At 50.0% G+C, this 142,439-nt stretch overlaps 1 protein-coding gene across 1 annotated transcript; it reads left to right on the forward strand.

The window, feature by feature from the left end:
• Window positions 1–18,577: 18,577 nt before the first annotated feature.
• PLPP4 (phospholipid phosphatase 4) lies at window positions 18,578–113,438 on the forward strand. The gene is made up of 3 exons (XM_054581778.1): window positions 18,578–18,633; window positions 53,871–53,979; window positions 113,192–113,438. The coding sequence occupies exons 1-3, from the start codon at window positions 18,578–18,580 to the stop codon at window positions 113,315–113,317; spliced, it is 291 nt and encodes a 96-aa protein (XP_054437753.1). The 3' UTR covers window positions 113,318–113,438.
• Window positions 113,439–142,439: the final 29,001 nt, after the last annotated feature.

Here is a 142,439-nt window from a genome sequence, read left to right on the forward strand (position 1 = left end):
GGGGCTGCTATTTATAGTGACAGTGCAGTGCTCTTTAACCTTTTTATTTCCGTGTGAGATTTTTGATTTATTTTTAAAAACAATCAGCACTCTTTTGACTACATTTTCATTGTAAAAATTCAAATTTTTCAGATTTTAAAAAAGTCAGAATCTTCTCTCTCCTCTTCTTTCTCCCAGAAGATCATGAATAAGAACTTGCTGAATGTGCTTTCAAAACATATCCAACATTGAAGAACATGCATTTATACCTGCGTGTGTGCGTATGCGCATACACATGAATGTGTAAGCATGGCTTCAGTGTCTTTTCTTTTTAAAATACATAAACAGGATCACTCTGTATATAGCGAAGAGTTAACTTGACTTTCTTCACCTGGCCCTGTGCCTTGTAGATCTTCACATGTCCCTGTATCTTGATTAAAATCATTTTTAAAATGTTCCAGGATATTTCACACAATATGGTGGTACCAAAATGCATTTAATCTATTCCCTTATTGATAAATATTTGTATTGTTCAATTTTGGACAATTCCAATAGCTACCTTTCATATTCTTCTGTATGAAGATGTGGAAGTGTTTTGGCAGGAAAGATAGTTAAAAGTGGGATTGCTGGATTGAAAAGAAGGTATATTTCAAATTCTGTGAGTTGTTTAGAGGTAGAATGATACTGCAAATTGTCTTCCAAAAAACCAATTTTTGCTTCTATATTGGTATATATCCTGTTTATTCCTCCATATTATCCCAAAGATATATTACTCTGCACCTGAGGCCTGATACTTGTATTCAGACTGCCTTTTCTGTTCCCAATATCACCAACAGATTACCTGATGAATGACCCTCTTCTGCTACTAACTCCCATCCACACTCTACACTAGCACTTAAGCAAGTGTCACTTCCTCAGGCAGGTGTCTCCTGACGCTCTAAACTAGGGTTGATCTCTATCAGTTGCTCTCTTGTAGCCTACAGTTTTTTGTACTTTTGCAATGTTAAATAATTATTTGTTTAATCTTTGCTTTCCACCCTACTCATTCTTTCATTCTTGGGTGTCATTCACTCATTCTTATATTCATTCAGTCGCTTATTTGTTACACTGGCTGACAAATCTAGTGTAGGCAACAGGAGTCTGGACTCTGGAATCAAATTTCCTGGGTTTAAAAATCAACCTGGCTTCTTACTAACTGTGTAAAGAAGTTATATAGCTTCTCTGTGCCTCTATTGGTACTCACTTCATAGACCTATCAGGATGACTAATTGGGAGAATGGACATAAAACACTCCAAAGGGCAACTGGCTAATCAATTCTATAATATGCCAGGCATTGCACCAGGTGCTGGAGACCCAATAGAGAAGAAGACAAAAAACTGCCCCCCAAAATCAGAATAATTTCACAGCAGGGTGGGGAGAGGAGATTCCTCTTAGATCATATGGTCAGGAGACACCTCTCTGCATAAATGACTTGTGAACTTAGGGCAGAGGGATAGGGGATGCATAAGGGCTACAAGAGTGGGGGAAAGAGTGTTTTAGGCAGAAGAAACAGCAATTGCAAATGTCCTGGGGCAGGAACACCACGTGTAGGGAAAGAACCCACGTGATGGGAGAATGAAGAGCAGAGGTGAGAGGTCAGATATGGGTCCTGTTCACCGCAGGATTGCAGTACCTAGTATGGGACATGTCACTGTGTAGGTATCCGACACAGTCACAGAATGAGTGACTGAGTGATGAAGGGACGAACGAGTGGAGGAAGGGAGGCGTGCTATGGAGGGTGGAGGCTTCCTTCTGCTCTCACGCACCATCTGCCCATTTTCCTCCATTCCGTTCATTTCATTCATTCTGGAGCAGGAGCAGGTGAGCATGGTCTTGGCATCCTAAACAGCTGGAGAGTGGAACAGGCGAGTAGACCTTTGAGCTTGGAGGGATTTTTTTTTCTCGCAGATAACCCATGGCTCCTAGCTTCCATCATTCCTTTAAAGAAACCAATGTCTAACTGGAAGAAGGGTCTTTTGTGGTTCAGGAGCGCACAAAAGGTGACAATGCACATTTCAATGAGACACGCAACGCCCCCACCCCCACTTCTAATAGTGAAGTAATTTGTCCTAAAGCAAACCCAAGTGCTTGGAGTTCACTGACTAGGGATTTGCTTGTTGGGCCAGGGTGGCCTGGGGTTCCACTCAGTGACAGGTGTCCTGATGCTGAGCATCCGCCCTCTACAAACTTCTACTCCAGGAACTTCACACTGGCCTAATCCTCTGTTAGTTGGTGTGGTTGCTGGAGGCAGCAGAATAGAAATAGTTAATATGCATGCAAAAGAGAAATAGGGTCCAAATGAACAGGAGCATAAGACCCGGATGACATGGGACCAGACAGAACTCTTAGTAGTGGTTCAGCAGGTTAGCTCTTCCAGAGTGTTTTAAACATGTACTGTCTCATTTATTAGCCTGGCTCCCTCAAATGAGAAAAGTCAGATACCAGTAGCACAATATCCTAGGCTGAAATCCCAAGCTCTCCCCACTGGTCTGTGCGATGTTTGCATCATAAGTCACAATGCACCGGAGAAATCCAACCTCAGAGCCACCTGGCCTTTCTAGGCACTTTTATGGGACAAGCCTATCTAGACCTACATCGTGGCTACATTGGTTTATAGGAGACATCCATTTTATTAAAACATGCTCCTTTCTGCACTTACATATTCAAAATACGTTTTTTTGAACCAACCGTATCCAAGGGCAAAGGTTTTCGATCTTCACAAATCCTGAATTAGTGGGATGAAAATGAAGGTGGTTTCCCCCGGGAATTTCCCTGTAACACCAGGGTCATCTTGTTCACAGAACTTTCCAAATTGGAAGGGCAAGGTTGCCATGGCAACAAGTGTACACTGAGAACTCCTGTAACTGGCTGAGCCGCTGCCGGCAACCTCCCTCCCGCCGGGGGCCACCTCAGCCCCCTGCAGCCACCGTCTTGCTGGGGCTTTGCGGGAGCTCCAGTCTGTGTTGCAACCCCAGTGCCGGTCACATCGGAAGCTCCTGTCGTGCTGCCACCTCGAGACAAACCCTGCGAGTGGCTCACATCTTCACCACAGCTTTTGTTTGCATCATCATAGAACCTGCCAATAGGGTGAGAGACTTGTGTGAGGGTAGAGGTCCTGTTTTACCTGGAAAGGTAAAAATATGTATCTATTTTCCAGACTTCTAGGAGCCGAAAGAACCAAGGAAGAACATAATTAAAACTCATATTGTCTTATGCTTTACTTTTTATAAGAGGATGGTGCTAGAAACACTACAAACTTTACTTCTGAAAGGTAGCATGAAGTGAGGACAAGAACATGGACAATCATTCACTGAACAAATACTCATTGAGCATCTACTATGTGCTGGACCCGGTTCTAGATTCCAGGTCTGAGGGGCTGGAGTCAGCTGGTCTCCAGCGAGCACCTTGCTAACAGTCAGGGAACAAGTGTGCTTTATGACTCGCTGGGTGGAGAGAGTACCCTGGAGTCTGTCTTGCGTGGTGTTCTGAGCACAGTGGGTGCTTCACAAATACTGTCCGTGGCAGTTATAAGGGTGGGGAGCAGCACGCTGAGACAGAAGGAGCAGTGGGTTTCAAACCAGGAGCCCCGGGGGAGCCTGGGCAAGTCTCTCTTCTCCTCTCTGAGCTGGCTTCCTTTTTTTTTTAAAAAAAAAATGGGACTAGTAATATCTCCCTTGCAAAGGTGTTGTGGAAATTAATGAGATAATGCCCCCAAAAGGGTCTAGTGCAGTGGCTGGCCTCGGGAGCTTTCTCAAGAACGTGAGGCCGGTGGGTGGGGGAACAGCAGGCCTCTAAGGGGGTCTGATTACCCGTTTTGGACTTTCTCCTAAAAGCAGCAGGGGTTCCCCTGGAGGGTTCTGAGTGACAGGGACTGGCTGGGCTCTGAGTTTTGGGAAGTGTCCTCTGGCTGAAGCCCGGACAGCAGCCTGGAGCTGGGAAGGACAGCTGGCAGGCTTCTGCCCTGACGCGAATGTATCGCGATGGCCACCTGGGCAAGGACGTGTGGCCGTGGCCGCCATGGAGAGCAGCAGGTGCATCCCAGTGGGTGCACTCGGACGTCAGATAGCAGCCCTTGGTGCTTGTTAGCTACCGTGGGAGGTGGGGAAGCTATTCAAATGCAGAGGAATCAAGAGGACCTCCCATGCTTTGCTTGTACAACTGGGTGGACAAGGGTGACTCCAATCCGAGAGACAAGAGTTGTTTGAATAGGGGAGGAGGAAGGAGTCTGGGGGACAAAATGCTGGGTTTCGCCTTTCACACAGGAAGTGAGAGGGATCTACAGACTGACCCAAGCAGATGTCCAGGACTTGGCACCAAGTCAACACGCCCAAAGGATTCTGCCATGTCCTCCTTAACGTATCACTTGTGGTTCCACACCAAGTGAGGGCCGAGGCCCAGCACACAGGGGTGAGTAAGGCAGCTCTGGGCCCACTGGAGCCCCCATTCCAAGAGCACGCATGTGACAGGGCGATTTGCCCCCAGCGTGAGAAGTGGAGGGAGAGAGGGTGGAGAGGGTGACATTAGCTGGTGTGGGCGGGTGGTGGTGTGGCTTGGTACAGAGCGGTCAGAAAAGACATTGAAAACCAGCTGACATTTAAAACCAGGAGGAGGTGACATTTAACATCAAGTTGGAAGAGGGAAAGATCTTGGGCCAGTCACGCAGCCTCTTGGAGCCTCAGTTTCCACGTCTGCACACATGCGTGCTGGTGCTTTCCTTGCAGGCCAGTGACGCTGTCCATCAAGGCAACTGAAGCTCCATAAGTGCTACCTGCTGTTCCTGGGTAACCATGGAGATGTGGGAAAGTTTGCGCTCTGTCCGCATGCCCTTCATAGCTCCAGGAAGAGAGGAGGGCATTTGCTGACTGCCCAGCAGTTTCCTTAGAATCAGAGGGTGAGACCTGGTAAAGGAGTCAGGGCCTCACTGTTAGTCTCTGACCCCCAATTCTGCCTCCCCTAGGACGGAGGGATGGGGCGGGTGGGGTGGAGGTCTTGGCTGCACTGCTCTTTATGTCCACAAGAGGGCTCATAGCTTACACACTTTTCCTCCGATAAATTTTCCTTGTCCTCTTTCACTGAGTTTCATTGAATGGGACCCGATCCAGTAACGTTTGAAATTGCCATTCAATTATGCATGATTGTCGGATGGTTATAAGCACTTCTATAATAACTAAACATTAATTTTAGCCTCTTAATTTTATAAATGTTTAAAGGTGTTTCTCATGCAGAGCTATTCAAATGCTGATGATTAAATCAAATGATTGTGTTTATAATTTTCTGGAGGTTTTTCCTCTGAAATCAAATTTCTCCAGTAATGGTTTCCTTTCGTCATACTCTCGGTCGGCTACTGGGGTCACGTTCGCAGTGGTCATTGTTCCCTTGGCTTCAGCTGCCAGGTTTGTCAGGCACCCTGCGTGAGCACGGAGTCCTGCCGCATGATTCGCTGTGTGACCCTCCAGCGCCGAGCTGGAACTAAGCAAAAAGAGGAATCTACACCAGCAGGAGATCTGGGAGCATCGCTGTGCAATAGAGTTCACGCTGGGATTTTCAGGTCGGCACAAGCACAGGCAGGGAAAACTGGACCCAGGCCCAGCCTTTGCTCGGGTGGAAAAAACATCTCGTGGTCATAGTGGCTCCTGTTCATGCAAGGTCAGCAGGTGGCCTTGAACGTCCCCCATCAAGCTCATTGTCCTGCTGCAGTTGTTCTGAGCATCGGTCGTGCTAAAAGCACCAGGCAGGCAGGTTTCCAGCCCACTTATTCCAGGGGCATTCAGTCCTGTCATTGGCCTCCGTACATCCATCCCTTATAAGGACCTTTCATCTGGATGGGACTGAGCCTTCGAGGTCTTAGTGCCCTCTTGAGTAGAGGGGGCCTCTTTACAAGGCTGGAGATGCCAGCCTCAGGGAAAGACTTTGAGAGTAGATGCCTTTAGTGCTAAAGTATCCCAAGAAAGAGGCATGTTGGTTTCCCTCTGTCTTGAACACCTTGGGGGCTGTTTAACTCCCCCACACCCAGGCTTGCTAGTCTTCAGGGTCTCTGTGGACTGGGCACAGGAACATGCGCCCACGGCCTCAGCCGCTGTCCTGGGTGTTGTGGGTTTGGGAGCCCTGGGGAGGGGATCCTGTATTATGTGAATCTCCAGGTGGCAGAGAGGATTCTGTCAGAGATTCTAGAAGCTGAATGAGGGCGTGTCCTCAGCCCAGCCAATCAGAGGCCTTCACCTGAGGCTGTGGCCCCCCCCCCCGCAATGATTGGACACTGAGGTTGTGGCCCCCCAGTGATTGGACATTGAGAGGTAACTCATAGCCAATGGTTTCTGAGTTGGGGACAGGGCATAGATGAGGGTCCAGGGACAGTGTCCTAGGCTGACTGTTCTTTCAGTGTGACCACAGTGTGTTTCCTGCTGCTTGGATCTTCCTTGTTCTTGCTTATTTTTGTTTTTTGAGTTTGGTTCTTTGTCTTTTCTATGGATGTTATAAAACCCATCTAAAGAATTGCTTGTTAAGTTAGTCAACTTTGGTTTATGTTCTATACAAATAAGACCCTTGATGTAGCTACTTTCCTTGCTTCTGAATTCTTTTTTTTCTCATCTGAGACTGACTTTTCTTTTTTTGTGCTTGCTTCTGGCTCAGGACTGGCTCCACCCTCTTTTGGTCTCATGCAAATCATTTCCTGAAGCTAAAAACCACACCATTTCCCAGCATTTAAGGAACCTCCCAGCCAACACCCACCCCCTGGCTCTCTCTGGATGGCTTGTTCATCTCTAGGCCTACCTGCCCCCTCTTCCTGGAAACCCAGTGCTTAGGACAATGGGTTTTCAAATCAGAGTCACTGAGTTCAATTCCCACCTCTTCTATTTACTTCTGTGACTCTGTACCCAATTCTTAATTTCTTTGTTTCTCGAATTCCTCATTTGAGCAACGAGCATTATAACATACAGCTTATACTGTTGTGATAAGAATTAAGTTCCTGAAGACATGTAAGGTGCCTAGGACAAGGCTTGGCATATGGCAAGTGCTCAATAGCAATGGCTATTATTACTGCCTTGTCGATTTCTCATGAGATTAACTGTGGTGATGGATGCAATATATTCAGCATAGTTGCCGGCACATAGTAGTTATTCAGCTGTGGTTAATTATAATCATCCTTCGTCTGATGGACTCTCTCATCCTTCAGATGTGGTCAAGTCAACTTGGTGCAAAGTGTCATGACTTTACTTGCTGTTGTTGACTCAGCCCAAAGGAGCAAGGGGGAAGAAACAAAGAGAGGTAGGTTTGGGTTATGAATCCAGATGACGTGGAAAAAGAGCCTGCCTATCAATGTGGACTCCCTTGGCTCTTGGTATTTCTCTTCGGGTAGCCCTGTGGTTACAGTTTAATGGAAAAAATCACTTAGCAGTACTCACTGGGCTGTTACTGTAGGAACAAGCCTCCGTCCTTAGTGGGCTACATTAGCTTCCTGGGATTTGTATTTCTTTCTCCGATTCCTTCATGCTTTTTTCCCCTTCTCTCTCTTTTGGTTTTAAGGCAGTTTGGGTTGGAAAATTCCAGCTCGTGTGGGAGGAGATGAGGGAAAGGCTCATGTCCAGGGACAGGAGAGTGGCACATATTAAAGGTAGACTGTGGTGGCGCAGGAGGACCAAGGTGGGGGCCCTGGGGAGGGATGGGAGTGAGCAAAGGGCTGGGATCTGCCTAGGGACGACCTCATCCTCCTTCCTCACGCCTGTCCCGGTCTCACCCATTCCCCGCCCCGGCTACCCGGTGGCCCTCCCCATTCATTCTCATCAGGCATTTCCTTGGTTGGAGGAGAATCTGGCTGGACATGTCTATTGAAAGGGTCGTCTCTACATTCTAGGGATCTTCAAAGCCAGGAGTGTTGATGCTCTGGGCTAGTAGTCAGCCAGTGGAGGAGGGGTCTGGGCAGGCAGGCTCAGGCTTGGACAGGGTGGGGTCTGTCCACAGCATTTGCCTGGAAACCCTCTGAGCTGCAGGACCGGAGAGTCTCTTCCTCTCTTAGAATTCCCACTCATGACTTACACACAACCCTTTCCCTTTTGAAAAATATCCCTTCCCAAATGCTATTGCACCCCAAAAGATGGTATGGTAAGAACGATGAATGGCACAAGTATATCTTCCTCATTCATCCTATTCTGTGCACTGTCAGCATTTTTCTCATTTAATCCAAGGAAATCTTATATCTTAGGTCTTATGATTCCAATTCTGCAGATAAAGAAACCGAGACTTAGAGATATTACATGACTTGCCTAAGGCCACGTTGGTAGTACATTTTAAAGCCAGGATTTGATGCTAGGTAAGCTCTTAGAAATCTAACGCATGGCTAGGAATTGACATGGGATTTTTACTACGGTACGGTACATACTATTTTTTGTTATTTTTTTTCTAGACCAATTTTCTCCAATTTTCAGGGTTCGGTAAAGCGCAGAACCCTGGACCCTGTGCCCCAGTTTTTGACTCAGTAGGTCCGGGGACGGGGCGGGGCGGGCGGCGGCCAGAGAACACGACTTTCTAACCCGGTCTCAGGGGCCGCTGTGCTGCTGCCCCAGGGACCACGTGCTGCGAACCACCCGCCCAGACGTCGTGTGCTGACTGGAAATGCTCAGCTGGGGGGCTCTGTCGACTCAGACCCAACTTGTAGAAATGTTCTGACTGTGTGACTAGGACTGGGCTGTCACAAAGGAAGGCAAGGTGTTTTCAGCGGGCCGACAGCCCACACGTTCTCAAGAAGAGGTTTAAACGGCAAGAAACCAAGCCTCCGTCTGGCAGTCACAGAGCTGCTAAGTCCAAAGCCATGACACAGCGACAGCTTTCCCTGAGAAGGACCACCGATTATGCCCTTTGTGGCAATTATTAACATGGACCCACAAAATAAAAAAGCTACTCGGTTTATTCAAAGTACAGAAGTTCTCTTCCAGTGCCAGTGATGTCGATGAGAGAGCCCCAGGTTCGTGCTATATCCCTTAATGCCTGTCAGATATGTTCTTGGAAGGAAGAGAGAGCAAGCCTCTGGACAGGCAACAGTAGCCAGAAGTTAGCCGAGTCTATTTTTGTGGAAGGGTTTTATTTTGCCATTAACGCATACATACCCCACCTAAACATCTTGGTGCAAAGGATGAGGACAGGCTACCCGGGCTTCACTTGGCTCCGCCGTTGACCTGCTGCGACTGTGGGCCAGGTCAGACCCTCCCTGTGAGCCAGCGGCCTCAGCTTTAAAGAGGATAAACACAGTTTCAATGATGTTAAAAGGACGGAATGAATTCCTGTTTATAAAGCACTTAGAAGATTGTCTTGGACATAGAAAGTGCTATACAAGTACTTACCAATAAATAAATGAGTGGAAATTGCACAGAAATACGAGAAATGTGGTCTTAAAGCGCTTGCAAGGCCGAAGGGGGCCCTGGGAGCCTGAAGCTGCCCTGTCCCTCTCGGCTCACGCTGGATGCTGCAGATGCAGGGCGTCTGCAGGGATGGCGGGTTGAGGCTTAGCTCTTTGGTCCCCTCCGAGGTGGTGTGACCTATCAGGGAAGCTGAGGGTGGTCAGCTGAATCTCTTGCATGAGGTTGGCCCCTGCTTTTTGTCATCCTTATCTAAAGGCCCGTGGGAGCAGGGTCCACAGTCCCCGCAAAGCCAATGAATGGGAGTGTCTAGGATATTGGAAGTGGGGACGTTGGGCCACGAGGCACAACGGAAGGTGCTCTGGGGAGGGGGAGAGGCTGTGGAGTCAGGCCGGCCTGGGCCCATCTGACCACTCACTGGTCCCTGCTGACGGAAGTCACACTTGCTTTTATCTCCTTTCTTGCCTCAGTGGGGCCTTCCCTTATTTGATAAATAAGGGGTTTTATTCAATGACAAGCAGGTCCTGGGCCAGCATCCCCGGGGATTCTAGTTTGGCAGGGTGTCTCCATCTTTAATGACGGAAATAGGATTTCTGAAAGTGTGTTCCATGAACTCGGTGGTTTGGATACACAGAGTTCATGGAACACACTTTCAGAGAGCCTGTTTCCATCTTGTTTTAAAAGAAGGGGGTGTCCCTTTGTTTTTATTGCTTTAGAATCTTCTGTGCAATTCTTTGCTGGCAAAAAAAAAAGTCCCTTCTGAAAGGAAAAAGAAAATGCTGCCAGATAGATATTAGCGATGACATTAAAGTGAAGAATGAATGTGCAGTGTGTAGAGAGCTTCAGAAATATTAAGGCAGTTTTTCTATTTGACCTTTTCATTCCTTGCCTATAGGAAAAATTGCGTAAATTGCTTTTAGGCTACAAGCAGAAAGTTATGTGTGCCCAAAACTGTAGCTAAAAAAAGATTGACCTCTTATTATTCTATATGAGAAAGTTCAAACCAATGGGAGGAGCTGTGCCAAATGTTTGAACTAGGAAGCCTAGAGTTTAGGATATTACAACCCAGTTTTTGTTTCATTTCCCCCACGCCCCCCAACTTCTGACATCCAGTGGTGCTTCCGACTTAGAAAAATTCAGTTGCCAGGGAAGAACACCCTGTGAGTCACAGAAAAGAGGAGGTTAAAATGCAAATGAGGATGCAAATGAGAATTAAAGAGGCTAACAATGTGAATGTTGAGGGATGCTGTGAATCACTGCTGCATTTGGTTATTTGATTGATGTAAAGGCATCAAGAAGGGAAATTCTTCCAGCAGGGGATGTCTTTTTTTTATGGTGGTAAAATATAAATATAAATAAAAGTGACTCGATAAGCCATTCTGAAGTGTGCAGTTCCGTGACATGAAGTACGTTCACGTTGTTGAACAACTATTACCACCATCCGCCTTCAGAACATTTCCATCTCGCGGAGCTGCAGCTCTGTCCATGAAACACTAACTTCCCATTCTGCCCTCCTCCCCCCAGGCCCTGGCACCTACTTTTCTATTCTGTCTCTACAAATTTGACTACTCTAGGTACTTCATATGAGTGGAATCCCATAGTACTTGTCCTTTTGTGTCGGCGTGCTTCACTGAGCATAATGTCTCCAAGATTCATTCGCATTGTAGCAGGAATCGGCATTTCTTTCTTTCTAAGGGTGAATCATATTCCACTGAAAGTACATTGTTTATCCGTTCATCTGTTAGTAGTCAGATGGCAGAAGCAACACACGAGCTGTTTCCAGCATTTGGCTATTGTAAACAATGCTGCTGTAAGCATTGGTGTGCAAGTCCGCCAGCAGGGGATTTTAATAATAAAAAGCAATGACCCTCTGCCAAGTCTAGTCTGATACTCTGGAACTGGCAAGGGACTTGTTTGAGTGACACTTAACAGGAGAAGGGCTGAGCGAATGGCTGTGATCCCAGAATCCCTGGCCAAGCTCTTCACGACTCCCCTGAAGGCTGAGTTTTCTCAGATAGTCCATCAATTTAGAAGTTCTCACATTTCTCCGCCCAAGGAGACACTTGACCAATCCTGTAGGCAGAGTTGTTATTTTTAATGGAATGAGACCTAAAAATTCCATCAGATGGTTTGACACCACAGAAAATAATGACGATGGGGATGGAGATGATACCGTTAAGTGTCAGCTTTTGCTTTCCCAGTCGCTCCCTGTGCCTGCGGCATCTGCTTTGTTTACAGGTTGCCCTGGCAGAATCAGCGAAATCACGGTGGGGCGGAAGAGAATTCCCGGTGAGTTCCATTTGATGTGCAAGTGAGAGGCAGGCACTGCTTGCTAATTGTCTGACCGATTTATAAGGCAGGGCTTGTCTCTGAGCAGCCTGTGGGAACCCCCCGCTCCCCACCCAAATGCCAATTAATCTACGGGAACAAGACATCATATAGCACACCCCCTATTTCCAGGCTGTGACTGAGGGAATGGTCACCAGCCTACTTCCCCTGAGGGGTGGTTTCTCGGACTTGGGGTCCTCTTTGGAGCAGGGGTGGGCTGGCAGGCCAGGCCACAGTGCCTCCCTTCTGAAGTGATCCCCTGGGCCTTTCAACCGTTTTGCTTCCTCGGTTCTGCACTCCCCTGGCTGGCTTGGTGCTTCTGAAACAAGGAACCTAACGCCTCATTCACCGGCTCTGCCAGGTGTGGATAATCCGCGTCATGGAAATAGACTTCTCTGAAGCGCAAACCTGGCATTGCTCACGATCCTTGTTGGAAGTCTATGAGAATCCACATGGCATCCTTATGTTCCGTTTAAAAGAGGTGAGCATCATTTCACCTTTACGTGATCACCTGTGCTGGGTATCCGTCATCAGGCTGAACGGCACCTCGGTGGGCCAGTTCCCGTTATCCCTGAATGCCGACGTGGAGCTGACACGTGTCTGTCTGTCTGGCATTTTCTGTTTCTAATCTGCTGTGGGATAAAAAATAAAGTAACCAATTAGTTAACATTACTATGTAAGAACGAATGAGCCTGAAATTTGGTGGAGTGATAAAGGGCAAAGCTTTTGAAGCCAGACAGCTCCAGGTCCGAGTGCGGAATGTGCAGCTTGTTAGATGCCATCGCAGGTTGGTCACTTCAGCCCTCCAAGACTCAGTTTCCTCATCTGTAAAGTGGGGATAGGAATAGTACCGCTCTCCTGGGGCTGCTGTGAGGATGGCTGGAGTTAATGCTGGCGCGGTGCCTGGCACACCAATCTGCGAGCCGGTACTAAAATCCGGGGAGAGCTGGGGAGCCACCAACACTGTTGTCGCCCTGCTCATACCCTCGACGCCTTCCGGCTCTTGCACACAGTACGCCCGCCTCCAACTGCGTACTTCTGTTTGTTGTTTGGATTATGTGGAAACGAAAGTCTCTCTGCAGGCAGGTACGTAGCTACAAATGAGAACGAATTTGGAAGACTTCCCTTTGCTGTCGCAGTGCATAGTCTTCAGCTGAACTTCAGAAGCGTGGGAGGTGGGTGGTCCTTGTTTTCAAGAACTGAAACATTAACTTGCTCTTATAACTTAGGCTTGCTGGGAGAGGTCATCGCGGGGACACGACAGCCAGTGGACCGGCAGCCGGGCCTGGGCCGTCGGAGCCTCCTCACGCTCCCCTGTCCTTGGAATGTGCGCTCTGCCCGTCAAGCCCTGGTGTGCACGGCCTTGAGAGAGCAGGGGGCCGCTCGGACCATCTGGGCGGTGTGTGTGACTGAGCCCCCCTGAGGCCTCTAAGATGCTGGCGGGGCGGCGCGGGTGGAGATCAACCTGTCTTCCAGCGGCCACCCCCCTCCGCCCCCCATGGGCCTCTTATGTAACTTCCTTTGCTGACAGGCCTGTCACTCACCAATCTGGAGTGGCCCCGCCTCTTCCTCGCATCGCTCTTTCTCTCCACAGGTGGGGGTCCAGTTTCTAAATCCCATTCAGGACGCTCCCGAGGAGGACTTTCTGAGAAAAGCGAAGCCTGCCTCCAGCAGGTCGGGCGTCTCCGTGGGACACCGCTCGGTCTGCGTGGCGCGACTGCCCAGAGGTCCCCGTCTGTGCACAGTGGGCTGTTTCAAAGTGACAAGGGCACTAATGGGGCAGACAGCCATGTCCTCGTTTGTGCATTTGGTGCAAACAGACGGGGAGAGGCTAGAATTTTTAAAAACAACCAGCACAGAGCGCAGCGCCCCTAATCCCTGCCCCCTTCACGCGAAGGTCAGGCCTCCCTGCAAAAACGAGCTTCGGCGGCCACACCAGGTCGCTCACCGGCCGAACTTCGATGGGCCGAGAGTTAGTAGGCCGCCTCGGCAGGTGCACGTTCCTGTTTCCTACACGTGTCGAAGCGGTTGAAATATTGTTAAAACTCCAGCCGCTGGAGCAGAGGCAGGTTTGGAGCCACCGTGTTCTGGCCCGCAGCCAGCAGAAACGCCAGGCCCCGCCTCCTTTGGTTACAACCCGCGGCTCGTTTCCCACGCCCTGGGAGTGCTCTGCTCGGTCTCACGTGGCGCCCCCACTGCTCTGCCGGGCAGGTGTAATCACCATAACCTTTTCGTAGAGACCGAACCAGGAGAGGCTAGATCACTTGCCCGAGGTCAGACAGAGAACAAGAGGGGCGTTCAAACCTAGGTCTGTCCGACTCCGGAGGCCTTATCGAGCTCGTCCTCCATCACTCCACAAATGCATTAACTGTCCCTAATGGCACAGAGAAGGAAAGGCTGAGAACGAGGGCCGTTCTCTTCTAAACACTGGGCGTCTTTTTGTCTACATAATGCTGATAAAAATTGGTGAGGAATCACGTCCAATCACATTCCCCATTTTTACAAGGAGCTGGTTGATGTGCAGAATATACAGTGTCTGTCTCCCGCACGTCCCACTTCCCTCAATTTTTCTCTTTACCGAGAATCCTTTGGGAGTTTAAGTGTCTGCAGGAAAAACAGTGCACTCGTTGTCAGTGCAGGTCTATTCCTCTTGGGGTGTTTCTGTTGGTGACCGGTGGCTGACCCACTCAGTGGCGCACCCCTCTGCTGGAGCCCCTGCTTTGGAGGTGGCACTTCGTGATCACAGGGATACCTGGCTGCCCTACCTGGGGGCCACTGGACCTTGGCCTAGTTTTAATCCTCTGCTTCATCTCCAGGACAAAAGTGAAGAAAACCTTCTGGGCTGTTGGTATTTCCATTTTGCCTGTTCCCTGTGTAGACGAAGGATGTTGTCGGTGTTTAGATCTAATGATCATGAACTTGAAAGGGAGGGTGGGCTGGTACTTTATTATTTGGACAAAGGTTGGGACAAGGGGAGCTCTGGTGCCCGTTCTCAGCACCCTTCGCGTGGACAAGGGGGAACCATCACGTGAATATCACTTATTACTCAAGGGTCAGAGCATCTTGTGTCCCGGAAAGTTACGGAACAGACCTGTGAATTAACTAAGGAGATGAGCTCCAGGTAAAATGGGAAGGGGCGGGCTTTGTCCTGGTGGCACCCCCTCTCCTGTTGTCCCTGCTGACCATTCCTGGTCACATGTTTGACCACTGGAAGCTGAGGAAGGAGTGAGGCAGTCCGGAACGGAACACTGCTCTACAGCCAATGGATCGACAGAATAGCCTCGCTCCACTATTTTGCCACTGTCTGTGCCATTTAGGGTAGCCCTGAGTCCTGAGCGTCTTGCTTTAGGGGTGTCGATCTGGCTTTCCTAATGAAGCTCTCGCAGCGGCGATGCCCCCTGGGTTTTCCCATGTAGCCCTCACAGTGCTGGGCACCTGGGAGGTATCTGACGAACATTGATCTCATAGATTTTAATGATCCAATCAGGTCTCAAAGCCTGAAAAAAAAAAAAACAACCCAAAAACCAATCAAACTGTCTTAACCACAACCAGGACTGCGGCAAAGGCTTACAGGACTGGGCGGTCCCAGTGTTGCTGCCGCAGGGCCTTATCAACGTCAGAGGGGTCTGATTTCTCCAAATCTTATCTCGGCTTTCATCCCTATTAGCTTGATTTTGTGTGATGCCAGCTTCCTTAGAGTCAGATAAATATTATGTACTCTCTTATCAGAAAAATACCCCAAATTTTACAAACAATTTATGGGAGTTCACACACTCCCTAAAATCCCAGCATTATACGGACACCGTGGTTGGAAAACCCCATCACTCTGGGTCTCATACCCGGAGAAGAAGGCTACTAGAAGTCAGACAAGGCAGCCTTCCTTCCCAGGAGGGGTGGTCTTATGTCTGACAAGACTGTATTCTGACCGGTTAACAGCTCTGGAAACCCAGAGGCCTGCCTATTGGTCACTGGTGGTGGTGGCTGGCCATTGTGTCAAGGTGCGCATGTATCCATCTGTCATGCCTCTAAACACATTGTTCTTGGCAATAGACTCTTCCTAATCTCTTCGAGGGGGAATAAAGAATGGAAAGATGTTTTTTAGAAGTCATACTCCAAGATACAATCTCTTTTTCTCTCTCTCTCTCCACACACACGCACACACACATACACGTATATATGTGTATACGCACACGGGAACTCATCGATGTCATCTGTGCCATGATAGAAAATAACATGTGTTGTCTGTTTTAAACTCAAGTGGCAAATGGACTTTAAGACACGTGGTTTAACATGAAGAGACACAGCCACAGGATGTTGTTGAGGACCCAACTCCTCCGTGAAATCCTTGTTTGGACAAAAGCAGAGATGAGCAAAACAAAATCATGTGATACCCTACTTGCCATATTCTCCCAATGCTTGAGGCTCATCCGGGTGTCTGTCGGTATGCCAAATGTTAATATTTACTGAGTACCTGCTCTGTGCCAGGTATTTCTCTATGGGACACAGCAGCGTATGTAAAAACAGGCCCTGTTCTAATGGCCATTGCTTTCTAGTGAGAGCCCTGTGCTGGGCGGCTTGTGTGGTGGGCATTTGAGATTTGCCTCCCCAATACTCACTCATCCTTCGTCTGGTAATAAGTAGTGTAGGACTTCACACGATTTTCACTCTCAATCCACGTGGTTTCAAGGATGGGGCATAGTCAAGATTTACTCATTGGGCACAACTGCACCTCCCAACTCCAGCGGCAATGGTCACATCCCCCATCTCGGTCTCCATCTCCCTTTCCCTCCCCTGCGCCTCTGTCTCCCTCTCCATCCTCATCGCTGCCCTCCTATCTTTCCAGCTGGAGAATAAGTAAAGGGCTATAACGTAGACGAACAGGTATTATTTTTATTCTGCGTGGTCCACAAAGTACCCTTTGGACCCATGGATATAGGCTACAGGTAAGTCTGTTTCTGCTCAACCAACAGCAGCCAATCCGTTCAGAAATGGACCGGGTAGTGAGCGCCACATGCCTGGAGGTGTCCCAAGAGGACAGATAATAAATTTATTGAGACCTTCCTGGAAGATACTTATGGACCGGGTTGAACTTGAAGACCTCTTCTAAAATTCCTCTTGGATCGTTGGTGGTTTAGGCATGTCAGCAAGTTGATACCAGGTAACCCCAGAAAGCTTGCATGTGTGGGTCTTGGTAGGTAAGGGCCACTCTTGGAGCAGCGAGGCAGGTGCCAGTGAGATACAAATTGTAACCTTTGGAAATGAGGTTATAAGAAATTGTTGCAAAGTTGTGTTCTCCGAAGGTGGCTTTGACTTTGGAAAATAGCAAAAGTCTGGTCAGCAAGGGATCCACATACTGGACAACACGGTTTGGGGATTATCTAAAAAAAAAAAAAAAATCCAACAGCAGAGGCAGGACTGTGCAGGGGTGAAGGTGATTTCGGTGACTTGCCCATAAACTCCACATGAAATACAAGCGATGTTCACAAAGTGGCACTTTGAAGAGGTGTGCAGCCGCCAATGCGCGGGGGAAGGCGACATTTAAATTCGAATGTCTACATTCTGAAGTGATTTTGCAAAACTCAGCCTCACACTTGACAGTTACGGTGCTCCTTAGGTTCGAGCAAGGGGCAAACATGTTTATTTGGTCTCTCATGACAAGATTGCTAGAACCTCCTCCCCATGCTTCCTTCACCAGAGAACACATCACATTCCACGGGAGCCATGAAGACCCAGCCGGGGTTGCCCAGCTGGGCACCTGGTGCTGAGGCTGCATTGCTTTATCAAACCTGTCTTTGCTCTTCACTCCTTTGTCGATTCATTTATCAGCGGGGGCGGCAACGTGGCGCTTCTGGAAGTTTCTATCATTTGGTACATGTCCACAGCTGTGCAGCTGCTGGAACCAGACACCTCCAAACCCCTGGAATGGCGGGCTGCTTCGTGGGATTTGTGACACCAATCGTGCCATCTTCAGGCCCTTTCATGGGGAGCAACGCTTATCAATTCTTAAGAGGGATCTGCCTTAATTATAAATTCTGTGTGTGTGTGTGTGTGTGTGTGAGAGAGAGAGAGAGAGAGAGAGAAAGAGAGAGAGCGCGAGCGAGCGCGCGAGAGCGCGCCCGAGACCCCACAGACTCTCCTGTCCCATCCCTAGGGGTCACCTGGCGTCATGGCGAGCAGCCAGGCTCCCCTTTGCCTTCAGTCTGGGCCGGGACTCGCCTGGCTGGCTCTTCACGAGGGCAAAACGAAGCCTGCGAGTGGCGTAGGGGAGACTTCCTAAGGGGAAAAAAATTCAGGTTGCAAAGGTGTAGGGAGGACAGAAAACGGAAAAGGAGGGGCTCTGTTCGGCACGAACAGCGGGTGCCAGGGCTGCCTGGAGCGCCAGAGAACCCCTAAAGCGTCCTGTACTACCTGCCCACGTGCGTGCGTGTGCCAGGGAGCGGGAGTCCGGAGAGCGCGGGGACACCGAGGGAACGCAGCGAAGACCCAGCGAGCGCGCTGCCCAGGGGCCGCCCACTGGCGGGGAGCAGGGGAGCGCGCAGGGGCGGCGGCGGGGCTTCCCCAACCCGGCAGCGGAGGCGGCGCTGGGCGCGCAGGAGCGGGGAGTCCCGGGGGCGCCGCACGCTCGGCGCGGGGACGCGGGACTGGGAGCGTCCGGCGAGCTACCGCGGCGTCCCCGAGTCCCGGGGCCTGAGGCGGGAGGTTTGGGTAGAGCCCTCCCCGCCGCCGCCTGCTCCCGCCCGGTGCCCGCCTCCCACCCCCGCCCGCGGCCTGGAGCGCGCCTCCCTCGCAGCCCCGGGTCTAGCGAGCCGGCGCTGGCCGAGCTGCGGGAGCCGCGGAGAGCACCAGCCGCCGCCTACGCGGGATCCGCTCCTGCTGCACCATGCGTGAGCTGGCCATTGAGATAGGGGTCCGAGCCCTGCTCTTCGGGGTCTTCGTGTAAGTAGTGGCGCGCCCGCGGGCAGGGGCGCACGGACGCGGGGACCCACGCACCGAGTGTCTCTGCGCCCCAACTTTGTTTGAGCTAACGCGTCCCGCCGAGGCCTGGATCCCCGGTTCCCGCTCAGCTCGGTGCCCGGGATTTGTCTTAATGGGACCAAAAAAGACCCCCCTGGTCCCCTGCCTGCGAACCTCCGCGCGAAGGGAGCTGCGTGCGCGTGTCTGAGACCTACTCCCGCCACCACCGGCGGGCGGGGGAGCGGCTCCAGCCGCCGCTCGGGTCCCCTCGCCTGCGCCTTTCGCCGGCTGTGTACTTGCCCTGAGGTTCAGGGCTCTCCCCTGGAGGCGGATGCGCACCTCGCTCACGCCCTCGGGAAGTTTCTTCTCTGTGAGTTCTTGAGCCCGACGTTTCAGCCTTAGCTCCTGGCTCACCTCCCATGGCCCCCCGCCGTCCCCAGGGCCAGGCTTGGTGTCCTTTTGTGTTCCTGCCTTTAAGAGCCCTGGGTCCTGGCGAACGTTTTTCCAGGAGGCGTTCGCGGTTCTTGCCTGGAGGGAAAACTGTTGCTGCGGAGGCTCGCGAAGTCGGGGGCCCGCAGCCCGGGGTGCGGGCTCCATACGCCCGGAGTCCTGTCCGGTTAGGGTGCGGGCGGGAGCCCTTCGGAGGCGACAGCGAAATGACCCCGGGGGCTCCGAACGTCCGGTCCCCGAAAATAGAGATCTTGGAACGGGGAGAGTCAGCGCTGGCACAGGCTCTTTCAGACCCTGTGGGCGACCTGGACCCGCTACCCACTGCCCCCTCCACCCCTCGCCATCCCGGGCGCCAGCACCACGGAGCTGTCGCGTCCCTGCCGTGTCAGACCCAAGCCCGAAACATCAGCCCAGCCGCACTCCGCAGCGCCCCTGACCTCCTGGCCCCGAGGCGCTCCCAGCTGCACCTGGCCCTCCATTAGCGGTCAGGTTCTCTCTCCTCTCGGGTTGTTTTCTGATACATTTTAAATGTTAAAGTTGCATGAACTTTCTGGATTTGCCAGGTTGCCTTTGTTTGCTTTATTGAAAAGCGCACGGAGCCTCCCAAACTGGAGGCCCCTGTCGGCATCCCCGCCGAGAGCCCAGAGTCAGCGACCACAGGCGGGAGGCAGTGAGAGGACTCCTGTCCTGGGCAGCCCGGGGTACACCCATGGGACGAGATGCCCTTTCCTGCATGTTTTTCTTTACCAGGGATGAAATTCACCCAGAGTCTTTATTCCCACCGTCAGAAAGGGCCCAGGGGCAGGCAAGCCCTCTGTCCCCCGTTTCCCAAACACTAGTGTTGCTGTCAGTGGGAACAAGGACCCAGGAGAACTTCAGTGGGGCTGGGAGCATTTGGGAAAATGGAATGCCCTTTCCCCTCTTCTGGCTCTATTTTTCTCCCTTTGAAATAAACATTAAAACTAGTGATTGCTGTGTGATCCGACGGGTGGCTTCCAGGGGGCAGATCGGCTAAGCCTGGTTAGATTGTCATGGGATGGAAATGAAGTGTTCAGGGCCCGCAGAGCTGAACGTTTGCTGGGAGACGCTGAGTGATGCGGAAGGAAGGTGCGTGCGGCGAGCCGTGCGGCTGCCGGGCGGGATGCTGCTGGGAGTTCTCAGGTTCAGAAGGGGTCCAGTGCTGTTCGTAATGTTTTCCGATTTTCCTTCAAAATTCCTCAAAACAGTTATGAGGTGTTTACAAATATGGAACGGTCTGTGCAGTGGATTTGAACATTAGGCAATTATTGTTTGTGTGCTTCTTGCGTCCTCTTAGGATGTTATGTAAAAACCAGACAGCCAGTTTATATTCTTTTCTCTGAACTTCCCCTGGGTGTTAATTACTTAATGGGGAATCTGCTCTTACCCCCAGGAAAACACTTGGGCGTTGATGGCACTTTTGGCTGATTCTCTGGTTTCATATCGAAGTGGAAATAAGTAGCAGTGTGTCAACTTGTAGCTCCTTTACCTGAAAAGAACAGCTTTGGTATATTGGGCGGGGGGAGGGGGGGCGGGGGGCGGGGAGCGGCTCCCTGGGCTGGAATCTGGAATGTGCAGACCTGTTATCACCAGGCAGATGGCGACTTCCGGAAGGACAGGCTTAGAGGGCACAGATACAGGTGACCCTCTGTTTTCTCTGATGAGCCCCCAGTGAGGTGACAGAAGCTGACTTGTGGGGGAAGTTTTATTCTTTTTTTGCCAGCGCTGGTCTGTGGCCAGGTTCCGCAGCTCGTACTCCTCTCTGCTCATGAAGGTGGCGGTCCCTGCTGCAGGGCCTTACCTGGGTAGGTTTGGAAAGTGGAACCCAGTTTCTCCGCTGCTGGGTCCAATCTAGCCGATATAATTCATCTTGTTCTGCTTGGCATTTCTACTCTATTTGTATCCCAGGATAAGAGAATAATCCGATGGGGGGGGGGGCGGATATCTTACTTTGCAAACTTGTGCCGCTGGGGAAACGTCACCCATGGATGCACCTGTTCTCTGACCACATTTGTTCTGTACGAGGGCAGGAACCCCACCACATGCTCCTGTAGCTTCTAAGTTAGCGCAGATGAAGTGCATTTGGGACCCACAGGCAGTAGGGACGGAAGCCTTCCCTGGCTCACTTAAGGAGCCAGTTCCTGGCTTGTAGACCAGATTTTGGTGATTGAGGATCCTAAGAAGGTGCTGTCCAGGCGTGTTCCATAGATGGCTTGAGAGGTGCTCAGTGCCAGTTGGACGGTCCTGCCTGGGAACTTCAAATCACTGGGAAGAACATCAGGAAGGAGGAATGCACATCAGAGCTGGCACGGAGAGTTTAACTGAACAGGAAGTAAATTAGAGGAACGCAGTGTTTGGGAAAAATCACAGCACGGTGTGCAGTGTTGAGGCTGCGTGTAGCACTGTGAAGCTTGTGGGTCTGGAGGCGCCTTTGCTGTCACGTATGGACCACGGGCAGAGCAGGGGGCAGGAGCACAGTGGGCTTCCTCTACCCTGTGACCGTCCAGCATTCCAGGGGGATTCTGCGAGCATTTCTGCAGACTCTAAAGCCAGCACTGGACCTTGTTGAGCAAGCACAGGGTGGGGAGAGGCATCACTCTGGTTCTAAAATCAGACTCTCGGGATGGCATCCCAACAGCGTGTGTGTGCGGGGATGGCTGTTGTGGCTCACATCCTCTACGAGAGAGGATGAGGGCATATTACCGATTTCGAGGAGTCTTAGCTCTTTGGATCCCATGGGGACAAGATGTGGTGAGTCAGTTGCTGGGAAGAACATAAGCGGTTGTGTTAAATAGTTACTGGCAGCCCCCCTTCTCTCACAGCTGCCGGCCAGTGCCCTCCAGGATCAGTTAATTCGGAAAACCCTTTATTCACAGCGCTGCAGAAAGGATCCTGGGAAGGTGATGGTGATGATCTGAAATGCCTACCCGGGGGAAGGTGATATGTCTGTTTCACTTGGGAGCACGGGGTCCGCAGTTCCTCCCTGTGTCCCTCAGCCCCTCCCTTCTCCTCTCTCTGTCTCCTTGGGGCTGCTGGTGGCTCCCTCCTTGGGATGTCCCTCCAGGAGCCGCGGGGGAGCTCAGGATGCCACGTTGTCAGGTGATGGCGTTCGCCTCACCTCCGATCTAGCCGACATCCTTCTCTGAGTGCTTCCTAGGTAGGGGCCTGGGCAGGTGCTGGGGATGACGGAGCCGAGAGGCTGGGGCCTCTGAGATGCTCACAGTCCGGTAGAGCTCGCACACAGGGGACCACGGTTTGTTATATCCCCCTGTGCATCCCTAGCTTTGACAGTTTTGCCTGCAAACATTTCTCTTATCATTTATTCAGTTGACAGCTGCTTATTTGGCACCATCTAGATGCCTGCACTTGCAGTGGTTATTTTCTTTCCTCTTTATTAGTAAACTTCGGTTGGTATAATTCCAAATAGACACGGGGAAACTTGGTGCCTTAGCTGGTCCAGGTGACTTGCTTGGGGGCACTGGCTGTCAGGTAGAGTTTTGAATACTGACAGGAAGGAGCTCACACATCTTTCATTATTACCCCTGGGGGTCCCATCCAGGACTCCAGGAGGGGCGGTTGTGGTAGTTGGAGCGAAGTGCTCAGCGGACGGAGAAGGAGGGATTAATGAGGGATGAGAAGGAGGAGACAGGTGCCGGGGAAGGCGGCCCGGAGCTGACGTCTCACCTGAGTCTTCAGCATCGAGTGACGGGTATAGAGGGCCTGGCTCAAGGACAGGTCTTCAGACGGAGTGTCCTGGAGCAAAGACCTGGAGGCCTGGTCGCACATTTTGGGTGGGGGTTAGGTCGCAAGGTGTGGCCTCAGCACAGAGTGTGCATTTGGGGGGGGGGCAGGGAGGTGGATGGTAAGAGAGGCCGGAAAGGAGCCTGACTCTGAGGGTGGACTTGTTCTTCTGGGAAGCGTGGACAGTCCCTCTGAGGCACTGGCTGGGGGGCCCGGGGACATTTGAAACCAAAAAGCAACCTGATCAGACCCCTACCCCATGGAGGAAAGCGATGGCTCCTTTGAGGCGAAGGCCCTGTTAACGTTTGTCAGTGACACGTGCAGCCCCGCGCGCCCTCTGGGAGCAGCGCTTTATTCTGCTCCAGGCGCAGTTGGTCGCCTGCCTCCCTGTCTGGCTCGGGACCATCCACTGTTGGGCAGCGGGGGCTACATCTGCACCTTGTTGCTCCCGCCTCCCTCGCATTCCCAGCCAGGCACGCGCAGCCGGGCCCTGCGAGCGTCAGCACTTTGCACTGCCTTCCCGGCGTTGGTTTCGTAGACCGCGGAGTGTTCTGCCTCCGTCCAGAGCGAGGCTTCCTGCAGGGCGGCCTGCTGAGCACCCGCGTCAGAATCGCCTGGGCCCAGCTCGCACTCACCTGATCCAACGTATCGGGCAGGAGCCCGGGGAATCGGCATTTTCAACAGGGGGCTGTCTGCCTGCCACATTTGGGAGCCACTGACGTGCGGTCTGTACCTTCTTGTGGTCAAGGGTCTCCTCTGGGTCTTCTCTCTTTTCTGGCCACACAGCAGACCCCCCGGCCCAAACCCCTGCCTTGAGGTGGGGCCACATGGAAGATGGGTGGAATGACAGGTGTCACCTCCAGGTTGAGGCCGCATAAATCCCCGTAGTGGCCTGTCATGGTCCTCCATTGGTGGCAGGCATGGGGCTGTGTGTTGAGACGACAAGTAGCAGGACAGCTGTCCCGGAGCATCGTGCCGTTGGAAGTGGACTCGGTGGGAGAAGAGGAAACCTGTGTCACTGCCGCTTGGCCCTGAGAAACGGCTGTAGCGTAAGTCTGATCTATCTAATACACCTGCAATGATTCTGCTCGCTCTCTGGGAGTGGCAGGCTGTTGGGAGCAAAGTGGGGTCGTGAGCGGCCACGGGCTTGGGAGCTAGGCAGGTGTAGGTCTGGGTTTTGGCTCTGCCACTAACTAGCAAGTTTCTGGACATCTCTGAACATCAGTTTTTTCCATGTGGGAAGTAGGAACAATTCTCTTAGCTCATTGGGTTTTCTAAGATCAGGCGTGCCTGTGGCACACGTGACAAAAAGATGCTGCTCCCCACTCTTGTGAATCCCTCTTACGTACACGTGTCATTGCAGGTGGCAGCGTGCAGAGTGGTCACAACCAAGACCTTTGCCGTTGGGGCTTGAGGTCTGGTTTTGCGTCTCATTAGCTGTGGGAGCTTTCCAGAAAGTACTTGCCCAGCCCAAGTCTCCCCCCGCCCCCAGCTGTTCAGTGGGAATACTAACAGTGCCCATGTAAGCAGGGGTTATGAGTATTAAATGAGAGAATATTCAGCTCATTGTATGTGCTCAACAAATTGTATGTAATGATAGTATCGTTATCCTTTTATTAGGATGACTTCATAATGCATAGTAAAGAGAAACGCCATAGATAGCTCACACTATCCTTATTATAAAATGATTTACTGCAGGATTTCTGTAAAATAATAAACTCCTTTAAATATATTTTAACTGGTTTCTCTTAGCCCTCACAATAAGGCATGTGACTTGCCAGGAGGCCATTCAGTGAGCTGAGCCCCCACATGGCACGTGGGTGGCTTGCCATCTGATTTAACGGCAGTCTCAGCCCTGCACTGTCGTGGTGATGACTTTAGTTGCTGGCCGTTCACCACGGCGATTCCAGGACTTCGAACCGGGAGAGTTGTTAGCAGGAGTGCATTAGACGTGCATTAGGACAGCGCTGTGCTTCCCGTCTGGGGTGCTGGTAGGAGCCTGGGGCTCGAGCCCTTCTCGTTGGCACCCTCTCTGCCCCTGCCGACAGGTGCCGGACTGGGCGGGCTGCATGCCCCCGACTCCCGGGAAGCCTTCTGCCCCATCTTCTCGGACCTGGAGCACACCCCTCTGTTTAAAATATTATTTGCCACTGTAAAATGAGTCGGCTGTACCCCGGATCCCGAGACACGATTGGGTTTTTCTACAGGGAGATAAATGCTTCTGACGCCATGAAAGGGGACCATTAGTTTCATAACTTGTGGATAACGTTATCTCAATTACTTACAAAGATTATGCCTTTTATGACTCACACAAGGCGCATAAAATCCCTGTGCCTCTATTTTTTATGAGAGTCGTTTTGTAAAATATGAAAGTCATCTTAGTAATAGTGCTTCTTTAAGAAACGCAGTCTTGGTGTCCTGTGGATGAATTGGTTCACAGCGAGGAGGTGAATTCAGTCAGGACCATGACTGGCATTGTGTCCTCATCATTCACCTGAAGGCCCAGAGGTGTTGGGGGGCGGGGGCGCTGGGCCTGTGGAAACCAGGACTGGCTTCGTCACAGCCTTTCAGTACATGACAGTGAACAGTTGTCCCTCAGAGAGGAGGGACCGGTGGTGGTTCTGGCCCCCCCGCCGAGGAGACGGGAGCAAGGGGGAGGGCCGGAAGCTGCAGGAGCATCTGGGTTGGTTTTCAGAAAAGTGCAGCCTGCCAATCAATGCTAGGGGTTTCTTTCTCCTTTATCAGAAGGTTTTAAAAACTTGTTTTTATTGAAATATTAATTTTGACCTAAAAAAATGGGAATTTCATTTAATTCAACCTAAAAACAACAGACACACAGACAAGTATATGATTCATAATTGTATGGTTGCCCAGAAGGCCCCTCACCCACCCAGCCCTGCCCTCCACCCTGGGGGTCCCCACCACCCTGATTTCTAACACTGGTTTTGAATTCCGTATAAATGGGCTCATACAGTGTCAGCTCCTTGGCGTGACTTTTTTTTTTTGGCCTGGCATGTTTGCGTGCGATTCATCCACGTGTGTGTGTGTGCGCGCGCGTGTGCGCGTGTGTAGTTGTAGTTTGTTAATTTTCATTGCTGTAAGCATTTCATTGCCTGCCTGTACCTCTTTTTATTTACGCATTTTACTCTTCATGGGGATCTGGGTTATTTATTGTTTTGGCTATTAAGTGTAATGTTCCGATTTATTTTTGGTACAATATCTGGAATTTCTGTTGGGTGTACACTTAGGAGTGGAGATGCTGGGTTATTTATCTGAGGTTTTTAAAGAAGGATTTGGCATCTCGCTGTCCAGGCCAATTCTAAACGAGAGATCTAGCCTGTCTGCTGCTCTGACCTCGATCAGCCACCCTGCGTAAAGCACGTGGTGGTCCTGGCGCAGGGCGCAGGGAAGCCCAGAGCTGGGTCCCCGCTTTGCAGGAGGGCAGTCCACTCCTGGGCTTTGGAGTGAAATCCTGGCCGCTGACGGTAAAGACATGCCTCATAATCTTACAGTTTATATGAGCTTCCTGGTCTATATCATGTGTCACATCCAGGGAGGCTGTAAAGAGGAAGTGACGTCATGGGTGATGGGTGCCTGGTATGCAGCTGGCACATGGTGCGCATTAGAGCCAATCTCTTTTCCTTCCCCCACGTGCCTTCCCTCCTGTGAGGGGGTGGAGATACAGGTCTCTTAAAAGATTCCTAATATCATGATGGAATAAGAAGAGGGCAGCTCTCTGTGCTGCAGGAGAGCTGATCCCTAAACTAGGGCTTAGGACGTTTTGGGGGAGGCCCTCTGAGTAATTGTCGAAGACGCCATCAGGACGAGAAAGGGCCCATGTGTATGTATGTGTAGGTATCTTTTAATTGACCTATGATCTCCACCGTGGGGGTGGGGAGGGAGGGAGGCGGAGGAAGGAAAGGACACGGCTTTGTAGTAGGTACTTGGGACACCTTTTAGGGGTGTCCCGCCTGTGGCCCACGGGCCACATGCAGCCCAGGATGGCTGTGAATGTGGCCCAACGCAAGATCGTAAATTTACTTAAAATATTATGAGATTTTCTTGTTATTATGTGTCACAGTGTGTGGCCCAAGACAACTCTTCTTCTTCCAGTGTGGCCCAGAGACGCCGAGAGGCTGGACACCCCGGTGGTGATTGAATCTTTGCAACCCCCAGGAGGAGGTGCTGTTGTCCTAGTTTACAGAGCGAAGAGTTAATACTCCTCATATACAGAGAGCACCTACCAATCAATAAGAGGAGAGAAGAGCTTTTCAATGGAAAAATGGGCAGCAGAGAAGAACAGGGCGCTAACAAAACTATGAATAACTGACACACCTTTAAATCTGTGATTTCCATAGAAATGCAGATATGCGTCTGAACACAAAGTAACACTGAATATGGACTAGCACAAGCTTTTTCTGTGTGACAATGAAAAGAATATGCAGTCATTACAATTAATTATGCGGATGAGTTGTGAAGATGTCCATCCCTTTATTAAGTGACCAAAGAGCAAGTCACAGAAGCGTGTGTAATGCTTCTTCAAGGTGGTCCTGTCAATGGTAAAATGGATTAGGGCCTGTTTCCATAACAAAAATGTCAATGAAGATACACAAAAATATCTTAATGGTGGATTTTCAAGCCAATGGAATTTTGTAGTATTTTCTTTTTCTTTTTACTATTTATAGTCTAAACTCTTTTATGGTAAAATTTATTACTTAACCAGAAAAATCAATATAGCTGTTGCCTGTTGGGGGGAAAAAAGAAATAATAAAGTATCCTCAGATAGGGCACTGGGTGATTGTCTGTGATTGCCTTAGAAGTATCTGTAGTGAGCATGTCTATATTTTATATCAACTAAAATATTCAAAGCAAAATCAAAAAGTGAGGAGGAACCCCAGGATGTGCAAGACTGGTGAAGCAGGTGCGCTCAGATGCTGCGGTTGGAATGGTACCCGAATGTAACTCCCTTGCAGAGCCATGGTGCACAAGATTATTCCTGCCCTTTGACTTAAAATTTTTAGAAGTAGTAGGTCGAGGTACTAAGGTAACAGGTGCAAAAATCGTCCTGTATAAACATGTTCATTGCTGTGTTCTGTACAAAGCAAGCAAATACACTTGTCAAATACAAATAAAGTAAATGAAATTTCCAATGGTCAGCCTTTGAAGAATGGTTTGGTAAACTATATGGCCACAAAGAGAATGTTATATGGCTATTAAAATAATCATTTTGAAAATCAAGAAGGAACAGTGAAATTTTATGATGTAATAAAGAAAAGATCACTAAACAAAAATGTATCTCAGGCAGCTATCTGAAATACGTCCTGATCTGAACAAATACTAGAAAGGTTTACACAAAAGTGAATGTAATGGGGATGAATGTGTAATCCTTCACTTACATTTTTAAAAAAATTTATGAAATAGCTGTAAAAATTAAAACAGTACAAAAAGTATAAGGCTCTCTAAACTCATACCTCTCTCTGCCAGTTCTGTTTACTTTTTAAAGTTAAACTAGTAAACACACATTTCTGTATAATAAAAAAGAAACTGGGGACATATTTTATCTATAGTTTAATATTTTTTAAACTTAACTGGTCTTGGAGATATTTTCTATCTACAGAGATCTGTTTGATTCTTTTTACCATCTACAGGGTGTTCCGTTGTGTTAACTTATTAATGAAATGTTAGGGTGTTTTCCTTTTTCATTATAACAAACAATATTGCAGTTTCACATGCATTGTAGTGCACCTGTTAAAGCGTTGCTGTGATGAGTTTTGCAAATGAAATTTCTTGGTCAAAGGCCACATGTATTTTAAATTCCGATGAGCACTGCTGAATTGTCCACCCAAAGGGCTGTACTTACATTCTGCCAACAGTGCCAAGGTGTATATTTTTCGACACCCCTGCCAATGCTGGATGTCTTAATGTTCCTATGTATACCATGGGTGGGGGGAGGGCTATAACATTCGCATCTTTTCAATCGTGTATTGGCAGTTTGTATTTTTAAATGAAATATCTATTTTTTATTCATGCTTTTATTAGATTTTTAAATTTATCTCACCATTGTGTGAAAATGGTTTCTGCTTTAAAGACATTAATCTTCTATATGTTGCCAGAATTTTCTCCATATCTGTGGTTGACATTTACATTTCTTTGCAATTTCTATTATTGTGCACATTTTAATATCTATGTAGTTAAATCTATCAGTCTTTCCCTTTATAGTTTCAGAGTTTCCATTTAGAAAGTATTTTCTCATCTAAAATAAAAATATTTTTTCTGTATTGTCTAGTATTTTATACTGTTCTTTAATTTTACTTCTCTAATTATAAGAATATTCTTTTATTTATGGAGTGAGGTAGAGGATTTACTTTTCTTCTTGCATATGGTTTGTCAGTTACGGAAAGAGACATTGCTTTCTCAGTGATATCTTTATCAGATACAAACTTCGATATGTCCATGGCATTGAGAGTGAATTCTATTCTGATTATCTGTTTGCCCAGTGGTAGCTCAGTATAACATTTTTAAAAAATACTCTCGAACCATTTATTTGTTTTTTGTTGTTGATGCTCTTACAGATTTCCCCTATTCCCCCCACCCTGTGCTCCCTCCACCCAGCCCGCCCTTCACCTCATGGCTGCCTGTGCCTGTGGGCTGTGCGTGCAGGCAGGTATGTTCTTCGGCTAATCCCTTCCGGTGCCTCCGCTCCCTCCCCTCTGAGCTCTGTCAGCCCTGTCCCATCTGGGGTACAAAGGGTTGAGTTTTACCAGGGGCATCGATACATGGAACAAACTGACAGCCAGTATAACATTTCAATTATTGTCATCTTGAGTATAGGTAGATATCTGAGGGGAAGTAACCCCTTCTCCCTGGGGAGGAGCGTAGCACAGTGGTTACGGCTTCCGACCTCAGAGCCAGGACGCCTGGGTTCAGGATGCTGCTCTGCGGTTTACTGCTATGTGAACTTGGGGAGGTTCCTTTATCTCTCTGTACAGTAGTTCTCTCATCAAACAGGGGGATAATGATAGTACTAAAATAGTTTCATTGTGCTGAGATCAGAGGCTACGGCTTGTGGGACTTCTAGTTTTGTTATTTATGATTTTCCGTATGGCCACATAGTCATTTTTTGGTAAATTTACATAGTTTGAACATAATGAATAGTTTGGTGGCTACAGAGCTGTAATATATTAAAGCAAGTCAGCTGCTGTGCTATTCAAGTCATATTCTCATGCTTTTTTATTTTTAATTTGTAATCTTTAATGTGAAGATATATGCTATACCTCTGTTGAGCTCTGGTAATTACAGCATTCACTTGTTTTTGAAATAATTAATATTTTGTCTAATTTCTGCCAACTTATTCTGTTTTCTTTTTGTGATGCTTCACTTTAGTACGTTTTCTTTTAGGTTTAACTGAATAGTTCAAAAAATTTTTTTGCTACCCTCCTTTATTTCCATTAGTGATGATTGGGAAGTAAAAAATTCATATGTCTGTATTTCCAGTTAGTGTTCTTAAATTTTGTCTCCTTCTGATGAAACTTCCATCATTAGTAAGATGTCATTCTTTGTGTTAATATTCCTTATCTTGATGTCTTCTTTATCTAATATTAGTACATAGCCACCATATCTTTCTGGAAATTAATGTTTGCACAGAATATATTTTTCCATCTTTTTACATTCAACTTATCTGTATTTTTATGTTTAATTTATGTCTCTTCTAAACAGCATTTAGTTTTACCTTTTAATCTTATCCAGTCTGGCCAGTCTCTGCCATTTAATTGGCGTGGTTAAGTCATTTATTGTTAATCAATTATTGATATGGTTGAGTTTAAGACTGTGAAGACGATAAAGGAAAAACCTCATTCAAAGTGGAGTTGGGAAGCTTGGAAGGGGGCGTTCTCATGCAAGTACCACCATGGAAGCTTTAAAATTAGCGCAGGAAGAAGCTTACTTTACAACCCCAGCAGGAGAAAGGAAGGTTTTCTCCTTGCCCAGCAATAGCCCTGCCAATGAGCGACCACCACACTCAGCCGAGGAGAAGCCCCAGCAACCCTGAGCTCTCACTCTCCTCCAACGGAGTTCTGTTCCTAACTGCCCCTCCCAGCGCCCTCCCTTTTCTCTAAAAAAGAACTCTCTCCTCCTCTGTTCTTCACCCTTGCCTGTGGTTTGCCATAGTGTGCGTGTCGCACATTGTAACGCCTCTACTATTCCTGAGTAAATCCATTCTTGCTAGTAAAATAACTGGCTGTTTTATTTTTAAAGAGTGACAAGTCTGCCACCTTGTTATTTGTTTTCTATTTGTCCCATCTGGGTTTGGTTTTTTGTTGGTTTTTTTTTTGTTCCTCTTTTTCCACCTTAAGTTAATCAAGTAGGTGTTAGCATTCCAATTTCTTTACTGTATTTATAATAGAGAGTCCTTTTCTGCTAGTTCCAACACTAGGTGATCAATGATTCTGTTTGTTTCTTTTTGTTGATTGTGGCTCCCATTCATTGCGTGGGTAGTAATATTTTATTATGTATGGGACATTGCGCATCGTGCATTGTATAGATTCTGGATTGTTATTGTCCTCTTATGAGTGTTTTGTTTTTGCATGTAGTTAATTTACTGCTGGGTCACCTTAATCCTTGGAACCTTGGCTCCAGGCTATGTGTGGATATGTCTATTTTGGTTTTTCCTTTGATCCTAGGGTGTATCTGTTAGTCCTGGGATGTGTTTTTTACTCCTACGGTTTGGCCCTTGCTGGGGTTTCAGTAGAAAGTCTAACTTGGAGAAATTCCTACTTTGAATTCTATCTCCTCATATTTGCTTTTCTGTGATATCTTCTATGAACATATCATCCCTGAATATAATACTGATGACATATAATACTGGTGACAGAGTTACGTAGAAGTCCCACATTTATCCTTTTTTAAGATGGAAATCCTTGGTTCCTGGATAGATTGTGCTTCAATTCAGTCTTGTGGGCCAATGGAAAGATCTTCAGCCTTGTAATGACAACATATTACATTAGACTTTTAAATTATGAATACTTTATTTATAAAAAGCCGCATAAAACAGAGATGCTTTGCTTTGATTTTTTTTGATATAAAAGATTCTTTCACTGTGGGCTGAAAGTAGAAAACTGGGGTGGTCGGCTCCACAGATGGAGAGGAGGAGGAGGAGGAGGAGGGTTGTAATGGTGGTGATGCTGACAGCGATGATAATAAACTAATAAGTGATATTTGTTGAGCGCTGCTGTATGCCAGGCGATGTGCTAAGGCATTAGTTCCTTGAATCTTCCAGCGACTCTTGGGTTAGGAAATTTATAACTCATATTCCCGGATGAGAAACCCAAGGTTTAGTGAGGGTAAAGCACGCACGCAGTGTCATGCTGTTACGCTGTGATGGCTGTTAATAAATGACATAAAAGTGCTTTCAGTGGAAATTTTAAATTGTGCGTTTTATGTTTTTATGTGTTGGTACATTTTACATCAGATTTGTGCAGGGAGGGGCAGGGAAGGGACTGGTGGTGAGGCTTTCTGATAATTAAATGTCCCTGACAACCTCGATGACATTGGGACATGTCAGGGACTGACGCACTGAGCAAGTGGAACATTGACATTTTACTGGAGGCATCATTGAATGAATTATATTATGCCCGATGTCTGACTCAGGTGCCTCTAGGCACCACCCTCCCTCCTCCCCCCTTCACACTCCTCCTCCTTCACTTTCCTCTTTTCCTTCTTCATTTTTTTTTTTTTTAAACAGAAGGTGTTACTTGGATCCTCCTTGTTGTTCAGGGCCAGAGCTGAGCCTAGAACCTCCGTCCAGGCTGCTGTCGCCTGTGACTTCCTCTGCTCCTAGGAAGGCGTAGGCTCTGCACATTGAGCTGGCCCTTTCCCTGTCCCATGGGGGTCATTGGGGTGTCGCCGGCCCTGTGAGGCAGCTAGTCAGGACTGCTGCTTTCTAGCAAAACATACTCCTTCTCCAGAGAAAGTCCTTTGGCCAACATGTCCCCGTTTCCTGCCACTCGCAGTTATGAGAGGAAGTCCCTGACATCCTCTCATAACTGTCATCTGACGTACAGCACTGTGTCTGTAACCAACAATACTGCATTACGTATTCGAAAGCTGCTATGAGAGTAAATCTTAAATGTTCCTATTACAAAAAACGGTAGTTCTGGGACATGACGGAGGTGTTAGTCAACGCTACGGTGTAGTCGCTTTGCAACATGTAAGTGTATCAGACCAGCAGGTTCTGCTCCCCAAACACACGATGTCCATTACATCCCAGTAAATCTGGGAAAAGGAAGTCCCGACTGTCCCCTCCCGGATACTTACCACACCTCTGTGGGATGTCTGCGTTCCCAGAGAACATGAGGTGACAAGCGAGCCACCCCTCAGGGAGGTGTCCTCGTGTCCACATGACCTCCGTGACGTGAGGGTTCCTGTGGACTCGGTTTGACGTATCAGGAAAAGGGATGAGGCCAAAAGCTCAGGGAGGTGCATCTTCCACATGGACCAGCTCTAACACCCGGAGGGCGCCCACTGCCCATCACACTGAGAATACGTGCATCCTGGGCTCAGCGTCTGTGGCCGGCGACGCAGCGCTTTCTTGGGTCCTGTCCCCCTGTCCTGGGAACAGAAGTGGATGGCAGGGTCCACTCTCCTCATGTAAGAGGGTGTCAGAGTCCTGTCCATTCCTTCGCTCCTGCAGCCTCAGCTGTGCACGGGCCGTGTCCCGTCCTGCCAGGTCCTGTGCCAGGCCTTGGGAACATGGGGATGCACGATGCCACAGGCCCGCCTCCCTCGCCGAGGTCATGTCGCCGGTGGACAGCAGGGTCCTTGGAGCTCGAGATGCAGCCAGGCCACACTCTGTGGCGCGGGGAGTCGCCAGTGCAGGAGGACCTGCCGGGAGCTGTGGCGGTGCAGCAGCGCTGGGCTTGCATGGGAAGAATGGCCTTGCCCAGAGTGGGAGCAGCTTTACCCGGGGTCGCTGGGCCCTCCTCTCTGTAGACCTTGCTGTTGGCTCTCCAGCTCCGGGCCTGCCCTTCCCAGGAATAAGAGCGATGTCTCCCTCTCTGAGTGCTCACTCTGTGCGAGGTGAGGCGCTCGTCCATTGTGTGCAATCAGCTCACCGAATCCTCACAACCTCTCCTCGACGTTAGTGCCTCACTTCATGGCTGGGAAAAACGAAGTGTGGGGAGCGGGTGAGCGATCTGTCCCTGGTCATTTGCCAGTAGGTGGTGGAGGTAGAATCGGAGCCCAGGCCTGCCTTGCTCTCATAGTCCCTTTGTTCCCATTACTCTGTTGTTGCAGTTGGGTTGGGGGGTGGGGTGGGGTGGGGATAGCTTTGTCCCGAGCCGCCCACACACTGGCCTCCTGTCTGCCATGCCTGGCATGGAGCTCGGTCATAACAAATTCATAGTCATATGTGGCCAAGACGAGTGCTGAGAATCCCAGGATCTGAACACACAGCCTGGCATCCAGTGCTGCCTCCACTTCTGCGTGGGTTCCGCAGTTTATGAGTCCGCAAAGTGGGGATCAGAGCAGTACCTGCTGGAACCCGTCGGGGCAGGTGCTGGCACGCAGCGAGCACGCCGCGAGCACGCCGCAGGTGTAAGCCGTTAGCATCACATTTGTTGCTGCTCCTCTGAAAATTCCCCCATCTTTCTCCTTGTCCTGCCTTCAGAGCAAAATGTCCTCTCTATACCCTTCTCCCAGTGGTCCCCTTTCCACCCTGACCTTGTCTTGTCCCCAAGAGCCACTTGTATATAAGAATGATCTGTTTTAGGCCACCATCATCGTTTCTTTCTTGAACAAGTGGAACCTCCCTCTGATGTCGGCGGGTGTTGTTGGGAACTGGAGCCTGCCTCAGGGAGCCACCAGAAAGGGCCTCAGGAGCCTCGGGAAAGCTTCAGTAACTCTCTGTGTGCTTGATGCCGAAAGTGGGATCCCGGTTTCACCCCCCTCTCTAGAAAGTGAGCCGCCTGCTTTGAATTAATCCAGGAGAACTGTTCTCAAAAGTCTCCCCACTGCTGTGTCAGCACTTAGGATCATTGCTGGAGGGTTTTTGTTTTTCTTCTCAGAGAATCTAAAGGTATGTCAAGTAATTTTTGGATGAGATTCAATTATTTCAAGTTTGAAAAGGAAGAAGAATAGAAAAGAACTTTGCGAAGGTTGTGTTCCAGAAAGGAGTGTTCTTCGTGTCAATTTTTTGTTCGTTTGTTTCTGAAGTGTTTTGAAAACCGCCCTGGCGTTTGCTGCCGGGTGCGCTGGAAATCATGAGCCTGCAAGGGAAACCAGAAAGCAGGTCTTGCTCTGGACAGAGCCGGGTTCAATTTCACACTGCGCGGAGGCACGTCCTAAGTACAAATCCATGTCAGGTGCAGATAAGTCCAGGTATAAATTCTCTTTGTGGCCTTGCGTTATGAAAGCATTTGCCCCACTTGACTATGAGCTTCTAGAGAGGGGGACCCTTGACTTCTGTGTTCACCACTGTCCCTTCCACCCCCCCATATGTTCCTGCACATAGTAGGGGCCCAGGAAATACTGAGGGAATGAGGGAGCTGCAGTGAGGTGACTTCGGAGCACACTTCTGCCTATCGGAGGAAGGAGCTCTTCCAGTCGGGATGTCCTGGGCCTGCACACAGGAGGACAGAGGTCAAGGCTTGCCCTTCGGACACACAGAGAAGCTCAGAGGGAAAGTTGGGGGAAGGCTGGCTCACTCAAGGAAGGCCGCTCTTCATCCCCAGGGAGAAATGCAATGAAGAAAACGCCAGGTGCTACGTTGAGATACCCTGGCAGTTTGCCACTCTGTCAGCTCCCCGGTAAGGGGAAGGTGACCCCTGGCCTGCCCACATTGGGCTCTGTCCTTTGGAGGCTGTGCAGGGTAGGACAGAGCAGGGAGGCGGTGAAGGTGACCACGGGGGGTGTGGCCATGTGTGTTTGGTTAAATTCCCAGACACACCCCAGGGTTGGCAAGGTCTCCACCCCGCTTCGATCCCATGCCCACAGTGACTGGCCACAGCCTTCTTGTGGGGGGTCTTAGTGCAGTCAGGCCCGTGTCCCAGGTGCAGACCCCATGCTCAGTCACTTTGCGTGTCTTCCTGGCGCACGAGCTCTTGCATGTGGCTGCATTTCCTCTTCCACAAAGACAGCTTTTAACCAAATTGTATTCGCTAGAATTCTTTCCTTTTCTTTTAAATAAATGATTTTTCAAATCATGAAAAATATATAGGCTCGGTGCAGGAAACTTATACAATACAAAGAGAAACATTGAAAGAAAATGAAATTACTTGGGATTCTATAAATCAGAGAAAACAACAGTTAACATTTCAGCTTGTATTCTTTTAAGCTAACCCCGGTCCCACCCGTGACAATACATAATACTTTCTCTGCACATAAAGTGTGCCTCATCTGAAATAAAATTTCCTAGGCTGCCTTTTTCTCTTGGCATTGCACTCGCAACATCTTTCTTTGCCAGAAACCTTGTTCCCCAACATGTTTTTTTTTAACGCTGTGGAGGGCGACAGAGTATGCTCCCCCCAAAGATGCCACTTTGGCATGAAAGATGAGTTTGAGCAGAGGGAAATTGAGAGGAGGCCGTCGCAGAAAAGGCTCCTTGCCTTCTCTCTAGTTGCCTAAAAGCATGTCGTACATTGTGAAGAGTGTCCTTCCTCCTCCGTCTGCCAGGAAGGGCAGAGGTTGGACTTTGGGACCCCATTGAATCCCATCAGCCTGGAGATGCCTCCAGAGGAATCTGCATAACAAACCTTACAACCAGCCTTTATCCTTAGTTTCCTTCCACAGTTTGCTGCCCTTGGAAACCCCCAACTCCTTTCATTTGTCCTGTTATTTATGCACAGATTTTTGTTCTTTATTGGGGGTGCTGTATAACTGCTTTGAGTTCCTCACTTTATCTTGAGTATCTTCCTTGTGTCCAGGAGGTATACATGTTAATACACTGTTTGTTTTTCTCTTGTGAATCCATCTCCTGTTATAGGGGCCCCAGCGGAGAACTCAGAAGGGTAGAGGAAAAATTTTTCTTCCCCTATAACTGCAGTGCAGTCCAGTAAATGAAGGCAAATAATTTAATCCCATCAGCCCACTGGTGATGGACGTGAACAGGCTGTCTCTGGTTTTTGGTTGATACAGACAACACTGTGTTGAACATCCTGGCTCATGTGCCACTTAATACTTAGGCTTGCTACTTGGATGAGGAATTTCTGTGTTAAAGCATTTTTCCCTTCTACTTTCCAAATTGCCCCTACAAAGGTGGTACCAACGTGCGTTCCTCCCTGTGCACAGCACCTGATCTGGCTGGTTCTGGCTGGTTCTCTGCATCGTTCGTGCCTGCGTGTCTCTCGCTGGAGACGCCCTCAGAGAACACTCTGTTCCGTTTCCCATGCCCCACCCTGTTCCATGGTCCTGTGCCCTTGTGTTACTTTTTTCAGCAGCACTGATTTTAACCTGCAGCGATGCTGTCTGTTATTTATTAGTGTTTTTGTTTATGGGCAACGCACTCAGCTGGTTGTAAGCTCTGTGTGTGCAGGGACCTTGCCTGTCGGGGTCACTGCTGTCTGGCAGGGCTGTCCCCCCCTCCACCCTTTGTCCTACGCCCGTGTACCTCAGTGCGCAGGACCAGTGTGCTGAATGAATAAATGTCACCACACTGTCAGTGGCACGCTTATTATCATGCATTTTTTAAAAAGTATTATCTTCATTTAAAGGATGCCAAATATGATTTGGCCTGTTGCTGGCAGCCAGTGGCCCTCAGGTGGTCCTGGGGTTGCTTTTGGTGCACCTTTGGAGATACAAGGCCCCTTTCCCGCGCACTAACAGGATTTTAACTGTTGTGGTTTGCTCCTTGGAGTTGGAAGTTTTTCTGTCTTCTTGAAAGGCTACAGACCACATGCTCACTTAAAGCAAGTTCCGTTTCCACCTCTGATTTAAAGCTGCTAACCTGCCTTGAAAGGAAGATGATCACCTTATAAACATTACTGTGCGTAAACTAAGAGTTAGTAGGTTTATCTTGAGGGCCTGAGTAGCTCTCCTGTTTTAAGTGCTTGAGTGATGTGCAGGCCCTGAGGCTTTTGCGATTGTTGGCTGGGTCTGCAAGAGTGAGAGGTATTGCGTTTCTTGTTACTGAGCCCGTGCCTCCCTTGGGGACAAAGGGAGAATGTCTTCTGGCTCGTACAGTAGTTTGAGGTTGAACACATAGAGCATCCAGAGTACTGGCATTGGCTCTGCATCTGGGGCACGGCCGGGGCAGGAGGGGTGCCGTCAGGGGCCGTGCCTCAGGACCTTGGACCTGACCTCCTCTGTCAAAGGTTTTTTATCAGCCGCTTGGATAAAGACACAGAAAGCAGGCTTATCAAATTTGTGAATGATGCAAAACCAGGATGGAAGGCTAATATGTAGGATAATAGAATCAGGATTCATAAAAACCCTGGCAGGAATGATGGGTCTGAAAGTAACAAGGTAACCCTAACAGGATTACGTGGGAAGTCCTGCGGCCACGCTGGCAGCGCCAGCAGCAGCGCCGGCAGCGGGCGAGGCCTGGCTCGGAGGCAGCTTGTGCGCAGCCGGGCCTGTGGGCTTCCTAGGTGGTGCCTTTAAAAATTAACTATGCCTCATATATTATTAACCGCGGTAGGAGCTCCCGATCTAAAGGATGTAAACTGTCGCATAGCACATCCTCCCCGAGCCCCTCTCCCGGCTGTCCCCCTCCCCCACACCCTCACTGCGCTCATACTGGGTTTTCAGGCCCCAGCGGGCTCTTTTTCCAGGGAGCTTTCGCTGAGTCTGCAAGATGGAGTCAGTTAGGCTCTCCGAAGTGCTCAGAGAGTGCTCTTCTCCGCCGTGACAGTGCGCACCGAGGGCTGTGGGCGTTATCTGTCTGATGGTCCGTCTTCTGCTTGGAACTCGGGACTCCGAGAGCCGGAATTGTATCTGCCTTGTTAGGTACGTTGCCCTGAGCAGTGACACCACGACCACACACAACACATCCCCAGTGATGTCCTGCTGGGTGGCGTCTCCATTCTCAGAGTATGGACTGGGGCTCATAACCCCCAAATGCGGGGTTATGGCCCACATTTTTGGGTCTTGTACCCCCGTCGCCACCAGATAGGGACAGTTTTCAGACTCTTTCCTATCGGGAACAGGTGATGGAATATGGATGCTTAGCCTGACCATGCCCCGGGGTGGGCCATCCAGGGCAGGGAGTTCCGAGGCAGCGCAGGGCACGGCAGGGAGAAGGGGCAACTCCTCCCCCTCCGTGAGTAGAAGAGCTTCAACTTCACCGGAGCTGTCTAATCGCATACAGGCTGCTTGATGGGAGGCTCCCACTAGCCTCCGTGCTGCGTTGTACAGAGGGTTTGTCCATGGGAAAGGGAGGAGCTGAAAGCTACAATACAATAACCACCACGCCATCAACAGCTCGCCCTTCCCGGGCCCTCCCTGGGCATCAGGCACTTTGCATAACTCTGTCCTCATGGTCTCCCTACAGGGTTTGGTGCCCCTTTTGTCTCTGTTAAGCAGATGAGGACACTGAGACCCTGTTCGTTAGACCCAGCCAATAAGGAGCTGACACCTGAAGTTTGGTCCCGGTCTGATGGCCTCTGGTGCTGGGATTCTAGTGTTGGGTGTCACAGCACCCCCTCTGGTCCCTGCTGCATGTAGGCATTGGCCGGCTGTCGACTTGGCGCCTGCCTTGTAGAGTCCCGTCTGCCGCCTCCGTCAGGGTTCTTGGGTTGGCACCTGGCCTTTCTCTGCCTCAGGGCATGACCCGCTCTGGTGGTGGACGCCCTCCCAGGACAGCAGGTGGCTGAACACGTCCACGTTGTTGGTGCGCAGACATTGGTCTTCCACAGACCTCGAGGCAGTGCAGGGTGATGCAAGGACCTCAAGGACCAGAGGTCGGACAGTCCTGGTTCGAGTCCCTCCAGCCACTTACTGGCTGTGGGACTACAGTCCAGTCAAGTACTTACTACCTCCGAACCGTGGCTGTGAAATGTATAGTCTCCCGTTCTGAATAGCACTTGACCCAGGGATGCACTTGACAAAGGGTGGCTGGTGTCCCCAGCTGCTTTCAGGTTCTCAGCTCCTGCTTGAGCTTATTCAAGTCTGTTGTCCAGACAAGCTGAGCGTGTCCACGAAAACCGGTCAGACTGAGAGTGTAGTGTAGTTCGAATGTGGCGCTTGCCTGCCAGTCAGATGTCAGAGCAGAATCAGATCATCAGACTCTCCTGGCCTCAGGCTCTGCCTTTTGTCATCCTGCCTGCACTTGGCATTCCCAGTTGTTTGAGAGGGTGTGTGTGTGTGTGTGTGTGTGTGTGTGTGTGTGTGTGAGAGAGAGAGAGAGAGAGACCCCTTAAGATATAATTCATTTTCTGTAACTCTCTTCTGTAGCCAGAAATATGATTACAGATCATTGATCAGAGGGAATATCAGTAAAGCCGTGAGCTTTTTTCTCTGAAATTATAGAGCGCGTCTATTCATTCCTCTATGAGTTCTTCTGAGCACCGGTTAGACATCAGACAGAACTCTAGTCCTTGGGGATAGAGCAGTGAACAGAACAGATAAAGTCCTTGTCCTCGTGGAGTTTATATTCTAATTTGGCAAGCAATGCTATAAATAAGTATACAAGTAAAATTACAGCCTGTTGGATGGTGATGAACAGTAGGAAAAAATACATGGGGGAGGAGGAGAGTGCGGGCTGGTTTGGGATGGGGTGTCACTGTTCTATGTAGAAATGTCCAAGAGCAGAGACCTGAAGGAAGTGAGGCCTGAGCCATGCAGGTGTCTGGGGAGGGACATTCTAGATGGAAGGAACAGCGTGGACAAAATTCCTGCCATGGGGACATGCTTGGCAAGTTCAAGGGGAGGCCACTGTGGCCAGAATAGATGAGAGACAAAAGAGGACAGTGGCAACATAGCTCGACTGGGCAGTCGCTGCTGGGCCCTGGGTCCAGCTGCCTTGTGCATCTCCTCTAGTCGACACTGCTCTGAGGCCACGGTCTCTGCTCGGGAGTTTGGGCAGGCAGGTGACACATGCCCAGGACCACAGTTCCAAGGGTTCTAGCCCAGACTCACACGGTTTCCACGTCCTTGCCCCTCTCGCCGTGCTGAGCTGGGGGAGACCCCCACTCTCCCTCGCCTCACCCAGCAGCACTCTTCTGGTTCCCTGCACCCCTGCCCCCAACTGGGGGACCCAAGCCCAGCCGCGTGTCCCCTGGCACTGACCAGGAACAGAACCACCCCGTCCTCCTTCCCAGGAGGCACTCCCTGCCAGGGTTTCGGCCTCGTCCGCATGCTCTCTGGGAAGAGTCTTCATCCAGGTCGAAATTGGAATAAATTAGACATTAATGTTTGAGGATAGGACATGGAGTTGACACTGGTCTCCATTAGCAGAGGTGGGCGACAGTGCCAAGTGCCCCTTCAGAGGGCCCTGAGGGTGACTTTGAGAGGGGTGGCCTGGAGGAGTTTGCTGATGTGCACGCGGTGGAGCTTAGTAACGTGGTCCTCGGAGAGTCTTGTGCGCACTGGGTTAGGGCCTGCCACGCACTGGAAGGTGCCGGGCACCCTGAGGTCACCAGCACAGGCCTGCCACCGCCCCAGGCCCTGGGGTGGGTCGGGGAGGGGGAGACAGAGGAGGGCTGGGCTCTCAGGCAGCTTCCAGCCTGGTGGGCAAATACCTCGCCAGCAACAAGCAAACATCTGCATGGTAAGCAGTGCCACACAGGGTATTAAAAAGTGGCATGTAATAGTGGCTGAGCAGCTCTAACTATTGCTAACGTTTTGGGGATTTTCCTCTTGCCTGTTTTTTTCTTAGGCATGCTTGCATGCAATATAAATAACACAGAAGTGGGAGAGCACAGGATTTCCCTTTCATGTAACTGTGTCATCCCAACCAACCTACTGGCAGAATAATGTCCCCCAGAGATGCCCACACCCTAATCCTTGGAACCTGTGAATCTGTTACTTTACCTAGCAAAGGGGATTCAGCTTGCAGGGGCAGTTAAGGTAGCTAATCAGCTAGCCTGCGGATGGGGAGGTTCTCCGGGGTCAGTCTAACCACGGGTCTTAAAGTGGCAGACGAGGCAGAAAAAAGGGTCAGAGAGATGCAATGGGGATGGGACTCCACCTGTTGTGACTTTGAAGATGAAGGGGCCACAAGCCAAGGAATGGGGGTGGCCTCTAGAAGCCAGATGAGGCAGAGAAGCAGCATCTCCCTGGGCTTCCAGAAAGCACTGCAGCCCTGCCGGAGCTTTGATCGTAGCCCAGGGGAGTCTGCATCAGACTTTGACCGCCCAGGCTGTGCGCTCCCTGAGGGCGGGGGCTGCCCCGCATTCACCCAGGACCCCAGTGCCTGGCAGGGCCTCTGAGCTCCGCAACCGCTCACTCAGCTCTGCACCTGCTGGGGAGTCACTGCCTCGGTCAGGCCTGGAGTGGCGCCCTGTGTCTCTCTGCCCCAGACCCAGACCCCGGTCCTGATGTCGCCCTTTGGCAGTGGCCTCCAAAGGCTTAGGGACATGCTGCCGGCATAGGCCAGTCTCAGCCCAGCACAGGTGGCACAGACGGATCATGCCCCCTGACTTAGCTCCCAACCAACAGGGTCCCCTTCAGAAGGGGAATCCTTGCAACGTAGAAAGAGTGCAGGGGTGGGGCTCCAAACATGCACGTGTTTTTTGAAGCCAGATCCAGGGGGTTCCCTCTCACACTTTAAAAATGACCGCTGTTGACTTACTCAGCAGGGAAGTAAGTGGGGTGAAGACAAAAATGGAAGAGAAAATCCAAAGAAAAGAGAAAGCAGGAAAAGGGGAAAGAGTCAAGCGGTGTGTCTCGTTGACCTCCCCTGCTGCCTCCTGCCTCCTGGCTGTCTCTTTGGAAGCAGCCGGAGCAGCGGTGCCCCCCGCCCCTGCCACCTGTCGGGGTGGCCCAGAGTCTGATTTAATTGGTCTGCGCAGGCAAGAGCAGCGACCTTTTTGAAAGTTCCCCCAGTGCGTGCGACATGCAGCCGGGGGTGGGAACCTGCGCTGCCCGCTCTGGTCTCTCTGAGAGCCCTCCAAGCCCAGAAAGTCATTAAACGGTGATGCTTAGAGGCCACCGCAGGCGTTTCACAAATGGAGAGGCCGAGGTTTAAAGAAGCACTTGGTGGCTCAGTTAAGACCGGGGCCTAGGGAGGGGGCCCACGTGAGGGCTTCTCCGCCCAGCGGTCCCCGCCCCCAGGCTCCAAGTGGGATGGCCCCAGCCAGTTCCGCCTGCGAGAGGCCCAAGTGGCTTTCTTTCCATTTCTTTAAAGTTTTATTTTTTCCAAATGCTTAAAAAAAAAGGATTTTATTTATTTATCTTTAGAGAGAGGGGACGGGAGAAAAACATCAATTGGTTGCCTCCCGTGTGTGTGCCAACCAGGGACCGACCCCGAAACCCAGGCTTGTGCGCAGACTGGGAATGGAACCGGCAACTTTTCGCTTTGTGGGACGCGGCCCAACCGACTGAGCCACACTGATCAGGGCTCCAAATGCTCCTTAAATATACCAGCTGATCCCTCGATACAACCCTGGGCCCCTCTCTCTCCGCCTCCCCTTGAGGAGGCAGGACCCCTTAGTGACAGTGAGCACGGGCTCTGAGATCTGGCTGCATTGATACTGGGTGGCCTCCGAGCGCCTCAGTGTGACCGTCTGTAAAAGGGGGGTAATGCTAATCCTACTCCACAGGGGTTGTGCGGTTGAAAAGACACACGGGGCGTGTAAAGGGCCCAGGACAGTGCAAGGCACATGAATGCCAGGTGTTACAAATAATGTTGTTTTAAATCATTATTAATATAGGAAGAGAATGGGAGTTCAGGTATCAGAGTCAGTAACCAGGCATTGATGGATGCGTCTTCCACGCGTGCTTTTTGGCTTGCTTTGGAACGTGCCTGGTGTGGTCCACGGTGTCCATCCTCAGCTGGACTTGAGCGAGTCCTCTCTTAGAGGCTGGTAGTTGCAAGTTTCCAAGTGAGTTTTGGGTACAGGGAGCTTGCTAGCTTTGCAGTGGGGGTTCATCGGGCATGGTCCCTCATTCATCCTACACATCTTCAAGTCAGCCTGCCTGGGGCATCTCCTGTAGGGGCCTAGGCCCCCTGGACAGAGCTGAGCACCTTGTTCACTGTAGGATTCAGCAGGGATCTGCTGCCTTGTCCTGCACAGCTCCATTGCATAAAATTTCCATGCAAGTAATTGAAGAGTAGGGTAACAGGGAGGATGACAGAGGAGATAATTGTAGATAAATCAGCTTGATTACACTCTTTCCCAAACTTGATTATTCAGATTTGCAGTGCTTTGCGAAATCCTAAAAGCCAATTAAGGCTGGCTTCCAATACCAACAGCAGATTCTGGGGAAGTCTCTCTCCCAAGTCTGACAAGCCTGCCAATAGTTGAGAATGGCGAGAATAACTCTTCTGCTTCCGATTTTTTGTATTTCAGAGATAGCGGGGAGTTTTATCGTCAGGCTTTTAAACAAAGCAGTTAGGGTTACAGGCCGGGGAGTGCCGACTGTCCTGCTGATGGGGTGAGTCGTGGCTCAGACACGGCTCTGCCGTGTTATGGGGAGATCATCCTGATTGGGAATATTGCCAGTTGCACTAGGTACTGAGCACTTGAAGACATGCGGTACCATTTAGAAAACAAGGTAAAGGACTTTGGGAAATCATTTAGGCAGAGAGGCAACAGTTGGTTTATTTAGCAGTGTGCTGTTTGCCACCTCTTACCAGCATGACTGGGCCTTTAACCTCCGTTTCTTTTCTTTTTTTCCTCCTTTCTTTTTCCAGCTTTCTTGAGACATAATTCACTCAGGACATTGTATAAGTTGAAGCTGTACCACGTGTTGATTTGATGCACTTATGTATTGAGAAGTGATTACCGCCATAGCCTCGGCCAACACTGGCGTCACGTCACATCATTGATATTTCTGTTTTGTAGAGAGAATATTGAAGATCTACTTAGATAATGTCAAGTATATAATACAGTATTATTAACTATACTACTTATGCTATAGATTAGATCCTAGACTTTATTGATCTTATAGCTGGAAGTGTGCCCCTTAGATCATTGTTTCCTCATTACACCCCCCACCCCTACCCCTCAGCCCCCCTCGAAACCACCATTTTAGTCTCTGATCCTCTGAGTTCGGCTTTTTTAGACTCCACGTATAAGTGAGATGATAACAGTATTTGTCTTTCTTTGTCAACTTATTTCACTGAGCACAGTGCCCTCAAGGTCTGTGTTCTCACAAATGGCAGGACGTCCTTCTTTCTCATGGTTGAATAATGTTCTGTTTCGTGAGTGTGTGCATTTGTGTGTATCACATGTTCTTTATGCTTCATGCGTCGATGGACACTTAGGGTGTTGCCATATCTCGGCTATTGTAAATAATGGCTGCACTCAACATGAGAGTGAAGATATTTTTTTGACGTCCTATTTTTATTTCTTTGGGACATATACCCAGAAGGGGAAGAAATTACGCAAATGTATAATTCTGCACCTGGAGTGTAGAAGGTATTTCTTATCTGACAGATTCTCCATTGTTTAGGAGGGGAGATTCGCAGCATTTAGACAGAAAGAAAACTCTGAAGTCATGCAGCCCAGTTTCTTAATGAGGAAAACAGAGAGATTAAATGAACTACTCAAGCTGATTTAGCAGCTAAGCCAACAATAGAACATAGTGTTCTGGCTCGCAGTGTTGGTGCCTGTTGCCTACTTGGGGCTTGATTTGTTTCTGATGCCAGAAGGAAACCCTGAGCTGTCAGCCCAGAAGCAACTGGAGATGTGGTTCAGGAGGGGGTGGGAGATTTCCGGGATGCAGATGTCCATTGGGAAAGACCAAGAGTCAGGGGCTGGCGTACCCTGGGGAGCAGATGCGGTCCCACTGCAGATGTGGTGCCTAAGACGGCCACATGGGGCTAACCTTGTCATGAAGGGCTTAGGGGAAAGGAGAGGCGTCTAGGAAAGAGAACGTGAGTGGGGAGAGGGGTCAGAGAACAGGAGGGCAGTGAGCCCAGAGCCCAGGGTCAACATGGGCCCCTTTGAGCAGGGTCGTGGCAGGTGGGGTGTCAGCGCTTGCTGAGGGAGTGAGTGAGTGATGAGCAACAGCTCACAGGGATTGGGCCTGCGTCCTGTGTGCCAGCCGTCCCACTTCTAATAACCCTTTCACAGACGAGGAAACCCAAGCACTCAGAAGGCGACTGATTTGGCCAAGGTCACACCCAAGGACACGAATTCCAGAATCCATGCTTTTCATTGAACTGCCTTGCTGTGCTGCAAATGAATGAAAGACTGAGTGAGTGCATTTCCTGCAATTATAAAGTAACCAGGGGCGGAGTCAGAGCTGGTCCGCTCTTTTGGTGCCTAGTCCACGTGATGCTGATGAGCACCAGCCTGCGTCCCCGTCCTCCCTGGGCAGACCCTGGTCCTCCCTCGGCCCCTCCACTGAGCCGAGTTGTTGTCGGCAGCTGCCACGTGGCCACTCCCACCCCAGTGACCTCAGCCCGCATTTCCAAACCTGGAGGCAGTGGAAGTAGCCCGGCTTAGAGCACCTGAATGTGGGCTCTCGTTTTTGCTGCTGGTTTGGTTGGATGACCTGGGGCGGGTCAAGAAACCTCTCTGGCTCTTTTTCTCTCTCTGAAAAGTGGGGGTGACAGCGCCTGCCTTTTGTTGTGAGGAGCGGAGGAGATAAGGTGTAAGGAGTGTCTGGCAGACCCCCTGCGACAGGAGGGACTCAGGAGGCGGTCAGCTGATCCTCTGTTCCCTCTCCTCCTCCCTCCTTCCCTCTGGGTGTCTCTGAAGATGACATGTGGGCAGGCTGTGATGTATCAGACCCCATTCTCGGTAGCACCATGGGGCTGGGGTCGTTCCATCGCTTGGAACAGACGAGGAGGACAGCAAGGAAGCTGTGGTGGCGGTGGTATTGGCAGGAAGCACTTGAACACACAGCTGCCGTGGATTGATTAATCCTAAGTAACCACTTGGCAGATGAGCACCCAGCAAAGCCAGGCGCCCTGAGAAGAGACGCACCTGTTCACCGGGGGAGCTGTCTTCATACAATGGGCCCAGGGGGTCCTGGGGACTGTTAAATGCCCCCTCCCCCATCCCAGGCCAACCAGCAGCCAGCCTGAAGCGGCCATGAGAGGAGAGCCCACCCATCATATTTCACAGTCGAGATGGGGGAGTCGCAAACACAGGTGGGCGGGCAGGACCCTGTACAGGACTTTGTCTCGTCCAAAGTGGGCAGCTGCTTCTTGGCTCCTTGGACTGTCTGTTGTCCTGGGGGGGTGCGGGCCTACAGTTGCCAGACCAAATTCTTCAACAGAAGCCGGCAATTCAGCCTCTGCTGTAAGAGCTTCTGGCTTTTAAATATTGGCCACGAATTACACATTTTTTAAAGAACATGGCGCTGTGCAAACCGGTGTAGCAGCAGGCTGCCTTCAGTCAGTCCAAGGGTGGCCAGCCGCCTGCCTCTGACTTAAGATTCCATGTGGCAGCGGATCGGGTCTTTATAGAAACAGCTGCCGTGGATTTATTTGTTTCGTTTTGAAGGAGAAAATCTTTACTGAGCACCTGCTGCATGCTAGGCTCTGTTCTAAGCCAGCCCTATGGTTACAGCTATGATCAAAAGCAGGCAAGAATTTCTGGGGAGCTGATGGTCAGCTGTGGCCCTTGCCTTCTGTCCTGTGCTACCGCATATTTGCAGCGGTGATGATGACAGTTATTTTCTATTCGCTTCTTAGGAAGATTTAGAGCGAGCAGCTCGGTCCCAACCACAGAGCCCAGTCATGCCGACGGGCAGACACTGCTTGGTCCTTGACTCTGGAGCTGGCCACGGTCGGGGCCGCAGGCACCAGCATGGCGATGTCTCCAGCTGCCCAGGGTCAGCCCAGGTCCCCAGGCCTGTGTCTCAATTTGACTTTTTCTTTGAGGAAGTCAGCCTTCGTAGTGCAGGCGGCCACAAAAAACACTGAGCGATGCTCAGAGACAGCACACAGCTTCTGGGGAAAGATGAACGTTCCGTATCTGCTTGAAAGCCGTAGAGGTGGCCATCCCTCAGGGTGGAGAGGAAATGCCCACCTTCTCCAGACCTCAGGTGTGAGCAGGCTGGAGTGCCACAGACAGCTGTCCTGCGTCCCTGTCTTCTCAGCCCTGACCTGCACCGTGCCCTCAGCCTCCTGTCTGATTGCAGCTGTCCCTGGCCCTCAGCCGTTTGATTGGTGGCTATTGCACTTCACCCATCCATCTCTTCCTGCTTACCAGCCGAACTGCAGGCCATCTGGGGAGGACATGGCCTTCTCCCTCCACGGGGGAAAAGGAGGTCCTAGAGAGAGTGGGCTGGGGCTTTGTCGAGGCCAGGACTTTGCTGATTCCTGCCAGGGACTTGGTAAGGAAGGCCTGATGCTGCCCTGCCGTGGCTGGTGGACGCCTGGGGATTTCAGATGAGGTTATAAGGGAAGAAAAGCTCAAAGACACTTCATAGGTCCCTGTGAGGAGCACATGCTCTCTGGCTGGTATGTTTTAATTAAAATTACAGCTTAGAAACCCTTTCAAATTAAATTCTCCCCTCACTGTGTTTGCCTTGTGCTGAGTGGCATTCTCTTCTGCCCAGATGTCTGCGCAGTGGCGTGTCCTGGGATCTGCGGTGGCCCGCTCCCGGCGTGGGCGTGTGGAACACTCCATTAGTGTGAGCCATGGCGAAATTCCTAGACTTCCCAGTAATCCAGGAATGAGTGATTCACTGGGCATCTCAGACTACAGTGCATTGTAGACAGCGGCCCTGTGAGCAAAGAAATACACACTTCTGTTCCTCTTCCATTTTGTGGGCATTTTCTTTGGAGTGGCTTTTGTTTGACTGTGGTTCAGATATAGTCCAGGGGTTCCGGCACCGAACATCACTTTCCATGGGAAAATGTGTCTGGCCCTCCGGGGGAGGAATCCCAGCCTGTGTTGGGGTGGGGCCTGGGCTCTGGGACGCCCTTGCAGCTAGTAGGGGGCAGATTCCCCCAGGTTTCCCTGAGTCCCAAGCTCTGGCCCTAGTCACCTGCCGCCCCAGCTCACTCACTTCTGTTGTTAGGCACCTGCTGCCTCCCCAGGGGTCCAGTCTGAACAGTGTCTGCACGAGGCAGCGGGGTCCTCATTACCCACCGCAGGCTCTGGGGCACCTGCAGCCTGCGGTTTGCAGGTACGTCCAGGTGTGCGGCCTTCGAAGGCAACTCGTTTCGTGAATGACCCAACCTCTCCCCCTGTTCCCCTTCTGTTCTTGATATTGTCCCCATCCCTCTTCTTCTTTCTGATCTTTGAAATGACTCTTCCCATTGTCACACTTCACTGAAATTCAGTCAAAGCGAACAGTACTTTCTGAGAATACCTGTTGCTTTGGCTGAGAAAACAGTTAATTTTGTACTTTTGTTATGGCCAATGAGTAAAATCATTAAAAAAAAACAAACCCCTTTTTGGTGTAGAAATTCTCAAAGAGCCCCTACCGGTTATCAGGACTTTCATTTCATCTGTTCGCCCTGCCCTCTTTCTGGGGGACTATTTTAAAGCAGTCTCAGAGGTGGCATCCATTCCATATGTAAATACTTCAAAAAGTAACTTGAACCAGTGAAAACCGCCCCCCCCAATCAAGTCCCCTACTCATCCTTGCCCACCAAACCATAATATCATTTGTAACACCCAATGAAATTAACACTATTTTTTTTAAAAAAAAATCAGGATCCAGGTAAGGTTCATACATTGTTACTTGGTACGCAAAATTTTTTGGAATTTTTTTTTTTTTTTTTTTTTACACGCTTTGGAATTGTTCAGTGATGACTAGTGTCCTGCCAGGTGCTCAGTGCCTCCTGTGGGCCGGGAGGATGAGCCCCAACCCTCATTACCTCCCAGCAGACTTTCGTGCATTTTACAGACGGGGAGGGGAGGCAGCATCTTGCCCAGGTTCTGGAGGCCTGACTCGCCCGATGTGTTAGCTTTTGCAGCCTGGATTTATGTAGACCAAGATTTTCTGTTTGAGTGCAAGCAGTGAAAACATTTTCAGGCTGCTGTGTTGTTTACTTCCAAAGGGAAGGCGCCCTCTGTAGAAATGTTTGGAAACAGTTGCTCTAAACATTTGGACTTCTAGGGTGATGCGTATGGTTTCTCAATATTGTGCTTCTGCCAAATAAGCTTCCACGTATGCCCATGCCTGTCACAGGCGTGTTCGAAAGTGTTCTCCTTTTTCTAAGATGCAGCAGTGGTGCCACGTGCTTTTGCTGTTGGAGACAACTCCTGGGGGAAAGAGACAGCCCCGGAGCTGCACAGCCCAGCCCCCGCTAAGTCCATGAGAAGTGCTACCCATGCATTGCCCGCCGCGGCCCTGCGGGCAGGCCGTGGACTATCCCCCTTCACAGGGGAGGCAGCCAGGGCTCAGGGCAGATGTGGGACTCTCCCAGGGTCCCACAGCTAGTAGGTGGCAAAGGTAGAGTGTAGACCTTTCAGCTCCACAGCTTGGGCTGCGAACATGGTGCCTTCATGGCCACGCTGCCTCGGATGCCGTTTCCCTTGCTTTCAGGGTCCTGCTCTTGCACTTGTCCACACCAGCATTTTATCCTGGAAAACTTCAAATAGAAAAGCTGAAAGAGCAAACCTATGCCCATTTACTTCACCTAGATTAAGCAATCGTTCACGTTAAATCCTCTTTGCTTTATCCCTGTATTTATATGTTTGTGTATATATTTTTCTGAACTATTTGAAAGTAAATTGCTGGGACTATATCCTAATCCCTGCGGACTGAAACCTGATTGATACTCAGGGACTGAAACTACCTGGTGCTGTTGATACGCAGTGTTGTTTGGCCAGGGGACCTTACCAGGAGGGAGCAGAGCAGGGAGGGGATGCCTCATAAGGACCTTGTGAAGAGGGGAAGGAGGGATGTTGGAAAGAACACTTAGCACCAGGTGGCTCCAGACGTGATACCTAGTTGCTGTTACTACAGTTGTTACTTTCACGGGCCGCAGTCCTCACAAATGGCTCTAGCTTGGAGGCCATCTCATGGGTCCAGCTACTGAGGCACCCCAAACCCAACGTCTCCTCCAGGCAGAATGGACAGCATTCTGACATTGTAATTAAAGATCCGTGAAGGTAGTCTTTACCAGCGTCGGGGCTGTGCGTATTTTATTCACCAAGGTTTGTGGGACAGCGCCGGGCACATGGCAGGCACTCAGTAAATATTGAATGAATAAATAATAGACAAAGATGACAGTCCACTGTCCCCTACCGTGCTCCTTCCTATAGAAGCAAATAAGTATGCTGGGCTGCTTCACATCAGGCTGGGCCATGGAAACAGGACTAGTCACTAGGAGAGACTGAGAGATCGAGAGAGAGAGAGAGAGAGAGAGAGAGAGAGAGAGAGAGAGAGAGAGAGAGAGATGGGGGCCAATGCTCCAATCAGTTGAGTTACCCAGCCAGGGCAAGACTGCTGTGCGTTTGAGTTGTCATTTTTGTTCTCACCTTGTTTTCTGTCTCCTTCCCTAGCGTAAGTGGTGGTGGAGATGATTTTTAGGGGCTTCACAAGGCGAGCTTAGGTTCTCTCTGGACATGACCCGCCTAAGGCACATTCAGCCCTGCCCACTTCTCCCTCCACCCTCGCAGCGTCCTGGGAGAGGCCGCAGCTTTAAGGCAGAATGTAGCAGCGCTCTGGTTTTCGTTGTATTTATTTTGATGTGTACAAGCTGTTGATGGAGGGAATGCTGATTTTTGTAATTAACCAGTGATGTTAAGTTTCTTCTAGAATAAAATGACTGGTTTACAAAGTCTACAGAAACCTCACAGCACAGGTGGAGGAAAGATGAGGCAAAACTGCACAACTCAGATCTTAAGTGGCCAAAATGGGGAAACACGGGCTTTGTGGAGAGCTCTGTGTCTCAGATCCCCTGGGGCGCTTGTTAAACACAAAGCTTCTGAGTCAGTAGGTCTGGGCTCATCCCAGATTCTGCATTTTTTAACAAGCTCCCTCCCAGGTGGTGCACATGCCCTGGCCCCTTGGGCCTCAACGTTTGACACCCAGGGCGGCGGCGGCGGCAGCAGCAGCAGCAGCAGCAGCATTGCCGGGAAGCTCGCTGGAGGCGCCAGCCCTCAGGCGCCTCCATGGACCGGCTCTGTCTGTAGGTGCCAGACCCCCACGTGGTTCCCGGGCTCTCACACTGCTGGGGAGTCCTCCATGCATGGTGAGCCCTGGTGAACGGGAGGGTTTCCATTTCTTGGTTTCCAAACCACGTAAAGAGCTCATGGAAGGAGGCGGCCAGGCCCTCTCTTGGCGACACCCTTTAATGTCCCCACTTTTCTTTCCACCACATGCCCACTGGTGCCCCCTTTGCTCTTGGAGGCCCGCGTCCTCTGAGCAGCTGCCTTGCTCTCTGGATTCTCCAAGTCAGCAGCTGGTGGGTGCGGTGTGGCTGGAGAAGGGACGTCTATCTGTCTTGGTACGCTCCCAGGGGATATAATTTGCTTGAGAGATGTGTTCTGGCTGCAGCTACTTGGGGTAGGGTGAGGGATTGTGGGAGAGCCAGCGTGCACGAGTCTTTAAAAAGCTGCCATGAGGACAGCAGCACCTGGGAGACCAACAAGGTGGGGACAGACGGTGCTTCATGAGGGGCCAGCTTCCGGGCCCTGGGGCCAGCTGTGTGGGGAAGAAATGGGAATCAAGGCTCCGGGGGTCTCCGAAGTGGGGGCTGTGGGGTCATGACAGGGATGGCAGCCTGTGGGTGGCAGGCTGTATTCGAAAGGTGGCCGCAGCCATCACCCTCATCTTACCTGCTTTCCTTCGACGGCGCTTTGCCCGATCCCTGTCAAGGGGCGGAGCCAATTCCGCCCTCCTGAGTCTGGGCCGACCTCATGGTGACTCCTGTGTAACCTACAGACACCGCAGGTCTCCTGCAGCGTGGTCAGAAAGCTGTTCAGCTTTGTGCCTGTGTCTCTTGGGACCGCCATTCTGAGCTGAGTTCACCTGTGGAGAACTGGACGGTGAGCTGGGCGGTGGCCTGCTGGCTGAAAGCTGACGAGGCAGCCACATCCCTCTGTCCCCTCCCCTAATTTTTCTCTTGGTGGTGACCACTTTTCCTGAGCCTCCGTGTTGTGGGTTCTGAGCATGTGAACAGGGTTGGAAGGGTGAAGAGATGACAAGGTGGATGCTTAAAGCTGTTTTCCTTTTATCTAATTAATTTATTTTTATAGAGGAGGGAAGGGAGGGAGAAAGAGAGGAGAGAAACTTGGATGTGAGAGAGAAGCATTGATCAGTTGCCTCTTTGCACACGCCCTGACCTGGAACCAAACCTGCAACCCAGGCACATGCACTGACTGGGAATCGAACTGGTGACCTTTTGCTTTGTGGGACGACACCCAACCAACTAAGCAACACCAGTCAGGGCAAAACTGTTGGGTTTCTGGACAGCAGCCCCAGAACGCTCCTCATTCCCCCTTTCCTTCTTTCTCCTTCCCTCTGCGTCTCTCCCCTGTCCTAACCTGTCTTTTCTGGAGGCTTTCTTTTCCCTCACTCTGCCCCCTACTGGTGGCCCAGAGGGTGGCAGGGCTCTCTCAGGGTAATGTGGAGGGAAGAACTCCCGCCAGTTCTTTCCCCAGTGGTGCCCAGTGCCCCCGACGCAAGTCCATTTTGCTCCTAGGCGCTGGCTGGGGCCTTGCCCTGCCCCCGACTGAGCCACCATTCTGATTCAGCCTCCAGTTCACCTTAGAGCCCCAAGTCCTTAGGGGCTCGGTACATTACCCTCCCACCTAGTCCCACCTGCCCAGAAAGGGTCCCCGCTGGCAGGTGGTGACAGAAGATTCTGCCAAGGCTCAATAGGCCTTTGGCTCTTTTCCCAGTGGGACCTGGCTGATGCGCCCACAGGGCGCCTGCCACCCGCTCCTGTTCCCTGAGGGCGACCCGCCCCCCAGGGCGCACAGGCCGTGGCCTTCCCAGGAACTAAGGGCCGCCGCAGAGCGCTCAACCCTCACGTACGTTTCTTCGTTTTGTTTCAGGTTTACAGAGTTTTTGGATCCATTCCAGAGAGTCATCCAGCCGGAGGAGATCTGGCTGTACAAGAATCCTCTGGTGCAGTCCGACAACATCCCGACCCGCCTCATGTTTGTAAGTACCGTGATTTCATGGCTGATCTGACTGTACGCCCGAGTGTGAACCAAATGAGGTTTTCCTTCTGCTTTAACCCCTTCTGAAGGCGGTGAGCGAAACTGCGTCCCAGCGAGATAGGGAAGTGGCCCCAGCCACAGGGCTGGTGAGCGGCAGGGCCAGGACCCATCCCAGCTGCCAGCCCCGAGCCCTACTCTCAGCCACGAGGCTGCCCCGTAGGCGGGGAGCTGTGTTCGGGACTCCTCGCTGATGCAGACAGCCTCGGGGGAGCCGCCACCGGGCCTTTCTGTAGCAGAGGAAATATTTCAGCTCCCCCTTGTTACAGAGCAATAATGTAACTTTTGGATGGTAACCTCGGAGATGGAAGGTTATGTCTGTGGACCAGCCTTTGTGTTTTACGCCTCTGTAAATGGAAATGTTTGCTTCAAAGTTTCATAGAGCACACAAGAAATGTGTTTGCATTTTGAAAGAAACCCCTCTGATTTTCTGGAGCAACTCTTGTTAATTAGTGGTGACTAGAAAGATCTCTGTGTCTGCAAACTCACCCAAAGGCCCAGAACACTGCCCGAGCATTCAAGTGTTATTTTAATTGCTTTTTAAATAATTGCTTTCCTGCCGGAAAAATAAACTGGACTTTGCTAAATCTCAGGGAAATTGAAAAATTAGAGTGGTTATGAGTAGAACACTACCTAACTCTTGAGTATTAAAACAAGAGTGTCTCCATTTTGGCTCTAACTCAGATCTTCTACAGATCTTCAAAAGAAAAGAACCAGTGTGCGTCTGACTAGTTTACTCCATGGCTTTAATGGGGGAAACTTCTCTTCATCACGTACCTGCACCCTGTTCTTCAAAGATGTCCCATGTCATGTGCTGTAAGACCCAATTTGGAGAGGAATGTTCCTATGAAAACTTTGTGGCTGTGTCCCCTAGGTTTATGCGAACAATGGATTCTTTTGAAGTCTGGCTGCAAACGCTACAGATACCCTGGGTGCAGCTGCGCGTAGCATGGAACGCATTTACATGTTGGCAGTGGCAGGGAGGAGGCTGTCAAGGAGCTATTCAGTGCCGCGGTCCTCAGAGGATAGAACGGTATTCAGCCACAAGTCCCGATTCACACCCGCTCATCTCCCAGGGGAGAAAGTCTGACCTTTCGTTTTCTTAATAGTAGTTGATGAGCTATAGTTGCAGTCTGTAATAACACAAGGAAAGCAGTAGATACATTTGTAATACCTGTAACCCAAAGATGAAAAATACTTTGTCATCACAAAAGTTAGATTGGCTTTCCTGGGTTTTATTAAGAGTTTAGTACAAGGCATCATCAATCTGCTTTGGCTTTTTAAAAACCTCAGGTATTTATAGAAAAAAAATGTGAGAGAACATACATTTTTACTGTTTTTTAAAAAATAGTTTCGTTTCCCTAGAAAGCTCAGATTTCATTATTTGAGTCAATAATGAATGATAAAACAGTCCTGGGGTCTCTTCTACTTTTGGCTGGAATATTTTTCTCTAAAGACAAACTTTCTAATGAGAATATTGCTAAAGGCAGCTGCTATTAACCTTGATGTTTCAGTTACTGGGAAATCAGTGTTTTTGGTGTGTGGGTGTTTTAGGGGAGCCACTTGGTCAAATGTCACCAAAGAATATCACCAGATAATGGTTAGGATGTTATGTGCAGAGCAAATGGCAATACCGTCACCAGGAAGCCCCGAACTCGCGTTTCCTGTCTTTGGCACCATCGGCTAAGGTGGCTGTGTCCGCCCATAAGACAGTTGGTTGTGGTTGGGCCCTTGGATTCCTTGAGCTTGTTTCCCTTGAAGACGCTGGCTTCCTGTTGACCAGAGAGACAGGCTGAGAATTCCTTCCACATGCGCTGAGTCTGACTTAACATTCCTTGGATGTTCCCAAGCCATCAGCTGCTCCCTTATTTGAAAGAGGTCATGAACAGCTTCCTGATCTGAGCATGTGGGGCTTGTCAGAGCATCTTCAAAAACCTACTTTTTTGGGGAGGAGAACTCCGTTGGTATTTTGGGTGTTGCTTTTTAGTGCACTCTGTGTTGTCTGTGGTTGTCACGTCTCTGCACTTTCAGGGAACACTTCCGGAGCCTGCTCTGGGTAGGGAAACTGTAGGAGCTGCAAGTGATGGGAAGTTGAATCAGACTTGGGGTACACCCTCAGGGACCCTGCAGGCTCCTTTAAAGCAAAAGAGAACCTGGAATGCGCCAGCGGAGAGGCTCAGGTAAACTAGGGAGTTTCATTGTCATCATTATTGTTGTTATAACAACAATAGCTGGCATCTCTTGGGCACAGGAACTGTGTTCATTGCTTTAAAGAGCATGTCTGATAATCCTTCCCAGAATCCCTGAGGTCACACTTCTGTCATCCCATGGTTTCAGTGGGGACAATGAAAGTAGGGTGAGATTTAGCTCCTGGTCCTAGGGTGTACACCTGTCAGTGGCTGGACCGGGATCGGGATGCAGCTGCCACAGCACAGACCCTCTGGGAGCCATTCAGCTGGGATGCCCCCTTGGGGGCCCGGGTGACGTGCAGCGGTGGTGAGGAGCTGGGCACACACAGGAGAGCAGACCCGGGTGAGGAAGGGCTGAGCTGGCCCAGCCAAGGGGACAGAAGGACGCAGGGATAGAAGCGGACTGCGGACAGCGTCCGGTTAGTTAATTATGGAGGTGTGAAGCTGAATGAGATCATTTCTAGGCTAGTGGGGGCTGTAGGCCTGAACATGAGTCAGCTGCTTCAGCATCACAGGAAAGCCCCAGAGCAGGCGAGACTCGGGTATGAAATTGAGGAAGGACGGGTGTCTCCAATTTCTTTCCTTGGCTTCAAAGAGTCTACTCAAGACTTTTACCCTTGTGGCTTTTGGCTTGGGCCACGATACATCCAGGAGACTAATTTATGTAGAATATTACTGATAATAGTGTTGCTTTGACAACACAGTTTCCTCTCCTGGAATAAGATGCTTCTAAGAAAGACAGAAATAAAGTTATTTTCAGAGAGGAGGGAAGGAAAAGAGACAAAGCCGGCCTGTGACAGACAGTTTAATTTTTAGACTCTTTTGAAAAGTCTCAGACAGCTCTTTTCTCTGTGAAGGGCTATGATTGTTTACCCGCGGCAGGGCCTTTCCCAGGTGTCTGCTTGTCCTGGGTTGTCTTTCTGAGCACTTGGCAGCACACGTTTTTGTCAAATGCCAGAAATTCAGGCACGTTGGGCCCCTCGTTTTATCTAATGTGAATGAACGCCAGCAATAAGCTCTCCTCTGCCTAACGTCCTAACATTGGGCTGTTCTGCTTTGACCCCTTTGGTTCTTCAAAGTGTTTGGCATGTTCATGCCCTTTCCCCTTCCGGGCTTTGATGATTCCCAGAAGCCTCCCGACAACCCCTCTAGCCCGCATCAGCACATGGTGGAGCCCACTCTGGGGGAGTAGCTACAGCATTTCCTATGTTGGTTTCATTGGGGGATGCACAAGGCAGGACCCTTGCTAGAGACGTTGGTCATGTAGGACATGGACGAGGTGCCCAGGCGGATTAGGCTCTGCCTGCCTGGGACCTCCTTCCTGCACCTAAGGGGGCCCCAAGGGCACAGGGAGGCTGGAGCTTCAACCACTTTTTCCCACATGCCTGGTCACAGGAGCCTGGTACCCCTTTACTGGTTTGGGACATTTGTTGGCAGTTTGCCTGGGAAGAATGACATGGTGGCCCACAGCCAGCCTTTACTGGGTTCCGACTCTCTGCCGGACTCTGTGGGTGGGCAGTTGGCGTGGGCTCCGGTGTGGACTGCCTAAGGTTGACTCCCAGCTTTGCCCCTAACTAGCTCCACAAATCACCTTTCCTCTCGGTGCCTCAGTTTCTCTATCTATAAAAGGGTCTTCAACAACACTTCCCTTCCCCTGCCCCCAATGTTGAGAGCATCAGGTCATAGGAAAGCCCTCGAAGAACAGGAAGACTCAAGTATGAAACTGAAGAATGATGGGGTTGCCCAGTCTCTTTCTGTGGCTTTAGGGAAAAAATCTACCCAGAACTTACAACACTTCTCATATAAGACATGTTCAGTACCTGGTAGGGAATTTAAATGCTAGTGATAATACTTTTCTGGAGACATCATCATACCCACTTTATAAATGAGGAACTGAGACTCAAAGGTGAAGAGGTGAAGTGACTTGTTTGAGGTCACAGAGCTGGGGCTTGAACCCAGCTCCACTTGATCGGCGTTTGTTCTACACATTTTTCTCTGTAGAGCTGTGTTCCCAGCCTGCAGAATAGCCTCATGCAAGACCAGCCATGTACCGGATCCTGCTTGATGATTTTTATATATTATCTTGATTGGGAGGGGGGGTACTTTGTAGTGCAATTAACTAGTAATTTGTTAAATGTTCTTCAATATAAGATTGATCTCAGCCTCAGTTTCCCCATCTGTAAGGTGTGCTGTTGGGCCAAGGTGCTATCTGCAGGTCAGGACTCAAACCCTGGAGCACGGCAGCCCAGGTGGGGCGTTCCTGGTCCCTCTGGCTGCGTGCCCTTGTGTGCTCTCTTATCTCTCCGAGCTCTAGTTTTGTTCTCTGTGCAAGGAGGAAAATGTTTCCATTTAGTAATGTTCACAGAGTAGTGAGAGGGTTAGACAAGTGTGAGGAAAGCCCTTAACATATAGTGGGTGTTTCATCCATGACTGCTGCTTTCTGTGAGTTATCTGGTGTCTGGAAAGGAGCCTTCATACTCCTCCTCCACTCCAGAGAAAAGCACTTACCATGGTTTATTAATGCATTGAACTTTATGTAATGAGAGCATCAATAACACTGTGATTAAAAGCTCAGGGCTTGATTTTGCCTGGGTGCAAATCCCAGGGTTAGCACTTACTAGCTGTGTGACTTTCAGCAGGTTGCTTAACCTCTCTGTGCCTTAGATAGTTGCCTATCCATGAAGTAAGGAGCCTTCTTCTTGGAGTTGCTGGGAGGATTGAAGGAGTTAAATAGCAGGGAGTGCTGGGTGAGACCATGGCCCTTAGTGAGATCTGAGAGCGCGGGACCTTTACTCAGTGGGAGTGTGTACATGAAGCAGCCTGGTACACATCGCCAGTGGGGAAAAGCCCAGCAGAGAGAGTTCAGTACGTTCCCTGCATCCCACAGCAGTGATTGGCTGCAGCTCCTTGTTCGGGTCCCTCTGGGTCCCATTTAATAAGTACTAATCGTTCACTGTCTTTTTTTACGCTGGATTCACTCCCAGGATTTTCAAACATTTTTTATTTTAAGCCATGAAAACATTAACCAAAGAGAACAATACCAGGGGAAATTTTGCCGGCCTATGGTCGTCCCCCATGTCCACTGCTGTTTGGAGGTAGAAGGAACCGCCCCCGCCCTGGGTCCCGCTGCCCGTCTTCCTCTCCCCCACGGCGTTCCTGGAGGCTTTGGTCGCAATGGTGGGAGCGGCATGCGCTGGGTTTAATTCAGTCTGCTTTGCTGAGTGCAAGCAGGTGCTGGTGGTCTCTTCATTCCTCTTTTACTCAGTGCCAAGGTGCTTTGGTCCCAGGAAGAAGTTGTTTTCCTAGGGGGTTGACTCCTGGGGTCCATCTCTTAATTCCAACTTTAAGTAGAAAAACCAGCTGTAAGAAAGGGGGCAGGTGATAAATATGACTATGTCTCTATCTGTCCTGACCTGAGGACAGCGCTGCCCTGCGAGATGGCAGATGTGTTTCCAGGAAGAGGAAATGAGACCAGAGCCCACATGCTGTTAGGGTGGGAAGAGGAGAGAAAGACCTCCGTGCGGTCACATGTGTCTGTCACACAGGCCGGGTGCTGTGGCTGTGTGTCTGGTGGCTGCGTTCCCTCGCCTGTGAAGCTCATGAAGCGGGGAGCCTGGTTGTCCTGCGTGCTTGGCATTGGCTCCAGAAGCTAAATTAAGAGCATTCTGATCAGGCGAGGAGGGGCAGGGATCCAGTTAGGAGCAGGAGGGTGAGGCTGAGACCCCTTGGCCAGCCACTGAGCCACGAGCCGGGAGCTGCTGGGCAGCCCGTGTGCCGTCCCCAGCTCCCGCCTGAGGCCTTGAGCAGTGGGGCTCCTGGCAGGTGCCCTCCGCTCCTATTTGGTTGGTGCGCTCCTGCTCAGATTTGGGAGCCTTTGCAGGAAAGTCTTACCAAACGCATATTTTTTTCTGGGGTTTTATTTTTAGCCAATCAATCAGGTGTTCTTCAGTTCTTTGTGCTCCCAGGTAAGGTCTGGTTGTCGGCAGGTCATTGCGGTGCTGTGCGCTTCCATTGAGTTGCTATCTTGCTTGGGGACTGGGGGCTTCTGTGACAGTGCCTCAAGGGAGAGGGAACAAGGAGCCAAGGACTTCCATGACCTTGACCATAACTTTGGATTTAGATAAGCATGGGCTTCAGTCATCACTGTTTAAACAGCACTTCAGTCTTAAACGCACAAGTCAAGGCTGTGAGGCAGCGTTTCTCAGTGAGTGGCGTCACTATTCTTTGAGACGTCAGCTTTCAGACCTGCCCTGGAGGCCCAGTTGAGGGAACCGACCTTGTCACGGCCCTGCTGTCCATTCAGGTGCGAGAGCCACCTGGGCACCTGTGGAGCCGCTGCCAGACTTACGGGAACTCTGAACAAGTGGGTGCTGCCTTTCGAGGTGCCACTCGGCAAGCTCTCTGTGCGTCGGCTTTGCTCTGAGTCTCTTTTCCTGCCGCTTCCCTCAGGTCCATGGCGCATTGTTGTGAGCACCCTCTGCGGGACAATCCTGACTTGTTTGATGTTTAAACAGCCGGACCTTTCAGGGCCACAGCTGATAGGGAAGCTCGTCAAGCTTGGCACGACCATGTATGGTCAGAAAGAAACCAGTGAGGGAGGAAAAGGCTTCTTGTGGCTGGTGAACTGTCTCCAAAGACTGTTCCCCAAGTGGGGTCCCCAGGGTGTTGTGAGCTCTGGCGGTCTGGTTGCAGTAAGTGTGTCGAGTGTGTTCAGATGGAGGAATTCTGTTCTTACAAAAGCATCTCTGGCCATGCTTCAGTCCTATTAGGAAGCCCCTCTCCAAAAAGTGACTTTGCATTAGGACACAGGTGGAAACTTCCAGAAGCGTGCATGGTATTGATTAATAGTTACTCACATATCCACCCCCCCATCCCCGACGGTGAGGCCAATGGTGGATTTGTGAGGTATTCAGTCCCCTCTGATAGCGTTATCCTGACATGTTATGATCCCAAGGAAGTAACATAAATATCGTTCTCTTGGTTGTTGGAATGTTGCAAGCAAGTTCCTAATTATAGAATGCCGAATCAAAACCAGCTACAGGGGCAGAGAACTGGTCCCCAGAGCCCTCGACAGCTATGTGTCCTCCGTGATACTGAGTTCCAAGCCTGGCAGAGAGAGTCACAGAGCCATGGTGAGGATTTGAGAGACCCCAGTACCCAGTGGTACCTGAGCATAGTTCTGGCCTCACGGCCGGTTCCGTAATGTGTTGCTTGCATCCCAGCTTGTTTCATTAAGCACACGTTGCCCTCCCATGTGCTTTGGGCCTGGGAAGGAAAGGGGAGGGAGGAGGGAAGAAGAGAAACCTCATGCAAAAGGTCTGATCTCTGCTTTGCCGAGGACACGAATATTCAACGAAACAGCGCCAAGGGGCCATGGGCCGATTGGCTCTAAGGAAGTCTCACATGCTCCCGTGTTGCCACAGAGCTGGGGACGGGCGGCCAGGGGTCCTTCCACCCTTCCACAGGGAAGGATATGGTGGGGCTTCCTGGCAAAAATGTCACCATAATAGACTGTTCTTTTCTGTTTAAAAACCACCACTTTAAACATGCTCCTGGCAATGGCGAATCAATTATAGCCTGCAGTCAGACCTCCAATTTTTCAAGTTTGTGGAGTCTCTAAGTCTAGATATAAATCCTCCTTCTTTGTTTGAGGTCAGGAGTGTTCAGTAAAATCATTCAACTAGTGAGTCTAAATTAAGCTAACTGGAACTAATTATCAATCAGCCCTCTGATGGCCAGCCGCTGTCCTCATAAGGGATTGTTTGTTATTTCTTCCAGGCAATTTCTTTCCTCACGCCCCTGGCTGTTATTTGTGTGGTGAAAATTATCCGGCGAACAGACAAGACTGAAATTAAGGAAGCCTTCTTAGGTAGAGTATCCACAGTTCCTGTTTCCGGGGATGGGGCTGAACTGAATTAGGTCACTAGATTTTAAAAAACCTCAGTTGCACCCCGCTGACGTTTCTCTGGGTGCACAAGATGAACCCAAGTTCTCAGAAGCTCCAACGCACAGAGAAGCAACACCTCTTCAGGGGCAGCGGCAGGCTGTCGCTGTCCTTGGTGCTGAACGGTAACATCAGAGCTCTGTGCCCCTGCGGCGCAGACGCAGGTAGCTCTTGGCAGTAAGGGAAAGCGGACCTGAAGCCTTGCCACCATGGACTGTCCCATCTCACATTTGTGGCTCATAGGTCCCCATTACAGGCAGGTCAGAAACCGACCACCACAGACCCTTTGATCTCGAGGCAAAAATCAGTCAAAAGCAGGTGTAAAATGAAGTAGAAATTAGAAACAAGCTCTGTGACTCATCTTCAGCTTAGGGACATTCTGGCAGTTATGCAATTGTCATTGTGGAAAGAGTGCTGAAGTCTTTGCCATTGTGACAGTGTTGTTATAGATTCTCCCCAGCTGAGCCATATCTGCTTGTGACACGTGTTTTTGGGATTCAGTTTGTTTTCTGATCTTCTGCATATTAATCAAATGCCGAGTAAATGACAGTTTTAAGAGAAAGCCAAAACTTTTGGCCTGCTTAGCAACCAAAATAAACTTCCCAGTGGCCAGGTTTTCTGCTTTTTGATTACTAGGAAAACTAAATTATGTTTATTTTTTGACACTGCCCGTAAAAGGTACCCAGACCCTCACACAAATTTTGCTGTTGGTATCTTATATGAACTTGACGTTCAGTTACCAGTAAATCTGAAACTAGGTGATGCCCCGCTAAAGGATATGTTTGTAAATTACTGGGCTATGAAGAATGAAAATGTAGCAAAGGATGGTCCTTTTCTTGGTGAGGACGTGGGGTTGAGGGTGAAATCCAGGCTTACTGAGGACGAAGGGACTTTCTGCTCTGAGGCAGGACATGGAACATTCCTCATATAACCAGGCGCTGGTCAGGCTCTGCCTAGTTGCAAGGAACAGAATCTCTTGCAAATTAGCTCAAATCAATTAGGGGTTTAGTGACAGGAATACACAAGCCACCTCACAGACATCCAAGAACAGGGGGAAGGGTCAGAGGAGCCTTGTGGGGCTGGAGTTAGGGACCCAGGCGATGAGGGGCAGAGTCACCCCCCTCTGCTCCCGACTGCTGCCATCTGTAGCGTGTCTTCCCCGTCAGCACGCTCCCGGCCCCGTCCTCCTGTCTGGACGTCCTTCCTGCCGGCTGCACCTTTGGTTGGTATGGGGCTTGGCGGTGGTGGTGCCCTGCCCCCGCCCGCGTGCCCGTTCAGCTCTGGTGCGCACCCACGGCGGCCCGTGGCCCAGCCTGCCCAGGCAGAAGCTCTGGCTCCACTCACCTCTTAGCGGGGCCACAGAAGCCGCGAGGCTCTGGCCAGCCTCTAAACGCCCTCCCTCAGGCCAGGCGAGTACCCCGGGCCGCCGTCGGTGCCCTCAGGGTTTGGTGGCCATGTGGCCCCAGTCTCCTCGGCTGACGGCAGAAAGGTCAGCTTTTCCGACAAGGGCATTGGTGCTCCTCCCTGCCACACATGGCTCGAGCAGCTCGGGTGGCGCTTGGGCCGATGTCACTGTGGTCCCCAGAGTGTCCTGTTGGTCCCTCTCTGGGGACCTGGAAATGCCTTCACCTCACTTTTCGTTCTGACCTCTCCTCTGGCACGATAACCCCCAGATACGTGGCTGTGGGTCGGAGCTCCGTGCTAATTTACGGCCCGCTTTTGAAGTCTGGCCGCTGTTAAGGTAGCAGGGAGCTCCCCGCTCCTTTCTCTAGACTTTTTCACTCTCAGCTAAATCTCCCTTAGGTGGCATTTCCAGCTGTACCCCACACACTGCCTCCTGTACATTAATGAAGAAGGTGGAGTTTCTGGGTGTTCTGTTTGCCTAGATGAACGAGAGCCTGTCCTGCAGAAGTGAAAAGCCTCACATTGTACACATTAAAAAGAGCAAAACCAGAAACTCTTCTTTCAAGAAGCTTTAGCAGTAGGGGGTGGAGGAATGATCTTTAAAAAACAAGGACAGAAAACTAGGAATAGCTTTTCCACTGTTCCCTGGAAGTCAGGACTTTCTCGGCGAGGGGGCTTAGTGCTCCGTCCCTCCTCTCCTCAGGCATCTGCCGCAGACCTGACTCCCCGCGCCTCCCTTAGCAGCATGGCCGCAGCGGGCACCTTTGCACACCTGCTGTTGGACAAGGGAAGGGAGGCTCGGCTCACGCCGCATCAGGCTTTACGGGAAGCAGGCAGAGTGCAGCCAGGTCTGCGTGACAGAGCCCTGGTAGGGAAGGAAGGTGTTAAACGTCAGCAACAGCAGAAGTAGTGACAGAAGCCCTCGGAGCCTCTGGGATGCTTATTAAGCAACGTGTCCTCAGTGCAGGCTGCTTGCAGGCCAGCTCACACAACACATGGCTTTGAATTTTGCTACCAGACATGGTCTGGTTTGTTGTTGTGACTTCTCTCAAGCCCGCAGAGCCGTGGGAGGCCGTCAGCACGGCCCGCATAAACCAGACCCACCGGGTCATTATCAGTCGGCACGTCCCCGATGAGGGCCATCATTTCCTGCCCGGCCAGCCTCCTCTCTGGGATCAGCGAGGGACCCCGTATTGATGCCCCGGGGGTTGTGCTCTTCAGATGAAAAAATAATTGGTTCAGTTTCCGTCCAGAACTCTGTGAGGACATCCACCCTCAACGTTGTTGCTCCAGATCCCTGCTCCTTTACGTTTCCTTTTGATCAGAGAGGGAGGCCGCCAGCTGTTGGTGGTTACCTCGCATTTTCTAGCCCAGCTCCCTGGATCAAAGGACCGTGCTGTGCTGCTCTGAGCCCAGCTGGTGCAGAGGTCGGGGGCGGGCAGGGTGTTCGGGGTTGATGCAGTGCCCTTGAAGTTTAACGGACAAGTTCCCCAGGGGCATTGGAAGGTCACCTAGGGACGCTTGTTCCTGGAGACCCCTTCTGTGCCAAAGGCGATGTTAGGACCAGGATAAGTAGAAATCTGATCCTGCTGGAAAACACAGCAGTGATCCTGCTGGACCGGCCCTAACCAGGGAGGCCCGGGTCATTTCTGGGTGCTCTCGCAGTCTGTTAATGGCTCTGGGAGAACACAGCTGCAAAGGCAGCACAGGGAATTTCTCCACTCCTCTGCGAAGGGGACCTTTCAGCAGGGCTCTGAGCTGGCGGGAGAGGCGGGAAGCCAGCGTTCTGGGAAGGAAGAGCCTGTGTGTGCAGAACGTAATCAGCGGATTTCTCTGAGTTCCACACTCTTGGTTTCAGTGCTTACACCCAGGTGCATGCTTGGTGTTTAAATGGCGGACTCACGCTCTGCTCTCCGCCATGGTGGCCCGTCCCCCTCCACGACCACACTGAGATACAGCAGGGTTCTCTGGCTCACACAGGGTGATAAGTTTCCCTTTGACAGAGGCCTTCATTTGAACTGGTCCCTCCCATTCTCTCTGCCTCCCACGACTTGTTAAAAGCAGGTGGGTTTCCACTGTGTAGATGTACCACAGCTTTTTTATCCACTCATCCACTAATGGGCACTTGGGTGGCTTCCAGATCTTGGCGACTGTAACGCTGCAACGAACATAGGGGTACATATATTGTTTTGGAATCAGTGTTTTGGGATTCCCAGAAGGAGGATTGCTGGGTCGTAAGGCAGTTCCGTTTTTAATTTTTTGAGGAAACTCCGTACTGTTTGCCACAGTGGCTGCACCAGTCTGCACTCCCGTCAACAGTGCAAAAGGGTTCCCTGTTCTCCGCATGCTCGCCAGCACCTGTTGTTTGTAGATTTATTGATGGTAGTCATTCCAGCAGGTGTGAGGTGATATACTACTCAGCCATAAAAAAGAAGGAAATCTTACCTTTTGCAACAGTGTGGATGGACCTAGAGGGTATATACTAAATGAAATAAGCCAGTCTGAGAAAGACAAACGCCATATAACTTCACTTGTGTGTGGAATCTAATGAACAAAATAAATAAATACACAAAATAGAGACAGACTCGTAGATACAGAGAACAGACCGACAGCTGTTAGAGGGGAGGGCAGTTGGGGGGCCGGGTGAAGTAGGTGAAGGGATCAAGCAAAAAAATAAATAAAACTCAGGCACAGACAACAGTATGGTGATTACCAGAGGGAAAGGGGGGTGCAGGCAGGTGGAGGAGAGCAAAGGGGGCTTAAACGGAGACTTGGCCTTGGCTGGCTTGCACACAATACAGTGTACAGAGGATATATTATAGAATGTACCCCTGAAACCTCTATGGTTTTATTAACCACTGTGACCCCAATACATTCAATACAAATTTGTTTTAAGAAAGCAGGTAGGTTTTGTCTCCATGTCTGTGGCCGGTGCCCCTGGTGAGGGTGCCAGCCACCCCCCAACCCCGCCCCATACTTTCTGCTTGCAGAACAGCGCGTCTGTCTCCCTCAATGGCCGCGAGTCGCTCTAGGCAGCTTCTTCCTGGAAATGTCCCCCCACTGCTATTTCCCTACATCAGTCGCAGCTGCTGTTGAGCCATTAGTGTTTGCTAAAGGGAAGTGGTAGCTTGTAGCTTTATCATCACAGCACTGGAGCGGGCATCTGACGGTTCTCACGGCGTGTGCCCAGCATCTGACCTTCCCTCACGCTGACTTGCCTTTGGGGCAGTCTTGGCGCTCACATGTGCGAGGCCCTTGCAGCAGCAGCTCTGCGACGCACGTCACTTGCGCCCTGTGGGTGATCTGTGCTTCATCCATCAAAGTCCTTCCGAGCTATTTGGAGAAAACCCCAGGCTGTGTGTTTTTAAAATACTGTATTCTGGAAGGTCCTGAGGTTTTATGTGGTCAAAAGCACCACCTGGGCCAACCTTCTCAAAACCCTTCTCAAGGTCCTGGGACTCCTCACCTCCTCAGAAATGGTGACCTGCCAGTAACAGATGGACAGCTGTGGGTGGGTGAGGGGTCAACAGGAGCTACATCCCCTGCCAGATGGGAACGTCCGAGTCGGCGGAAGGAGTCCAGCAGCCGCTCTGACGGGAACTGTGTCTGAGAAGGGTACCAGAAGGAAATTGGAAAGTTTATGTTTCTTGCTACCAGCAGAAGAAAGTCTACCTGCCGTGGTGTTAAGTCTGTCCGTCGCAGGCCGGAGCATGATAGACGGGCCCCTCTGCAATGGTGAACATTTCAGCCAAGGAGCAGAGAGAAACGTCATGTCCGAGGGACTTGGAATTTAATGAGTCACTCTCCACAGTCCCGTCCTAATTATATTTTACTCTCACCACCCAGACTTCCTTCTGTTTTTAAAAGCATTGGCTCCTGTGTCTGTGGTCGTAAATTAAATGGTGTGATGATGAGGTGGATGATGACTGCGATGCAAGAGCCAGCTGGTTATTTCTCTCTCTGTTGGTTTTGTTTTGTAGCCGTGTCCTTGGCTCTCGCTTTGAATGGAGTCTGCACAAACACTATCAAGTTAATAGTGGGAAGGTAAGTTCCAAAAAAGAAGCAGTTCGTGATTTAGATGCTCCAGGTCATCTGGGTAGGAACCGTGGCCACAGGACACTGTATGGGACAGATTTAAGCTCTGCTGATTTTTCCTGAGATTGTTGTCCTTCGGAGGGGGAGGGATGTCCTCCGCACAGATCCTTTTTCTCCTTTGGATTTTGAGCTCTGTCAGAAAGCAGGAGGTGCATAGTAGACAAGGAGCCACTGACGGCACTTTCTCATGGGTCAAGGCCAGCTGCTGGCATTACCAGTCCGTCCACTGTGCTCCCAGGGCCTCGCTCACCAGACACCCTCTCACATGCCAGTTTTGCCCACCCCCCCAAGGGAGATAAGATTACTGACTTCCTCTCTCGGGGATAAGAAGCATGGATTGGCTGTTGCGTTCCAGCTTATGGCACATTCCTCTTACCCCCCTGGGAGGTGATCTGCATTCCCCGCTTACCTTGCCTTCTCCCCCGGCTGCTCTGGGAGGGAGCTGGTCTCCACAGAGTGGAGCAGGCAAAGGCCTGAGTCGGACACCTGGCTCTGGTCCTGACCAGGTGTTGGCCTTGGGCAGGTTGTTTCCCGCCACTCAGAACTCAGCATTTACTGATTGTCTGCGTGACGCAGGGTGCTCCCAGGCACCAAGGGCGTAGAAGAAGGATCAAATCCAGCAGCCCGTGACCTGGTGTTGCCATGTGCCCCCACGGCCCATGCTTAGAGTTGCGGGGGGTGGGGGGGGGTCCATAAAATGCTAATTCTCGGGCCTTGGCTGCGTTGAGGTTTTGGTTCAGGAGGTGAATAACTACACTTACATTTCTGATAGATTACTGAAGTTGATTACTGATATGTTACAGATATTGATGGACTATTATGGGGCCTAGATCCCAGAGCTGGGGGACCAGTGAGTCAGCGTGTGTGAATGTGACCCAATATTTGTGCAGAAAAGAGGCCCTGTATGTGCAGCAGTGGCAAAGCTTTGCCTGTGCTGGGCCTTCGGCAAACAGTAGTTGAATTGATAGGAAGTGATTGGCCATCGGCCATCACACACCGATGTGAAAATTCTCACTTGAATGAGGCAGAAAAGCTTGGGGTAAGGTGTGTAGGTGCCAGAATGCAACCGCGGGGGTCTAGAGCTGGCCTTTGCCACTTACTGGTTGTGTGTGACCTTGGGCAGGGGTATAAGCTTTCGAAGCCTTCGTTTTTGAACATGTTAGATGGAAAACGTCCCAGGATCTGTCCCAGGGCATGTGTGCAGTGCTTAGTGCTGGGTCTGGTCCCCAGGAAATACTCAAAGTAGCCGTGACTGTGGCTGGAGGCTCGGTGCCCCCCGCCGTGTCCCCCCTCCCCGTGAGGCCTTTCCAACCACACTGGGTGGCTGGGTGCCCGGCATCATGGAAGCAGGGCTGTGCGGTCCTCTCCGTGAGGTCACCTGAGACCTGCTCTCAGAGGAAGGGCAGTAGGCTGTCCAAAACCAACATAAAGGGACCTGAGCAGCCCGGAGTCTTGGGTCCTGGGTGCAGCCTGTGCTCGGCAGCACCCGAGGCGGAGGCAGGAGCTGCCTGTGACTCACCAGCGCCCAGCTTAGGTTTCTCCTGTAGGCAGTGAACCCTCGGGCCCTCACCTTGGGGAGGCCTTGACCTTGCCCTTTTACAGATGTGGAAGCATGACCTTCCCAAGGTCAGGAAACCAGTAAGTGGCAGAGCGGGGGTTCCGACTCTCATCTCCCTGACCCCGAAGCCTAAGCTTTACCCCAGACCGTCCTACTTAGGAGCTCGGGCGTTGGTGGCAGAAGGAGCTGGGGACGGCAGGGGAGGGTGGGGGTCAGCTCGGGGCTCGTTGGTGATGGCAGCGTTTTATATTGAAAATGTCCATGGTGTCTTTTGTAGACCTCGCCCCGATTTCTTTTACCGCTGCTTTCCAGATGGAGTGATGAACTCGGAAATGCACTGCACAGGTGACCCCGACCTGGTGTCCGAGGGCCGCAAAAGCTTCCCCAGCATCCACTCCTCCTGTAAGTTCCCCGCCGGGAGGCTGTCATTCCCTGTCACGCTTCTCTGGGGGGTCAGGTGGTGGGAAGAGTGTTGGCACATGAAGGTTGGGCACAGGTCACCTTTCTCCACTGTAGGGTCCTCGGCTTACAAACCAGACCTTCACCTGGAAGTGATAAGTCTGTGAACGACCCTCTGGAGTTTATAAAACATTGGGTGCGCTGGCCTTGTGAACTCAGCAGGGTGTGACACGTGACACTTGACCCTGTGTCCATATGATTCAGGAACTTGACCTTGCTTGGGAATTAGCCGTGCTCGCTGGCATCTTCAGCTTTTTAGCTCAGCATTCACTCTAGTTTATTCCTTCAGTGAAGGTGCTCTGTGTGTGTGTGTGTGTGTGTGTGTGTGTACCAATATATAGCATATAAATGTGTACATACCTACACACAATATACATAGTCTGATTGTAGATATTTGAGCTGGGACCAGCCTTCAGGCCAAGGCTAAGTAATACGAATGAGGTGCAGTGTGATGTAGTGGAAAGAGCAAGGTCTTTGACCTGTGACAGTTCCTGGCTCCGTGACGTCACCTGTCTGTGCCTCAGTTCCTGCTGGGTAAAATGGGGTGGCCATGTCCCCGTCTCCGGTGGGGCTGAGGCTTAGACCCCGACACGGTGATCACTGACATTTCTGGAGCGTGTGCTGTGCCTAAATGTTTACGTGCTTTATCTCATTTAATCCGCTCATCGTGTGTAAAGTACTTCGTATAGTGCTTTAAAGAAGCAGTAGTTACTCGTGTTACTGTTTATTACCAGAGCCGAGGTGTCCAGGGTGTCCTGCCTCACTCGTTCCATCAAGGCTTATTGAAGGATTAGGTGCCAGGCGCTGTGCCAGGTGCTGGGGACAAAAGTCAATAAGCCACAGTGCGTGTCCTGGGGAGTCCACAGGCTGTGGCAGGCAGGACGTGTGTGCTGGGGTAATGGGAGAAGAGCTACAACCGCAGGGGACTGCGGGAGAGGACAGGCTGCTGTCATCACCCGAAGCCCCTGAGTCCCCGGAGACCGGCCATTTTTACCTCTGGCAAGCCTGTTACCTCATCCTTTCTGTTCTAAGTACCAAAGGTGCACCCTGGTAGTGGCTGAATCAAAGAATCCTAGGTAGGTGCCCTTCCTGCCGCGTGCTTGTCGGACATTCTGCTCAGAGCCACTGGAGACCAGGGCCTGTCAACCACATCCAGGTGCCAGGTACTCTACGTGGGAGTGGCCCCCACCCTGCACAGCAGCCCTGCCAGGTCGGGTTGTCCCCATTTTATACACAGGGACAGCGAGGCTCAGACAGACTCAGTGACCCATCCAAGGACACTTAGCTGACCCTCACGCCAGCCTCTGGCCTGATAGTATTTTGGGGCATTTGGTGATTAAATACAATGAAGTATTTACAGTCCACGTTCATTTCAAGAAATAACTCATTTTCTCCTCTAGTTTGTTGGAGGCTACAGAGGGTTGAATGGTGGCCCCCCAAGATGCCAGCGGAGGAATGCCTGCTGTATTGAGACATTGTCTCCTCATCGTTGGGGCTTCTGATACTGGCATTGGTTAGAGGTACCGGGAATAGGGTTCAGCCACCTGCTCTCCATCTCTATCTGTGCGGGGTCGGTCAAGGCCTCTGTTGTTTTAGGGCACATACTCTCTTCCCAAAGACTTGATGCTGCGTTTTAAGAGCCTTCAAAAATGAAAAGCAGTATGAAGTGAAGCCCTATGGGAAAACCTTCATCCCAGCTTTCCGGTGGCAGACCAAGGACTGCAGCACAATTTAACATCTACTGTTGCGTTTGAACTCGGGAAGGAAATAGCTGTCCCGTGAATGGCTCACGCGGGAAGGCTGCTGAGCCGCAGAGATTAGAGGGCAGGCCCCACCAAAGAGTTTGTTTTAGATGCACAGCCTCCTTGCATATCAAAAGCTTCTTCTGACAGGGCTGCCTGCCAGCTGCCTTGTCAGTGCATGGCCGATGTCCCATCCATGCCAGACAAGCTTTTTAACAGAGGCTATTACTATCTTTTGCTTAAGATGCTACTTAAAATGTTATAAATCATTACTGCTTGGCAGACACAGTATCCTGTCTATCCTGTAGGCTTTGATGGTGGTATGTTCATCTGCTCTTTCTTTTTCTTTAATGGTAGGTCAGTGATTGCCTTGCAGGGAACATTTTCTGGATTCTAATCGAGCTAATAGGAAGCCTAGTGGTTGTTCCTCCGAGGAGGTGGTGGGTCTCGGGGGGCGACCTCTGTGGACTCTCACTTTGATACACACACCCTTTCCCCCTTCAGTAAATCAGTTTTGCAGGTCGGACTTGAGTGAGTGGACACAGGCGTTCTGGACCAAGGGGTCTCGTGAGATGAATTCCCCAGGCTGGGTAAACACGGGCTTGCTTTTGCTCTGTTTCCAGGTATTGGAGACTGTAAGGTTGTTGATGTCCACATAGCATCCTAGAGAGCAGCTGGTTTTCTGTGAACTAAGATCAAACAGTGGTTTGTTTTTGAAACAAGAGATCTTGTTCTTAATCTACTTTAAGCAGTCCAATTGCATGCCCCTGAAGTGGTCACCTGGCAAATGTCCACAAACAGCATGTCCCCGTGGTGGCCATCTCATGGGACGTGCTCTGTGAGGTGGCCTAAGCCACCCTTGACTGGAAAAAATGAGACCATAATTTCAAAGAGGGAGGATTTTCCTTCAGACAGTTTTTGGGAAGCATGGGATTTAAAGTGGAGAAATGTAATATAGCCTTAAAGCAGGGATATTCTGCAAAGGAAATTATCTTTTATTGTGTAATCTCAGCTTTTGATTGCATATTGATTCCCCTTCCAGAAAGAGGGTGGATTTCAGAGAGAAAAATAGGAAAAAAAAAGAATTATTAATGCCAGTTGAGCTATTAAGACATTTCTTTCCTGTAAAAATGGTGGGAATGATACTGTTGTCCACAGTTGGCAAATGATAGCACGTGGGCCAAATCCGGTGGCTGCTTGTTTTTGTAAATAAAATTTTATTGGAACTGAGAGATGCCTGTTTGTTTGCATCTTGTCTGTGGAAGCTTTCACTTTATAATAACAGAGTTGAGTAGCTGCAAAAGAGAAATGACACACAAAACTGAAAACAGGTTGCCCACGCTCCAAACAGTATTAAAAAGAGTTACTTCAGGGGTTGCAGTTGGCAGGAGGAAGGGCTGGTAGGTGGAGCACAGAGGATTTTTAGGGCAGTGAAAATGCTCCATATGATCCTATAAGGATGAACACATGTCATTATGCATATGTTGAAACCTGTAGATTGTAAACAACACCAGGAATGGACCCGAAGTTAAACTATGGACTTTGTGGGATCATGTGTCAGCGTAGGTTCATCAGCTGTAGCAGATGTTGGTGGGGATGTTGATAATGGGAGAGGCAGGTGCGGGAGCAGGGGGTGTAAGGACAATCTCTGTACCTCCCTAATTTTGCTGCAAACCTAAAACTGCTGCAATAAACTAAACAAAAAGCAGTTCTAAAGCAAGACCAATGCACTTGAATTGTGCACATAAATGTTTCCTTTTTAAACAACTCCATTACAGTATAAAAAGGGGGCATTTATAGGACAATTAGTGCCTGTGGGATATATTTTTTTAAATGACAAACTTGAGTACTTACTGTTGTGTGCGTACCGGCCTAGTACTTGAGGAGAGTCCAGGATGTCAGACGTGGCAGCCTGTGTCCTCTTCAGGGAAAGGACAGACACCAGGTGCTTTCGCATGGGAAGAAAAACCCTTTCTTCTGTTGTTTCCCAGGAGAGTATATATGAGCTATATGTTTTGAGACGTTTGTCTGAAGTGTCTTTATTCTTTAGCTGGGTGTAGAATTCTAGGTTGAAAATGACTTCTGTGCAGGATTCTTGTTTTCAGTGCATTTGCAAGAAGCCTGCCAGAATTCCTTTGCTTTGTTTTCCTCTCTCTGTCTCTGGAATCCCGCAGGATCCTCGCCCCACCTCTCGTCCTCTGAAGTTTCACGACAATGTGCCTTTTACGGGGGTCTCTTCCTGTATTTTCTGGCCACTCAGGGTCCTTTAAATCTGGAACTTTGTGGGCCTTCCATCTGTATTCTGTTTCTTTTCTCTGGATTCTGTATTAGACAGAAGTTGAATCTCCTGGATTGATCTTAGCTTTTTATTTCCTGTCGTCTGCTTCTTTGTGTTTTTTTGTTCATCTCTTGGGGACATTTTTAAAATTTTATTTACCAGACATTCTTTTGAATTTTATTATGATTTACATATATAAAATATATACTTATTGATTTTGAGAGAGAGAGAGAGAAGGCTCAATGTGAGAGAGAAATATCGTTCGGCTGCCTCCTGTACATACCCCAACCAGGGATTGAACCTGCAGCCTAGGCATGTGGCCTGATCAGGAATCAGACCTGTGACTTTTCAGTTTATCAGATGATGCTGCAACCAACTGAGGACACTGGGCAGGGCTGATTTTTATATTTTTAATTTCCAACAGCTCCTTCCGGAACTCTGATGTTTTAAAAATTATCCTGTTCGTTTTTTCATGGGTACACGATTCCTCTCTTGGTTTGCAGGTTCCATCAGCTCCCCACCTTCTGTTTATTTACACGTACCTTCCATTAAACACAGGTCGACCCTCAGCTCAGCTGTCTGCTCTTCTTTAAGGTGGAACCGCTGGAGCTACCTGGGCAGAGATCATTCACTGGGCTTTGTTGTGGGGCAGTGGGGTGAGCCGGGCTTGCACGGACTGGCTGGAGCATAGCACCTGCCCCTTACTTTAAGGCTGTCAGATTCCACAGGAGGAGCCTCCCCAGTCCCTTGCCAGGTGCACGTGAGCCTGGCATTCTGGGAGCCTTGCAGAAGGGGCTTGGGTTCACACAGGTCGCTTTGCAGCCTGCCCCTGAACCCCCCTGCCTGCGGTCTGGTGGTTTGGCCCTGTTCTCCGCTTGCCTGCCTTTCCCTAGCCCAGTGCGTCAGCTGCCTGAGCCTTCTGTCCTCTTCAAGATCCAGGGAGGCGGCGGTTTCCTAGTTTGCAGGTTGGGGTGACAGCCTGCAGCGTCTAACCACGCTTTATGGGGTCTTTGCACCTACCTCCCTGTTTCCTGCCCCCTGCAGTACCTGGGGCCTCCTGTTCAAAGCTGTGCTGGGGGTCCTGCCTGAAGGAGGAGCAGCCCCCCCCGGTCCCCAGCACCGTCCTTCGCAAACATGGCGCACTCTCCCCTCTTGTCTTTGTGAGTCAGTATCGCTCTGCCACCTGCTTACGATTTTCTATGTTGTGATGTGGAGTTGAGCTTCTTCCATTTAAGAGAGAACATGTCTTTCTGTTGACAAAGTCAGAGTTCTCCAGAGAAACAGAGTGTGTGTGGAGAGAGGGAGAGGGAGGGCAGGAGAGGAGGGTTATCTTAAGGAATTGCCTCCCGTGATTGGGGGGTCTGGCAAAAGGGACATTTGTAGGTCAGGCCAGTAAGGCCGGAAACGCAGGTTAAGGGTTGATCTTGTGGTCAAAAGTCTGAAGTCTTCACGGCAGGGCGGCAGGCTGGAAACTCAAGCAGGCTTTCTGAGTTGCAAGCAGTCTTGAGGTAGAATTCCTTATTTGGGAGATCTCAGTCTTTGCTCTTCAGGCCTTCAACTGATTGGACGAGGCCCGCCCGCAGTATGCAGTGGGAGCTCCTTTACTTAAAGTCTAACGACAGTAAGTGCTTACCATCTGAAATACACTTTTGCAGCAACATCTGGACTGGTTCTGACCAAAGGGCTGGGCACCATGGCCCAGCCATGCTGACACATAAATGCAGCCATCACCCTGTTGTCCCTGCCTTTCCTATGACTTAAACATCAGAAATACCTTCATTACAGAGGTGCCATCTGTTAGAAGGTTCTTGTTCATCCTTGGGGTCACTTTGATGACAGTCTTTAAGAATGGACTGCATCCACCAATGGGTCTTTTTAGGTGGAATGTCTCGGGGTTTGCTTTTGCTGAACGAATCTAAGTGGGCTCCAACTGTGGATTGAGAAATTATCACAGGGTATCATCTATGCTAACCAGGCAGGTTTAACTCCATCAAGCATGAATATTCAACTTGATAAACCAGCTGGTTCTGAGAGTAAGTTAGGCAGGTTTTTGCATAAAGAACCAAGAGCTGGGAGAGCCGGGGAAATTGGGGAAATTGCGGGATTCATTTGTTTTGCATCATTTAATGAAATGAAATTGCTTTCCGGAGATGTTGCTGGTAGGTGGGAAGCACACAAAATGCCACCTTCGTCGTCTTCTTTTAAAAATGGTGTACAATGGCATGGGTTGCTTGGGGCTTTGGGTCAACCAGGACAATGGGTGGGTGGTTGTTTGAGGTCAGCTCAACTTGTGTGGTTTCTCCTATAACTTAGAGGCGAAAGCATCCAGGCTCACTGTCCTCTCAAGGGACGTCATCAGATGTGGCCAGAGCCCCTCAGAACTTTTTCTTAGGTTTGTATGATCCTGCCTCGCAGGCTTCCGAGCCACGTCCAGAGGTTCTGGGAAGCAGCTGTACTGATTTTTCTATGTCCGCCTCATCCCAATAGAGATTCCTTCGAATTCTAAAGAGGCTTGTTTGTGGGGGGTGGGGAGGGCGCCAACCGCTGCAGGGCGCGACTGCTTTAAGTAGAATCAGACCCCTTTGCAGGATGTTTTCCAACCTTTCTTTCATTATCACGCCCCTTTCCTTTTTTAGACTTTAGTTCCCTAATTGCTCATCTGTACCATGCAACGTTAATGCCATAGAGAGACTGTATATCTGTGTGTGGCCCTTTGTAGGGATACTACAGATGATTGTAAGATCTAAAATTTTCTTATCTCCCCAAGAACCAAGTCCCATCTCCTTGTGCCCAAGATTGTCCCAGTTGAGAAGGCGCGTTCTAGGGCGGTGGTGGCTTTCACTGGCAGTTTTGCCCCCATGGGGGGCACTTAGCAACGCCTGGAGACATTTTTGGTCGGCACCATTTGGGGTGGGGTGTGATGGTGGTATCAAGCGCATAGAGGCCAGGGATGTCGCTAAACATGGACATGGGACATGGGACAGTAGGACATGGGACAGTCCCATAGCACAGAACAGCTGATCCTAAGTGTCAGTAGTGTCCCAGCTGAAAGGCCCTGTTCTAGGGCAATGAGGTGAATGTATGGGAGAAATCGATCACGTATGTATTACATTCATCCAACTCTCCCAAGTTCCTGGTCTGCGTAAATACAATATTTTTAGAAATGAATACTGTTTAATCAAAATACTCTTCCTCAAAGACTTGGCTCAGTTTTTGATTTCTGTGTGGAAAAACAGCAGGGCGGGATTAAAGGTTATAATTAAAGTCGGTTACCTTTTCATGTCTGTCTTTCTGAACTTTTTATTATGGAAAAAGTCAGGCATACATTCCAGAAAATGGAAATGTAGCGAAGATACATGCCGCAGACCCACCAGCTGCCATTCCAGCTGCCAGGTTTTCTCTGCCCATTTCTTACCCACACTCAATAATGGTTTTTATTTTTTATTATTTTAGCATTTTAATGTAAGATTTACATTGAAAGGCACAAATCGTTGAGTTCCGACACACGGGCACACAGTATAACCCATCACAGCGTTCCTATCACAACGTAGATCCAGGAAGTCCTTTAATGTCTAGTCCCAGTCAGTCTTCACCTCCTTAAGATAGCCACTGCACAGGGCGTGTTTTTCCCCCTTTAACTTTATATTTACTCTGTGTGTGTATGTGTGTGTGTGTGTGTGTGTGTGTAGCAGTTTTTATTCAGCTTAACAATCTTAAAATTCTCCCTGTTATGAGTATACAGTCTGTCCAGAAAGTATGCAGCCATGTAATACAAACTATAGAGACATTTATTGAAGAAGATACAACAAACAGTGTACACAGGACAATGACTCCTCAGTCTTTTTCAAAGGAGGCACCTTGGGACCTCACACAGTTCTCCCAATCCCCATCAGCTGCCCTGTTGTATTTTCCTGACTCTCATCAATAGTCTGGAATCTCTTCCCTTTCAAAGGTGATTTTAGTTTTGGGAAAAGCCAGAAGTCACAGGGCACCAAATCTGGGCTGTAGCGGAGCTGAGTCACCTGGGTGATTTGATGTTTTGCCAAAAAACTCTACATGAGATGTGATGCATGAGCAGGTGTGTTGTCATGATGAAGCTGCCAATCACCAGCCACCTATAGCTGTGGTCTTCTGAATCATCTGAATAGTTTCCATGGAGGAATATTCAAGCTTAATGCAAAATTTGATTCAGATTCATTGCTCTACATGCTCAGCCATTTTGAATGCGATGGCCACACAGTACATGTGCTCACTCACTAGCATTTACTGCCCCTACTGACTAGTACAGTGAAGATGGCATTGTTCACACATGCGCATTCCAGTCCACTCTCCTTGGCTGCAAAGTTACATCGATGTCACAGAAACCATTCTTGTTATATTAACAATGGCTGGACTTTTTCCGGGCAGACCTCATATATCAGTGATTTGTTCTCTTTTATTGCTGAAGTGTATTTCATGGTAATAAATGTTGTACAAATTGTTGATCTCTTCTCCTTTTGATAAACATTTGGCTTGTTCCCAGTTTTTTTAGTCATCAGTAAAGCTGCTGTGAATATTGGTGTTCAGTTTTTTTAGTGAACTGTGTTGCCACTTACTGTGGCTAAATATCTATGAGTGGCATTGCTGGGTAACATGTTAGGCATATGTTTAACATTAGAAGAAACTGTTTATAGGCCCATGCGCATTTATGATTGGTACATGTTCTTGTTATGTTGACCCTTTTTCCAGCTGTGAAACACCCTCTGCTCATCATTTTATCACTTCCCATGTCATGTAATGACTTCTTCTGGATGCAAAGTCCGTGAGCCGACAATTGTGGAACATTTTCCTAACAGAGATCTTGTTCTTGGTTTTTGGTGATGAAATGTACTTGAATTGCAAAGGGATTGTTGGATTGACAGCTATTTTGTGTGGGTTCCTTTTATCACTGTTTCAAACCATTGACTTTTAACTCAGTCTTCCAATTTGGGCCCAAAGATTATTCAGGGTATTACATGTGCTCTAAAAGTAAAAATTGAAATTACCACACATCCTCTGTAGTAGACATATTTTGGGATATGGAGATTAATGGATTGCTATATGGGTGGAAGGAAGCAGAAAATTCAGTCAGTCAGTCCATCAATCATGAGCCAGCAATGTTGTCACAAAACCCTTCTCTGTGGAAATTGTCCAAATCCTGAGGTGGGTACCCATCCTGAAGCTGGGTTGCTGCCACAGAAACATTCCCTTTTGGGTTCACAACCGCCAGGCCCTTTCTTTGTTTTCTCTGATTTATATCTGGTGTGCCCAGTTGAGAACCAGTGTGCTTTTTCTTTCCCCTTTTAGATAGAACCCACAAACACGCATGAGTTATTCCCATTGGCGTCTCCACAGCGAATGTTTCATTCCAGGTTTGCTTCCTGATGCCTCCCAGTGGGTTAGGGGCTCCCTCTCCTGCCTCTGCTGGTATCTACTTGGAAAACGCAAAGTCATTTTAATGTTAGTTGGAAGCCAACTTAATTAGGAAGTGAAGTCTGCCGAAGGAAAATGAAGCCTGTCATTCCACAGCCAAGTGCGGTCTTTGGATGATTCAAACCAACACTTCTTTCCTTCCATCAGCCTCTCGAGTCTGCTAATTAGCGCTAAATAGCATCTTCCTTTTACGCCAGCAGTATATTTGGCACTGGGGATATAGAAGCAGAAAAAGCACTTCAAGCCTTTGAAGAGTCTGACATTCTAGAACAATGCTGTCAGCTCCCTCCACAGCTTGGAAGTCTTCAGTGGCATCCGTTGCCTATGAAGGACAGGCCACCCCGTCTTTCAGCACAGTCTTCAAGCTTTGCATGCTCTGCCCCCTCGTCAATCTCCTGCCCCCTCCCCCTACGCCCTTGCTTCCAGTATTCCAGTCATCCTATCTTTTTGATGATCATGCAAATGGCTGTCATCTATTGAACATGGAAAATGTGTCAAGGTCTGCATTAATGGCTTTAAAGGATTTACCTTCCTTAATCCTCCACATACCTCTGAGCTCAGTACTGTCATTAGTCCTCTTGTCCAGATGAGGAAACCCAGGCTTCAGATTAATAATTTGCCGCCACATCTCACAGTCAGCGTGTCACAGAGCTGGCGTTTATACCCAGATCATCTGACTTCAGAACCGAAACTCTTGATTTCAGAGGCAAACTCATGACAGCCCTCTCGACATGAGATATTCCTATTCTTTTCTTCCTTGGCCTTTGGACTTGCCCTTCTTCCATATTTCTCAGATCCTGTCAGAATTCCATCCACGTCCCCTGAGCAGCCTCCATGCCATGCCTGTACTCATGAATGAGTGCTTACCCCAGCCCCTAGAACAGCCCTCAGCCAATAGTTGGTGGGGGTTGGTGTGTAAATACCCAGCTCCCGTGCTCCTAAGGAGGGGCACGTCTGAGGTTGCATTTCACACTGACTCCCAGGGTTCCCCCGCAGGACGGGGCTCCTACTGCCCACAGTGGTAGCTGGCTGGTGTCACGTACTTCGCAAACCAGCTAGTCTTTCCTGGGATCATCGTCCTAATAAACTACTTGCACTTGAGCCCATCACAGGGTGTCATCCTGAGGAAATGCAAACTAGCTCACAACGGCGGCTAATCCTGCTTATTCCTTGAGGTTCAGCCTCAACCTGGCTTCGTTAACAAAGCCGACTTGAATGCCCCGGATTCTCCTCCTGTGTGATTCCTGTCGTGGCACTGAGGTGCGTCTGTAATCGTCTTTCCATGTTGACTTGTTTTTCCGTCTGCTTCTGCTGTTAGCCCTCAGCTCCATGACGACAGAAACCTTGATTATCCCAGGACGATGTGTTCCGAGTGCCCAGCACAGCGAATGACTCATCCTCGATGCCCTTCCCCAGATATTGATTGCTCTCATTGATTCATTAGCATAATTGAATGAAGACTTAACTGAAGCTACAGTTAGGCTGTAAATGTGTGATCAGGACTCCAATTTACTCTCGATGCTGATGTCTCAGGACATCGTCCTGTGTTCTGAGTGAGAGAGAGACCTGAGCTGTCAGGATAGTGTCATCAGCTATCCTGCCGATTAGCAGTGTCGCCTAATGGCAAACCCTTGACCGCTCAGCCTTCTCTTTTCCTTTTAGAAGATGAAGGGATATGGTTGGGATAGGGCTTCATAATGCACTTTGAGTTACAGAATTCTGTGGTCTCTTTCAGCCTCAGTTTCATCATCTTTGTAAGAGGTTTTGACCATACCTATCAAAGCAAAGACGTTGTTTGACAGAATGGAGAATTGAAAGGGATACAAGGTGCGAAGCCCCTCGCGCTGTGCCAGGCACATGGTAGGTGCATCATCATGCCGATCCCCTGTCCGTCTCCTCCAGCAGAGCTGGGGAATCCTGCTGGTGACTAGAAAGACCAAGACGACACCGTGAGTTCAGGTCCTTTCTTCCTGGAAGCCTGGGTGGGACCTGGCAACTTGCAGGCAGAGAGACAGATTAACTTCTTTATTCCAGAGCTATGACATTCTTTGAATCTTTTTTATCTTTTTAAATAAGCAGACACTTTTAAAGGTTAAAAGTTCTTTGGGGGCCTCTTTATGCTTATTTCCCCCAATAAACGAATTTGGCTTCAGGCCACAGGTTGATCTCTGTCCTAAGATTATCTCCCTGTTTTCTGGGTCATGAGAAACTACAATTTTTTTACCAAAAAGAAAAGAAGTAGGGGAGGAAGAGAGGAAAGAAGGAAGGGAGGGAGAAAGGAAGAAAGGAAGAAGGAAGAAAGGTCTTGCTTCTTTATAATTCACGGACTAACTGGGGGCGAGGTGGAACGGGACCCCAGCCAAGCCTCTGCAGACCCCACAGAGATTAGTAACCTTGTGAAAAGTATGCCTCATTTTTTTGTCTTTCACTAACACGCCCATTCAGTCAAACGTTGACGTATTTTGGCTTGAGTAGTATTTACCACACCGTACAAATAAAACAGGAGTCCACTTACTTCCTTTCCCAATTATTCCCTCGGAAAGAGAAGAGTGAGCAGCACTTGCAGTCTTCGGCGAGAGCCCGTTGCTCCTGTGGCTTTGTCCTGCACACCGGGGCGTCCCCTGCTGTCATTAGGCTTCAGCTGCTGAGGTGAGTGAGGTGCTGCCTCCTGTTTCACAGTCCAGCTTTTGTGTTTCACGACATCTTAGGTAAAACTCCCAATACTCTGCAGGTGCTTTAAGAAGCAGTCACCCACTCTTTTCTTTAGCGATTCGGTCACTTACTCAACACGTGTTTCTCTGGGCGTGATACAGGAGGGGACAGTGGCGAGCGAGACGACATGCCCCTGTCCTGGCAGAGTCTACAGGGTCACGGTGAGCCTGTGCAGCACTTTATACCAAGCGGGGAAAGGCCTCTCTTCCCCCAGCAGGTGCAGCCCCAGCTACGGGGCTGCCGAGGCGAGCGCAGCCGCCGCCTTGTCAGCTGGCCTGGGGCGGTGAGTGTTCTAAACGGCCATTCTTGGCAGCTCTGATAGACAGCGGTGGACATTAAACAAATAATTACACCAATGCCCATTTAATTAAATTTTGACATAGACTAGTAGGAAACATGTATAATATATAATAATCAAAGGCATCTGGGACAATTAATTCTGCTGGAAATGGGAGCCAAGACCGGGGAAGAGGGGGCGAGAGCATTTTTGACCGGAAGAACGCCAAGCACACCTGCCCCTCGCCGTGTGTGTGTGAAGGGGAGGACTGGGGCGCGTAGGTCATGTTATGACTTGTGGATTCCTGGTCTCACTACATGAGCCTTCATTTATTTCTTTTTTCTCCATATGTTCATGACTATGTATTGTTGGATGTCCAAAGAATGCCATTCAAAGATCTGGCGTGGGGCTAAATAGGATATATTTGCTTTTATAATCATTAGCTTGCTCTGTGTATATAAATTATTTTGTACCCGAGACCATTTCTATAGTGATATGATCATGAAAGAAGAATTCTTTTCAGACCCAGGCAGACCTGAGTTTGGCCTGGCTCCATTCCTTAGTAATGCGATTCCAGGCAAGCTGCTCATGATTTTGTACCTCAGTTTACTCATCTGTACACAGGAGTTCTCACTAACCCTGGCTTTCCCAGGGGGGTGTGTGGGGGGGGAGATTTAATGAAATAATTTAGTGCCATTCCCCCTTGAACTCTGGCTCCAGGAAAGAGTGGAAAGGTCTGGTTTCCGTCCCCTTTGGCAGACAGAGGGCAAGAGTGAAAATCTGTCAAATAGGTATCTGTTTGATAGACAGGTATTTGAATAAACAGAGCTCTATTTGAATGTTTGTTTCTAACTCTGGGAGAGAGCAGGCTACAAGTGTATCACTTGAGTTTATTTCCTGAAGGAAAGATACCTGTTTGATTATTCCATTCTTAATCATTTCCTTTTTGGTGTGTGAGTTGCTGTAAGAGGTGTGTGATACATTCAGTCAACACATTTCATTTGTGTTGGTTTTCACAGTATTAATTTGCTTCTAAGTACAGCTCTAGATACTACAGAAACTCATTTGTCTTCCAGTTTTTTAAAGCAAAAGTAAAAAAATTGAAAATATCTTTTTCCCATCATGGCTTGCTGTGCGTTTAAGAATCACTGCGTGCCCTGTCAGTCACATACTTGAAAACCAGGGTGTGCGTCACAGAGCCCTCTCCGGGGCTAGGCCTGGGGCGGGCCACGCTCATGAGCTCAGCACGGCACCCCTGCCTGCCGGCCTCAGGCTCAGAAGTGGGGCGGCCAAGAACCTTGGTTAACAGTCACACCCGCACCTAGAAAGGTCCCAGAGCGAGGTCAGCCAGTGTGTCAGCCCTCGTGGGCCCAGGCATGAACTGCCGGGGTCATAGCCTGACCTTCGGCAGTGGTGTTGGAAGTCATCACCTGCTCTTTCCTCCAGTGTATCGCCCACTGGGTGGTGGCGAAAGCTGAATGGCAGAATTAACAGTCAGTCCTCTAAGCGAATAACATAATTTATTCGCTTAGAGGCAATTGCTAGAGATGCAAAGGAGACTGTGGGGCACACCTAGGACGGTGGTCGTAAAAACCCAGGCACCTGAGAGCGGCTGTTAACGGGGCTTCCTTCAGTCCGTTTATGAGGGACGGGATGCGAATAGCACAGGCGTGGCGGTGTGAGGCCGTTGTGGAGGCGCTGGCCGCCGGCCCCAGAGGAGAAGGTGCTGCTGGGGGGCGATGACCAGCACGGGGACTGTGAAAACCTCGGGGAAGGCGCCTCTGTCAAGCACGCTCAGTGCCTTTCACGCGCCCAGCCCGCGCCCTCGTTCCTCCTTTGCTGCTGAGAAATGAACTGCTCACAGCTTTCCGCGTGGAACGGCCCCCGCAGAACCCCCCGCCGAACCCCCCGCCGAATGACTGTCAGCGACGCTTCATTCTCATCCCAGGTGCTTGCAGCAGTTTGACGCCTGATTGTTGGACAGTGATGACCCAATTTTCCAGTCTTCGAAAACCCCTCCAGGTGTAGGCGACACTCCCTTGGGTGGCGTTTTCTTCCCCGAGAGGCCGTCTGCGTACGTTTTCTTAGGGGAGCTGCTGCCAGAAGCACTGGTCGTCGCGGTCATCTGCCCGGCACTTCGGGATTAGGCACGTGGGATGTCTCGACAGCTTGCGGCCATCCCAGATGTGGGTGGCAGGGCTGGACCATGTTGGTGGGGTAAGGGGGGGGCAATAGGACCCACTAGTACCCAAGACCTGCCTGCCACAGCTGAGTGAGTGGTGTCACAGGGTCCTAGAAGCCAGGAGGTCCCAGGGACACGCAAGGTACTAGAGTCGGTATCTTCAGCACCGACACCTTTGAGATCCGTCCGGTTCAGGCAGCAGTGTCCTTGCCTGTAGGCGGCTGAGGCAGGGGAGAGGTGGAGCCCAGGTGGCCCTGGCGCCCTCGCAGCTGCCAGGTCCTGTGGTGGACGAGCTGGACCCGTGTCCCCGGGATGGTGTCTCGTTCCCCCCTCTGCTCTGGAAGAGGTAGCGCAGCGCAGAGGTTGGTGGGACGCAGGCTTGCTGTCCTCCGTCTTTTCACTTCCGTCCTTCCTGGGGATGAAACGCTGACCAAGGTCAACTTCCCTGACCCCCAGGTGCGTGCTGTGCTGTCTTCCCCTTCAATTCTGTCACCCAGGATGGCACCAAAAGCCCCAAAGTCTCCTCTGTGTCATCCGCCGTGAGCATGTCTGCATCACTCATAATAACTTAGCCATTTCTTTAATAATTCACTGGGAATTCTAATGGGGATTTTCCCACACCATGCGTGAGCCAATCTGAGTTTTCTCTCTGCGGAGTCAATGTTCTCCTGAGAAAGAGAACCAATGGTGTGCACAGAATGAGATTTGTTATAAGGGACTGTAAGAAATAACTCATGTGATTATGGTGGCTGAGAAGTTCCATAATCTGCTGTCTGCAAACTACAGACCTGGGAGAGCTGGTGGCGTAAATGCCAGTTCAAGGTCAAAGACCTGACAACCAGGAGTGCTGATGGTGTGAGCCCTAGTCCAAGGGCAGAAGGCCAGTGTTCCAGCTCCAGCTCTCAGGCAGAGAGAGGGCAGTTTCTCCCCTCCTCCACCTTTGCGTTCTGTTCGGGCCCCCGTAGATTGGGTGGTGCCCGCCCACGTCCCGTCCCGGGAGGGCAGTCTGCTTTCTGAGTCCACCAATTCAAATGCTAATCCAGAAACAACTGCTAAACTATGGCATTTCACTGCGTACAGTTGATGGCCTTTCACTGAATTGCAGCTTCTTTATCTAATGGATGAAATACTGAAGCCAGAATCAGAGCAATCCATCATCGCCTCTCCTCTGGGTAAAAAGTTGGAACCTGATTTGATTGCAGGGTTTCGACATCTTCCATCTCATTCTATCGCCATTGGCCATCTAAGAGTGTTGTAGGAAGTGTCCAGAACTTTATCATTTTGGGGACTCCCAAGGCACGCACTTTTGTGCTCATTCCCAGGCAAGCAGCCTGTCTGCTGGGCCAGATGGACCCTTTTGACTGAATTGACAAGTGGCTACTACTGCAGCTGCTTTTTCTTTTTTCAAAAAACAGAATTGATTGAATCCACCTACTCCAGCATTGCAGAAAACGAACGCGCTTTCGCCTCGGAGCCTCATCTCTCCCATATGGTAGGTTTGCTCAGTGATTGGAAAGGCTTATCAGCTGTGCTGGTTTCCAGCTCTCTCCAAGTTGCCAGCTGGGTGACCAGGACTGGGGCTGGTGGAACTGATGCAGGAAAAGTCTTTGAAAACTGCTGTGCAGAGAGCTGGGACCCGCCACTGAAATTCTCTTCTCCTGCTGACTGATACAGAACAGGCAGAGTTCCGCTGAATCTGAGGGGGTGTGGCCGTTACGGTTCTTAACACCTAAGTTATTGTTAGGTGGTCCTTTGCAGTTAGGAGATTGCACAGGGAAGCTAAAGAGCGATATATAGCCACGAATTCATCACCTCTGAAATCAATCTGCTCTCAAGCATCTATTCCAGCCCAGGGCAGGAATCTCTCATCCTTGCGTGGCTCTCAGTGACTATTGGGTGCCGTACTATGACAGTGCAATGCAAACACATCGCAGGTTGATGGTGAACTGCACGACTCGAGAAAGATGCAGGATTTGATGAAGTCGGTGGAAGCGATGCTGCAGACCTGCTGGACCAGGCAGACCAGCGAGCAACAGAAAAGGAGCGCATCCCTAGCGGCTTTGGCACAGACTGATCTGGACATCAAAGGACTATGAGATGCAATCGAGGAAAATTGAAGAATGCAACTAATTGTTCTGTGATAACACAAGGGTCCTCTTGGTCATTTTGAGGGAAGGCGTTGTGTTGGTGCACACTCCTGAAAATGATGTCAAAGATGGTCCAAACTGATTCTTTATTCTAAAAATTAGCTCAGTTGCACTTAATAACATATTGTGTTAAATATTAGATAAAATGAATTTATCTTGGTGTTTAACTTTTCAGTTGGAATCTCAAATAAAATGTGTCGTCACTATTTAACATGAAACGTCGCTCTCTGTTCTGAGTGGATTGACTTTGAGGAACCTCTGCTGTCAGTGAGTCTGCCTGTCCCTGGGAGTAACCTGGCTTCCACTGGCCTGGGACCTCCTGATGCCTGTGGGCATCTGCGGCTCTGGGAGAGTCACACAGAGGTGACGAGACAGGTCTGGGAGGCCCTGTGCAGTGGCCTGAGTTTCGCCCCAGCCTTAGCCATTCCCCTTGGGGTCCCCAGGCCCTACCCACTCCCAGATCCATGGCAGCCGGCTCTGCCTGCCCACCCTGGGCAGCATATGCCTTGCCTGGCCCCAGACCTGCCTTTAGGAAGTTTTCAGATGCCGATAATCTCCTAGAAAGTGAGTGTCGAATTTGGGAAGTGGGGTCGAAGGGAACGGAGAGCACACAAACAGGGGAGAAGCAAACCCAAGACACCAAAACAAGCAGGCCCCAAAGGGAAAAGCACTTATTTTTGCCCCTAGAGAAGACAAGGGAAAGCCTGACTCCATGGATGAACTTTTACTCCCATAGATAGATTGAAAAAGATTGTCCTTGCATGTCAACAACGTAGAAGCCTCCAAGTGGTGGGCTGGTCGCAGCCTGCCTGAACCACGCTTTGTGTTTTCCTTGCATTGTGCCCAGGGCACGAGAACCTGCGTAGATAAGAAGCACTTTGACTTTCTGTCAGCATCCCGGGGACTTTATCTGGTTCCTCGCTTTCGGTCTCTTTCCCCCTGAGTCATCCAGGAAGGTTGTGGACAGACGCGAGGCCAAGGGCTCCTGGTCAGGTTGGTGTTCAGGGCTTTTTTAATTTAGTTATTCGGTCAGCTACCAAAACTCCAGAACAGCCAGCCCCCTATTCCTTGGCCAGTTCAAGTTCTCAGGTGTGGCTTCGGCAAATGTTCTACTAAAATTAAGACCCACCGAGGGTGTCCTTGTGCCAGACAGAAAGGGCATGGGACTGAGGGGGTCTGACTTGCTTAGTGCTGCTTATTTGAGTGAGTGGATGAATGAATGAATGAATAAAAGAAATTTTGAGTATCTCTCACTTGTAGCAGGGACCTTGAGCAGGTTGTTTGACGTCTCATTTATGCATCCAACAGACATTATTGATTGCATCCTGGGTTCCAGGCACTGAATGAAGTGTTGAGGTTACTCAGGTGAATAAGACAGCATGTGTCCTCAAGGAATTCTGGTCTAGTCAGGAGTCAAGGCAGTGGAAGAGGATTGTTCTAAGAGAGTGACTGGCTCTGTGTACCATGAGGCCGAACTGCCGGTGTGATTATGCCCCGGGTCTATTGTTTTTACAGGCTGGTGGCTCGCATGACTAGTTCCCTGTCCCCTCCCTGCCTTAGAAAAATGGTGAGTGCTGTTAGGAGATCGCACACTCCATTCTGTGAATATTGCCAGAAGCTAATGTCAAATGTTTCAATCTTGAATTTCCAGACTTCTAATTTCTTGTTTAAGCCCCTTTTTTCCCTTTTTTAACAATTCAGGGTATTTCCCGGGCATCAGGCTTCTGGCGCCTTTCTTGTGATCCACGCATTTGCAAAAATCCCTGGAAGTCAATTTTGATCACATGGCGATGGAGTCTTAGTGTCCTGGGTGTAATCGTTCTCTTTCTCATGTTGGAAATCAGTGGGAGTGAAGAGAGAAACTTTCGGGCAAGCATCTGTTTGTGGATGCAGGGGGTATTCACAGTTCATGGGCAGGACGTCACATGGTGTGGATGTGAGTATAAAACTAAAGCTCGCTATTTGGAATCGGGGCACAGAAAGTTCAGTCTACCATTGCGTATATTGAACCAAGCACAGAGGCTTTGTACTATTTATAGCTCATGTTTATTGAGCATTCAATATCTTCTGGGCATGCACCAAATAGTCTACATGTGTTGTCTTATTTAATCCTCAGGAAGCCACTATGAGTAGATGCTCTCATTAATCCCATTTTGTAGGTGAGACCCACAGGGTTAAATGTTTTGCCTAAGGTCACACAACTGGTAAGTAGTGAAGTTAGGATTCCAGCACAGGTGCTTAGATAAACATCTATCTTATGTTCAGAACAAGATGTTAGTGAAGAAATATCCACTTGCTGATTAAAAACTTTGGAACAAGGGCATTTTATTTTATGTTCATGTTTGTGGGGCCTGTTTCATTGTTAATGATTTTCAAAGAAAGTAAATTATCCACGTCCTGGCTGAGCAGATTTCTGAGCCCGAGCAAATCATGCAGAATATCCTAGCATGTGGCACGGAGTCAAGGACCTGTATCTCAGTGAGTAGAAGAAAAAGGAATGAGGCCTGTCTTTTCACCCTTAAGAAATAGCTACATTAGAAAAACAGAATAGCAACGAAGCTTGAAATACATCCTGGTGTCTTAGGATCTATAACAGGCAACCAGGCCAGTTTCGTTTATTCTGTATTTATTCCTATTATAATCCTTGAGAGCTCCCATGTCTCTCTCTTGCTAAATCAATGTTTTCAGAATTCTCAGCGGCTTGAGTTTTGTAATCTGAGAAGTCAATCAAGTGCCTCCGGAGAATGCCAGGTTTCATTTTACTCGGAGCCTCCAAACGCCCCTTGTAATTAAGTATTAGTTGGAGTTCATTGCACTTGAATAATGAGGTGATGTTCCATAGGCTTCCTTTGTTGTTTTTTTCTTGAGGCGCATTGCTTCTGTTTCTCTGGTTAAACAAATCACTGTCCTCATAAAAAAAAAAAAAAAGGAATTTAAAGGCTCCATAATTATGATACTTAGGATACCCTAAAACCAAATGCAGAGCTTTGCGCTCACCAGTCTGTGGCTTGGGCCAGTGCGCTTAGCCTTGGAGGGCATAGACCTGGATCCTGGGGCCTTTCCTGTTAAGCTTTTGCAGTGACAGGAGAACAGTGTTTGGGGACTGGAACTGGTTGTTCCTTTTTTAAGTGCTCTGAATTGCTTGATGACCCAATGAATAGTCCCTGTTATAGGACAAACAGTTTGGTAACTGGCTGTAACTCTGCATTTGCTCCCGGACCATATAATTTTCTTAGTGCTCTGCTGTGGCTTTACAGGGATAATTAATAAAGAGTGAACTAAATGTACAAAAATCATGTATAAAACCTACCAGTATGGTTTACATAATATTCCGACTTTTAAATAAAACAATAAGTATTAAATAACAATAAAAAACACCTTCATATACCTACCACTTGGATTAAGAAATAGAATTTAAATATACCCTTGGCAATCCAATGTAACTCTCCCTGCTGTCTTATCGTTCTGTCTCCCACAGTAGCCATTATCTTAAAATTTTAAAAATAACTTCTTTGTTCTTCTAGGTAGTCTTACACACCCATACACACACATGCATATATTCCTAAACAATATGTGGCTTAGTTTTGCCTGTGTTTCAACTATATAAGTGGAGCCATGCAGAATATGTTTTTATGATTTTCTACTTTCATTCACCGTTGTTTTTGAGACTACTGATGGAGGTAGCAGGAGTTTACCCCTTTTTGTTGCTGTGTGGTATTCTGCGGCCTGACTATACCACCCATGTTAGAAGTCATTCTTATGTTTGTTCACAGATGCTTGGGTTATGTCCAGTTTGGATCAATTATGAACATTGCAAAAATAATTCTCAGGTGTGTGTGCCTGGCGGTAGATTCCCGGGGCATTTGCTCGTCTTCATCTTTAAGGAATAATACAAACGGTTTAGACACTGTCACCAACAAGTCACGAGGGTCCCCGTTGCCCACAGCCCTGCCATCTCGAGGCCTCGGGGGAGTTTAGTTTCTGCCGGACGGGGCGGTGGTGGCGCGTCTGCGGCTCCTGGCGATTGTGGTGTGAATTGTCCTGGTGACTGATGAGCTGGGCCATCTTCTCATAGACTTAATGGGATTTAGGTTCCCTCCTTCTATAACATTACTGTTCATATCTTTGCCTATTTTTCAGTGAGGTTGTCTGCTTTTACCTCACTGACTTACAGGGTTTAAAGAAAATTCTGGCTGTCAGTTGTTGGTTATCTGTGCAAAATTTCCTTCCTCTCTGTCCTTGTCTCTTTTATTGTCTTTATTTGTTTTTGCCTCCCACCACCTGTGTATTTGTTATTTCCTTTATTTAGACATTTATTTATTTTAATAATTGTTTCATTATGACAGAAGCAGTAGACGCGTACTGTAGAAGTTGACAGACAAACTTTTTAAAAAGAATTTTATATTCCCGTCTCCCCGAGGTTGCCTGTAGTAACCCCTGAGTGTGTATTCTGCTGGGCTGGGTGTGTAAATGTTCAAATTGTTGGACAAAAAGTTCATATTTTTTCTTTGTTCTGAGCAATATGAAGCTATTAAATATACTTGCTCTGATAAAAAACCTTATCTGTTAAGTTTACTTTTCTTTAGTCTCTTGATTTTAGCCTGATTCCCCCTCTCCCCGCCGCCCCCCGCCACCCCAGCAAAACCATCAGCCTGTGCACAGTAACTAGTGCGCGTGGCGGTGCATTGGCTTATAGTCCCTTCTCTGTCCCAGCGCCTCCCCCTTCTGCCTAAATATCCTTCGGTGGTAATTGCTTTATGCTTTACATTTTTCTAAATATTCTTCAGTTGACCTCAGTCTTGGAAGATAGCTTTATTAAATTTGGAATTCTGATTGGACAGTCACTGTCTCTCTGAACTCTGAAGCTATGAAATTGCTGGTTTTTGGTGTTCTGGAAGTCAGCTGTAAGTCTTATGACTCCTCCTTCGTCTGGTGTCCTGGCCTTCCTTTCTGGGTGCTGTTAGTGTCCTTTTCTTTTATGTTAATAAAGTTTTACTGTTCTGGGTCTCACTGTGGGTTTCCTGTTGCACATCTTGTATGAGATCCATTGAGCTTTGTAAATCTCAGGTTTGTGTCCTTCCACGTCCTGAGATATCCTCGGCCATTATCTAGTTGAATATTGCTTCTTCTCCATTTTTTTTCATTATTTTCTTCTCTAATTTAAAACTCTGGTCAGATGTTTGCTAGACTTTGTCACCATATTATCCGTGTCACTTAATCTCTCCTTCAGAATTTTAGTATCTATTTTTGTCTCTTTGTTTGTTTGTTTGTTTCTATCTACCTGTCTCTGTTATCGATCTATCAATCATGTTCCAATCCTAATTCTCTGCAAAGTTTTGGCTCACGTACTATTTAATCTATCGGGTTTTTAAGTTCAATTATCCTATATTTATAGAAATTCTACTTAGGTCTTTTTAAAAAATCTGCTTCCTTATTTTTTAAAAAACGCTTGTTCTTTATCTTTCTTTTTATGCTTCCTTAAGCATAAAAAAAGGCTTAAAGAAACCATATGCTTCCTATGGTTTCCTTCAGCCTATTGCAAATAATGATTTTATATTCTGTGCCTTATAATATCCAAAGTGGTTGTAAATCAGATTTTCTATGTATACCCTGAAATCTTTTGTGTTAAACTTTTCTTACTCTGGGTGTTTTACTTTCTCCTACAACTTTATTTAGGGGAATATTTTGATGTCTGGGTTGAAGTTGAGTTCCTTCAGAGAGGATTCTGCTGGTTATCTGGAGAGCGCTGCCTACCCCAGGGCCACCCCCAAATTAACTCTCCTCTTGAGGTTTTTGGGGACCACAGGAAAAGCAAAAACCTATGAGAGTTATCTTGTAGTTATGAAATCTCTTCACACAGCTCGAAGATGGAGACAGGCAAGTTCCCCTGCTGTTTCCTTCAAAAGAACAGGCTTCCCTTCCTACTTACTCTTAAAAAAAAAATTCTATTTATTTATTTTTAGAGAGAGGGGAAGGGAGGGAGAAAGAGAGGGAGGAAATGTTGATGTGAGAGAAAAACGTCAGTTGTTTGTCTCTCATATGGACCCGACTGGGGACCAAACGTGCAGCCCAAACATGTGCCCTGACCGGGAATCAAACCGGTGACCTTTTGCTTTGTGGGGTGACGCCCAAGCAACCAAGCCACGCTGGTCAGGGCGCTGCAGTGTTTTTCAGTACCCGAAACCATGAATGGCCTCACCTAGCTCAGGGCAGTAATGTGACATCCATGTGCCCTTTTCCACATGCACAGTACTGAGAAGATTGGGTTGGGCCTTGTGGTCAGCATTTGAGCCAGACGCCTCAGGGGGCGGCGGAGCTCATCGATGTCCAGCCCGTTTACGTTCTGTGTGGGAAAGCCCAGGCGTTGTCCCAGTGTTTCTCCTTTGCTCGCGCCCTCCGCGCGCACACACTTCTGACGCTGGGTGTGAGGGGCTTTCCGACACTGAGCATTCTCTGTGCCGCCCGCTGTGTGTCCTGCAGGTGAACTCAGCTCTGCCCCTGTCTGCCTGGAGATGGCGTCAGGTCCCCCGGGCGAAGGCCTCAGTGCCAGCAGACTGGCCCCCCAGCCCCCCGCAGATCGCAGTCCCAGGTCGTGGTCGTCACCGGGGGCTTCTGACCCATCAGCCCCACCTTGGGTTTGGTTAATTTGCTAGAGCAGCTTACAGAACTCAAAGGAAAACACTAACATTTACCACATTATTAAAGGATGTGATAAAGGATCCTGATGAAGAGCCAGAGGAAGGGACATGCAGGGACATGCGAGGCCAAGCCTGGGAGGGCCGCCCGTGCAGGGCCTTCTGTCTCTGCGGAGCTGGGGTGGGCATGCCACCCTCCCAGCGCATAGACTGTCCACGCCGCCGGAAGCCTCTAACCCCTGTGCTCTTGGGGTTTTGTGGAGGCTTTCTCCCGCGGGCATCAGCTGTGAACTCTGTGTTCAGCCCCTCTCCCCTCTCTGGAGAATGGGGACAGAGTGGGAATTCCAAGCTTCTGCTCATGACTTGGTCTTCTGGTGCCCACCCACAGTCGCCTCGTTAGAATAAAAGGTGGTCCTGGTGCTCTTAGCATTTAGGAAAGCCCCAGGGGTTAGGAGCTCTGTGCCGGGAACCGAGGGCAATGAGTGTTTTCTGTTCTCTCCCGCCTCCCCTGCCTGTGGGAGCTGAAAGCCCCAGTCACGCCTGCCAGGGGCCATCGACGGGTGGTTTTCCCTCACGGATCAAACTGCAGGTGATATGATAGCATCCCACAAAAGGCAGGCGCGTGGAGGCCACTTCCTTAGACGCTAGCTGGGCAGTGGCTGTCATTCAGGCTTCAGGGACTTCTGAGGTCCCTGTACCCTGAGGCGAGGCTAATCGGGTGAACACACAGGGCGAATAAATGACTCCTGTCTTTTTAGTTGTTTCTCAAACGTGGGCTTTGCCATTCACATCTTGCCATCAAATTTATGTTCTGCCAAGACCTTTGGATGTAAAATGCAATTATTTTTCATAAAAATGTTATCTCTATGTAATCCTGCTCTGGCTTGTATCAGCCCCCCTGATGGTAACATGGAACAAGGTAATCTCTCCTTTCGGAAGGCTTGTTCTTGAATTTATGTTTCAGGCCACTGTGGCGTATAATCAAGACAGGAAAAAGCAAAGGTGTTCCCAGGGATTTAAACGGCCCCCACTCTCGGTGACAGTCCGGAGCTTGCCTCTGGGGCGAGGAGAACCATTTAGGACTCCTGATAAGAACTGTCCCTGGAGCCATGTGTGGGGGGTGGGGGGTGGGGGGCAGAGTGGCTTCTGCCATTTAAAAACCCTTACACCCCTCTGCGGCCTTACCCGCTCCCGTCGGTGCCGCAGGGGTGGACAGGGGGACTGCCCCCTCGGTCCCCCGCAGCCACCGTCTTCCCTGTCCCTAGTGCTTCCTCAGCACTTTCTGTGCATCATGCCTGAGTGGGGGGGTTTTTTTTTTCTTCTCAGAACAAAATCCTCTTTGAAGATGCAAACTGGCATCACACAGGAATTTATAGTCTGCTTTTTTCTGTTTGCATTTCCTGCCTCTCATGGTTGCTTTCAGTCTAATTAGGTGCTTTTTGGTTCCTTTTCCTTGCCCCCGGGGCTCCTTCTCAAACAAGGCTGTACAGTCATTTCCATCATGAGATGGAAATCTCACCTGGTTCCAGTAGCTTAAGCGTGACCCTGCCTAAAAGAGCCGGCGAAGGGCATGACCTTCCATGGCCACGTCGGTCTTTCCATCTCCAAGGACCTCGGCCCGGTGCAGGAGAGTGCAGTGACCCTTGCATTCGCTCAGCCACCCTGTCTTGGCGACTTCCCTCGCTAGGCAGTGTGCTGGGCCCTCGGGATTCAGCAGGGACCCTGAAGGGCACACGCCCACAGGGGCATAAAAACAAATCGGCAATGAGCAGGGCCGTAACTGCGCTTACCTCAGGGAAATCTGTGAATTTTTTTTTTTTTTTTTTGCTCTCTTTAGAAACAATGCACAGTTTTTTTAAGGGCTGCATGAACCTTCAGTAAATAGTTTGACTTATTGGAGTCTCTATTTCTCGTCCATAACGTGGCCCAGTGCCTTTGTCACTGTGTCGTCCTGCGGCTGAAGGAGGCCAGGTTATGGAAGCTGCTACACCTGGTCTCCTGGTCGCCCCTCCTGGTGGACCGACCGCACCGGCTCACCTCGGCACCGCTCCTCCGTCCCTTCCCTCTTGGTGCGTTGAAGCCGGTCCGCCCTTCAGACCCTTGGAAGCTCTTCCTGCTTCCCATTCTGTAGTTTGCCTCTATCTGGGAATCTCACATTGTTCCCTAGAGTCTGGTCCAGGTCCTTGGACGTGACTGCCAGCCAGTCCCTGGAGAGCAGAGTGTCTCCTGAAGTCTCCGGAAGGATCCTGGGATGATCTTTGTAGGAAGAGTGCAGGGAAGTGTGTGTGTATTTGTGTGTGTGTATAAGAGAGAGGAAAGGAGAGAGAGAGTTGTGGGCGGGGGCGGGGGGAGAGAGAAGGAATTAGGGTGGGCTGCGGTCTAGCAGAGCTGAGCGTAGGCCCCGGCCTACCTCCCCACCACACGCTATTCCGAGCCAGTGGCGTTTCAGACCTGACTCTAAGGCCGCTCCATCGGGCTCATCCCTGCCTTTCCCCCTTGTGAAACCTTCCCCGGCTGTCAGGTCCTCAGCCTAACGTGCCCTTGTCCACTGTGTACAGTTTGTGAACATCTAGTGAGTGCGGGCATGGGGGACACAGCCTCTGCTCTCATGGAGCTCAGACGCCAATTGAATGAGGGGGACGCGTGACATCCCCGTAAACGAACGGAGTCGTCTCCAGCGCGGCGGAGGGCAGGCGCAAAGTGCAGCAGGAGCCTGCGCCGCCTGCCGCCGGGCCAGGGAGGGCCCCCGGGGAAGGGACGCTGAAACTGCGGCTGGGAGAGTGAGAGTGAGCGAGGCAGGAAAGGGATGCTGCTCCCCGCGTCTCCTTCGAGCCCCGAGAGTGCCCGTCGTCTGGTCCAGGTTGCACAGGATCCCTCTGTTCCTTCGATGTGTTTGTTGATTTGTTCATTTGCTTGAACTTCCTGAGCACCCGTGATGTGCCCGCCACTGCTCTGGGAAGGGGCATGTAGTGGCAACGGATGCCGACCCAGCGCCAGGCTGGCGCCGTGGAGCCCTCGCCCCTGCGTGTGCACCTGCCGCGCTGCCCCCTGCACATGCTCCGGCCCACCTGGGGGAGGCGGCCTGGTTTGAGCAGGAGCGTCCGTGGAGAAGGCAGAGGGAAGGGAAGAGAGGCTTTCCCTGTGGGCCTCACGTGTGGCAAGCACTTTGTCCAGCGTGTCATGGACTGGCATTGGCGCGTCCAGCCACTCTGTTGGACAGCAGTTGTCTGTCAGCGTTACAGACAGCAAGTGTGCGCTTCAGAAGTTAAGCGCCTTGTCCCAGGTGGCACAGATAGGAGCTGGTGGGGTCAGGACATATACCTGTGTCCACTCCGCGGTGCTATGGGGCATGTGCTTAGACCCTCATTCCACCTCTAACCAGTAGGAGAGTCTCAGTTCATTTCACGTCTCTGGGGTTGTATCCATCGGGTCTGCTTGGCTACTTCCGTGGGCCAAGCTGGTTCCCTCCATCCCTCTGGACTGGACGGTCAAGTGGTGTTGGCTTGGCCTGCCGTCTGCAAGGTACTTAAGAGGTACTCGGTCTTTTTTGTCCTCCGATGGCTCTTCTCTTTAACTTGTAAGGCTGATGGTTCTAGGGTAGGAAATTCCACCTGAGCTGATGGCCACTCTGACCATGCCTGGGACCGCAGGCAGCTCTGTTGCAGGGCTGAGTGGATTTAACCCCTGGATCCTAGATGACTGGGGTTGTCTCACACATGCTTTCCTCCGTCTGTCCTCCAGGCTCCAGTCTCATTTCCTCTGTGGAAGTCCCCTAGTTATGCCAGTTTTCCTCTCCCACATGAAACTCTGCCAGGGCAGGAACTGGGTCCAGCAAAGTCCCTGGCTCAGAGCTGCTGTTGATACACAGGTGTTGAGAAAGTGGATGAAGGAAAGGATGGAAGTAACCTAACATTGGGCCAGGTTCTCTGTTCGTTTGCTTGGGGGTTTCTAAGTGCTAATCGATGTGGAAGGCTCTGCAGATAGAAAGAGACAAGTTCTGTCCCCATGGTGTTTACAGTTTACTGGGACCAGTGTCTACCTAGCTATACAGGTACACAGAAAAGGAATTATGTATAGATACTTAACTAAGGTACATCAGGACCCAAATCATTTCTCCTCAATTACCTGGTTGCGCCTTGGTTGCTGTGGCTCAGTGGATTGAGTGCCAGCCTGTGAACCAAAGAGTCATGGGTTCAATTCCCAGTCAGGGCACATGCCTGGGTTACAGGTCAGGTCCCTAGTAGGTGATGCTTCGAGAGGTAACCACATATTGATGTTTCTCTCCCTCTCTTTCTCCCTGCCTTCCCCTCTCTAAAAAAATAAAATATTTTTTAAAAACAAATTATCTAGTTGCATTAATGGATATTTTTAAGGTTGTTCAACTATCATAATCAATAATTGCAATGAACTCTTTAAAGAAATTTTAGAGGAATTATTGGTGTGAGATACAGAAGATTTCAGGATTTTGAGAATGCTCTTTAATTCAACAAAATAGACCTTTTGTTTCCCACAGCAGAGCAAAACTATCTCATTGTTGATGGATTAGAAAGAAGGCGAGATTATTTGAAAAGTTGCTGTGTATACTGAGTCTATTCTGTAATTTTCATCAAGATTATTTCTTGAAATTGTAACTCTGGTTGGGTGGCTACACTGGATGTTAATGATCTTCTGTCGGTAGTTTCCTGAGGAAGAAATAACTGTCTTCCCTTGAGCTCCGCCAAATAGTTTAGCCTGTAGATACCCAAGGAGATCCGCTTCCTCTCTAAGATTTGTGACCATCTTCTTTTTGAAAGTGAAATCTCTTAATATCATAGAATATTAATAAGAGGGCTTATCTTAGAAAAGAAAACAGAAGAAGCCTCTTAGCTAGGCTGAACGATGAATTGAGGAACTATAAATTAATCTTCCTATAAATGAGAAACTGGTCATATGAAGGGATTTTGGGCCACGGAGACATTAAAATAGGTTCTGACACAACAAAATTTGTTTGTGAAACCCCAGGAGAAAAACTGCGTATGGGCCGCTCAGCACAGGCACGGCCTCCTGGCGGCCTGACCCTCTCCTCTCGGGGCATCAGGCGTTCGGCAGTGCGGGTGGGAGCGAGATCTCCAGTGACTCATCGCACCGAGTCTTCAAGCTTCTTTCCTTTGCCAGCTAGGATCATTTCGCATCTGCTGTGAGCCCCGGGGGCTGCAGAATTATGAAAGCTTGAGAACCTGGCTCAAGGATTCTCCCAAAGCAAGCATGCATTTATATAACTAAAGAACTGCAGACTGTGAAGGCTTCTCTTTCAGAGTGGAACTTTCCAGAACTGAGGCTCTGCACATGCGGCTGCTGCAGCCAGCTGTGTTGGAAGAGTGGTCACAGTGGCCCCAAGCGCTATTGTACCATTTTGCAGTTCCTCATGAACTAACCCCCAAGATAACTCTGTGAGTTGAGTGCTGCTGACTCCATTGTACAAATAAGGAAACTGAGGCCCAGAGGGGCGCGCTCACACAGGTGTGGGTGGCAGAGCTGAGTGCCACCATGTGCTCGGCTGGTCTCAAAACGCTACGCTCTTTAACAACACAAACAGTCCCTCCTGCCAAATGGATTACTTAGTCCCCAAATCATAATAAAGTTAAATTGTTGTTTCTGTTGGTTTCAATACAATCATGCCAAACTTATCGAATGTTTCTTTGCTCTGGTGTGAAGAGTAGGGATGAACTGACACGTGTCATTTTCAGCTCAGGCTTAGAGGGTTGTTGACACAGCAGACCGCTAGGCAGCACCAGAAGGCGGGATAGGAGGGAGCTCTCAAGGGGGCGGCCTGCAGACCGAGCCTCGTGGGCCAACAGGGAGTTTCATTTGGTCTACCTTGCATTAAGTTTTCTTAGTTCTTAATATTCAAAACTGGAAACATTTCCCTTAAATGTCTGGATTTCCCTCTTCTGTCAGAAGATCAAAACTTCCGGAAGCAAAGAGCCCACCCTTCCCCACGGAGACACCAGCCGGCGTGGAGGCAGAGCTGCAACTTTACGCAGGCCAGTGTTCCCTTTTTGACCCCCGTCCACCAACCCCAGCTGTCTCCCAACCAGGGGGCTGGGTAGGAGCTGCCATTTATTATCACAAGCGAACCATTGATTTTTCAGAGAGTGAAATATTCCTTGGCTCTGAGTGACTGGCAACGGTGGAGAGTAGCAGAAACTAGGCTGAGAAGGTCTCTGTTGTAAAAAAGTGGACTCCCATCCAACAACTTTGCTCATGTTCACCATCAGCCCAGCCCATGGGCGTGACATGGTGGCCCCTTTGTGGTTCAGCCTCTCATTTCACAAAGCGAACTGAGGCCCCAGGAGGGAAAGTGACTTGCTGAGGATCATGTGTTTAGTTGATGACAAAGTCGACATGGGAACCCAGGTCCCTGGTTCCCAACAGCAAGCTCCTGCTTGTAAGGGGTCTGCAGGCATTGGCCCCACATGCCTGTCCCCATGGCCTTGGCTTGAGTGGCCTTGCAGAGATGCCCTGGCATCTTCTCAGAACGCCCTTCCACATTAAGATGTAGTCAACCATCTGGTATGTCTTCCTCTTGGAAAAGACAGTGTTAACTCTTGGAACATCATAAAATGAAAAAAAAAAATTGTAGAGATTACCTTATTGGGGCATAGTTCTGTTCTCAGTGCCAGAAACGATCAGTTTGTCTGGGGCAATTTATTATAGTTAGCCAAAGTGAAAAATGTGACGCAAAAATAATGTCTGTCCCCTGATTATTATCTTACTTGTTTTGAAAGCTTTTTCTTTTTGCAGACCTTGGAGTTCAAAGGTCTTCCACTTGGTTTCAGAGTCAAATGGGGGCCTTGGCCAGGTTGCTCAGTTGGTTAGATCCTCGTGCTGATACGCCAAGACTGCGGGTTTGATTCCCAGTCAGGGCACACACAGGAATCAACCAATGAATGCATGAAAAGGTAGAGCAACACATCGATGTTTCTCCCTCCCTTTCTCTCGCCCCCCTCCTTCTATCCTTTTCCCTTCCACTCTATTTATTTAAATAAGTACAGTTCTTTTTTTTTAAAAAAAGAATTTATTTATTTTTAGAGAGAAGGGGGGAAGGGAGAAAGAGAGGGAGAGAAACATCAATGTGTGGTGGCCTCTTGTGCGCCCCCTCCTGGGAACCTGCCCTGCGACCCAGGCATGTACCCTGACTGGGAATCGAACCAGCGACCCTCCTTCCACTCTCCTTAAAATCAACTAATCAATAAATAAAATGAAAAGCCAAACAGGAAGGAAAGGCAGACCCCATTGTCGCACCTAAGCTACCTCAGTAACTAGACCTTTCTTTGTGAAAGGAGCATTATAACCCTTTGGCAACTCACCTGTATAGCCAGAGAGAAGAATCAGTGATTCTCTCTCAGGGTGACCAGGTCGGCAGACAGCCCGTCCACAGGGAGCCTGCGTCACTTCTGGGGCAAGCAACTTGTATTGTGATGCTTTGCTTCTCTACCGTCGTAGGCAACAGCTGAGAGTGCGCTCAGAGTGTCGGAAACAGGGTGGGGAAACCACCTGCTTTCATCTGCTTGCAGTTGAGAGACTCCAAGAGCATCTTTGTTTTTCACAGCCAGATCAACACATAAATATTTACAATCAGCTGCTTCCCACCGAGAAAACCTGTTCCAGGCTGAAAGCAAGATCGCTGTGGGTGCGTGTGTGTATTTCTGTCCGTGTGTTTCAAACTCTGCAGAGCACATCAAGTTTGGAACCCCTGCGACTGGAAGGTGGTCTGCACCCTGTCACCCCTGGCTTGAGAGTCTTCTAATTATATTTTTGTCATTAATAACATTACCAAGATGTGAGTCCATTTACCCTATTTTATAACGCTTGTCTTCCAAGTTGTTCAGTGCCCTGTCGACGTCTGTGAATGCAGAGTTCTGTCCTAATCCTGTGGGAAGCAGGGGCTGTGTTTAAGGGAAAGCCAGTCATTTGGATGAACTGATTGTCTCTCTCGTTCCCCATCAACATACCAGGTTTTACAGCCCCTCCGTGTCTCAAGTGCATGTTTCTTTGAGAAGAGAACATGGTGTTGTTTGGCTAGAGTTGGAAAGCACTTCTTTAAAAGAAAAAAAAAAAAACCCCAAACCTTCCTGTTTCTTTTTCTCCTCGTTGAATCCAAATCTGAGCTTTGGTAGGTCCCAGGACCTCAGAGCTGGAAGGCTCACGGGAGCGTATACATCTTGGTCCCAAGTCCCCACCCCCGGGAGGAGGTGGCAGAAAAACTGGGATCCTCATGGTTTGGTTGAACCCAGTTCTTTTTCTCATAGTATTTGGAAAAGCAGGAATGCCAAGCTCTTGTGCCACCCAGTGTGCCTCCCAAGCTAGGAAAAAAAGTGCCTTAGAAGCCCTTTGCCAAAAGGCATTGTGCTGGTTGAGTAACTATAGAAATGTCAATGAGAAAGTGACTAGCATAGGTTTATCATGAAATTGGGGTCTATCATGTCACCTAGGAAACTAAGGGCACAGAGTGCTGCTTTAAAAGTACTGCCCAGAGGCCCAGTTGAAGATGCTGGAGAAGACCAGCTGCTGCCAGAAGCCCATGGAGTCTAGGCTGTTGAACTTGGCCTTTAAAAATGGCTTTGAAGCCTGCTTCCTCTTCACAGAAGCAGATGTTTCGGCATTCTGGAGGCCTGGAGTATGGGCCCCGCGGGGTGGGAGGGATCACATTTTGCCTGCTCTGCAAAGCACGAGCCGCACCCTCTGCTGGCGCGCTGGTTGAAGTCCAGTTCCTGGTGGACAAGGAGGTGATCGAGGGTCTGGCCTCAAACCACCTGCCCCAGGTTGTGACCTTAAAGGTTTCAGCAGCCTCTTCCTTGTCCATCTCCTGAATGTGCCCGGAGGCTCGGGCGGTATTGGCCGATGGACTCATCATCTGAAAGTCACCACAGCATTGTTGTTACGGGGACACACACACATTTCTGCTCCATATCCGCCCGTCACTCACTGATTTTATTTTCTGTTTCTTTTCCAAGGAGATGCCAGCTTGGCAACACCCGGGGCTGCCTCTCCTCTGAAATCTTGGGGAGTTTCATCCATAACCCTGTAGAGCCCCGGGCCAGTTCGTTCCCACTCCCCACATTTGTATAACTAGGTGGACAGACTTGCTAAGCTGCTTGGTTTAAATGAAGTCCATTTCTCTTCCGTAAGAGCTCAGAGACCCCCAAATGAGACCCCCAAAGCCAACTTTCCAGCCTCCCCTTAACTCCGACTCTGATGTTTCAAGGGAGAGTGTCAGTGAATGGGAGGGACACAGGAAAGTGGATGAGGACGAGAAATTAAGAACCCGTTGTGCTGGTTAGGATGGTGGCCCAATGGGGCCACTTTGGAAATATCATTTAATACTCTTCATCATACCAAATGATCTACAGTGTGCCTGGGCAATGCATATTCTTACTTTAAACAGAATATTCAATATATGTAGGCACTGCTTTGCTGTTTATTTGCGTATAAATCATTATTTAAAAATATTTGATTGCTTTATTTTTATTCTTGGGATGAACCTGGTTTAATATTGTTTTAAAAAGAAAACACACCTATCTGTTGCCTTGTTTCATTTGGTTGCTGAAAAAGTTCCTTGTTGTAAGCTTGTGTTCATTCCTGGGGGCCCCCTTTTTGGAAGACCCGTGTTACCAAGTCGCTGGGTGAGCTGGGTACCTGGGAGCCCCACCCCTCAGCCGTGTTTATTTCTAATCAAGAGGACAGTTTTGATGGGCCAGTGTCCGGAGGAGGAGGGATCTATAGCACCTGCCTTCAACAAAAGTACCTAAGCTCCATCCTGGATGCCAGTAGAGTCCGTACACATACAGAGACACGTGCGTGCATACACGCACATACTTACATACACATAGGCACACACATGCCAGGGCCCGCGCCAGACCAGTAGATCAGAACAAACAGAATGTCTAGCAATGGGGTCCCGCTAGAGGTCATTTTTAAAGCTTCCAGGTTTTAAAAGTGACTCCATGGGTAGCCAGGGCTGAGCACTGTGGTTCTAAGCCCACAGAATACCCTCCTGAAATCTCACTGACTTCCAGCGGTGTTTTAAACCTGATTGGATGAAAAGCGTGGGGTTTATATATGCTGCACCCAACTCCACACCTGTGCCAATGGATTGAGCACAGCCGAAAGTTCTCTCTGGATAGTGAAAATCAATAACCACAATTTCTAAGAGTGAAAACAAGGAATTTGACATTACTGGCTTCTCTGCCAAACTCACTCCTCCATAGCAGTTGCTGGTCCCGTCTTAGTGAATGCCACCAAGCCAAAATCCCTGCCTTTCCCCTGCCTTTCACACCTAAGTCGTCACCACAGTCTTTTGTTCTGTATCTACTTCCCTCCTTACAGAACTCAACACGTTGTATTAAAATGGTCTATTAGCATGACCACGTCCTTCAGTCAGACTGCAAGTCCCTTGAGACCAGACACAGCATCAGATGTATCTTTTTGTTCCTCACACCTAAAATAGCACATGGCAGATACCCATTATGTTATTGTTGAATGAATGAATGAAATAGAGTAGATTTTGATCACATGTAAGCCTAGAAGGTCATTCCCATGGTTGAAAGTTTCATACCAGCGTGGTTCTTGCAAGGGCACAGATTGCGTAGACGGTGCTTGGTGCCAGCGTGGTCCTGTGCCTGGGGGTGCGCGTTAGGGCAGACACGATGCCCAGGATGCTCCGCATCCCTGCCACTCACCACCTGCCGGAGTAACACCTGCTGTTTCTCTCTGGCAGTTGCCTTTTCTGGCCTCGGCTTCACGACGTTCTACTTGGCCGGCAAGCTGCACTGTTTCACTGAGAGTGGGCGGGGGAAGAGCTGGAGGCTGTGTGCCGCCATCTTGCCCTTGTACTGCGCCATGATGATCGCCCTGTCCCGCATGTGTGACTACAAGCATCACTGGCAAGGTGAGTACCTGCTGGTCTCCTGTAGGGATGGGTGTAGAAAGGCCCCAATTTGGGGAGAAGTTAAGTGCCAGCTCTCAGAAACCAGAGTGTGTGGAAATGACAGAGGGGACATTATTTTAAAGAAAATACAGCTGTTCAAGTGAGTTCTGGCTTTAACACTGCCTTTGCTGGGGACAGAATTGGAGTTTTCCCTCCTTGATGCTCAAGGGGCTGCTCGAGTCCTGCTGGGATGGTGGGCCCTTGGCCTTGGACCCCAATGTGACTTCCCTGCTGGGTCACTTGCCTCAGTCCTCTGAGTTGGTGCCAAGTGGTTTTTGGCTCCTTTCACATCTCACATCCATCCCACAAGGACATATTTCTCACCATGGATGTGCTTCCAAAGGAGACGTTCAGCCTGGGGACCAATGCCAGGAATGTTCTTAGCAGCCGCTGCCAGGTGTGGGCGGCTTAGTGATCCGTAATCGCTCAAAAATCACAAAACAAGTGAGGGGCTCGTTCCTGGAATAAATCGAAGCCCTGCCACTTCCCTCTGCAGATCAGCTGTGGCAGCTGCCACAGCAAACAGGAAGCAGAGACAGAGGTGGCCTCCACAGGGCATGTGGCCTCCGTGTGGATTTAGGCTGTCCTTCTGAAATGGCAGTTCTCAGATCACCTTGATGAGGCGACCCCGAGCCAGGAGTTGAACTCCTGGGGTGGGGGAGCGGGTCTGGAATGGTGGCCAGGAGTCTACATTATCAACACTCAGGTCTGCTATTTCCAGTGAAGTCTGAGAGGCCCCGGTGGGGAGCTGCACTGGGTCAACTTCAAGCAAACAGACCGAATGCAATGGGCCTAAATCCAGCTTGCCTGGACCAGTGGTCTCCCACGATTAGTCTGCGGCCTGCGCCTCCTCTCTCTTCCTGCTCTACCACCAGGCACTGTCCCCCTCCTCCCCCTTTTCCCATTTCTGCAGCCCGGTGCCTTGTGGGATCACCCTCTTCTCACCTCTTCCCAGGTGTGTCTTCCAGTGGTAGTGAGACAGCAGTTGAGGCCAGCGAGGGCAACCCCTAGCTGGGGATGCCTTCCCCCCTTCCTGTCCGCGGACCTCCTGCTCCTCCCTGCGCCTCCCCAGCTTCTGCTGCTCTGTCCCTGGACTCAGCTCCACCCTGCACTTTCCTGGAGCTCGTGCTCTGTGCCGCCTGAGCCTCCAACAATAGCTTTGACCTGGGGTTGGGGGTGGCGGGGGTGCATGCTGACAGGGGTGGTCAGCAGAGGGCCACAGGCTGGGCCCTGAGCTCTCCCTGCCCTCTGCTGTTATTGGTTTAAGTGCCAGGTAATAGGAAGTTGCATCATGCAAGGGAAGCAGGGAGCCAATTGCTGGGCCAACAGCACAAGGGCGCATACCATTGCACCCTTGGCCCTGGGAATATTTTCCAACAAAATCGTTGTTGACATGACCGAAAGTCACTGTTTCTATGACTGGGGCATTTCCCCATGAAGAAAAGCGTGGGCTAGATGGTGTTTTATGGACTGCTTCTCATTCCTCCCTTGTGAACTGTAGTTCCTCCTTCTGAACGTGGGAGCAGTACTTCCCAAATATTTCACAGAGCTGTTGCATAGACTCGATGCAGTAGCGGGTCTGAATGTACTTCGTAAGTGAAAATGGGTATTGTTGTTCTTTAATGCCTCGTTCCTAAAACAGGGGACAGGATGGTATTGTGTTTCCCCAACGGCTGATTGAGAGGCGGCGGTTTTCGGAGCACGGTCCATTTGTAAGCTGAGTCCTGGCTTTCATGCTCGTTCAGCCGCTCTGGATTTGAGAAGTGATTAAGGGTTTCAGAATGGAATAGATTTCTGCTCTCCCTCAGAACGCCTAAGAGCCTTTGCGTAGCGGTTTTGGCCCAAAAGCCTCAGATGTGAGGTTGGCCTTTCGAGTACTCCTGCCCTCACCGGCTTTGTTACCCGTCGCCTGGCTGTGGCTGGTGCCCAGCGGAAGGATGAAGAAGCAGTTCTTGGTGAACCCGTCTCGCATCTGGTGCCCCCACGGCCTGCTGGCCGTGGAGTGTCAGATCCATCCCATCCTGCTGGCACGGGAAAGAACGTGGCACAGTAGAGGGAGAACAGGAGTGCAAAGTGAGGGAACTAACGTTCCGTGACATTGAAGGCCATACCTGAGGCTGACAGGGGGGAAGCAACACCGTGTCGCAGTTGATTTCTTCAGCCAGAATTGAAGGTGCCTTGGCTGGTACAGGTCACTGATGTGGCTCCAGTACCAGGTCAGCTGTGCCGTCCGCTGTTCAGCTTGTCCCCCCAGGCTCAGCCACAAGAGGACGGTGTCTGTCCTTGGATGCTCTAACGGGCTCTGAGGCAGGCTCATTTTACCCGAATTCCCCTTTTAAAAGGCCACCTCTCACTGCCTATACCAGTGGTCTCAAGTGGAGTGGCAGGGGACGGTACCTCCCAGGGGACATTTAGCAATGTCTGGAGGCATCTTTTTGGTGTTTACAACTGGGAGTGGAGGTGACTACATATCTAGTGGGCAGAGGCCAGGGATGCTGCTACACATCCTGTGATGTCCAAGGTAGCACCTCCCCCACAACACAGACTTATTGGGGCCCAAAGGCCTGCCCCTGAGGTTGAAAAGCCCTGAACTGCACGGTATCTCGGCTCTATCTTTCTTTCCCTTAATACACGTTAAGCAGCAGCACCGTTCAAGGTGTGGGGAATTGTCATCACTCAGCACTTATTTATTAGGATCGTCACCCAGGAGGCCTCAAGGCTTCCAGCTTGAAGGGACAGGCCGTGAGGCCTTTGACTGCCACGTAGATGGGTATCTGAGGCAGGCGGACTGATGGAGATAAATAAGTTGCTTTTCTTCAGTAGACTGAGCTGCCCAGCGGCCGTGGGCAGGAGCCATCCATCATGATGAGATTCCACGTGGAGCCCCGTGGGCATCAGCAAAACCCGAAGCCTCTCCTTGTAGACTTCAGTCAACATTGTGAGCTTTGGATGACTCCATTTCCATCTCGATTTAAGCAACTGTGCCTCGTTGGAAGTACCTCTTACGTAGTGCTCTTGCGAAGTCTGTCTGGTTTCTCGATTGCATATTCATATCCAATAAGGAGGCATCCTCTCAGATGCCTTGCTCTGTCCATTATCGTGGCTACCCCCCAAGTCCTGCTGATGGCCACGCCTCCTTGTACCCCAGCACACCCTCCCCTCTGCTTTCCACGATTTTCTCTCGTTTCCCTTATCGGTTCTATGTTCAAAGGACTTCCAGATCCACCTTCCTCTCCCCACTCCAGTTCAGACCACCGTCGTTTCTTGCCTGGATTATTGCCAATAGATCCCTCCCTGCCAGTGTCCTTCCTTCCTCCTTTGCCCTTCCCACCGCAGCCAGAGTCAGCCTTCAAATCACGCGCCAGCCTGTGCCACCCCTCTGCTAAGGTCCCCTGCGACTCCCCGTTCCCAGGGCTGCTGCACCAGACTTCCACAAACCCAGTGGCTTAGAGCAGTAGAAATTGTCTCACTGTTCCGGAGGCCAGAAGTCCGAAATGAAGGTGTCGGAGGACCGCACTCCCTAGGACACCTCCTTCCTCGCCTCTTCCAGGTTCCAGTGGCCCCAAATGTCCCTTGGCTTCTGGCACCGTGATTCCAGCCTCTGCCTCCATCTTCACATGGTGTTTTCTTTATATTTTCACACCTCCTTCCCTCTGTGTGTGCCTGTTCCTGTATCCAAATGTCCCCTTTTCCAACAACACAAGTCATGGTAGATGAGAATCCGCCCTGCTGACCTCATTTTAACTTCATGACCTCTGTACAGACTCCACATCTAAAGAAGGTCACATTCTAAGGTACTGGGGGTGAGCACATCAACGTACCTTTGGGGCAGACAAAAAATTCACCTCGCAACAGTGCTTAATAAGTATGTGTTGCATGAATGAATGAATCATGCTCCTCTCTTACTAGTATTGGGTTTTCTTTATACTGGCTTTATAAAAATTAACTTTATTCTCTGGAAGTTCTTTCCCTTTTGAAATGAACCAAAATTACACTTTAAACATCCACCCACCCATCCACCCACTCGTTCTCTTGTGCCAGGCATACTTTCTGCCGGAGGCACGGTATGGAAGACGGACTTGGCAGCTGCCTTCCAGCTCACAGTGTACCAGGGAGATTCTGTATGCTCCGTGCTGTGTAAGTTCTTTTAAACAAACTCGAAGTCACAGAAACAGGGAACTTTACTGGTAACCGAATAAAAAGAACAGAAACTGTCACATGAGGTTCTCGAATCTGCCAGACCTGATTTTTACCTGAGTATCTTGGGCCATGGAACCCAAGCCATGCACGTCCCACGTCAGCCAGCTCAGCGATGTTGGCCCGCCCCAGAGCCTGGCTGACGTGTGCTCTGCTCAACGACAGACGCTACCCCTCGGGCAGGAGACGGGCCTTCCTGCAGGGCCTTGAGTTTGCCGAGCCTCTCCCTTCTCCTGCCCGGAAGCCTGCAGGTGCTCGCCCTGCCTCCACTTCTCAACTCCCCCGGCCGTGCCTGCTCTCCCTGCAAGGGTGGCCTGTGGGTCACGTCCTCCTTGGAACCCCCCTCCAGGCCAGCCAGGCCGCTCCAGCGGGTGGCCTCAGAGACCTGCTCTTCCCCTTCACGGTACGGATCCCAGCTGCAGCTCATCGGGGAGGCTGCTCCTATTCAGGACTATGAGCTAATCTGTTTTGTTCAGGATCAGGCAGCACACCCGACCCCTGACACCGGGCAGTACAGGTGTGACGAATAGATGACATCCATGCTGAGTAAGAAGTCTGCCGTTGTTTGTTCGCTGGGGACACTGAGATCCGTGTATTCCCTTTTTGAATCCTCTAGTCCCATGCTGCCGTATTTGGGGTGGAGTCAATCCCAAGTGGGTTTCTCCCCCTAGTAAAACTCTGCTCGCCCTCTGCCCACTTTTCCCCACCCACTTCCCTGTCAGCACACGCCCTGCAGGATGTGAGTGTGAGCTCATCAACAGCGGCCCCCTCGAGGCCCTTGATGACCATCTCCTCCATAAAGTAAGCAGTTATTTGGATCTCGTTCACCACCTTTGTAATAAAGCTCCAAATAACTTTGCTGTGAAGGCAGCTCCGCTAGACTTTCCGTTGCCCTGGCTACTTCTGAAAACTCTGACCGTACCTGAGTTCCCACTTTCACTCATTCCACTGAACGGGAAAATCTCACCCACAGGAGTCACCGTGCCCTTGCCTGCAGCCTCATCAGTGATCCGGGGGAACATATACCTGGAATGATCTGATGTTTTGGTCAGAGATGCACCTAACGAAATGCCATGTCACAGAAAATAGGAGGTTGAATTGTGTTATTTGTAATTGTTGCTGTTTGGCCTGTTCACTAGTCAGTAGATCCAGTGCTGATGCTGTGGATCATTTCAGACGTTAATAAAAACAACACCCCGTGTGGCTGTTCCCTGTGGTTGGAGGAAAAACAAAACAATAGTGCGACTCTACGACCTTGACCTAGATAAAGCTGCTGGCTGCAGGCTACGTGAAGAGCTTCTCCATTTGAGGGACTTAATTCAGTCACACAAGTTACGCCTTGTTGACCCCACTCAGGAATACATGGTACATGTTACTTTTCCATGTCCTGGGTGGCACATATTTTGTAAGTTCATGAGAAGTGTATTTAAAGCTTTGAAGTTTGGCCATTCTAAAGAGATTAGAACTCTAGACTGGTGCGTTGCTATGTCCGGGGAAGGATGGGAAAAGATTAGAAAGATCCCAGTAGTTTCGGAAAGGAACAGAATAAGGGTAACAGTGATGGGCACTATATTTTTTAGACAATATATTTTCAGGTTTTATTTTGTAACGTTCTCTGTGGCATAATCTGTAGAAGAATGGCCTCATTAAATTGTCATCACAACTCAGTGAGGTAGATACTGAGGTCTGGGTCTGAGAGCCGGGAAACTGAGGCTCACAGGGGCAGTGACTTGCCCTGGTCGGGGCTGCAGTGCCTCAGCCCAGAGGATTCGCAGGTGGAGGGGGAAGGCAGGCCCTGGATACCTTGCCAAAGCCCCACAGGGGTTCAGAACACCCCTTCCTAAGATGCGACGCTTTTGCATGCAGATTATTTTGAGCTGAATGTTCAGGAGAACCTTTTGTACCTCCCTTAACTACCTTGAAGAATCTAAACGGGGGGGCCTTGCCCATAATATGAGTTATTACCAGAAATAACTTTTATCACTTATTTACATGACAGGGCAGACATCTAATTACTGATGGCCTGCCCTTCTTACCGACTTGTGAGTTACTCTCCTCCGCTGCGAAGTCCGGGGCTCTTACCAGCCTTAGCTCAGGATGCCACATAGACCTCATTTTACCTGTCTGTCTCTGAACCTGTCGTGTATGTGGGGTCTCTAACTCTCATGTATGTGGGTTTCCTGTACCGACCTTTGTAATTAAATTTGGTCATTTTCTCCTATTAATCTATCATGCTGACTTAATTATTAGACCAGTTGAAAGAACCTAGAAGGGTAGAAGAAAATTGTTTCCTCTCCCTCAGTCCCAAGAGCCTGTACTGGGAGCAGGGATGGGCTTTGGGGTTTCATTGTTATCTCTCAGATGGTCTTCCCTTTCGGCCAGGTGGGCTCCAATGTGGTTTCCTTGCCTGCCAGATGGAGGCCACACAGTCTGGCTGTGTTTGAACAGCGACAGAGAGAAAGTAGCCATAGGTATTCAGCCTCTGCCTTGGGCCAGTCAGAGTGACTGGTCTCTAAGGGGTGCTTTATCCCCACCAGGGAGATGACCTGCTTTCTAAATATACCTTGCCAGAGTTTCCAACTAATTTGAATGCTTGGCCTCCGTAGGCTGACCCTAGGGGTCAAATTCCTAGATCACTCACAAGGGAAGGCCTGTTGTCCTCCGTGCAGTTGTTTGATGCTCTTATGTTACTGATGAGGAAACAGGGGCCCGGAGAGGCGAAAGGGGCCCATGCAAGGACACACAGACATCAGCAGCCAGTTCCTGTGCACATACTCATCCACCCATTTCCTTCAGCCAAGTTAATTCCACACGAACAAAGCATTGTTCCAGGTGTTCAGGTATCAACAGGCAGCAAGACAGGCGCAGCCCCTGCACTCATGGCATTTAGAATCCAACCTGAAACACTGAACTGTTACAGCGTGTCTTTATTTTTCATTCTGACTGCACGTGGGGCGGGGAAGGGATAATAGAGTGTGCACCTGGGAGACGCGGTCCAGCCCGGAGCCCAGGCGAAGCCTTGTTGCACAGCGAGGCTGGGTTGAGCTCGGAAGGATGAGAAGACATTGAACAGGGAAGAGAGTGGACAGAAGAGAGGAGCGTGCGTAGGAAGAGGAAGAAGAGGGGAAAAGCAGGCACCTTTGAGAAGCGAGGGAAGACAGCAGCTGTCTTGGTCAGTTCCCTGATAGCAGGGGGCAGGATTTTAATCAGGAGAATGACCTCATTTATTTGCACTTAAAACAAACCCGTCATTAGCTGCTGTGTCCACACCACTTGCCAGAGCAGCGATTGGACCCGCAGGGGACCTTCATGCAGCCCTCGCAGAAATGCCCGTGTTCTTGACCTGTTGCCACTGTGTGTAAGTAAAATTACACGCACTAAATTGCTAAACTTATTTAAAAAGAGATTAAAGCTCTTTGTTGTAGAACTGTAAAAAATTTTTTTTAACTATTGGTCTAGTAAAAACAATTCTTCAAAAGATGAAAGAAGATAAAATCCTTTTCTTCAAAAATTATCCCACTATATCTAGATGGAGTGAGAATATCTATAACAGGCTCAAAAAAAAAAAAAATAAGTGAGGTGCAAATACCTGAAGATTAAACAGTTTGTTTTCTTGAAAGATACATTTCCTTGACACCCACCCCCAAACCCCCGGCAGCAGACACAGAAGAAGCAGCTGAAACCGAGGTCAGCACACAGCGTGTTGTTTGCTGGGAAGTGTTCAGAGACTTACCCTGAGCACTGAGGGGTTAAGGGAGCCCAGGTGGACAGACCTTCCGTCATGGCCTGCGCCCTTCTGGAAGCTGAACACAAGAGGCCTGGGATGAACCTGTCAGGGAACAAGCACAGCGCCACCGAGCAGCGCAGGTGCAGGGCCAGGACACCAGAGTCCAAGTCCGTTACATCATGAACAAGGGGCGTGTCTGTGGAGAGCTCCATCGGCCTCTCCGAGCCTGAGTTGATGGTGTGAAACGGGGCCGACGCACCTGCCGGTGGAGGTGGGCGCCATCCAGCGTGGTAAATGTGGAACGGAGAATGACGTTCAGCGTGACGGCGACCTTCACAAAAGAGTTCCGAGTCCTTTCGTTAGGGGAAGAATGCCATTATACTAAGATGTCTTAGGCGATCTCTTGGGCAAGAATAATCCATAGACACAGAAGCATGCCCCCGTGTGCCTACGTGTACACACACACTCATTGAGGGTCGTTGGGCGGGCCGCTCCCGTGGGGGTCTCTGTCAGGCACCAGCTGAATGCCCTTGTAGGCAAGGGGCTGCCCCCTGTGGAGGGGCCTGTTCCACCTCCCCATCCCTTCCCCTTCGCCTGCCCCCAGGAGCTCTGCAGCTTATGGAGGGGAGGGGGCGGGCCTCTCCCACAGGCGGTGTGTTGAGTTTGCCAATCCTGGTGTCTCATGAAATGTTTTATTCGCTTTGTGACTCAGAAGGTTCATTTCTTCCCTGGGAAATCACTTTTTGCCCGGCAGCGACCGGCGTGCCCGCTGGGTTTCTGTGGCGCCCCAGCATTAATGCAGGGGTTCCGGCAGGAGCTTGCTAAAGAAAAAGCAATTACAGCCCTCCGCGGTAGTGAGATCCGACAGAGATGGCTGGGGTCCTTCTTCCAGAATTTCGAATTGCTTTTAAAGATCAAGAATGCAGATCTGAGCTCATGCGATAAGCTCCGGTGCAGAGTAAGGAGACAAAAGAAGGAATCGAGGACACATTACAAAGGGATGTTTACCAAGTTCTAGAAAAGTTTGCAGAGGCCACCAAGATTTGTACCTCCAGCGTCGTTTCTCTTTCCTTCAGGCTGTCAGGGGCCCGATCAGCAAGCCAGTGTCGGGAGCAGGTGGGAAAGGAGCTTTCTGGCCACGTTTGAGTGAATGGTAACCCGTTCTCCCATGTTTGTTCTTTCCTGCCTAGATTCCTTTGTTGGCGGAGTCATCGGCCTCATTCTTGCCTACATTTGCTACAGACAGCACTACCCGCCCCTGGCCAACACAGCTTGTCACAAGCCCTACGTCAGTCTCCGAGTCCCGACCTCGCTGAAGAAAGAGGAGAGCTCGCCTGCTGACAGCGCGCCCACCCTGCCGCTGGAGGGGATCACCGAGGGCCCTGTATGACCAGGGCCCCGGGGGACGGACGATGAGCCCAGGCGCACCCTCCCACCCCAACATCATCGCGCAGTAGGAGAAGTTTCCTGTAGTGTGTTTCCCATGCGTTTTTTCTCACAGTGACCCGTCCGCTTCCATGTTGCCGATGGTTCCTGCGACTTTAAATGCTCACGCTCCACTTCGTTGGATTCGCCGAGGAAGGACGCAGGAACCATCTCTGGGAGACTTGGGGAAGGAGGCGCCAGGGTGGGGTGGGTGCAGCTCGGTTGACTCTTCTGTCTGCAGTGTTTGCTGTCCAAGCCGCCTTCCTCTGTTTTCATGGTTGCAAAACATAATAAAACCTCCCACCTGGATCATGCGCTGTGGGCCGTCCAGAGAAGTGAAAGTCATTGGGATGTGCGTGGGCTTCACAGGCCAAGCCGGGAGGGGGCGGGGCGGGCAGGCTGTGCTGCGGCCTCACACTCAGGGCCCCGCTCTGATGGCCCCGTGGCAGGAGCCCATCTGCTGAGGAACCACGGAGTCCCCAGCGGTAGCCTGTGCGTCCTTGGTAGGCGACACTGAGTGCTTGGCTCAGTGTCGTCGACACCAGTGCAGAGAGGCCCCTGGGCTCAGAGCTCCCCCAGCGCCGTGGCTTCAGATGAAGACAGAGCCTGCGTCTCATCCCAGGGTCGGCTGCAGATTGTCGTGGGATCGGGGTTGCTGTGCCCTTCCTCCCAGCCCTCAGGTTCTCGCCCCCATGGGCCTGGGGTGGTCTTGTTCACCTGATGACCCGTTCGTCCGTGCCACCCTGGAGCTCCTGAGTCACACCATGGGCTGGGAGGGCCGGGAGTCTGTGGACACACCCCCAGGCGATGCTCAGGCCCCTGTGGCTGGGAGCCCCTGCTCCTGCCCCCTTAGTCCCCGAGGGACAGGGCTGGGAGGGGGCTCTTCCTAGGGTGTCCTCTACCCAGGGAGGCAGGGGTCTCCAACGTGACAGTGTTTGACGCTCATTTGAAATCTCACAGTCAGCACGTTGTGTGCTGTGGGACCACTGTCGCCTCCGCTGGCAAAGCCGAAACCCCAGGTGTCTGCCCTGAGGGTTTCTTTCCCCAGATCCCTCTCAGCAGGTGCCTCGGCCACTCTTCTTGGTCCCACCTTCAAAACACGCCTCACACCCTCCCACCTGCGCTGTTGCCACCCCCGTCCAAGTGGCCACCCTCTCACACCCAAAATGCAACACCCCCATCACCGCGTCCACCTCCGCGTCCTCACCGAGGCTGCACGTGGGCCGAAGTGCGTGCGTGGGCTCCTTTCTCAGGAAGTCACTATGTACACTGAATAAATATCACCTGCTTTAAGTGCCCACCTTTTTGAGTTTTGATCATTGTATATAGTAGTGCAGCTGCCACCCCAGCCATGATATAGAACTGCTTCCTCATTCTGGAAGTTTCCTTTGGCTCCTCTGCTTTCCGTCCCCTCTTCATATAAGTGACATGTAAACACAAACCCGTGTGACATGGCCTTGTGTTTTTGACCTCTGCCTTTTCTGAGATCCATCCCCATGATATCCACCTCATCACAGGTCTCCTTGGGCCCTGCCCCCCACCCCTTTGCACATGGTGCCGCCTCTCTGTTGATCAAACTAGCTGCCCAGTTTCATGCTTCTGCACCTGTGGGCCCTGAGCACCCGAGGGCCCTGGGCACCCGACAGTGACCCCTCAGCGCCTCTGGCCTGGCTCTGGCTCCTTCAGGCCTCAGCTCAGATGCCCCCGCTCACCATGACGGTCCTCCACTGCTCTCCTCACAATGCCCCTCCACACACACCGATATTTCTACCTCACATATTCCCATTAAGTCCCTTCAGGTTGCAGTTACAGCATTCATAAATCCTCACGGGTTGACCTGTGTCCTTTAAAATTTATATTTTAAAGTCCTGACCCTGGGCACCTCAGAATGTGACCTTATTTGGAGACAGGGTCTTCCCGGAGGCAGTCCATTAAAACAAAATCGCTAGGGTGGGCCCTAACCCGTATGACTGGTGTCCCTGATGAGAGGGACCCTTCGGGAGACAGGCGTTCACCGAGGGAAGGCCGTGTGAAGACGGCCATCGACAACGGAGGAGAGGCCTGGAACCTTCCCTGAGAGCCCTCAGGAGGAACCGGCCCTCCTTACACCTTGGTCCCGGGCTGGGACCCCAACGCTGCGAGGCCAACGTTTCTGTTGTTTCAGGCACCCAGTCTGTGCTCCTTTGTTACTGCAGCCCCTCAGGCAAGCGAGAGCATGCTTTCCCCGTCCCGCCCTCACGGAGGGTCCGCAGTCTCCTCCCCACCGCGGACTCCGGGCTCCGGACTCCGGGGCCTGGCAGAGAGCCCGGGGCAGCGAGCCTTTGGTGTGTTGCTGATTAAACATACCGTTCATCATTTTATTTTTTTCCTCATCATGATCCCTATGAGGTTGGCTCATCACGCTCAGGTTACCTGCTCAAGGTGACACGTCTAAAAGCTAGAGAATTCCCCGCTCTTGGTCCCACATGATTCAGCGACCCTGCAGTTTCCTGAGGGTTTCCCTGAGGAGTACACAACCTAACGTCCTCCTCCTCTTACAGGGGACGGAGTGCTTGGTCTGAAAGCGCCTCAGAGGGTTTGGAGTTATTCCATTTGGGCTGTGGGGAGAGAAGCAAAAATAACAACATACCAACCAAACCCAGGGACCTTGATGGCGTGAGTTAGTTACATTAAACAAAGCAAACCAACCAACTTAACAAAAGCCACCTTTTCTGAACCTCAGTATTGACCATCAGACCAATTTATAAAGCAAATGCCCCAATCTGTTCTCATGTGATAGATTTACACAGGTCTTTCAAGAAACAGTCTGTAAGTCAAGCCTGCAAGCCAGGAGGCAGGTGCCAGAAGGGCCAGGAAAGCAGAGGCCAGGGCAGCTTATACGCCAGCCCGAACCGGGAGCGCTCTCAGGGGGCAACTTCAAAGCACCTGGTGTGAATGGAGAAATGCCCGGGGAAGGCAGAGGACTGCATTGCAAATACGTTACTCCTTTAAGTGGCTGAGCTTGAAGCAGGTTTGCAATAACCTGGCCCATTAAATGAAATTGTTTTCGCCCCAGGTGCCTCAGTAGTATAGCTCCTGTTTCAATGTGAAATTAGTTAAGTCTGGGGACTGATAGAACGTTTAATGTGCAGTTCAGCGCTGGGGTGTCCTAACTCTCGTAGGTCCTTTTGAGTGGCTCCTTCTCCATGTCCTTCAGAGAGCCTTATCTGGGTGTCTGCGTAGCGCTGTGGGTCTGGGACGTCAGCGCTTGTTTCTGTCCCCAGCCAACCAACGTGTCTCTGCTTCTCGGTGTGTCTGTCTCCCCCTGTGCCTCTCTCTGTCTCTCGTCCTATTATCTGGCCGAGTTTGGCGGGCAGTGGAACTTTGCCAGCCTCCCCCACAGTGAAAACTGAGCTCTTTTGTGGAACGAGTGTTGTAGAGCGTCAATGATCCCTTCAAGTGTGTGAGTGCTAGCTCGTCATCCTGGGACTAGAGAGAGGAACCTCTCAAACTTCGTCATTTTAGGAGGGAAGGCCTCTGAACTCTCTACGGGTACCTTCACGCTTATCTTTTCTCCCCACCACTAGAAGATGGGTATGTAGTACTGAACACTCAGCCATTCCACGAAGCGCAGGATCATTTACTGAGACATTGGTTTAGGTTCTGTCTCTGCTGCTGATGGAAAATGAAAAAGGATGAGAACCTTCGCTGTCCTGTTCTCTGGGTTTTTCTGTGCCCCAGGCCTGAGATGACTGTAGAGATGGTGCCGGGGGCGGGGGGCGGGGGAGGCAGGGGGCCTGCTGGGGGTGGGAGGGGCAGAAGGAGCACAGATCTGTGTGTTGGGCTCTGGCTTAGGCATTGAGTGGACATCAACAAAACAAGCAACATTCCTGTGCTTGTGGAGGTCACGCTGGGAGGGGACAGAGCTGTGCTGGTCTCAACAGAGGGGGGTGAGGAAGTCCAGCTGGGAAATGTTGGAGGAGATGGAGGTTTGGTTGTGTGGTCTGCCTTGAGCGGAGGACCCCCCCCCACCCCCACCCCTTGGAGCCCTCAGCCTCAGCACAGATTGGCGGATGTAAGAGCGACAGGAAGGCAGCAGAAACTCTGGAGCTAAGGAGCCAGGTGGGTGTGGGCTGTGGGTGGCTGGTGATCTCGGGCAGCCAGGGCCCTCCAAAATGTTCCCCTGCTTATAGGAGCCCAGAGCCTTTCCACGATGCTGGGTAGGGACAGGCCCCCAATTCACTGAGGCCAATGGGACTGGGGTGGGGACTCCGCCAAAGTGAATGTGATTTAAAGAAAATAGTTAACATGATGTATCTTGCCCACTTAAGTCTGTCGTTTTTGAGTTTCACCCAGATGTTGATGGAAGGTGTGTGCATTGTACAAATAGGTGAAGTTTTTGCTCTTCAGAAAATTTTCCCTTACTCTGTATAGTTTGTTAGCTTCATCCCACGTTTTGGTTGAAACAATATAGCAGAGGTGGTAAGAGTAACAACTCTGGAACCACTCAGATCTTCACTCAACCACAGATCAGTACCCGCAGATTTATATTCCTGCTTTATCCTGTGGCCTTGGGGAAGTTTCCTGCTTTCTCTTACTCAGTTTGTTCACCTGAAACATGGCAATAAGGACAGTGTGTACCTGAGAGATCACTATGAGAATTAAATAAATCAGTGCATGAATAAAGCGCCAAGAAAAAGTGCTTGGCCCCTGTCAAGTCCCAGAGAAGAAAGGCCTTTATTTTTGGTATTCCTTGCTGGCTAATACTGCAGAAGGCACTCTTAGTAGCCACTCACCATAACACTTGGAACTAGAAGACTTTGGAAGTTTTGTCCTTCTCTAAATCCCACCGACATGGGTCTCTCCTGTGGCTTAGTCTCTTCCTTTAGCTAACAGGGACCAGAAGCCACGATTACAAATTGGACTGACAATACAGTGTCTTAACATTTTTAAGAGAAAGATTTGGGATTCACAGAAGGCCAACTAAAACCTGAGTCACGTCAAGGGGAAGTCAGATAGGGTTTGGGTTGTAGGCACGCAGCACCTCCTGGCACGGTTCACAAACACAGCCTCCCTACAGTGGAGCACTGGGCCCACCAGGAAAATATAAAACCCGCCCCAGAGAGCAAGTGACTATCTTGGCAAATAAACCGAAAAGAAGAATAAAAGTGGAGAAGATAGTGAAAGAAAGAAGCTGATTCACCTGATCACAGAAGGTGCTAGGGAGTGCTGAGGTCTCAACACAGCCTTTCACTGCCTGAACTCGGGTCTCTGCTGGGATGTCAAGCGGCCTTCGGCTGCCTTCCATTTTTGTTCCTTTTGGGGGAAAGGGACATTGGTTTCAAACAGGCCTGGAGTTTGAGATGGATCTATCAAACAGAACTTCAGACCCTTCAACCCCTTCCAGATGGATTCATCAGCGCAGCTAGGTGGTGGATGTGAGGTGGCCTTGAACAAGTTGGTTTCTCATCTATAAAACGACGGTGCCACTTGCCCTGCTTAACTCGGAGGGCGGTTACCGGGCTTGCGTGGAGGGAAAAGACCTCATTCCCACCCTTCTAGGTGCTTCGCTGGGGCTCTGTAGCAAAACGCAGATTAACAAGAGAAAACCAAGTTTATCACCACATGTCTCATACGTGGAACACATGGGAACGCCCAGAAGTGAGTGACCCGGGAGAGGTGGCTTAGGATTCAGGCCTGCGCAGCATCTTCAACCAAGAACAACAAATGTGCAGAGAGATGACGAGAAAAGGAAAAGCAATCTTAGGCTTCCAAGGGGGCAAACCGAAGGAAGGTAAATATATGGGAAAACAATAGTAGATAGAGGGTAGTTAATAAAGTTTTATGTAGATTTCTCCGGTACTGTCTCCCGACTGCTAAGGGTCTAATGTCTCCAGGGATCAACTTCTGTCCTTCCTGACATCGAGAAGGGGAGGGACTCCTTTGTCAATTTATCTCTGGCTTTTAGGCAAGTAGGGGGCCAGCAGAGGTTTTTTATGGGGGGGGTGGTATCTACTTCTTAATTGCCTTCAGCATCATATTTTGGGGTGGCACATATTGGTTTTTTTTTCAGGTTCATGTGAGACAATGGGTGTGAAAGCTCAGGAATTGGAGCAGAAAAGATTTATGTTCTCTGTCCCTCACTTATGCCCTTACATCACCTGTCGTCAGATGTCTATGGAATGAATGGCTAGAGTAAACATGGAGTAGGTCATCGTGACGCAGAATATGAAGGTTCAAGTGACACCTTTGGCAATCTCAGCCAGGGGTAGGGAGGCCCAGGAGCCACACCTGGTCTCTTCCACTTGACATTGACCTGCTGCCTGAAAGTCACAAGCTCTCTTTGCTTTGAACACATCACTCCAGGTTCCTTCATCAGTTGAAATCGCCATATGGTGGGGACGTCTCAAAGGAGCTTCTGCTCAGAGAGGGAATGACTGTGAGTCAGTAGGGGTGACTAACAGATTCTAGAGAGAAGATATTGCCATTCTGTGACCTCTTAAATGACTTTCAGAACAATCTCTCCCAGTTGTTTAACAGTAAGAGTAAGAGAACACTTGGGAGAGGCATCAGCATAATTAACAAACTTAGAAATGATGATCTTCAGCACTTCTCATAAAGCAGAGAATAACGAAGAAATGCCCATGATTTTACAATTTCACACTGGAAACTTCCACTGTAAGTCATGAGTCATAACAATTGTTTCATGTTAACAGTCAGTAAAGGAAACATGGTAACTTACAAGCTATTGAGAATAAGTAAAGGCAATCACTATATATTTTATATGTTATCAGTTCTCAAAACACCTGACTGCTGATGAGGACAAATTCATTTCTAACTGTCCTGGATAATCGCATGCTTTTATCCTCAGACCAGACCAGTTCTTCAGCAATGGCCCTGGTCAAAATAATGACAGCAAAGAGCAGAGTCCTGACCAGTTTACCGAATCCTGAGAATGTGTGGCAGAAACCACCACTCAGTGTTGTATTTAGGAGTCCCTTGCCATCCATCCATAAATTCTGCTGCAGTCCCTTCACTCAATTTAGTTACCTTGAGGTGGTCTCCTATTTTCTGTCCTGCACCCTTTTTCCCTTGATAGCTTTTGGGAGGAGCTACTCATTTTTTTCCTCACCTAAGTGGTGAGAAGTGAACCATGTGACCTAGCCTGGCCAATCAGAATATCACATCCCTCTGATCTTAGTGAGTGGTCCAGAGCAGACCAATCAGAGCTGCGGAGACTCAATTCCAGGACTTCATGAGCACCAATGAAACAAAGAAGTGCTCTCTTGCCTGGGGTTGCTGTGAGGATGGAATTGAACCTGGAACAGGGGCAGCCACCTTGCCAGCAGACAATGGACATCTGCCTGGAGGTGAAGTCCACGGCAGAGGCACAAGCTGAAGGGAGCAAAACAGGTGCAACCATCTGGGCCTCCCTGCTGGCTCTGCCCAAACCCAGCCCTACCGCCGGCTTTTCAGTTACCTGAGCCAATGAATTCCTTTCCTTCGTAGCCAAGTTTAGTTTCATTTTGCATCCCATGAGGTTAAACTAAAAGGAACTGCCTTCAGCCAGGGCCCGAAATAGTGAGTCCAAGCCTTAGAACACAAGCAAGCCCACTCCCTCCCTTCCCACTGGTCTCCTCTCCTTTGGTGGGAGTCTGTCTGAGCCTTGCGTTTCTTTTATGAGTTCCCTTTGCTCCCGATCCTTCTCCTGGTCACCTCCTGCCCTCGAGCCAGCCATGGCACTCCATTTGTCCTGCCGACGCTTGGAACCTGTAGAGTGGAACTTTGTGTTATTGAACTGTCCCCTCATTGGCACAGTGTTTCCTCTGTTGGGTGATGACGGCTGAATGCAAAGCACCACCACACGCTGGTTGGAATTCCGCGGCCGCCTTCATCAGCCTGCATGTGCGCGTGCGTGTGCGTGTGCGCATGCGCGTGCAGCTGGGCTCCATCTGCCGTTGCCGTCTGCTGGCTCAGAGCCACAGTCACCCTGCTCTTGCCCCCCATTATACCCTTTTGGGAAATGTGGCAGTCCACTTCCTCCAAATATGTGCATCGAAATAAATAAATACACATTTAAGTCCACTTTTACTGTGATGTAATCTGAGGGGAAAACGTAGTCTTTGCAGTGTGTCTCCCATAGAGACAAGAAGAGAGTAGGTTAGTACACCATCGATAATCACAAGCAATAAGAAAACACCTTCAGTACCATTTGTCAATTATTTTTACCACCATGAGGTCTAGTTTTTCATGAAAGGCTGTAACAGTTGCCTCCGTTTGTGGATAACATATCCCTCCGCATGCAGGTGGGGAGTTTCTAGGACCTCCGTTTGTGTTTAGGAAAAGAGAGGCCACACATCTTAGTGGGCACGGGCACCCCTGCGCTTGGTGGCGCGTAGAGGCCTTTTCTCCATGTGGCGTGGTCATGTGGAAGCTTAGGACACTTGCCAGAAGGCCTCATGTTTGTGAAATACTTTTCCTCCTATCGGCAGCTACTTTGGATCCAAAGGTTTGTCATCTTAATTGAGTTAATAATTGTCTTGACTTTCAGCTTCCTTTTGTGCTCAGAAGGTGTATAGTGAAATGGGACATTGAGGGCTGAGTCCGGTAGGTTGTGATGTTATGGAAAAAGTAAGACCCCAAAGCAAACTTCCACCATGATTTCTTAGGTAAATAGGATCCAAGATTCTATTTTAATGGAGCAAGGGCATAATCTTATTTGGAGCAAAGTTGAGTCTAGTACTTCCAAAGAGATTGTGGGAAATAGTGGAAGGAAGAAGGGAGGAAGGGAGGGAAAGAAGAAACAATGGAGGGAAAAACCAAAATAAGCAAAAAAAAAAAAAAAAAAAGAGGGGAAAGAGAAAGAAACTGAGAGGGTCAGAATTCTATTGCAGCATCGTTGGCTTGAGGAAGGACACTGGGGGGTTGACAGGGTTCAGGAAGTGGTTCAAGGGGTTGGAGTAGAACAAGACACAAGCCGTCATTTGGAAATCTGTTTTTGTTTTGCAAGACTTATTTCTTGCATGCCAGAAAGAAGAATGAGAACTAATAAATAGGAAACTTCAGTTCGATTTTAAGAACATCCTTTTAAATTTTTTTTTTAATTCTCATCCAAGGACATTTTTTCCATTGCTTTTGAGAGAGAGACAGACAGGCATCAATGTGAGAAAAAAACATCTATCAGTTGCTTTCTTGTATGTGCCCCGACAAGGGATCAAACCCATGACCTTTCGGTCTACAGGACGACGCTCCAGCCAACTGAGCCACACTGGTGAGGGCAATTTTAAGAACTTTCCTAATGGAGAAATGGGCTTTCAAGTTGAAGCAGTGAGTTTCCTATTCGGACATGTGCACGCAGAGACTCGGCACGTTCGGGGTGTGTTGACAGGGAGTTCACACATTGGGGAAAATGTCAGGCTAACTTCTGAGAGTCTGTGGCTCACAGTGGATTGTTGGGAATTAAGAGGTGATCTGACTGGAAGGCCTAAAAGAAGCTGGAGCCAATTGGGAACAAATAACTCTTAGGCTCATGGAGCGTTCAGAGGAGGAAACAACTATGGCAGCAACAACAAAACACACCAAATAACACTTTGCAGTAATGAGAAGGTGATTACATCCCTTCAAAAACCCCACAGGGAACAATAGTAGGTAAAAGTTAAATCATAGGCATTTCCTCTCATCACCTAGCACATAACTTGAACTGCCTTCCTAATTAGCCCTTTGCTGTCAGCTCGGGAGAGCTTTCAGAGCCTAGTGAGATGGTTATAACAGTCTCTCCGTCCCCAGTGGTGCATGGTCATTGTTGCCAGGACGCTGTCACTCACACCATGACACGAGTAAGAGGCATGGCAGAAGGCACTTGAACTCCAGGATGTATAGCACAAAAACACTTGAAGCTATTGCACAGCCTTGCAATTCAGTGCGCCTCGGCAAAGCCTAAGAGCAGACAAGCTCCTTCTTAGGGTTAGAGACTTGCTTTCACACACAAATCTATACATCAAGAGCCTTGTGTGGGGGAGCCTGCGGTGCCATTTAAAATAAAGGCTTCAATTAGAATTTATCTCACTTTTTACAAAATAAGCAAAATCTAAGTTCCTAAACTACCACTTAGAAACACAGGTGGCAATCTCCCTTTTCCCACCTGTTCTTGGCACGCTGTCTGCTATGGACATGGCGACTGCCACCTTCTGCGGGCTGTGAAAGGTAGCTGTGTGTAAAATCACAGTTATTGGATGTTGCGTCACTCCTGAAAGAAAAAATTACTTGGCATCATTTCCCCCAAATAATAGAGAAAACCGAAGTGCCATCCAAATAGAATCTCACGTTTGTATTTCCCTACTTTCATTTTCTGGGAGCCCACCAATATTCGCTGTGTGGGTTCTTTCTCATTGGTGTGTACTTACTATAGGTGTGGGATGGGGAAGCAGAGATGGGAGACAATTTTACAAATCTCAGAGAGCCTGAAAAGGAAATGACCACATTGCCTCCTTGGAAGGAATTTATCTAATATTTATTTTTCTCATGTGCAGCTTTTCTTTGTCTCATCCAAGCAAGCCCAGCCTTTAGCTCTTCTATGGCAGAAGCTGTCAGGTGGCCTCTGAGGATTTTTTTTTTTTTTTTGGTAAATGTTTAGTTAATTAGATGTCAAGTACATCAGATGGTAGATAAACAGGAGTAGTCTCGCAGGGGTAAAATCTGTTGCTAATTATAAGAAAGGACATTTGGATAAGAGACAAAAATATACCTAAGAGTTTAGTTTCTTACTCTTTGTTTCTATGGACTAATTTTTCTTCTGGTTATAGGCCTCATTTCTTGCTTCTTGGGATGTTTAGTAATTTTTAATTATATGCTGGACAGTGTGAATATTATCTTGTTGAGGACCTGGCTTTTGTTGCCTTCCTTGGAAGAGAGTTGGACTTTGCTCTGGCAGGCAGTTAAATTAGTTCTATATCAAACGGAGCCCGTGGAGGCTTGTGCTGAAGCTTTGTCACAGTGGTCCTTTGACAGCCTTTATTCCAGGGCTCTCCTAGCCCTAGTACAAAGGTGTGGACCCTGTAAAGTCTCTGCTAGCCACCCTGGGCGTTCAGGGTGGTCTCTCCCTGATGCTGTTTCTCTCTCAAAACGCACACCTTAATGTTCAACCGGAGCCTCAAAGGGACCCCTCTGCAGGCTCTTGGAGCTCTTGCTTTCCATAGCTCCTTCCTTTCTAATACTCTGCTCGTGCCGGTCCCTCAGCCTATCTGAACTCTCATCTCTGTCTTTTCAATAAAACTATTGTGTTCTGCTTGGGATCTCTCTCCCTGCACTGAGATCTGGAAAATGCTTCCAGGCAGAAAGTCAAGGTGATTTGTAGAGCTCACCTTCTTCATTTCTCTTCTCTGGGGTCACAGTTTTACGCTCCCTGTGGTCCAATGCCTGGAAAACAGTGGTTTTACATGTTCTGCTCAGTTTTCTAGTAGGTCATGGTGGGAAGACAAGTCTGGTACCGGTTCCTCTGTCATGGCCAGCAGTGAAAGTCCTCAGTTTCCTAGTCTTTTGGTGCGTGTGTTATACTGTGTCTGCTGCCAACAGTTCGTCAACAACAGGCAGTTGAATAGAAAACAGGCCACAGAGGTGGGAATTGGAGAGGAGGTGATATCTCAGGGGGAAGGCAGTCATATAAATAAGTCCACCCTGGGGGGAAAAGAGAAGAGAGGCACAGGTGAACCTGGTCTTCCCTGTCCAGACCCCCCACGTGATACCCATCGAAGCCTGGCTTTAAAAAGCCTTGCCTCTTCCCATTATCAGCATTGCTCCCCGCCCTTTTTCCCAGGCATGCTCTCTGAGAAGTGACAGCAAATGCTAATCTTGACCTAATAAACCAATCTGGACTATGTATTTTGTCCCCAAGGTTCTGGGGACAAAGCCTAGACAGGATGCACATAAAAGATGCTGCTGTCATGTGGTAGGGAAGGCCAGCGAGAAGCCCCACCAGAATATGGACCCAGCACTGCCAGACCTTCTGATTTTTCAGGAGATGCCAGTAATTTGGCTTTCAAGTAAAACCTCTTGATTCCTAAATATTAGCACTAATTTAAACTTTTTGATTATCGTGATGAGGGGTCCTTCCCCTTCTGTTCACTGTGGGCAGAGCTGCCTAATTGACCTTCCTGCTCACCGCTCACATCTCCCCTCGCTCACGATGGGTGCCCCTGAGCCTCTCGTCTTTCTCTGCGACAACCCTGTATGCACCCAGGGTGCCTCTCCCCTGCTCCTGCATCCCCTTCATTGACGACACACCCACTGTCTTTGCCCAACCTGTTCTTTCCTCCCAGAACACCCCCACCCTCCTGCTGTTGAAACCGTACCCCCAGGGCTAGCTCAAGCTTGGTGAGACCCCATGGACAGGTTGTGAACCCTTTTAGGGGCATTTTCGATTTCTTCCCAACACAACCGCCGGCCAGGGTTCCCTCCCTCGTGCCGGACAGCTCCCTGGAGATCTCTGTGTGTCCTGTCGTCACCCCCAGCCCAGGAGCTGGGCAGGTGCCCATTCTGTTACCCGGAGGCACCCTGACTAGGACATTCACCCTTCCCGGGGCTTTTCCTTTTCACCCCCTCCCTAACGCGTACCCATTTAACCACCCGGCACACAGGACAGGCACGCCCCTTCATAATTATAGCCTCGCTTCCTCTGTCCTTCAATAGCTTTTCCATTTCCACCCTCCTCCCAGACACAGATTAACACCCCCCATTCATCCTCCAAAATAGCAACACTTGTTTAATTCTAAATCCAGTGTCTTTCTCAGCCCACGCCTCTCTTCCCCTCCTCTTTACGCATTTCAAATGCAGCCAGCGAATGTTCCTATTTAGTTTTCCCCCCCAAGGCCCCGACCTCTGCTGGTTCTCCGAAGCGGAGCTGGTGTCAGCTTCTGGGGCGCCTTGTTCACAGCGGCCGTGTCCTTTCCTGTCTTTCCTGTAACTGGTCATTGATTTAGGTTTTCAACCAAGTTCTAATAATAGGGCATGATAACCTCAAATTGATCTAGCACTTACTATGTGCCAGGTGCTCTGTAGCCACATCAGATTTCATTTTTACAGCCTTGTGAAATATTGTTGATGGTCTCTGTTGCGTAGAAGGGAACATGGAGAGATCATCTGTCTACGGCTGTACAACTAGAAATGGCAGAAGCACAATTCAAACCCCAGTCCAGGTTACCTGGACAGCATGAGATGCCACTTCCCGTGTCACTGTGTCACGAGTTACCTGGCATATGGGTTTTCTGCGGGTGCTATAACAGATTTAAATTTCCATAAAGTGGGTGGCTAAAACAACAGAAACGTATTCTCTCAATGTCTGGAGACCAGAGTCTGAAATCAAGATACTGGCAGGGTTGCTTCTGAGGGAGCGTTTGCCTCCAGCCCCCTCCTGGCCACTGGGGGCTGCTGGCAATCCATGGTGGTCCTCGGCCTGTAGATTCATTGCTTCTACCTCTGCCCCTGTCTTCTAATCATCTCTGTGTTTTTTTCTCCCTTTCCCTCCCTTTAAAAGGATACTTGTCATTGGATTTAGGATCTACCCTAATCTGCTCTTGAAATCTTTAATTACTTCTGAAAGACTGTTTTCCCGAATAAGAACACATCATAGGTTTTGGGTGGATATATCCTGGGAGTGGGGTGGGGCTAGGGGGAGAGAAACCAACCGTGTAAGAGAGAAGTCGGCGTAAGGCATGAGGTCCCCGGCTGTTCTCAGTCTGGGCAGCAGAGCGCCCGTGCCCAATGCAGACTTAGTTTATCACTTCACTGCAACCTCCAAGACCTCCAAGGAGATCCCTTTAATTTGAGACTTTAATGAGGAGAGCAGAAGGAATCATTGGCAATAAAATTCACATTGTAGAATAAACCTACGTACACGCACACATACGTTAACTTAAGCAGATTGTAGATTTGATTAAACAGTCTGGTTGGCAGTCTTTACCCATGAAAATCTCAGTCTGCAGTGTCGGGCTGAATCACATTATTTCTTCAGTCTCCTGGCTCAGGTGTCCCACCCTCTCTGCCCAATCACACACCCAGGCCTGGCTGGTCCCTTCCTGCTGCCAGATCTCACGTCCTCACCGCGGTGTGCATCCTTCCCTGGAGGCCAGCCTTAGAGTCTCTCACCCCGACAACACTTGCCCTATGGACTCTTTTCCCAGGTCATTGTCTCAGCTCCAGTGACTGACTCCCAATCCCTGCTGTGGAATGAGCTGCCAGAGGTGCGTGTGGGCTTCCGCGCTGCTGGCACAAGGCCCTGTGCCAGCTAGAGGAGGGCTATGCGCTGTTGAGGATGTCGCAGCAAATGAACCTCTCCCCAGCTGTGCACTGCTGCTGGGTTGATTCTTAAAGTTTAATTATAGCTGTAGTTAGTGCCTTATGGATCGTTACAGAGCCAGACCCTGCAGAAACGTCTGTGCAGTTTGGTGGCAGGACAGGGAGTCAGTGGCCTGGGCTGCGTGCTGAGGGTCTTCCCAGAAAGGTGCCATGGCTGGCGCTCTGCGCAACAGAAAACTACAGGCGAATATCGTGGTGGAGTCTCCAGCAATGCCCTCAGGGGACCTGCTCAGAGCTACAGGAGCTGGACAAATCCAGCTGCACTCCCCAAAAGGAGAGAGATTCGGGACAGATATCCGCCGGTAGGACCCTACTGGGGTTACAAAACTGAAATACTCCCGGACCAGTGGGGCAGCGCATGGAGTCCAGCTACAGGGACTCCGGCGCTGGCCCTTGCCCAGCAGGGGGCCTCCAGATGCCTATTCTGATTAGTTTGTGCACTGTGGTCACTTCCTACATATTTGCATGTTACCCCTGAGGGACCAGGAAGGGCATAAATGAGTGGAAGTGCCAGCCCCCTGGGCCGGAGGAGAGAAGCGTCCCCAGGTTGCAGCAGGAACCCCCGAGAGGAGCAGCACACCCATGGCCTTTCGTGAGCTGTTGCGCCATTTGGTCCGGGATTCCTGCTGGGGAACGGGCGAGGGACCGAGCCCTCGGGCAAGGCCAAGTCAACCGGCAAGGGCAGGAGCAGCGTGAACTTGGGACAGATGCCCAGGGGTGGAGGTTCCAGGAGGTCGGTGGGCTCAGGGCCCAGAGACCTGCTCATCCTGGGGAGGAATACGTTCCAGCTGCTGAGTCCAGGGGCAGGTGAGTGCAGCCAGAGGCAAATACAATTTGTGTTCCTGTCCTTGGTGTGTAGGCCATCCATCCGCAGGAAGGCGGCGCCATGTTTTAGGCAAGCTTTCTTACAGAGAGAGGAGAACTCTTTGAGGGTCAGGCAGACTGAGGCAGCAGCCTCTTGGAACACTCTGTTTCCTCCAGCCAGCCTGCGCTTTCCACCGGGAGGACTTCCTGTTTCCGCCTTAGCCGTGTCCAGTCAGCAATTATTTTGCCCAGGGTTGGGTTTTGTTGTGTTTTTGCTCCATGCCAGTAGGGGCCAGGCACATGCCCACAGGCCACAAAGGTCAGTCAGACTCTCACCCCGGCTTTGAACTGATCCCAGTCTGCAGTGAACATCAGCTCTCTCTTCTCTGGGGTCATATCCTGTGTGGTCAAGGGCATTCCGTTCCTCTCCCAAGGCATCTTTCAGGTGAAGGGCCCTCTCTTCTTTGTCTTGCACCTGTCTGTATACTGTGTTTCCTTCCCCCACCCATGGCTGGGCCCTTCTCCAAAAGGTGCATTAGATTTTCCCCTATGTGATTGTCCCTGAGTACAATAGCTTCTCTCTTTTCTTCCCAAGTTTTTCTGTCTAACTTAAGGCTAAATAAAGTCCTTAGAGTTATTCTCCCAGAATTCCCTGGGCCTCAGTGTTCTATGCTGTGAGAAGGAAGGAGTTGGGCTCAGTGAATTTAGCATCTGACATTCTGGTTTTCCTATCACTGTTTAATATTGCTAACAGAAGCTGGCCCACAAGGCGTCTACACGTTGAGTTTTGAAGAGGCCTTCTCCTCCAGGGCACAGCCCCGTTCCAGGGCTCACGGGGCTTGTGGCTTGGCAAACAGGGCCAGTTTCCAAGGGCTCGGTTTCAGCTCTTTGTATACCTGTGGCCAGATGCCCTTGTGCGGTGAATAGCCTGTCCACCCATACCTGGCAGTCTTATTTCCCAAGTACCAGCAGGACATGCAATTGCAAAGAACAAGTAGACAGTAGTCATAGCCTTTGTTCAGAACGGCGGTTCTTAGTCAGGAGTGATTTTCATCCTCCCTCCCCAGGGGACATTTAGCAATCTCTGGAGACATTTTTGTGTGTCGCAGTGGAAGGCTAGGGTGAGAGAGTGCTGGGGGTGCTGCTGGCATCCAGTTCTGACAGCCGTGAAAATGCACCTCTCACCTCCAGCTGTCGGAGCCTAATTGGCCGTGGTCCCGGCTGAAGTCCACCACCCCGTTTGCATCGTTCTTCCCACGCTCTGCCCTTGGCCAATGACTGAGCTGTAGGAATTCTAAGAGAGGCTCGTTCCTGGGAGACCCACAAATCCTCTGCTGGGAGGTTCCGGCTCCACGGCTCCCCACTGGCCTTGCCTGTGGTTTATGACTCTCCCCACTCTGCTCCTTCCTGCCTTCTGTCCTCCATTGGACTGACCTGGAGGGGATTCCGATCTCTCCCAGCCTCCTCCAGCCCCCGCCTATTTTCCTTCATAGACAACGGATCTCTTTCGTATCGAGTCCCATCTGTTCCTCAGAGGATCTGAGCTAACATGATAATACACTTTCTGAAAGTAGTTGTGCTTGTATTTGATTGTGCAAATGTCCTTTATATGGGAGGTGGTGAGGTGAGGTGAGGCAAGGTGGGAAAACCTTAACTAGAGACAGGGCCTTTGGGTCCATAGGCCTGGGTTCACAGCCCCTCCCTGGCTCCTTCCAGCTCTGTCGTCTTGCACAAGATTCAGGCAGACCTCCCCTCATTGTGCTTAGCAGATGTTGCATTTTTTTACAAATTGAAGGCAAGACCCTCCACCGGCAAAAAGAGTACGTACGACTCGCTGCATTGCAGCACCTGCTGTATTGTGACGCCTGTTTTACTGCGGTGGTCTGGGCCCGAGCCCACAACATCTCTGAGGCATGCCTGGATTTAGCCTTGCTTCCTAGCTCAGTTCCAGTTTCTTTATCAGAAAAATGGGAATCATAAATTACCTACTCCATAGAGTTGTCGTCAAGATTAAAAGGCTAGTGTGTGCAAGATTTCAGTGTGCATAACTGTAGCTGCTGCGTCCTGAGAGCACCCATGTGCTTCTCGTTGAATCCTCACAATATGAAGTGTGTTCTTAGGACTCCGACTTCACTGATGAGAAAGCCAAGGCACAGCGGGGCTAGGAGGCAGAGCCCGATTTCAGCCGAAGCTCTGGAGCCCAAGCTCTTTACACGTTCGGTTCGTCCCCAAATAGCACACGCTCAGGAATGCTTGCTGTGGTCCCACCATTAAATCCAGTGGGTACTCATACCTTTCACCTCTGTGGCCCTGACAAGGGCCCTTACCTAAAGGCAAACTTGTGCCTCTGTCACTGTGAAATGAATCAGGACACGGAAAACGCTCGGTACCACGCCCGGTGCCTCGAGGCGCTCATGCACTGATGGTTAGCGATCGTTTTGAATGAAATTCCTCCTTCCTTGTAGCTCCACAGTGAAGGAGCCGTGGGTGTGTGCCTCCAGCTTTCGGAGGGGGTGCCTGCTAAGGGGAAAGTGGAACGCACTAGAGAGGAATGAGTTATAAACACTCCTCTGATCACCGTAGCAGGGGCGTGATCACTGCTGATGTTTCATTATACCCGTCACAGACCTGTGTCCCGTTATAGGAACTTTGCTCTGTTCTCGGTCATCCTCTCTGGCTCAGTCTGCTGCCTGCCCGGGGTTATCAATAATAAATACCCCTGCAGGCAGCTGAAGGCCATTAAAGACAGGTGGTGATGGGCCAGAGTGCTGGTCAACCTCTGGGCAGAGACTGTGTGGAAGAAAGGGTCCGGGGGCCACCCCGTCAGCCTCCAGTGCGTCAGGACCTGGGGCCGACTGCACAGACAGCACTGGCCGGGGAGCCCGGGTGAGTAAGTCGCTGCTTTGCCTTTGCGTGCTTGTTACAGCACAAAGGGGTACATGTTCTTTCTTCCTAAAATAGCAGGGAGAAAATAGAAAAGGCATGTTGCGTAACTCTTTTTCTACTCTTCTCTCCATCCGTGTTATACTTTATTAACCAGGTCAAACCAGAACCATACAGGTGTTCTGGGACAGCATGGCCAGAGTGCACTGGCCGAGCAGCGCACAGTATTGCCCTTCTGTCCTGCTCTCCCCTTTGCTGCCCCACCCCCGTACTTCTCAATAGCATAGTCTGACAAATTCCTCAGTGTTCACTTCCCTGTTTTGCTTATATCAATCAGCAGGTACTGGGGCGGGGAGTGGGGGGCGGAGCTTATGGCTCCTGTTGCAGGGCTCTGCTCTGGTGGATTAGTCCTTAATCCCTTCAGTTTACTCCGCTGAGGATGGGCTTTCTTGCTCCTCATCTCTCAGGTGTGGTCTACGCGGTGTTCAGAGGCCCTGGCAGGACCAAGGCCCAGTTGCCCACGACAGTGACATGATCGTTAACTCCCCCCTACAGGTATCCTTCCCTTCCCCATCTCAGTTCCCCACTCCCCCATGGGTGCCTCCTGGGATCACCTCCTAAATAAACCACTTGTACTCACTTTCTTATCTCAGGATCTGCTTCTGGGGAAACCCAAATGCAAGGTGCTTCCAGTCATGCAAAGCTCTCTAGGAAGCGTTTTTAGAAAGATACCAGAGAATGTGGACCACCCAGAGGGGCCATGTATCACAAAAGAAGAAGACTTGGGATACAGAAAGTGGTACCCAACACAGGAGAGAGGGCAGCGGAGCTCTGAGGGTGCTGGTGCAAGGAGATGCCAGGACGGCGGCTGGGTGCTGGGCACATAGGGCCCCGGGCCAGCTAGGGGCAGGGCTGTTGGCTTCCCGAGGAAGATAAGCTCAAAAGAGTACCGAGTGCCTCTGGGCTTCTTGGGAGGGTGTTTAAATAATTCTTTATGAGTACAGTCTTAAATTCGTGATAAGAACATAGTGCACTAAGCAGATTTTTTTTTAAAAAGGTAAAAAAGCAGAGTTATATGTTAGTTATGTTATAAAATTATAATATTATAAACACTGGATAGTGATCTACTCAAACCCAGAATTGAGAGGATGGGAGACAAAAGGGCAGCCCATGAGCAGGGGACTAAAGTCTTGTCTTCTCTAGAGCAGAGTCAATAAAAAATGCCTAAAGCTGAGAAATGAAAAGATACTTAAAGGCATGGAGGTTAAAAAAATGCTCACCTCAAGGGGGTGGATGTGCTTGCTTTGAAATGAACAAGAAAGGGACAGAGTGGGGGGAAGAGGTATCAAAGGCTTTCCAGAACAAATCTTGGAAACTTTGACTCTTCACACTGTGTTTCTCTTGATGAAAACAAACAAAAAATACAATGCAATGCAAGAGAGCGGAAAAGAAAATCTCAGCTGAAGAGCTAGCTTTTCAAAAAGGACAGTCTGACCCCAAAGTCCAACTAAATGCTGCTCTCTCGTGTTCTCTCCGTGTGAGGGATGTTAAAAGCTGTCACTCGCATCCTGGTTGGTCTCCCCAGCTGCACTCTAAGCTCCCCGATCCCAGGGCCGGTGTCCCAGTTATCTCCACAGTCCCAGCCCCGGCCCAGGGACCGTCACCCACCCGGCGTTCCCGGATGCTCACTGAACGCACTCAGGCACGAAGGATGTCCAGCTAGCGGGGTGCCCTGGGGGTGCGAGGCTCCGAGCTGCTGGAGGGCCTTCCAGAAGGTGTCACAGAGGGAGTGATGTTTATCAAGTGTCCAAGGGCGTGGGGGCTGGGAGAATGGGCTGGGTGGGCAGGGGGTAACCCAGGTGGGTGGGGCAGCTCTGCAGAGGCGCGGGGTGTGAGCAGACACGTACGTGTGCGCACGCACACCCCGAGAGAGAGGGGCGGCCCAACCTGAGGCTGCGCTGGTGGGCAAAGGGCAGCAGAGCCTCCGAGGCCACTTCCTGGCTCTCCGAGGCCTCTTAGCCTCTCCGTGCCTGAGGATCAGGGCTTCCCAGAGCTGGTTTCTCACCAGACTCACCAGGGGAGCATTTTGACGTACATACTCCTAGGCCCACCCGAGAGGCTATTAGCTGAATCTCTGGAATTGGACTCAGCAAACTGTATTTGTCAGAAGATGTCCCCAATGGCGGGCTGAGCCAGGCCCGAGGACACGCCTGGGACACTATAGTGTCTATAAACAATACATCATAGACTGGGTGGTTTAAACAAAAAAAATTTCTCATTTATTTCTCACACATTTATCTGATAATGTAGGAATTTGGGGGAACACACACGTCCAGCCCAGAGGAGGAAGCGGGGTGGGGGTGGCGCTCAAAAACCACATTGGATACTTTCCTGACATCCAAAGTGGCTGTAGGTAGTTTGACTTATTTGAATTAGAACGAAAGGAATAACACTGTCGGGTTGATTGAAAGCGCAAACACCACAGAAGACTTCCTCTGTGTGTCTTCATTATTCCTAAAGCTACCGTGTTATTGCTGAGCCGCGGTGGCTTAAATATGGAAAATTACAATCAATTTTCAGATGACCAGCTCTCCTTACTAGAATATAATAGGTTGTTTTAATTTTCTTTCTCCTATAAATTAGTAGCAGTGACATAAGTTCTAAAGTAAGCTAGCATGTATCACATCTAATATGTGATGTTAATGCTGTTCAAAATATCCAAATTCTTTTGCGGGGAAATGATTTAAAAATACTCTAAGGAAATGCCGTTCCCTAAATCTGCATAGTTTGATTCCTTGCCCGACATTCATTTATTTCAGCTTTATCTTATTTTTAAATCAACCAGTATCCACTGAGTTCCTGCTCTGTGCCAGGTCTGGATTGGGAAGCAGGGAGCTTAACTGCTGCAGTGAATATAAGAAAGTGTGAGCCACGAGCCCAGTGCAAAAGGAGTTTAGAAGCTAGCTGGGGAGACAAGACTAAATCTCAGGACAAAATTACTAACGAGCCACTCTACTCACTTAGCACAGTATATTCTGAGACCAAGTGAATGGGGCAGAGGATGTTAGGTATACGAATTTGGATGAGGGGGGAGAGCTGTGGGCAGAGCTGGTCAGGGAAGGGTTCGTGGAAGAGGCGCGGTCTGGGCTGGCCGGGAAGGCGAAGAGCGATTTCACCGGGTGAAGGAGAGGAGACTCCTGGGGCAGCGTGTGGGAGAGGAGAGGACGGGAGTCCAGGTCGGGGAAGGCGTGAGACATGTTCAGGAGACAGTGTCTGACCAGAGAAAGGTCCTAACTTGGGAATCCCTGGAGGTGAGACTGGACAGGATGTGGAAGGCGTGACTCTGGAGGACTCTGGATGGCAAGGCTCCAAACAGTGGGCAGTAGGGAGTAGCTGACGGCGTGTGATCAGGTGAGAGAAGTGGCAGCTGCGCGTGGAACCTGGGGGCCGCTGACCTGGAGGAGCGTGCGATGGACTTGGAGAGCGATGGGACCAGCGAGGAGGCTATGGCAACGGGTGCCTCTAAGGGAGTGAGATTCTGAGCTGGACCCTGGGCTCTGGACTGATGAGGACGGGAAGGTGGCTGGAGACCTTGTGACGGACTAGTGCGCAGGCTCTATGGCAAGCGGCAGCCAGCAGAAGCGAGAGAGGAGGCAGCCGCACCTCGATGTTTTGTGCAGAGCTGTGGGGCAAATGGCATCGTTGCTGCGGAAATACGAAGGTCAGGTGGCGAGGCCGGTGTGGAGACAAAGAGATTTCCATTGCAAGCCTGTCACGTGTGAGCAGGCAGACAAGCAGCTGGAGATAAGGGACTTCATTTAGGAGAAAGTTGGAGACCAGAGTCATGCCCAAACAGGGGAGAGCTGAACTTGCAGGGGAAGATTCATTCATTCATTCAGCGACATCTCGTCAGTCCCAATGCTGTCAGGTGTCCCCAGAGGTGCTGGGGGTGCAGTGGAGAGCGAAGCGGCCACTTCCCTTATGCAACTTGTTTTTAATGATGGGAAGCTGGCCTTGACCTGGCAACTGTACAAAAGATCTAGGGCAAGGATGTTGAAAGAGAGAGAGAGAGCAAGCAGACGGCATTGAATTTTTAGGGGATGGAAAAGAAAGCAGAAGGACTGTGGAAGGCGGGGTCATCCCAAACTGGAGCACGGAAGGAGGAGTCTGAGGGCACTGGGAGAGGGCGGGCGCTAGGGCTGGGGGGGAGGGTCAGCCCCGGGGTTCATAGCAGGGGCTCAGGGTGCTGTACAAAGTTTTACGTTAGGGACTTAACAGAAAAGAAACACAACCAGATGCTCCCTCCTCAAGAATAGCTTTCACTCTGTGGTGTGGACACAGCAAACAATCAGCCTGCCTTCCTTTTGAGGCCCCCCCAGTTCCCTCACTAAACACTCACTACTGTGCATAAGAAGGCAGAGCTGGGGGTTCCACAGATTTTAGGAGGTTATTACCGCACCTCTTCCACGACGCCTTCCCTGACCAGCTCAGCCCACAGCTCTCTCCCCTTGTCCGAATTCTTATACCTGACATCCTCTGGTACCACAGATTTTAGGAGGTTTAAATGTTGATACTTAAAAACAAAACAAAGGATTCCTATGTCACAGTATCGTGATTGATGTATAGTTTGGATTCTTTGCTTTCAAGTAAGAGAAACCAGTTGAAATAATTTCACACAAAAGCAGGGACAGGGTAGGAGTTCACATTTATTGTAAGGAAGGAATTGAAAGACAAAGCCCATGGCCCAACTCCAGGGGTCTCGGCGTAGGAACTTGGGGACTGTCCTTTGAGGGGCCTGTGCCCAGTATGACTTAGCCCCCACTGGCTTCCGGCTGGTGTCATTTTTGCCCCAGAGTGGGACAGAGAGCTAGTGGTTTGGCTCTGACTAAATGTCCCTCCCTTAGTCATTGACATCATTCAGGGAAGGGGCCGTCATGGTGGGCAGGGCCTCAGCCCCCATCAGGAGCTGTCCTCCCAGCTGCCAGGCGTGGCTCTTCCAGTCTCTTGCTGGTGACTTCAGGCATGTCACTTCCCTCTCAGGGCTTCAGTCTCTTCAGCTGCAAGAAGGGGTTTGAACTGGACAGCCCCAAGGAATGACTTACGCTTCTAGGCTCCTTCTTAGGATACAAACTTATTTGCCACCTATCACGACACTGGATTCAAGTGTAACAGTCATTGCATAAACTTTATATAAACCTCTGCAGCCCAGCACTTACCAGCATGAACAGCCGGTGTCTTGCTGTTCTGACGGTCATGGGCCTATGGGTGAGTGGCGTTCTTCTCCACAAACCTGCAGGCATGGCACTCTCGTTTCAACCGAATAGAAAAGTAACCGAGGCAGGAAGACGCTGAGCCCTGGAGAAATGAGCTTTCCATGCACACCCTTGGGAGGAACCGAGGTACTGTGGCAACATCGTAGGAGCAAGACTCTTCACCTCCCCACCGTAAAAAGTAATAAGCGTTTCATTTACAACAGAATCTGTTTCATTTTTTTAGGGTGGAGGGCGTGTAGCATCTCACTTCCTGTTCTCTAGCAAAATGAAGTTCGCCCTTGTAGCTTTGCACATGGCTAAATGGAGTTACTTGTACCGGTGGTGAATGGGAATGCGCATTTGCTGGTGGAGACCACCCGCATATAAGTCACACAGCTCCCAGCACGCCCAGAGGGCAAAGATGTCCTCCTCGGTCATCCTGGGTACCCAAAGGCTCGATCCACTTCTTTAACGTTAACGAGTTTTCCGCTTTCCTACCATTATTGTTTGCAGACATTTCCTGATCCCCTACTTAGGGTCATAGATTTGGGGGCTGCGAGGGATCCTAGAGATAATCCGCTTCTTTACTAACTGAAGTTAATTCAATTCCCAAGAGGTCAGGTTTCTTGGTCAAGGTCGCGGAGCTCAGAAGTCAGGTTTCCCGATACCCATCAGAGAGCCCTTTACACTCCAGCGCCCGGCCCAGGGGGAAGATTGCAGGCACGATCTTTCATTACCTCCAGTGTCCTTTCATGAACAAAGAGTGACAAAGAGCCAGAGCTGGGAAAGAGTGGCGCAGAGGGAGGGCGGCGTGGGAGGAGGGCAGAGCTATGAAGTTAGACGTGGGTTATAAATTCCAACGGAGAAGCCGGCAACGTTCTGTGAGGGAAGCTCACTTGGCAAAACCCTCCACCAAAACAGCAGCGGTGGCTGAAGATGATTCAGCCCTGGTTTTCTTAAATTCCCGCAGTGCCTTTCCTCTCCGCTACCTGAATGCCAGCGAGACGTTCTCAGGCACCTGCATTTCAAACTAGTGAGCAAGGCCCTAGGCTGAGAGTTAGGCTGGGTGGGCTGTGTTCCTGGCCATCCACTAGAGGTGGGTTATTTTTCTTCCGGGTTGTCTGGTGAGGGGGTTTATCACATGGTCTGAAAGGGTGGCCCCACCCAAGCTCTGGACTGTCCTGTCCCCACCCAGTCCTGCCCAGTGAAGACTCCTTTTGGGAAAGAGAAGAAAGGAAGAAAATAAAACCAAGTCCCCCTTCCTGTGCCCAAGAACTGGGGCTTTGCACAGTGCAGGGGCCCTGGTGGAGTTCCAGAACCTTCCCTCAGGGAGGGATCTCGCCACCTAGGCCAGGTCCAGTCCCTATCCTATCCCCCACCCACCAAATTCCCTGAGGATAGTTTAAGGATCCTGAGCACCTGAAATCAAACGTGGCACCGCTGGTCACTATGCATTCTTTACAGTGGCCACCTCTACTATATTATATAGTATAGGAAATGAACACAATGGGAAACTTCAAAGATTTCGAGGCTATAAAGAACACATGACTGACAGCCATACCAAATGGGTTCATTTTCACCCCAAGGATGTCCTCTGTCTGTAGCTGACACCCACACCCCTCAGATGGTGACCCCAACATCTGTCCCAACCCCACAAAAATGAAACCGCCCCCAACATGCCCCAGAGAAGTCCCTAAGGCAGAGAGGGGGGTTTGGGGTGGGTTCCAGGACAGACCTGCAGCAAGAAGATTTGGGGTCCACCCTGCCCACAGCCAATGGTTTGCTTCACCCCCTGCCCGTGACTCCCCATAAAAATAGACGTGGGTACAGCAAAGCAAGCCTGGCAAAGAGGGTGGAGATGCCCGCAGTTCACTTTGGCCGCTCCGTGTCTCTGAACTGTCCACGGAAGGTGGAGGAAGAGGGAGGAGGGGAAATGAGGGTGCCCCTTGGGGGTGGGGTTCCTTATTTAGTGAGGGTGCTGGAGATCCCAGGCACTCTGATTGTCCTCTGCTGGTACAGGGGCGCGGAGACCTTCTCCCTGGGGACAGGCACCAGATGCCGTCTTTCAAGAGCTGCTCGTGGTGACTGGCCCCTGGTCACCACAGCATAAACTCCTTTTTAGGGGGCTTTTTTGCCTTCTTAGGAGCTGCAGAGATGGCCAGACTTACCGAAGGGACCAATTACTTTTACTTTTTGCAAAATATAACTTTTACAACCAGTTCAAATGCTTGAATAATTCAATCACTTGAGAAGCACTTGTAATCAAACTCCTGATGCTTGAATATGGGATTCCTACCAGGACACAATTTGAGACCTCCCTTTAAGTAAAATGATTTGTTTACAATGATCAAGCCCATTAATGGGGAGGGGGGCAGCGCCTGTGTCCCCAGGGGGCGGCCCAGCCCTCCGGCAGGGTGCTTTCCGTTGCCACAGCCATGGAGACACGCAGCCTCCACAGAGGGAGCCAGAAACGGGGAGCTGTTTCCTACTCTGCCCCCGCCCCGCCCCCCACGCCCACGGCCCTGGGCACCGCGCGGCCTGCTCCGGGGCAGGGTAGCCTGGCAGAGAGGCACTGGAGTCTGGGGGGCCACAGGCTTGGCTTAAATCTACCCACTGCCTCTGTAACCTGGGCCAAGTGCCCACTCCCTGAACCACAGTGGAGCCATATGTGCACTGGGCAGCGCGGTGAGGGTGACGTGGGACGAAGGCTACGCTGTAGGAAATTAGAGCCAAGCCCCCCTCCCTGCTCCCAAGAGCTCGACGATCAGCGCCTCTTACTGCAGTTTCATAAGCAGGGCCGGCAACCTTCTTGGCTCTGTCCTAAGCACTACTTCCGCACTTAATCCTCACCATCAGCCTTGTTTTGGGTAGGTGTCTTCTCCGCATGGCACGAGTGCGGTGACCCAGCGGGCAAGCAATTTCCCAGAGGCCCTAGTGGGCGGCCGAGGCAGGAGTTCGATGCGGGTGGAAGTGGATTTCCCGTGAAGCTAAGGAACCCTGAGCTCTGGGGTCCCTGTCTGGCACACGCTGCTCCCAAAGCTCTGGGAAGGGCTTACGCAGTCATATTTTTGGTAAAATTTTCAAAGCTAAGATGTTCTGTTTGCAGGCGGTTCGAACCACCTGCCTCTTCCACCTCGGCGTCCTGCCATCGTGATCCGCTTTTGTTGGGCTGGCGCCGTGGAGGCTGTGCGCTCGGCGGGGCCCGGCTGCGGGGCGGGCGCGCTGGGCAGCAGTTCGCTTCCTCACGTCACCGGGGTGGTTCTTCGTGGCTTTCGGTCACTCCTGCAGGAAGTTAAATTGTTATTTACCTTCTGGGTGTAAGAATGACTCCTGGGAATGCTCCCGTCACCAACTGCGCCAATTCACCTGAAGTCAGGACGGGCTGTAGGGGGCGTTTTACACCGGAATTGTATAAGAAGCTAAGGAACGAGGCTTAGGTTGCACACAACTGCGAGGCTGGGCTCTGGAGACTTCCTCCAAATGTTACATCTCAAATATATAAAAAGAACATCATAGTGTATGCCCAAATTTAACAATAATCCTTAAAAAATAAAAAGCATGATGTTATTGATAAGCTGTGAAGCCAAAAGAAATAGAATCAACACGTTGCTAAATCGTGCTGGAACAAAGGCCAGGTTTTCTTTCTATTCACTGATTAGAAAACCTCACAATCGCTGTCACATGAGGAGGGGATCGGAGCATAAAGAGCTACTTTTCTGGACATTTTGGCTGTGGTATTTGCCACGTTTGAAATTTGCTGTAATTCCCTATCTCACTCCACATAAACTTGATAATCATATATATTTTTTTGCTCTCTTTTTCTTAAAGAGAGCTCAAAAACTGCCTGAATTTCCAGCCCCACAAAACGTGCACTTGCCTGGAATCCAGGGCCCCTGGGCAGAGCCCACACCACGCTCTGGGTGCCAGGCCTGGGTTCCACCGGAGCAGGTCACAGTTGTCGAGCCTGTGCCTGGAAAAATCGCACTCACTCGCATTCACCTAAAATCTCCCATCGGATTTTACATTTTCAGGCAGGCCTCTCTCGCTGACCCTAATCTGGAGACTTCTGGCTGGGCCATCAGCACACTCAGTTCCTGCTTTCTCCCATAATACTTCACCGGATTATCGTTTTTCACAAAAACTCAGTTTACTACCTCGAGGATTTACGAGAGGCTAGAGGGCACTTGGCCTTCTTCAGTGAGGTGGCCCTGCACTCTCAAGGGTCCCCACGCAGGGTCGCCAGCAGCGGGGAGGCCTGGGAACGTCAATGCTCCCCATTCCCCTTTCTCTCGGTCACCTCGGTCACCTCGCTGGGGCTGCGGTGGAAGGCAGGGGAGGAAGGGCCTTGGCCCTTGTGCTCAGCTGGCTTCCTCATCGTTCTCAGTTTTACTTTTTCATAGATAAAGTTAAACCACTTTCAATTACAGAAGTAATGTTTAGATGCTCGGTCTTAGTTCTGTCATCTCTTGTTCTCTGCTTTTGGGGATGTTTTAGGATGGGGCGAGGTTCTGTTTGGTTTTACTTGCTATCATCTTGGTTTTCCCTTCCTCCTCCTCCGCCCCTTCCTCCCCCTTCCTGCTCCTCCTTCCTCCTCCTCCTCCTCCTCTTCTTCTCCTTCTCCTTCTTCTTCTTCTTCTTCACCACATTCATTGTAGTTGTTTGCTTTTGTTTTCAAATAAGAATAAAAGCCTCACATGCTGTTTTTAAGTCTTTTAATGAATATTTAAACTACAATTTCTGTAACTCTCGAGAGTGAAACAATACCTCCTGCCTTGATCTAAATAAAAAGAAAAATTACGTATGCTTTTACTTACTTCATCCAAGCTTTGATAATGTTACTTAGAGATGAAAGCTATTATTTTAGGACGTATTTGTATTCGAACTTCTCACGTTCATCCTCTGAGAACAGTTGTCTTCATAATTTCATGAGCCACTTGTCTGGGTTTTCCAGAGTTTGTTATCTTTGCTTCCGTCTCAGTTCCTGAGCTAAAGCGCTTGCTGACGCTGGGTATCGTGCTTCCTCAGCCCTCAGGACTCGCTGGCATGATATTAGGATGGTTGCTTTCTTCCTTCCTTCTGTGGCTGTATGTTTGTCACCTCCCCTAGAGAGAGATGTTCTGTCCTAAAACCTAGGTCACAACAAATGTGACACTTAAAATCTGAGATCCAGCTCACATGATGCTGTGGACGAAATGTTTCTGTCTGCCCCAAACTCATGCGCTGAACCCCTAATCTCGATGGGATGGTATGTGGAGGTGGGGCCTTTGGGGATTAATTAGGCCATGAGGGTGGAGCCTTAAAAGAAGTTACTTCTTCATTTGTGACGTGTTAGGGGTCTGAGGTGGCGTCTGCTTTCTAAATAAGGATCGCTCCCCTATCAAATTGTGTCCAACATTCCCTTAGGATGGTACCCTGTGTCATAAATGTTGATTGAGTGACTCGGCGTCTGTGAGCATCATCTTGGTCAGTTCTCACGTGCTCTAAGAGATAGATGCTATTGTTACCCCAGTACCATGGATAAGGTTCAGTTACTGGCCCAAGACCACCCAACTGGTAAGAGGCAGGATGGAAATTCTACCCCAAATCCATCCAGCTCCAAACCATAGTCTTTGAAGCACCAGGCCATGGTACCTCTCACAGTTTTCTGGTGGCTCCTTTATGGGTCCGTCACATCCTAACAAGCCAAACTTCTTCCTCTAGCCGGCGGCGGCAGTTGTTGGTGGCAAATTTATCACGTGGCTTCACC

The sequence above is a fragment of the Pteronotus mesoamericanus genome, unplaced genomic scaffold, assembly GCF_021234165.1.
Source record: "Pteronotus mesoamericanus isolate MK-2021 breed Mesoamerican mustached bat unplaced genomic scaffold, CSHL_Meso_final contig_657, whole genome shotgun sequence".
NCBI lineage: Eukaryota > Metazoa > Chordata > Mammalia > Chiroptera > Mormoopidae > Pteronotus > Pteronotus mesoamericanus.

What these genes read in the sequence shown, in the direction of transcription:
- PLPP4 (XM_054581778.1), top strand. Translation starts at nt 18,578, where the DNA reads ATGCGTGAGCTGGCCATTGAGATAGGGGTCCGAGCCCTGCTCTTCGGG. An exon ending in CTGCTCTTCGGGGTCTTCGT is followed by an intron (nt 18,634 to 53,870) that starts GTAAGTAGTGGC and finishes GTTTTGTTTCAG; the next exon opens with GTTTACAGAGTTTTTGGATC. An exon ending in TCCCGACCCGCCTCATGTTT is followed by an intron (nt 53,980 to 113,191) that starts GTAAGTACCGTG and finishes TTTCCTGCCTAG; the next exon opens with ATTCCTTTGTTGGCGGAGTC.